General features: G+C 39.8%; 1 protein-coding gene across 2 annotated transcripts; it reads left to right on the top strand.

Annotated features, from left to right (window-relative positions):
- Positions 1-24,601: 24,601 nt before the first annotated feature.
- LOC149250034 (vacuolar protein sorting-associated protein 22 homolog 1-like) lies at positions 24,602-143,657 on the top strand. Of its 2 annotated transcripts, XR_016266812.1 has the most exons (9): positions 24,602-24,971; positions 69,176-69,241; positions 69,448-69,558; positions 69,978-70,113; positions 127,719-127,873; positions 128,046-128,153; positions 142,886-142,956; positions 143,059-143,148; positions 143,257-143,387. XR_016266812.1 is itself a non-coding variant. In XM_089458899.1 (8 exons), exons 2-8 carry the CDS (start codon positions 69,191-69,193, stop codon positions 143,374-143,376), a joined length of 771 nt encoding a protein of 256 aa, XP_089315025.1. In that variant the 5' UTR covers positions 24,603-24,971; positions 69,176-69,190; the 3' UTR covers positions 143,377-143,657. The 2 variants fall into 2 exon arrangements, 1 of the variants encoding a protein (XP_089315025.1); XM_089458899.1 differs by lacking the exon at positions 142,886-142,956 and having other exon boundaries at positions 24,603-24,971; positions 143,257-143,657.
- Positions 143,658-144,179: the final 522 nt, after the last annotated feature.

Below are 144,179 nucleotides of genomic sequence, written 5' to 3'. Positions count from 1 at the left end.
AAAACCTTTTGGTCACATCTTCTCCAAAAGACAAACCAACATTCCGTGTGTTGGGTCCACGCCCTTTATGGAGCTGTGGATCGCTACAAAGTATTCCACACATCAAACCCTCTTCAGGTGGCTCGCGGAATCGAACAATTTCTTTGATATCTTCCAGTCTTATACCATCAACGCTAAAAAGACTATTACGGACAACAAAAATCTTGTCATTGAGGACATGAGCCAAAAGCAAACAACAAAATGCTTCAGCGAAAAGCTCAACCATACTTCCGCTGTACTTGGACTTGACTTCGCCCTCAAAACTATAAATCTGGTTCTTACTCCTGCTTCCATGATTTCCTCTTGGACACATATACTTGAATACGAATGGCACAAGTACGACTTCAACTGAAAATGATCCTCGATCAACAAAATCACCATTAAAAAGATAAGGAATGTCCTCCGTAGGAAGCCTACTAACCTCAAAGATGTTAAAAACGTCATAATATTGACCATGGATGTCATCACAAACAGTAAATCGCTTTCCATTCGGAATGTTGATGTCAACCAACGATGGCATCGTCTCCAGAAAATATTTTACTTGCAATAATATGTGAGACGCACACCTTCTGTGCATATTTTCCTTATTCTTGAAGTCATCCATCACTGTTATATTTTCTCCTTCTATTCCATGCTGTCGCTCCACCTTTATTGATTGAAAACCAATGGGTTCAACAACCGAATGATTCACCAGATCATTCACTAAGATGGTCTCAATAAATCTAATTTTTTTGACCGCTATTTCGATCTCTTCAAACTTTTGGGTAGCATCAGGACCATTTGGACAAATTCTTTTAACTTGCTGAAAATCTTTTAATATTTGATTGTTCACCTCTCCTGATGCTGCCAGCCTTTGCCTCCTGATCTGCTGCAACCTCAATTTCTTTATGTTCTCAGTCTCTGTTTCCAGTCGATCTTCTTGCTGGTCGTCTTCATTAATTCTCCCTTCCTGCTCTAGCTGGTTGCTGCTGTCCAGCTGCTTCTTCCTTTGTCTCACACATCTACACTGTGTGTCTCCTTTCAACAGAGTTTCAACTTGCTGTTCTGGACTTTTTTCTTTTATCAACACTTTAGTGTGTTGATTTAACTCCAAAGAGTTTTCAAGTTTTCCCTTTGCATCATCTATTCCAATAATGCTTCCTTGGCCTCCCGAAGTATCATGGACTACATTGACACCATTCCCACCAGCTCCTACAGAAGTAAATTCAGATTTTCCATTCTGCATATCAACATCATTATTTACTTCTTTGATGGAATTACTAATTACATTTTCTACTCCATGTTTTGAATCCCCACCAATGCTATTTGTCTGTGTAGACATACTGATATCATGTTTTGATGACCCTACAGAACTGACATTTATGCCCTTCTTATCAGTCTTATTTTTGCTTTTTACATTTCTGTTATTTTTCTTCGTGCGGACTACAGAAGCACCATCATTACCACTGGTAGCAATTGGAATGCTTAATGGCATACTTGTTTCAAACATAGAACTACCTGACATGTGGAGCCCATCATTTTCAGTAACCAACTCCACAGAATTTCCACTGCTTGGCACTACAGGCTGCCCAGTTTTCTCTAGTGTTGATGGCTGAAAGCTCAAAGATTTTTCATCTGCAACATATTGCTGCTTTGTCTTTGGACGAATGCGAGTTTGCTTTGGAAATCCGGACTGATGGTGTTGATCCACATTCCTAGAGAAATCTGACTCTGGTACAGGTACAACTGTTTGCAAAGTTTCGGTTCTACGAGTCAAAGTACTGGGTAAAACTTTCATATCGTGCATTATAATCACAGGAGCTTCATTCAGAGCAGCAGTGTGAGAAATTCCTCTCCCTTTCACATGGCCCTTCTGTTCATTCACCTTCATATAATGATTTAGGTCTTCTTTGCTCACATTGTTCGTCCTTAGAAAACTTTTTTGTTTTCCCTGTTCATATTTCGCAACATTGATAGGGATATCACAAACATCATTCTTTCCAAAGTTCCTTTCAGCTGCAGCCACATCTGAAACTTGAATGGCATCACTATCAGAATGGGTGTCCCGCTCTTTAAGAAGACCATTTTGCTCCCTGAGATTTGGTCGACTTCTTTCATCTTCATTGGTAATACAGTTACCATCAGCAAAGCTACCGCCAAGAATATTTTCTATCTTGCCAAGATCAATATGTAGTAATTCTGAATTTTTATTTTGACTGACAATGACCTGCTCTTGCTGCATAGCTTCAGATGCTACTGGCCCACTAGATATGGTTTCACCTCTAGGATTTCCCCCCTCCTGAAATGTTGCAGCCCTTTTGTTCAACTCTTCCAATTTTGCAAGAGCTTTTGCCTTCTGCTCTTTTGTTCTCTCCTCCTCTTCTTTTTGAGATCCTCTCTCTACTGCAACAGCTTCAAGTACAAACGCATCACTGCTTTCTTCTTCCGAGTATTTATCTCCTGAAATATTCTTCCCCATACTTGTGACAACTTCACAAGATTGCGCATCCTCCTCAGTAAAACCTGTAGTCACATCACAATTGTCAGCTACAAAAATACAAGGTTTTACATTATCGAGCCAATCTAGATTTACCCAATAGTTCAAGAAATCATCAATGATCTCCTCTTATGTTTCACTAATGGAAACCTCCACCTTCAACTCAACTGCTCTGAGTTTTTCATGTCTCAATTGTATACTCATCATATGCTCGAGCTTCCTCAGCTCTTCTCTTAACTGCATGTTTACCTGTTGATCTCTTTTCTGTTGTAGCCTCTGCCACTTCACTCTCTTCTTCATGGTCTAACCATGTCTATCACATTTCATATTCTCCTGTAACAACTCCATCAATAACTCAAGTTGCACTGCTATCTCAGCTTTCTCTTTCTCATACTCTTCATCAGTCAACTACTTCAATATGGCATTTGCCTTGGCATCTTCCTTCTCCCTCTTTCTGGTGTGGCCTCTTTCTGAACCTCTGCTCTCTCCTTTATGAATTTCAGTAGTCATCTTCCTTGCCATGAGTTTCTCACCCATGAGTTGCACCAAGCCTCTACAACAGCAAACTCTCCTGCTGCCAATTACCTCATCAATCCTTCCCTCCGGATCTAGTCTTTTGGTAATCACCCAGTCCTCTACTGGAACCTTTTGAGCATTTCTCCACTGCTCCTTCAAGCTTCTCTCATCTGCAACTTTATTAAACCTCTGTTGAATCTTCAGGTTCTGCCACATTCACTTAGAATCCTTTGTTGGACTCCTCTATCACTCCTCTATAACTGTGATCTACTTCTTCCCGCTGAGACTTTCTTCATTCTGCTTGCAACCTGAACTCTGCAAAAAACTTTCAAACCATAGTCAAATATCATCTGACAACTCACCTTCGAGATCCTGTTGATCTTACTTCACTTCCTCAACTGCACTTGCATATTTGCATTGCAATCTTCATCAGTGCCAAAATCTGATCTTAACACATGCAATTAATCTAACTGAAAACTTAAATCTCCACATAGAGCTATTCCAGCTCTGATACCACTTGATGGAGGTCTACCCTGCAAACCCAGAATCTTTACTCTTCTCATGCATATAAAAACGCATTCCCAAATTCAACATCCCGCCTATGTCTCGAAGTCTGGCAACCTCATCATTTTTATATGCGGAAGCTTCTTTTTAAATCCCTCATTATGGTTATAAACCCATTGCACAACAAAATCATGTATCAAACTCTCAATCCAATCAACATTCATATATGGCTGGATTTTAAAATCAAAGTTCAATAAAAAGGAATGTGCCCATGCTTTAAACACTCAACCTGGCAAATTCATACCCCACACATCGACCTTTGGCTTCTCGTCATCTCCATTGGACGCTCTCTGGCTTTGCACCGAAACAAAGTTCTGCAAACTCACCACAGAATTGCTCAGTAGCTAAGACCTTCACTGTTCAACGCCTTTGATTTGACAATCAAACTGGGTTTTAAAACCTCACTGTCCTTTGCTTCAGACCTGTGCTCTACGCATTGGTTTATTCCAGCGTTTGGGCAACTGCATCTACAATCATTTGAATGGAGGAAACTAATGGTCAAACTCCATAACGACCAATCCAAAAAACGATCGATGGCTATACATACTCATTTATCACAGCAAAGAACCAAACCCTGTATCAATCAACACAGTAAACAGTTGATGGCTATCACATACACATCGATTTCTTTTTGCCAAAACAATTTTGTTCAGCTTATAACAAAATCAGTCACAGATTTTTTTAACCAATGTTATTCTCTGATACACCACCAATTTTGAATGTATAGCCTCTTACTATACTCACACCAATCAGCGATTCTACGCAGGGGAAAAAAAACACTTACACTTTACAGATGAAACATATAGCGTTAAGAACCGATTCACTCAGAGGTTACTCCTGCGTACATTCCAGAACTAACTCCATGTGTTGAATCACGTCACAAAGGTTATTAAAACCAAGCATATTCATACAAAATCGAATTCAACAATGTGCATATGACTCAAAAGTCAAATTCTACAGAGATAAAAACAACAATTACAAAGAGCCTCTTGTTCATGGCCAGATATTCAAAATCCATGGCCCTTTCAGCTGTTCATAGATTTACAGGAAAACCCCTGTCTCCTACCTCTCTCCCCCTGTTCTATTCTACCAAAAAGGGAGTTATACATCAGTCACACCTAACTACTTCTTTCCACACAAGAAAGAATTAGTTATTCAGTTATAACTCAACATTTAACTAAACTAGACCACTTTTAATTACCTACCCTTATTGAAATTAACACAAATTTAACAACTAAGTCTTCCTCAAGTCTTGCATTTAGCCACAACATGTGACCACCCCGTCACATTGCTGGCCCAAGTCTAGATGCTTCTGCATCAGTTCAACCAGAACGAGCCCTGACTCCTTACACCCCGACCTTGTTGGGGAAATCCAAAGAAGGATCGAGAAAGATAAGACCACTCTGATATCGCTGGTCCAAATTTAAAGAGGAATGCAACAAATTACAAATATAACCATAAACATAGAGATGCAGCAAAAATAAAACTTTATTTCATTAATATCAAAGAACTGAAATATGCTTACATATAGAATGGAAATAAAGTAGCTCGGATGATGGTAGTTTATCTCTGAGAAGAGATGTGGAGGCTACATGTCTTTGAACTCTGTTACAATGAGATTTGAGGGCCTATTTATTATTGAGAAACAACGGAAAACCTCAAACATGCAAAAACCTAACCCTAGGGGATGAAACACCAAAGTATGGGCCCTGTTGGGGTAAATTGATACATCAACTTCTCGGGGTCGTAACTTTGGTATACGATTTTCGTTTGACACATACAATACCTTGTTAGAAAGATCTATTTGAGGACTACAACTGCTAACAATAAATACTGAGTTGAAAACTCATATTCATCACTGATGATTTTCCAAAAGAAATGTCGTTCAGGGCTTCAAAACAACTCCGGAAGTTCAGGACCCGAAAAACTACCAAAAATAGTAAATTGTGCTACTATTAAGGAAACTAAAAGATTGAAAGAAACAATAGTGGGGGTCCAAGTGTAATAGGCAGGTGGCCACCAATATCCACCTTGATAATTCCTACCCTTAGGAAGTAATGGTCCCCATTGCGTTGAGTTCCTCCATAAGATGAAGAAACTTTTGCTGAACTTGGTCCCTAGTGAGCCACTTGCCCTGGTGAACGAGTTGGCCTGATTTGACAACTCGATATAGTTGGATCCTTTGTTGTCGGGTGTTCTTGATCTGTTTGTCTATGATCCGATCAGTTGTGGCTTGTTCCATGCAGTCTGGATTTAACCATGTAGGTGTGAGTTGTTGTACAATGTTTGATGTGTCCAACAATGGTGGGAAGTATGGTCGAAGGCAATCCACATTGAACATTGGGTGCAAGCCAAGGAATGGGGGAATGTTGAGCTCAAATGCATTGTCTCCCACAACCTTGGTAATGGTTTAAGGACAAGATCAGAGTGGTATGAGTTTCCGATAGGCTCTGGTAAGGCGTTCTTTCTGCAAATGCAACTAGACTTTGTCGTCCACCTGGAACTTGTGTGGCACTCGATGCTTATCATGCCGCTACTTGTACTTAGCATTTGATCTGTCCAATATGTCATGGACCTATTGGCAGTTGTGCTAAATGTGCTCAATGAATTTGTTTGCCTTGTCGACTTCGGACTGCACATGAGCCGAATCTGCCTAAGTAGCTGCAAATGGTATGGCCACATCAATGGGACATAGTGGCTGGAACCCCAAGCCCACCTGAAAGGGGTTGTGGCCAGTCGAGCTATGGAGAGCCTGGTTATAGTTGTGTTGGACATAGGGGAGGCTCTCATCCCATGTGTGTGGATGCTTTGAGTTGTACATGCGCAGAATGTGTACGATCATCCTGTTAACGACCTCTGTCTGGCCATCAATTTGGGGATGGAAAGTTGTGGACTTAGTGAGCATGTTGTCCAGCATCTACCAAATACTGGACCAAAATGTACAAAGGAACCTGTTGTTCTGATATGAGATGATAGACTATGGGATCCCAAAGTGTACCCACACTCATTCAAAGAAGAGTTTAGCAGCGGCTTCTGCCGTGATATTCTTCTTACAGGGCGCCATAATGGCCATCTTCAAGAATCTGTCGACGACCACAAAACACAATTGTTGCCATGCTTAGTAGAAGGAAGGCACGGCATGTAATCCATGGAGATGGATTTCCAAGGTTGGCTAGGGGTAGGCAATGGAGTATATAGGCCTTGCTTCTTAATGGTCGGTTTGAAAATGGCGCAAGTAGTGCAAGATCTAGTGTACTTCCTGGCATCCTGTCGAAGATTTGGCCAATAGAAATACTTCTGCAGTATTGTCACTATTTTCTTGACCCCGAAATGTCCAGTGACCCTAATGTAGTGCGCTTCCCAAATCATCTTCGCACACTCGCTTGAAGGAACACAAAGGTATCCCAGGTGGCATAATAGTGCATCATGGAGGTGAAAATTTAGAAATTGTTGACCCTCTAAGAGCGTTTAGTATGTGTGGTTGAATTCTGGGTTGCTTTTGTAGAGAAGTGGCCAATCAGAAGTCTCGTGCTCACCAGTCCTTGACATGGGGGGCGACTTTGAGAAGAGAAAAAGTAATATTTTCCTGGATAGAAAAATCATGAACATAAAAATATCCTTCTAGTAGATTTAACCATTTATTTACGACGTCTGCATCTATTTGGCCCTCAAATATGGGAATGTCAAAGTTTACTTGTACCTTAAAAGGAGTGGCACCTCCAGAGTGGTTGTTGGATGTGGATGCACCGTCGGTGGGCAACCGTTGAAGGATCTGGGAAAAGTTACCCATCATCGCATTTCTTTGTTTTTCAAGGGCCTCCTCAAGCATATTTTGATAGGATCTCCTGCTTCCTCATCTTTCTTTTCTTCCCCCATGGGCGGTCGTTGGGTTTGCGAGGCTGATCTTGCAAAGGTTCAACCAGATCTAGCTCTAACTCCTTATACCCCAACCTCGTTGGGGACATGCAAAGAAGGATTAAGAAATTAGATCACTCTAATACCACTGATTCGAATTTAAACAGGAACACAACAAGTTACATATATAACCATAAACACAGAGATGCAACAAAAATAAAACTTCATTTCATTAATATCAAAGAACTGAAATATGCTTACATACAGAATGGAAATAAACTAGTTCGGGTGATGGTAGCTTATGTCTTAGAAGAGATGTGGCGGCTACATGCCTCTGAACTCTGTTACAATGAGGCTTGAGGGCCTATTTATTATTGAGAAACAATGGAAAACCCCAAACATCCAAAAACCTAACCCTAGGAGATGAAACACTAGACTATGGGCCCTATTGGGGTAAATTGGTACATCAACTTCCCTGGGTCATAAATTTGGCATATGATCTTCGTTTAATGCATACGATACCTCGTTAGAAAGATCTATTTGAGGACTACAACTATTGACAACAAATACTAGGTTGAAAACACATCGTTGCCACGGTGACTTTCCAAAAAAAAATGTCGTTCAGGGCCGCAAAACGGCTTCGGATGTTCGAACCCGAAAACCTACCAAAACTAGTAAACTGTGCTACAATTAAGGAAATTGAAAAACTGAAAGAAACAATGTTGGGGGTCCAAGTGGAATAGGCGGGTGGCCACCAATATCCACGCGGATCACCCAACAACTAGGAAGGATACTTCCCTCATGTATGAGCAATATGACTTAATTTGCTCGTCTATAGCCTTAAACATAATACTCTAATCAATTGTTTGTTTTAAAACATTTTCTAGGTTGTATCTATTATTATACTTGCGGATACACATGTTATATTGTAATCATTTTATAGTAAAAAAAAGTTTGACCTTCAATCAGTTTTGAAAATTTTAAACAATTTTTATAAAGTTTATTAAAGTTTTGAAAAACATAAATATTAAACTGAATATTTTGAAAATTAAAAATAATTTTTGAAGTTTAAATTTTTATTTTCTTATTGACTCATATAGATGAAATGACTAATTTTACAGGGTTATAAATAGATTTTGTCAAAGATATAATTTATTTCAAATATAAAAAATAAAAAAGTTCCTATATGCCACCACAGTGTCATAACAATAAACACATCAATTCACAATATCTTTGAAAAACAGTACACACACCAAATCTCAAATCTGAGTTTTTTTGCAAATTTCATTTCTATATAAGTGCGTCATTAATTGAAATGAGATTTTTCTTCTTCTTTTTTAAATTGTCAACTCACCATGCTTTCCAACAACTTTTGGGAAAAAAATACTCCTTAACTTTATAATGTAGAGATGCAGGGCATCGATCCCCGTACCTCTCGCATACGGAGGCAATAAACTTTCTCAAGAAAAGCGTGTCCGGTGGTTTAAAAGAATTTATAAAGTTAGCTCATATAAATAATTATGCTACGTGTTTGTTTTATTCTTTACGTGCACAATGATGAGTTAAATAAAGATGAACATTATTCATTAGGGGAATTTTGAGGTCTAAAATGGGCCTCCTAAGGAAATTATAGTATAATAGTGGAAATAATAAAATAAGATTAGATTGCATCATCAAATTTTAGAGGGAAAAAAGGAAAAACTATTTTTTCAACTCGTATTTTCAACTTATCTCCCAATGGGTTTACTCAAATTTTGAGCGGCAACACTCATTGGATGCAGAATTTGATTACTCATCCAAGGAGTACCCATGATGCATACATTTGATGGACCCTACTACACAAAAAATGAGAAATACATGAAAAACGTGATTGCAATCACGTTTTTTTCATGTATTTCTCATTTTTCATGTAGCACAGTCCATCAAAAGTATGCAACATGGGTACTCCTTGGCTGAAGAATTAAATTTTGCATCCAATGAGTACTCCCACTCAAAACTTGAGTAAAACTTCAGGGAGATAAGTTTAAAATACAACTTGTAAAAGTAGTTTTATTATTTTATTATTTTTTAATCTTTTTACCTTTTTACTCCAAAAATGGTGAATCATCCCCCATGGTTGACATCATCATCTTGAATTCTATTGGTTCTTATAAAGTTTATTTTAGTTGTACATTTTTCTTAGGAGACCCATTTTAGGCCTCAAAATTCCCCTTATGTTTAAACAATTTTTTTTGATAGGGAACTAGCAACATCTCTAGATATATGCAAAAACATGCAAGCCACATATATCAAGAACTCATAGTTCAACCTAGGACCGAGACGTCTAGAGACCATCAGAACTGGATTCGAGATCCCAGACTCCAATAGGACGCATATCTTTCCATCTTTAGTGTATGTGGCCTTTTTATATTAAATATCATTCGAGCCTCCAAAGTTGTAAAAACCTAATAATGTGATGGTTTGGGAGAGGGATCAAGTTTCTCGATGTGCAAATCTTTTTCCAAGTTTTGCACTTAGAAAATATGTTTTCACCTTGAGAGATTTGATCCCTCTCGGCGCTTGATAGATCCGGAGTTAAGATCCCTCTTGATGCATAGAGAGAAAAAAAAGTGACTAACAATGATAGAGAAAAGATAGTGCATGATTCTTTTAAGTTTTTTATCTTTGTATTTTCTTTGACATGATTGATCCAAAATACAGGTTTAATATTTTACAATCAAGTATGTTTTTTTAATTTAGATACTTCCTTAAATACAATACAATGGGATCGAATTTAAGAGGCAGAGAGAGAGTGAGATGGAGGGGGAATAGAGTAGTGGAGAGAGAGGAAAGAAGAGAGATGGGAGGGGAGAGAGAGAAGGATAGATGGCAGGAGAGAGAGATGAATTTGGAGGGGGAAAGAGAGGGAGGGAAGAACAAATACATTGAGAGATAGAGGTGGAGAGGGAGGGAGTGAGAAGGGAGAGATGAAGACGAAATGAGGGAAGAGAGAGAAAACGAGAGGATAAAGATAGGGAAAGAAGGGGAAGAGAGAGAGATGGAGACATAGATATGGGGAGGGGGAGAGAGGGGGAGAGGGAGAAGGAGAGAGGGAGGGATATAGTGATAGATTTGGAGAGTGGAGAGAGAGAGTGTGATGTGGGGAGAGACAGGGGGAGGTGGGAGACAAAGGGATACAAATGAAGGAAGAGAGAGAGATGGAGTTGGAGGGGGTGAGAGAGGAAGGGAAGAAGAAAGACATAGAGAAGGAGAGGGAGTGAAAAGGGAGAGATGGAGAGACGGTGGGGGAGATAGGAGAGCAGGAGGGAAGAGAGAGAGAGAGAGAGAGAGAGAGAGAGAGGGAGGGATAGAAGGGCAAGAGAGAGATGGAGAGGAAGAGGGATGGAGATAGAGATAAATAGATATGGAGAGAGATTGTGTATGCTTTAGGGGTGAGAAGGAGAGACAAAGGAGGAGAGACAGGGGGAGATAAAGATATAGATGGAGGGGAGAGAGAGGGAATGTGAAAATTCTATCACTGCAGCAACTAATTTACTTTTCCTACTTATTTCATCATAAGTTATTCATGAAATTACTTCAACAAATATTAAAATAAATACTGCTACAAATATCACATCATAATATAGGAACAAAAATATGCACACATTGACACAGTTATTTTTTACTAATGTCCCCAGAAAAACCCAATGTGGGAAAACCGGTGCAGCAAGGGAGGATTTTATTATTCAACAATTTTCTTGTACAACAGGGTGCCAAACTGGCTTACCCACAGATAGACAAACTTCCAGCACTTTCCTAAACTCGACGTAGGCCCTACTGACCTATGCTATGGCCTAAAACCCTCTGCGTCAGCCTACTAAGGCTCTGCGCAGCCTCTCTGGGCTTCTGCGTCTCTCCTACAGCCTCTGCGTGGATGACGCAGGCCCTTCCGGCTCTGCGTGGCTTCCTCTGGCTCTGCGTCTACCTCTTCTGCATTGATCACCCATCTCTTTGTTCCATACTTTCTACCTCTTGACTGCTCTCCAGACCACTTGGTTCAATTTCTCAGCAAACCCCTCTCCAAAAATTGAACTGACTAGTCTCCTTCAGTGTGTTTACCAAGTGCCACTCAAGCCTCCTCTTATACTTTTTCTGTTGACATCTCAACGACTGAGATTATGTCCCTAATCAACGACTAAGATTAGATATGGCTTGACCCATGTCTTTTGGACCATTCTAACACATATTCATATTAATACACATTAAGATTTTATTTTCCCTAAGTTTAGACTTAGGGACTCCATTAAAAATATTAATTATTTTAATATCTCCTGATCTATTTAGAATCTACCCAAACGCTTTTTGGGTATTGGAGATCTCATGTGCCCCAACCTCTCCACCAAATTTCGTGGCTAGAGCACATCCGATGCTACCCCAAATCAACACTCCCTCTTAGCGAGGACTGTGCTCTAGCAATACTCCTCACTGAGTATTACTCTGATCATCCGGCATTGGTACCTGTGCTGATGCTAGGCCTCCCTGCCCAACATCCTCTTCATTGTTGCATCCTGTACTGCTGCACATGGTTTTACCATTGCCACTGTTGCATCTGTACGACAGCTCCCTCTGCATCGGTGCTGTTGTTGGTCCTTTCTCCTAGCACTGCATTCGCACTACACCTTCCTCTGCATCTGTGTTGTTGTTGGTCCTTTCTCCCAACACTGCATCTACACTACAACTCCCTCTGCATATGTGCTGTTGTTGGTCCTTTCTCCCAACACTGCATCTGCACTGCAACTCCCTCTTCATTCATGCTACTAACACACTACTTCTAAAAGGGGTTCTTTACCATCCCCATCTTTTCCCTAAAGTAGTCAAATTTTGACTTTCCAAGGGCCTTGGTGAGGATATCTGCCACTTGTTCCCCTGTAGGAGTGTAGCTCAACTGTACAGCTCCACGTTGGACACAATCTATGACAAAGTGACACTGGATATCAATATGCTTTGACCTATCATGAAATACTGGATTCTCAGAGAGTTTGATGCAACTCTTATTATCACACACGATCCTAGTCACCTCCATATTTCTTTTGAATAGGTTTACCAAAAGTTTTCTAAGCCATATGGCGTCACACGAAGCAATGCTTGCTGCCATATATTCTACCTTAGACGAGCTCAGAGCCACAGACCGCTGTTTCCTACTACACCAGGAGGTTATTCCTAATTCAATGTTGAAACAGTACCCAGAGATACTTTTCTGATCCACTGAACTTCCTGCCCAATCTGCATCAGTAAATCCACTCAACCTGATATCCTTCCCCTTGTTGTATAAGAGCCCATAATCAATTGTTCCCTGTAAATACCTGAGAACGTGATGTAGCAAATATCTGGCCTGGTATTGACTAGATACATCAGGGATCCTATGAGCTGTCGATATAGGGTGGGATCGACATCCTTGTCTTATGATGCATCAATATTCTTCCAATTGGGGATCATTGGCGTAGCCATAGCTCTACAGTCTCCCATCCCGAACCTTTTCAAAACTTTTGTAGCATACCTTCCTTGCCCAAAGAAGAATTCTCCTTTATGCTGCCAAACTTCCAACCCTAGAAAATAGCACATTCGTCCCAAATCCTTCATATCAAACTCTATGGCTAGATTCTTCTTGCATTCTTCAATGAGTCTGGGTGATCATGTCAGGAAGAGATCATCCACATATAATACTAAGATAAGTGGCTCTCTCTCTACGACCAGATAGTAGAGATTCAGATTCGCGTCACTCTTAACAAACCCCATCTTCTGCAAGTAGCCATCTATTCGTCCATACCATGCTCTTGGTGCCTGCTTCAGCCCATACAAGGCTTTCTTCAGTTTGCATACATGAGACTTCTTCTCATGAGTTTCAAAGCCCTTTGGTTGTTCAATGTATACTTCTTTTTCTATTATCCTGTTCAAAAATGTTGTCTTAACATCCATCTTATGGATCTCCCATCCCATCTAGACTGCAAGAGATATCATGGTCCTAATAGATGTATACCTGGCTACTGGGGCGAAGGTTTCCTCATAATCAATCCCTTCCTTTTGAGCATACCCCTTAGCCACAAACTTGGCCTTGTATTTTTCAATACTGTCGTCCGCAACATATTTGATCTTGTAGATCCATCTTAAACCTACCACAGATCTGCCTTGAGGCCTTGACACCACCTCCGAGACATCGTTTACCATTATGGAGTTATACTCCTCCACCATCACATCTAGCCAGACCTGATGTTGAGCTGCCTCCTTGAAGTTAGCAGGCTCTCCATCCTGAGCTACTAACACCTGATACCTGTCTAGCTGTTTTCGCTCCCTTTTACTGTTCCTTGGCTCTCCGATGAAGTTCTCTACATCACGCAGAATCTGACGAAGTTCCCTGCTGGTTCTTCCTCTGCCAACAGGTGCTTCTATTTGCTCCTCTTCCTCATCCTGAGAATCTTCCTGATCTGAGGAAGGATTCTTCACTTTCATTGGTTGAAGAGGCATGACCAACAGATCCTCTTTCGACTGCTCCTTAGAAGGCATTTCACGAGATCTTCTGAAAGCTCTGTCCTCCATGAACTTTACATCTCATTGTACTACTACCTTCCTGCTCCCTGGAAGATAGATCTTGTATGCCTTAGCGTTCTCGCTATATCCTACCAGATACCCCTTTTTTGCAGTCTGATCCAGCTTCTTCCTCTTTTCTTTGGGTATGCAGCAATATGCCAAACTCCCAAATATCCGGAAATGACTGACTTTAGGTATCTTCCCAGTGAAGACTTTCTCTGGAGTAATCTTGCCGAATGCCCGATGAGGAGTCCTGTTCTGAATGTAGACAGTTGTGTTGCATGATTATGCCCACACAAATTTTGGCATATCTTGATCATACAACATGGCCTTAGTTGCTTCTATATTAGTCTTGTTTTTCCTTTCTGCTCCCGATTGTAGGGAGCTGTCCACTCTCTTATGATGCCCTCCTTAGTGCAATAATCAATGAAGTCCTGATCGACACATTCTCCACCATTATCTGAGTGTAAGACTTTTATTTTCTTCCCTGTCAGATTCTCCACGAGAGCCTTGAACTCCTTGAATCGACAGAAAACCTCATCCTTGGTTTTTTAAAAAATAGATCCAAGTTTTCCTTGAGTGGTCATCAATGAAGGTAAGGAAATACTCGGCACCGCTAAGAGCTTTGACGGACACAGGTCCGCAGATATCTAAGTGTATCAATCCTAGTACACTCTTGGCCCTGTGGTTGCTCCTAGGAAATGTCGCCTCGGCATACTTTCCTAGAGCGCATCCCCTGCATACATCATCTCATTCCCTACTCAAATCCAGAACTCTTGTTACAGTGCTCCTGATAATTATCAGAGCTCCATGGTGCAAGTGACCCATCCTTCTGTTCCATAGTTTGTTCAAATCTTTGTCCCCGTGAATACCTATTAGTGCCATTATAGATTCTAGTTGTAATCTATATAACTGATTAATTTTGATCCTGATCTGTACTTTCTTTTTCCAGCTCGGGTGTTTGACGTATACCTTTTCCTTGATGAAGTAGACGTCATAGCCCTTGCCTTGTAGTTGAGACACAGAAAGTAAGTTCATCCCCAATCCTGGCACATGCAGCACATTTGTGGCACAGAATCGCTCTCCCGATTATGTCTGAAAAACTATGGTACCCTTTCCTACTGGAGTACACTTTGCCTTGTTCCCCATGGTGATCTGAAAGTTCACATTCTCTTCTCGATATTTGAGAAACACTCCTTGATTCCTATCATATTCTACAAGGCTCCACTATCTATATACCATAATTATGATGATGCAACACTAGTCATGCACACCACTTCTTCTTCCAACCTAGAAGCCAACATAGAGAAATCGAAATCTCTCTCTCTTATGCAATCTTCTGAAAATCCGCATGAGTCCCCTGAGGTGGATGTCTCTGCACTGTGTTCTCAACGCATAACTGATTTTCCCTTTCTATCTCTGATTACTTGCTCTGATACCATGTGAAAAATCTATCACTGCAGCAACTAATTTACTTTTCCTACTTATTTCATCGTAAGTTATTCATGAAATTACCTCAACAAATATTAAAATAAATACTCGTGCAGATATCACATCATAATACAGAAACAAAAATATGCACACATTGACACAGTTATTTTGGATTAATGTCCTCGGAAAAACCCAATGTGGGAAAACTGGTGCAGCAAGGGAGGATTTTATTATTCAGTAATTTTCTTGTACAACAGGGTGCCAAACTGGCTTACCCACAAATAAACAAACTTCCAGCACTTTCCTAAACCCAATGTAGGCCCTATTGACCTATGCTACAGCCTGAAACCCTCTGCGTCAAATTGAAACCCTCCGCGTTAGCCTACTGAGGCTCTGCGCAACCTCTTTGGGCTTCTGCGTCACTCCTGCAGCCTTTGCATGGATGACGCAAGCCCTTATGGCTCTGCGCAGTCTCTGCTGCCTCTGCGTGGCTTCCTCTGGCTCTGCGTCTACCTCTTCTGCGTTGATCTCCCGTCTCTCTGTTCTGTACTTGCTGCCTCCTATCTGCTCTCCAGACCACTTAGTTCAATTTCTCAGCAAACGCCGCTCCAAAAATTGAATTGACTGGTCTCCCTTAGTGTGTTCTCCAAGTGCCCCTCAAGCCTCCTCTTATACTTTTTTCTGTTGACATCTCAACGGCCGAGATTAAGTCCCTAATCAGTGGCTAAGATTAGATCTGGCTTGATCCATGTCTTTTGGACCATTCTAACACAGATTCATATTAATACACATTAATATTTTATTTTCCCTAAGTTTAGACTTAGGGACTCCATTAAAAATATTATTATTTTAATATCTCCTGATCTGTTTAGAATCTGCCCAAACCCTTTCTGGGTATTAGAGAACTCATGTGCTGCAACCTCTCCACCTAATTTCATGGCTAGAGCACACCCGCTGCTACCCCAAATCAACAAGGAAAAAGAGAGAGGCAAAGATAGGGAGGAGGGAAGAGAGATATATATGGAGAGAGAGAGAGAGAAAGAGAGTATGTTTGGGGTGTGAGATAGAGAGACAAAGGAGGGACAATGGGATATAGAGATATAGATGGAGGGAGTAGAGAGGAAAGAAGAGAGAGACAAAAAGAGGGAGGGAGGAAGAGAGATCGATATGGGGAGAGAGAGAGAGAGTGTATGTTTGTGGGCTAATATAGAAAGATAAAGAAGGAGAGATAGAGGGAGAGAGATATGTAGATGGAGGGGGTGAGAGAGAGAGAGAGAGAGAGAGAGAGAGAGAGAGAGATGTGTTTAAGGGGGTGAGATAGAGAGATAAATAAGGAGAGATGGATGGAGGTATCGATATAGATGGCAGGGGGAGAGGGAGAAGAAGAGAGAGATAGAGAGAGGGAAAGAAAGGTGGAGAGAGAGAGATGGGGGAGAGAGAAGGAGAGATGAAGGGAGATAGACACAGAGATGGAAGGTGGAAAGAGAGGGAAGAAAAAAGGGACACATAGAGACAAATACATACATAGAAGTTAGACCTAGAAATTCATGAATATTATGTGTTTTCACTAAAATAAATGTATTGATTAGTGTAGACGTTGATTTCTAATCCTATTTGATTGCTTGCATTAGATGCATTGATTTCAATGTAGATGTCGATTTCTAATCCTATTTGATAAATTGCACTAGATGCATTGATTTCAATGTAGATGTTGGTTTCTACTTATATTTGATTTCTTGCACTTAATGCATTGGTTTCAGTGTATATATTGATTTCTAATCCTATTTGATTGCTTGCACTAGATGCATTGATTTCAGTATAAATGTTGATTTCTAATCCTATTAGATTGTTTGCACTATATGCATTGATTTCAATGTAGACATTGATTTCTGATTTGATGCAACTAGATGTATGATGTATGTTAATTTCAAAGTAATTAGATTATTATTGTGCATTGATTTAAGTGTAAGCACATAAAAATTATTGATGACGTGCATTGACTTCTATGTTACAATAATTCAACCATAAATACAATACTTGAATTTTCATCCTAAATAAAATGTTCACTTACCCAAAATGATTGCTTCCTGGAATTATAAAATATTTGTAATTGACTTATTTCTTATTATTCCCATTTTCCATCATTCAACATTGTTAATCACTTTGCATTCAAATGAGGTAATAGAAAACAACTTATTTTCCATCATTCAACATTGTTAATAACTTTGCATTCAAATGAGGTAATAGAAAACAACTACCATTGAAAATTATTTGGGGTTTAACACTCCATAAGTCACAATGATTGACTTTGGAGAAAGCTACTATTAATATTGGAGAGCAAGAGAGACAAGGTATGTTTACTACAATAACTCGAGTTAAATATTTGAATGGTTTATGATTTCAAGTGCCCTTTTCATATATTTGATATGAAAAGATGACAAAACTAATAGGTGTGACAATAAGAATAGTAGAAGAAAACAGTTTGAGATTGATCACAATGAAGATTGTTTGTAATTGACTACATTCTTATTATTCATATTTTCTATCATTCAACATTGTTACATTGTCACTTTGTATTCAAAATTTTTATTTCATCATTAAGTTACTAAGAGTCTCTCTCATCTCAACAAATTGAGGTAATTAAGCAAATTTAAAATTAAATTGGCCAAATTAATCTTAGACATATTTAAAATATTTAAAATAATCAGAATAATTAGATGTTCAACAAATTTTGTATGACCACGTACGACTGAAGCCAACGTAGATCCATCTTAAGCCCAGATCTATCAAGCGTTGAGAGGGATCAAAACTCTCGAGGTGCAAACCTTTCCTCGAGTTTTGTACTAAAAAAAGAGGTTTGCACCTCAAGAGATTTGATCCCTCTCGGCGCTTGATAGATTTAGGGTTAAGATGGATCTAGCTTGATAGATCGGAGGTTAAGATGGATCACTGGTTGCTATCCGCTAATGTAGATTGACTCATCACTGTTATTCAAGGAAAACCATGCCACGTGTAATTACTTGCTAGTGGTCAGTAAGGGGGTAAGATTTCACTCTTGCCATATGACTCTGAGTCTTGGGTAGTTACTTACATCCTTAGGAGACGAGCTCTTAGCCAAACAAAAGTAGTTGTAGGACATACTCGTAAAAAACAACAACCATAACTTATATTTGAAGATATGTTCATATAACAATACTTTCTTTCTCTGGAGTAATCTTGTCGAATGCCCGATGAGGAGTCCTGTTCTGAATGTAGACAGTTGTGTTGCATGATTCTGCCCACACGAATTTTGGCATATCTTGATCATACAACATGGCCCTAGCTGCTTCTATATTAGTCTTGTTTTTCCTTTCTGCTCCCGATTGTAGGGAGCTGTCGACTCTCTTATGATGCCCTCCTTAGTGCAATAATCAATGAAGTCCTGATCGACATATTCTCCACCATTATCTGAGTGTAAGACTTTTATTTTCTTCCCTGTCAGATTCTCCACGAGAGCCTTGAACTCCTTGAATCGACAGAAAACATCATCCTTGGTTTTTTAAAAAATAGATCCAAGTTTTCCTTGAGTGGTCATTAATGAAGGTAAGGAAATACTCGGCACCGCTAGGAGCTTTGACGGACACAGGTCCGCAGGATATCTGAGTGTATCAATCCTAGTACACTGTTGGCCCTGTGGTTGCTCCTAGGAAATGTCGCCTTGGCATACTTTCCTAGAGCGCATCCCCTGCATACATCATCTCGTTCCCTACTAGATCCAGAACTCTTGTTACAGTGCTCCTGATAATTATCAGAGCTCCATGGTGCAAGTGACCCATCCTTTTGTTCCATAGTTTGTTAAAATCTTTGTCCCCGTGAATACCTATTAGTGCCATTGTAGATTCTAGTTGTAATCTATATAACTGATTAATTTTGATCCTGATCCGTACTTTCTTTTTCCAGCTCAGGTGTTTGACGTATACCTTTTCCTTGATGAAGTAGACGTCATAGCCCTTGCCTTGTAGTTGAGACACAGAAAGTAAGTTCATCCCCAATCCTGGCACATGCAGCACATTTGTGGCACAGAATCGCTCTCCCGATTATGTCTGAAAAACTATGGTACCCTTTCCTACTGGAGTACACTTTGCCTTGTTCCCCATTGTGATCTGAAAGTTCATCTTCTCTTCTCGATATTTTGAGAAACACTCCTTGATTCCTGTCATATTCCACAAGGCTCCACTATCTATATACCATACTTCTGATGATGCAACACTAGTCATGCACACCACTTCTTCTTCCAACCTGGAAGCCAACATAGAGAAATCGAAATCTCTCTCCTTTATGCAATCTTCTGAAAATCCGCATGAGTCCCCTGAGGTGCATGCCTCTGCACTGTGTTCTCGATGCATAACTGATTTTCCCTTTCTATCTCTGATTACTTGCTCTGATACCATGTGAAAAATCTATCACTGCAGCAACTAATTTACTTTTCCTACTTATTTCATCGTAAGTTATTCATGAAATTACCTCAACAAATATTAAAATAAATACTCGTGCAGATATCACATCATAATACATAAACAAAAATATGCACACATTGACACAGTTATTTTGGATTAATGTCCTCGAAAAAACCCAATGTGGGAAAACTGGTGCAGCAAGGGAGGATTTTATTATTCAGTAATTTTCTTGTACAACAGGGTGCCAAACTGGCTTACCCACAAATAAACAAACTTCCAGCACTTTCCTAAACCTAATGTAGGCCCTATTGACCTATGCTACAGCCTGAAACCCTCTGCGTCAACTTGAAACCCTCCGCGTTAGCCTACTGAGGCTCTGCGCAACCTCTTTGGGCTTCTGCGTCACTCCTGCAGCCTCTACGTGGATGACGCAGGCCCTTCTGGCTCTGCGCAGTCTCTGCTGCCTCTACGTGGCTTCCTCTGGCTCTGCGTCTGCCTCTTCTGCGCTGATCTCCCGTCTCTCTGTTCTGTACTTGCTGCCTCCTAACTGCTCTCCAGACCACTTGGTACAATTTCTCAGCAAACACTGCTCCAAAAATTGAACTGACTGGTCTCCCTTAGTGTGTTCTCCAAGTGCCCCTCAAGCCTCCTCTTATACTTTTTTCTGTTGACATCTCAACGGCCGAGATTAAGTCCCTAATCAGTGGCTAAGATTAGATCTGGCTTGATCCATGTCTTTTGGACCATTCTAACACAGATTCATATTAATACACATTAATATTTTATTTTCCTAAGTTTAGACTTAGGGACTCCATTAAAAATATTATTTGTTTTAATATCTCCTGATCTGTTTAGAATCTGCCCAAACCCTTTCTAGGTATTAGAGATCTCGTGTGTTGCAACCTCTCCACCTAATTTCATGGCTAGAGCACACCCACTGCTACCCCAAATCAACAAGGAAAAAGAGAGAGGCAAAGATAGGGAGGAGGGAAGAGAGATATATGTGGAGAGAGAGAGAGAGAGAGAGAGAGAGAGAGAGTATGTTTGGGGTGTGAGATAGAGAGACAAAGGAGGGACAATGGGATATAGAGATATAGATGGAGGGAGTAGAGAGGGAAGAAGAGAGAGACAAAGAGAGGGAGGGAGGAAGAGAGATCGATATGGGGGGAGAGAGAGAGTGTATGTTTGTGGGCTAATATAGAGAGATAAAGAAGGAGAGATAGAGGAAGATAGATATATAGATGGAGGGGGTGAGAGAGAGAGAGAGAGATGTGTTTAAGGGGGTGAGATAGAGAGACACATAAGGAGAGATGGATTGAGGTATCGAAATAGATGGCAGGGGGAGAGGGAGAAGAAGAGAGAGATAGAGTGAGGGAAAGAAAGGTGGAGAGAGAGAGATGGGGGAGAGAGAAGGAGAGATGAAGGGAGATAGACACAGAGATGGAAGGTGGAAAGAGAGGGAAGAAAAAAGAGACACATAGACACAAATACATACATAGAAGTTAGACCTAGAAATTCATGAATATTATGTGTTTTCACTAAAATAAATGTATTGATTAGTGTAGTCGTTGATTTCTAATCCTATTTGATTGCTTGCATTAGATGCATTGATTTCAATGTAGATGTCGATTTCTAATCCTATTTGATAACTTTCACTAGATGCATTGATTTCAATGTAGATGTTGGTTTCTACTTATATTTGATTTCTTGCACTAGATGCATTGGTTTCAGTGTATATATTGATTTCTAATCCTATTTGATTGCTTGCACTAGATGCATTGATTTCAGTATAAATGTTGATTTCTAATCCTATTAGATTGTTTGCACTATATGCATTGATTTCTGATTTGATGCAACTAGATGTATGATGTACATTAATTTCAAAGTAATTAGATTAATATTGTGCATTGATTTCAGTGTAAGCACATAAAAATTATTGATGACGTGCATTGACTTCTATGTTACAATAATTCAACCATAAATACAATACTTGAATTTTCATCCTAAATAAAATGTTCACTTACCCAAAATGCTTGCTTCCTGAAATTATAAACTATTTGTAATTGACTTATTTCTTATTATTCTCATTTTCCATCATTCAACATTGTTAATCACTTTGCATTCAAATGAGGTAATAGAAAACAACTTATTTTCCATCATTCAACATTGTTAATCACTTTGCATTCAAATGAGGTAATAGAAAACAACTACAATTGAAAATTATTTGGGGTTTAACACTCCATAAGTCACAATGATTGACTTTGGAGAAAGCTACTATTAATATTGGAGAGCAAGAGAGACAAGGTATGTTTACTACAATAGCTCGAGTTAAATATTTGAATGGTTTATGATTTCAAGTGCCCTTTTCATATATTTGATATGAAAAGATGACAAAACTAATAGGTGTGACAATAAGAATAGTAGAAGAAAACAGTTTGAGATTGATCACAATGAAGATTGTTTGTAATTGACTACATTCTTATTATTCATATTTTCTATCATTCAACATTGTTACATTGTCACTTTGTATTCAAAATTTTTATTTCATCATTAAGTTACTAAGAGTCTCTCTCATCTCAACAAATTGAGGTAATTAAGCAAATTTAAAATTAAATTGGCCAAATTAATCATAGACATATTTAAAATATTTAAAATAATTAGAATAATTAGATGTTCAACAAATTTTGTATGACCACGTACGACTGAAGCCAACGTAGATCCATCTTAAGCCCAAATCTATCAAGCGTTGAGAGGGATCAAAACTCTCGAGGTGCAAACCTTTCCTCGAGTTTTGTACTAAAAAAAGAGGTTTGCACCTCAAGAGATTTGATCCCTCTCGGCACTTGATAGATTTAGGGTTAAGATGGATCTAGGCTTGATAGATCGGAGGTTAAGATGGATCACTGGTTGCTATCCGCTAATGTAGATTGACTCATCACTGTTATTCAAGGAAAACCATGCCACATGTAATTACTTGCTAGTGGTCAGTAAGGGGGTAAGATTTCACTCTTGCCATATGACTCTGAGTCTTGGGTAGTTACTTACATCCTTAGGAGACGAGCTCTTAGCCAAACAAAAGTAGTTGTAGGACATACTCGTAAAAAACAACAACCATAACTTATATTTGAAGATATGTTCATATAACAATACTTTTTGAAATTAGTTTATTCAATTAAAATGGTATAGCTATTTAAAAAAAAAACTCAACCTTTTTGGTTTGTAAGAGCACGTACTATCCCTTGAGCATTTTTGTAGAAGGGTGGGGATGCAAGTCAATATTAGCAAAATTAAAGTAGTGGTTTTCTTTAAAAAAGAAAACATAACAATCATAAGTTCTACTTTGAAGGCAACATTCTGGAAGAAGTTGTGGATTACAAATACCTCAGAATTGACTTCAACAAAAATGTACGCTAGGATGACTGTAGAAAGAAAATAACTTTGTGGGGTTGGAAAGCATTTTATGCTTTTCAAAATAGGTGTAGAGAGGTAGAGTTATGGGATTGGAAAACCACTCAAACTCTTTTTGGGCTTCTAGTGATTTCGATGATTCTCTATGGTTGTGAACTGTGGGCCAATAGTACATCCAACATGCAGCGGAAACAAATTGAGAAAATCCAGAAGTGTTTGATTACAAACAAATTCAAAATTAAAAGTACAGTTCCTTATGCTATCTTGTTAAGTGAAACATGGGCAAGTCCTATTGAAGCAATTGTTATGTTGTGAGCCATAAGGTTTTTAAAAAATTGAGCAAATGGAAGAGGGTAGATGACATGAGGTTGTCTTTAATGACATATTGTGTAAAAGAAAGAAGACTTGGATGAATCAAAATAATAAATGGTTTAGTAAATGGGGTATTTGCTTGAACACGTGTCCCATGAACATTAAAGAGATAAAAGCTTTTATTATGGATAAGTTCCACATGCGTATTTGGGATAAGGAGCTAGGGAGAAAGAAAAAGTACTATATTGAAGTGTTTAATCCCACTCACAATCATCAACAAAAAGTGTACATAGAGGCCAATATTTATTGGAGAGCCAAAATTCTTATTGCTTAGTTAAAGACTAATTCTCATCAACTCCGTTGTGAAACAAGGCATTGGAAAAGGCCAAAAGAAGTGCGGGAGGAAAGAGTATGTATTTTTTGTTCTTCTGAAAAAGTGGAAACAGAAAAGCATTTCATTTTAGAATGCGAAGCCTTAAAAGACAACATGGAAAGTTATGTAGATATTCTGACATCTAGCTCTTGGGATAATCTATTTAGTGAGGGGTTTGTCGAGAAGCTAGGAGCGTTTATTGTGAGGCTTCACAGGGAAATAACCAAATACATCAACCATACAAAAAAGCAATCTGTCCTATAGACTATCTTTAGCCTCATAAATATTCAAATACCTTCTTTCTTTCTTTATAAATATTATTAAACATATTCTAAAATATGTAGAGATTAAATCCCTATCATCTATCTAATAATCATGCATAATTAAATAAATTTTTTATTTCAAAATAAATAATCCTATTAATCCATTTTCTAAATGTCCTTGTAATAATTTATTCAACCCAATTCACTGATTCAAAACCTCCAAAATGAACTAAAATGTAGAATGATTCATAAAATTTGACCATAGCCTGGCGGCACATTTTCCCTACACTACCATACAATATATAGTAAATCTTTAAATGTAATAAGAAAATTCCAGTATATGGAAGATGAAAGTGGTTAAAAAGGCATTAAAACAAAATTTATAAAAAATCGTTTTCATTAAGGAGATCGCAGTGTTCACTATTTCTCGATGGTGTCTCAGGCCTGAATTTTAATGCTGCCACAAGGGAATTATACTGATTTGCTGAATCTGCTGCCTGCCCAAGCAACGAAGGAATTGCTGCTTGCACAACTCACGGAATCGCTTGCCTTTAAATTGCTGCTTGCGTGGGAAATCGCTTGAAGATACCAGCAATCTTGTGAGCCCTGGCGAAAGCTTGCTGGTGGATGTGTATTGAGTGGGTTGAAGATTTGAAAAACTGAAGCCGAACAACAACCAGAGATCTCAAAGGTGTTCTCGGATTTTGCATTGCCATCTTTCTGTCTTCTTTAAGGTGAGTAGAAGAATTGCCAGAATATTTTAAATTCTAAGGCAGAGGTTAGTGCTGGAGTTAAATGTTTTGCACAAGCATCCCTTTAGAACAGGGGATTTAAAGCCGTATTCGTGTTTCTTGGATCATTTTGGCATCGGTTTTGGCTGATGTTATGACCCATATTACTCAGATTGCCAGAATAACTAATAAATATGCAATTTTTTATGTGACTTGCACCGTATCTCTGTACAAATTATGGCTAAAAATGGCTGGATTTTTCACATAGTATTCATGCCTTTTTGGGACTGTATTGTGATACTTGCAATTTTCGGAACATACTGCCGAATTTTGTCATATCATTTTGCACTGCCGAATTTTATTGGAATTCCGTTAACCTAGAATTTGAATTCGAACACGAACTCTAAACAGGTGTAGGGTAAAGGAATCCAGAGCAGAAGGATAAATAGCAGAAACTTCAAACAAGGGCAATAGGACAAGGAGGATAATTGTCTCAAACGCGAAATACAACTACAGTCTACCACACTTTAATCCTGAATTCAGCAAAAAGGCCCACATTTGGATAGTTCAGCTAGACGAATATATTGACCAAAAGATTGCACAAATGACACTAAAATGCTAATGATGATTGCCAACTACATGGAATGGTGCGCAGAGAGAAGTCAGGGCAGGTTGGGGAAGATCCCCATTACTTCATGTTTGTTTTTATGTAACTCTTTGTGTTATATACCAGCCCGCGCATAGAGGGGGATCAAAAAGAAATTGAGATACAAATATCTTGCTGCTTAAAAGATCCCGAGTTTAAGATGCATCTACGCTGAGTGTTTATGTTACATGCCTCATCACACTCACTGCTGTTTTTTAATTTCTTAAAAATATTAAAAAATATTATATTGGGTCAATGTATTTCATGTGTCATGTCCGCGTGAGGCACAGACATTACGGATTTTCCTTATATGGGGCTGTACAATGCGTCTTGCTTCTCTTGGTGCAATTAATTTGTCTTTTTGTGTAATGCTTTGTGTTACATGTAGGACAAATTTCAAATCATTGTCACTGTGAATGAAGAAGAACTAACTTGTGCAAATACTTCTTAAGTGGGTTAAAGCCTCTTAACTCAAAAACAATGATTTTTGCCCTTTTCAAGCGAGTAAATTTTGTAGGAAAGGTGGATGGCAATGCAATAAGCGCTGAAGGAACAAGAGTCAGAACACAGTAACCCCAGGACTATGCCAACTTTTGCCAATACCTGGACATAAATGGCAAGAGATATCAATGCTTATCATTGACTCCCTCAACAAGAAGAGATGAATGTGATTTTATGATTTTCATAATTGTAGTTAGACTTGCAAAGCATGCTCATTTTCAAGGAATCTCACCAGTGGTAACAGATAGTAAATAACATAAATATATGGCAAGGATAGGTTTGTTGGTTTACGAAAGCAAAATATGATTCAGTTTTGTAAACCCAGCAACTAACAGCTAAAAAGGAAGATTCTATCGAGAACTCTGAAGAACTTTATTGGTTCCAGTAAACAAAGACGAAGAGAGAAGGCAAATAGATCCAGACCTCTATTCACTGGTATTGCACTGCTTTTGAGTCCATTCCTTCCTTTCCCTTCTTTGTGATTTCTACTCTCCTTATCCAAGATGCTTCTGACTTGATCTCATCCTTTATCCTTCTCCTTTGAGTTGTCATAGGCCGTGACAATTTCATTTTTTCTGTCTCACATATTTCGTAGAGATAGCTGGAGCTTGCGGGAGTTAGAGGATCCAGAGTTCTTTGTCTCATTCATCCCATGGTCTGCTGGCAACAGGCACTTCGATTGGGCTGAATGTTTCCTTTTCTGCCTGAAGCTGTTTATTGTCATCTGATTTTTGCCTTGTCTCTGAATACCCGAGGAAGCATATTACCATATTTTGGACAATTAAAGTTTATATTTTGGACTTTAGTTCTTTGAAGCATGGGATATGGACCCGAGCCAGAGCTCTATAAGATTGTTATGTGACCATGTTATTTCACCTTGTGCTACTTCTTCGTGGTTCATACTATTGAATATGTTTGGATATCAGTGCTGATTCATATGAGCATCCTTTTTCGATTATCCATTGAAGGAATTGCATGTGTTTTATTACTATGCTGATTATGGCATCTTCTATTCACTGCAAATTCCTTTAAATTTCCAATGGATTGTGTAGAAGATTTTCAAGATTGTCATAACATTAGAAATTGAATTTGAGCTTCATGAATCCTTCTCTTTGGGGATTTCATGATGTTGTTGTTTTGTTGTTTTTTTTTTCTTCAAAGAAAAAAGCTTGTAATTTTATTAAGAAACAAAATTTTATTTTACATGTGCTTAATGCATGCATAGCTTAGCTGTTTGCACTAAAAAAGTCTACTAAAAACTCAAAACCAGAAATTACATTTACCCAGACAAACTGAGCTTCTCTTTTTTACTTTTTCTTTTTTGAACTTTTTGCCATCTCCCATAATTTGGGTTGGCAGTTACTATTGCCATTTCTTCTCCTTTAGACTTTGATAGCACATCTTTATCCAAATGGGAACTCTCAGATGTATGTGTTCTTTTTGTTCCGGCCATTCCTTGACTACTGCATATTTCCTCATGCTGTTTTTCTGGAGCCTGGATCACTGCTAACTCAATGCCTTTCTCGGCTTGTCTTTCGAGTTCGTTCTACTTCTTTTCCCCCTCCTCCACTTGGAGTCTTCTTGGTTTTGTTCTTCCTCTGTTTGACTTTTGGAATCTTTTCTTTGTCCTTTTTTTTCTTGGGGGCATGTATTCTGTAAATGCCCTGTCTAAAGACAAACCCGACATCTGAAAGCCATGTTTTCAAAGTCCAATAACTGAGTCCACTTAAAATCTTTATGAACCAGATGGATGTGATTTGGGAGACCTTTGCTAAGGTCTATTTCTACGCAAATCCTGGCAAAAGTAAAAATATCTTTTTCCATTCTTTCTTGATCTATCTTCAGAAACTTCCGCAGTGTGTTTCCGATACCTTCTAAAACTTGGTGATGCCAGAAAGGGAGAGGGAGGTTGTGAAGTCTCACCCATACCAACATCTTCGTAACCACCATTGTTGTAGCATCAAAAGATGGAAACCATGGAGTTACGAAGAGGCCTGCCCTTCCCCAAAACCATGGTCCCTCATTTAAAACAAAATCTAGATCTTCTTGATTATCAAATTGTACCACAAAAAACCCCTTTGAACACAGGTAAATATCACATTTATTGGTCCAAGTTGTGTAGATCCACTGGTGTAGATCTTCAGACTTGTGCCAAAAACCATTATATCTACAAATAAGAGCCTTGCCTTGAAGAAATGTGAAAAGACCACTTATTTCAAATAAATTTATTGATAGATCTGGTGTGTTTTCCATATACTCAACTAGGTAAGGGCCTGGGGTTGACAGGTTTGGGATCTGTTTGTCTGGTGTAGTAGCTTTCCCTTTCATGACATTCTTGAACGAAGTTGGACCCTTAATGTTTTTGGCAAAAGAAGTCGATCTAGATGGATTGCCCATTCTTGGAATTCCACCCTACAACCTCAAGTTTATAATAATTGTGGAGTTAAGCTGTATGTCGTAGTCTTTCAACTCAATGGCATCTTGTAATAATTTGCCTTCATTAAGTACATTTTGTGTATTTCCCAAAATGTCCAATTTTTTCTTCAACCTTCTCTTTCAGATCTTTCACTAGATCCAAGGTCTGAACCCCTAAAAGGAATGATTTCCCATTTAGGGATTTTACAAAATTTCGAAAACGCTTCTCTCGATCCAAATTCTGAAGATCATGCCTCTGGATTAAAAAGGGGTCCATAACACAAAATTGGGGTGAATTTGATTCAAAATCCTACGTTTCAAACCATCCAACAGTTGCATGGTGTAGCGATCCAATACCAGGGCAACTGAAACATGTATAAAAACCCTGACGGATCTTCCTTCCTTGTCACACATCAGAACTGCGCATCGCTAAGCAAATAACCAGAGATCCAGGTCGGCATTTAAAAAATACACCAATGATTTTATGGAGATCTGATCAACATTTATTATATCTGTGGGAAAGTTGGGCGAATCCAAGCCCCGAGTGTTTGATCTTTGTCGACAAGGCTCCTCAAGATAAAGATCCCACACAATGTCTGCCACCACGTCCCCCACATGCTTCAGAAACTTTGTGAGCCAGAATAGTGGCTCTCAAGAAACCTTGCCGTAAAAAATCGTCGAAACGAATTGCAACTCGACGACGACTACAAAGGATTCATAATCTCCCTAGCCATTGCCTCATGGTGTCATCTCTGATTTGTAGCCTCGCTCGTGTCTCCAACTCTCTATCCAAGGATTTCATGATGTTATTTATATGCTGCTATAATTGATAAAGAGAGAGTACCACCCTTTATAAATAAATGAAAGAAAGCTACTTAAACTTCTCATTTATGTTGGTCCCAAACTGGTCTCTAAACCACACTGTTCACTTAGTTCTCAAAGTGAACTAGTCATGTGGGACAATGTGTCTTCTAAAGCCAAACCAAAAAGAATTGAAGGAAAGAAAAGACCCCACTTCCCAAACCCTAAAAGCATTCTATATAATGACCTCCCTCGTATCTATCCCTCACGTCTCCCTCATTGAGTCATTGTAAAGTTGTGGTGAAGACTCAAGAGACTTGATACTTGATTTGGAGTGAGCATTGAGAGGATTTGGCATCTACATCAATGGTCTAGTTATCATCTACAAGGTTAAGGGAGATTTGAGACTGGATTGTTCTGCTAATTCAAAGGTATGTCAAGAACATTTCTAACCCTCATTGTCTTGTTAGAACAACAAGTTCATCGCACCTTTGGATCTTTTTGAGACAACGAGTTGATAATCGAGTAGGAGAGTCAACTGAGAGGTCATCTGGGCATTCTGTCTGTTGGTTGACCATGGTAGTGGATTGTTGCACAGGTAGAGGTGAAATCAAAGAGTTTGGTGCATGCCGTAGCCCATCAAAGTTAACCATGTCTTCCTCACTTCAAGGGATTGAGTTAGACTTCAATGCTATATATAAATGGTCTTGTGGATTGATCTACAATGATTTTTTTATTGTGTTTTATGTATGTTGAGCTATGCTTACTTGTGTTTTAATGTTATAATGAGGTCTTTAGACACCACCTCTTCTTAGAATCTATAACTTATCGACCTACTATTTCCTTGGCTCCCCAACATCGTATCAAAGCGATTGTGAGACTTACCTTGTTGTTACAAGTTGTTTGGAGGTTGTTGCTTCCACGTGCTCTTGTTGAGTTGGACACCTCTGGTAGATTGAATGAAGGCTTTCACTTGAAGACTGAATTAGGGTTTAGTTCTCTATATCAAGATCATGAGTTCCAAGTAAGAATTTATGGGTTTGAACGACCACAATTATGGTATGTGGGCACAAGATATGGAATGTTATTGAAGAGTAATGTGCTTTGGAAATTTACCAATACTGTGATTCTAGTTCTAACGAAGGATTAACATAAGTTTCTTGTCAACGGGAATAAGGTCAAGGCTATGGAAGTTGTAATGACCTACATCTTTAGGGAGATTCACTTTAATACGAAGTTGTAATGACCTACATCTCTAGGGAGATTCACTTTAACACGAGCAATATCAACTATCATAATCAAGTCTAGAGGAAGTTGACGATTTCATTTGATAAGATCGATGAAGGTTAAGTTATGTAGATTGAGAATTAATTGATCTTCCTTGATCCTCTCTCCCTTGATATAAATGAAGATTACTGGGCTCGTGTGAATGAGCTTTAGTTGAAATTGGGTGAATGGGAAATAGGTTTTCCAAGAAAGATGGTTATCTCATTGAACTGATCTTGATGAATTTGAAGAGACCCTATGATGTATTCAGTTTGATTTTCCATGTTAGTTGGGCTTCCACAAAAGAAAGGATGGCAAGGATTATTCTCCTAATCCTTCCCATGCTTTTTTAATAAGGGCACAAGAAAATTGCCCAATGAAGGAAAACTTGAAGTTAAGTAACAAGTCCATTTGCTTAAAGGGAAAGGTCAATAGAACTATAGAGGAAGAGGTCAAGCTGGCAATTGAGGGAAAGAATAGGATTGCTTTGATTAGACTATTGAGAAGAAGCATGATGATTGGACATTTACTAAGAAAGGTAAGAAAAAGAAGACTCCCCAACAATGTTGCAAGAAGCAGGGACTGGAAGCGAAGCATTGGAAGTGTGATTTTCCAAAAATATTCGGAAGCAAAGTGTCTCGGAAGCACCTATTACACACACACACACATATATTTATATATATTTTTGACATTTATATTAGAAAAAACATCCAAAATACCAAATTAGTTGTAGAAGATATGAAAACATGCATATTTGTACATCAACCAAGATAAATATCGCATCCATAGTACATCGATGATTAATTATTCGAGCATCAACCACCTAGATTCTAGCAATTACAAACGTACATTAAATTTTTAAGCATATCACAAATAATAGAAGGTAGAAACTTAGAAAGTATCAAAATTTTAAGCATATAATAGAAAGTAGACATTTAGAAGATAAAACATTCAAATAACTTATCTAGCATAGTAGCAAGTGAGCAACTGTCAACATGAGTCATGACCAAATAATAATGTTTACAAAATAGGCCATCTGACCACCACCAACTGCACACTGAACTAGGAAGACTGAAAAGTTCAAATTCACAACACTAAAGTCTAACACTCTAATCTATCATCTATAGACTATGACAAAAAAAGTAGTGAATTGTGAATCTATCTACTAATCTCTCCTCCTTACACCACCATGACCACTATGTGAGCCTCCACGTGGTGGCAATGAAGAAGATGGTGGCTGTGGAACTGAGGATGAAGCCCTTGCTGTTGCTGTTGAAGATTGGAACATGGGACCATGGCACTGTATGGGGGTGCTGTCTCATAATGATCATCATCACCCTCGATAAGAGCATCCTCTAATTGCTCTAAATGCAACACTCCAGCCTCCAAATTGGCCTCTTTTGGATTTTTGTCCCAAACCTTATAGTCTTTATTTTTCTTTGCCTCCTCACAATAATGGGAGAATAATTGCAAGTTTTAAGGAACATAAAACAAGCTCTCTGCCCGATTTACATTTAACCTATCTCTTTTAACGCTGTGGATGAAACTATAGGTGCTCCAACACCTCTTTGCAGAAGAAGTGTTCACCACCTGTGAGAGCACTCGTATTGCCAAACATTGTAGATGTGGAGTAGCACCTCCATGCATGTTCCACCACTTAAGAGAAGACAAATTCCCTCGATCTCTAATTGCATGACTGGTCCCAAATGCACTATTGGCAAGGATATAATTGCTCAGTTGTTTCTATATGATGTCACACTCCTCATTAGGGGCTAATTTATCCAATGCTTTCATATAACCAGCCAGAACCTCTGGATCTTGGTGTGGTTTTCTCTTGGTCCCCCAACCAGGTGCTAGTGTTGAAATCCATGATACATGATAGTATTTAGGTGTAAGAACATATGCTAAGGCATGCAATGGAATGTTTAACATTTCCCATTGTTTTTCCACCTCTGCACGAATATAATTGTACAAGGTGATATCTCTAGGCTCAACAATGTCTTTAATTTGCCCCAACATGCTATGCATCTGCTCATACACCTCCCCAATTATTGGCCAATCTAAATTTGCAAACTTGATCATGTAATAAATTGGCTTGGTGAATTGCAAAACATATTTAACCTGTGACCAAAAGTAACTGTCAAGAACAATGTCCTTCACTACATTAGCACCATCTCTATCAATGCTCATCTCATCCCATGAATCACATGTCACCATAGCACTTAAAGCTTGTCTCACCTTCACTAGGCACCTAAAGGTGAGGTAATAACTTGCAAATCTAGTTTTTGAAAGCTTAAGCAACTGCAACTTGGAGTAAGTGCCATAAAAGTAGTTGACCCTTGTATTCCCTGTGACATATTTAATGAGTTGCTTCCCTCTCTTATATTGCTGATTAATCTGTCCACATTCTTTATGCTTCACAATATCATGCATCAAAAGGTTCAATGTGTGCACCAAGCACCCAAAAGATGTGTGGATGAGTCCGCTCAATTATTCTTCTTGCTCCCTTACAATTTGCTGCATTATTAGTGATCACTTGAACCACATTATTAGGACCAACATCATTAATTGCTTTCAATAGGAGATCTGCAATGTTTTGAGAAGATGCAGTGATGGAGGAGGAGTCATGACTTGCAAGAAACATTGCACCACTAGCAGAAACACCAAGAACATTTATCAAATGTTGGTTTCTAACATTTGTCCAACCATCTGATATAATGGATACCTTGCAATCTGCCCACTCATCTATAAACTGTGTCAAAGCTCTATGAATCTTTGCTTTTTCTCTGTCTAATAACAAAGTTCTAGCTTTCTCATAGTTGGGGCTCTTGTATCCTTTTGGGGCTTCATTGATGGCCTTAACCAAATCATGCCAATAGGGAGAGCAAAGCACATTGAATGGTATACCGCAAGCACAAGGAACTCATACCACTTTTGCATCCACATCATCCCTCCCACCAATATTCAAGAAATCTGCTATTGTTCTTCTAGATTCAGAGGTTCCAGAAGTACCAAGAGGAGATGAGGTGTGGCCACCAAATCTAGAGGTTGCACTTGTATTGGACTGAAGTTTTTGTTTCTTACTTTTCTTTTGTGCAACCTCCTCTATTTGGATGTATTTTTTCCTTTGTTCCATTGATACATTAGGGCAAACTGAGATCCCTATGGCACCCTTTTTTTCATCATTGTCCATTACCCCACAAAGATGCCTCCTCACACAGGTATATGAACCACTATAAGGTTTTCCTCCATGACAATCATGAGGGCATAAAAACTTGAAGGTTCCACCACCTCTCCCCCCCCCAAGTTTTGTCACAAAATTCCACAAGGGTCTCAATGCAGCTTTCCCCCCTTGCATTTCAGTGCCCTCTTCATCCCCTTCCTCTTCAAACCCTTCCTTTGCAAACCCTTCCTCATCATGCATTAGTTCACTATGAGTACGACCACTATCCTCTTGTTCCATTTCTTCTCTTCTATGCCTACCCCCAACCAACACCATGAAAACCAAAAGTGGAATGATAATCTAAAAGAACACCATGTTAGATGAACAACTTGCAATAACATAAGCAAGAAGAAAGAATGGGAAAGAATAGGAGAGGAGGATGGCAACCCTTCTTCACTCTTCTAAGCTCCTCCTCCTTCACTCCTCCAAGCTCTCCTTTGCTCTATCCTCAAACCTCTCACAAATATGATCTCAAAAGCTTGCTATCTCCTCTCTTCTCCAAGCTCAAGCCAAAGATGCAAGAATGAGGAAAAGAGAGGGGGAAGAGGCCTTTTAACCTCATCTTCCCTTTCCCCTAACTCATCCCTAACTCACCCTAGGTCCCACTTAAACCACAGGTCAATAAAAATAAATAAATAAAAGTCACTCGGAGAACCATGCGGGGGGGTTTCAGAACCGCTCGGGAAATGTGGCTTCGGCTTGTGAAACCACAAATGGAACCATCATGGTTCCGAAAGTCCAGGGGGTGTGTTTTTTCGAGCGATCTGCGGTTCCAAAATTTTGGTTCACATTTCCATCCGCAATTTTCCCACGGATCTGCAAGTTAACTAAAAATAAGTGGCTTAGCTTTAGTTAACTTCCCTATCTTTAGTTTTCTTTACTTTAACTCAAGTACAAGTCATAAATTTAGCTTGCTTTACATGCACATCTCATGTATGTCACATGCAACACATTTGCATGCATGCAACTCACTTGCACACTCTGCATGTCAAATGCAAGCTCTTAAAGGGGCAAATCAAGGTCCTTCTAGTCAAGACACAAGGCTAGAAGTACCTTTTGAGCTGCAAAAATCAACACTCCCTCTTAGCGAGGGAGGGACTTCTAGAAGAACCTCCTCCACCTGGACCTGTCTCCAACACCACCACGTCATCTGCTACTGTAGCTGGTCCCTTTGAACTAGAAGACTTCCCTGTTACCTCCTTCGAAATTTGTTATGAGGAGCTGTTACTTCCAACCATGCTCCTAGGATCCTACTCCTGAGCATCTAACAATGTCATATCATACCAGTTGAGGCTCCTTGCAGTACCTGAAGAATCACTCTTCCTTGTCACTTGCTCCCTCTTAGTAACTGACACTGTTCATGTATCTAAGATTCCCTTGGATATACCCACAGGTTGTCCCAACAATATGTATGACTGACCTTGTCTAATGCCAAGCACTACTACTGCATCGAAGGTCGCTCCCTATGAATATAGAAGCACTTGTCCATCCCGGAACAAAACTCTATCCATTATCCTCCAAGGCTGATACTGAAAGCTTGTGTAGCATCAACCCTGGAACAAACCACATCCTATCACCTCCAGAAATCCTCTCGACTCTCGCTGGAATTTGACACATCCAACCCCCTTCACTGCATGCATGGTATTAGTCTCACTAAACACACTGCAATTTAAGCCTATCTCTGAAATACTGTGGAGAACTGATCCCCATCATGTGACTGGACACTCTACTGTCCACTAGCCATAATCCATTGTTCTCATACACAACAATACTACTATTGGAGTATAGGTGACAAGAGAAAATTCTTTCTCAAATTTCTTTGTAAAGTCATCAATCTCAGTTGATGTTGATGCAGCCACCTGATCCTCCTCCTCCTCCTTTTTCTTGTATGGACATTGACTCGCATAGTGACCAATCTTGCGACATGCAAATCACTTCACTTTGCTCATGTCCTTCATGGAAGTAGATCCCCAATTCCCTTTACTTTGTTTTTGCCCTTAACAATAGTAGGAAAATTCTCCTCATCACCTCCACCATCATGTTGGCCTACATTTTTGGAACGTCTCCTTGTCTCTTCCTATGAGAAATCATCCCACAATCTATCCCAACTAGGTAGATTCTCTCGTGCAACAATCCCATCAATAAAGACATCCCATTTCGGAGGAAAGCCACTGAAGGCTATCTGACCAACTCTTCACTATCAATAGTTTCTCCCACTGCTACCTGTTAGTTTTTGGTAGCAGTAGACAAGTGTTCTAGTCTCTATGGTGTCTAAGAGGCTAAAGAACACCGGCTCTCCAAAACCCATAAAATGTTTATTGAGAGAAGCCTTAGAAACACCTCAATTAGATTAACTAATCAATAATTAAATATTTCCTAAGTTTAACTTAGGAAAACTAGTTAATTAAATGAGATTAATTGAGAAAAATTGATTTTGCTCTAGAGACTTCCGAAAAAAGTGAGTCGATGGAGTTAAGATGAGCTTAGCCATCAATTGAGATGTGATCATGGCTGTTGGTTGCCCAACAAAAGATTAAAAGAGTAGGGTTGATGGTGTTGGAGAAGACACACAAGACACAAAGGGAGGCAATGCGAATATCCAGTTGCAGAGAGCAAGACACAGTTCCAGCCAGAGAGAGTCAACCACGAGGTATTCAACAGTGAGAATTTCCGGAGAAATTCTCAGGAGGGTTTCCAGCATTCTAGTGATAGGAAAGGAGGTTGATTTTTCTAGTAGAGGAGGTCGAGACAACTAGTGCGAGTAGCTGGACCCCTAGTGTGAGTTGCATGAGCAGTATATTACTTCCAGTTGCTGGGAGAGTTGTCGGAAGGAGGTGCGAGTAGCTTCAAGAGGTAGAGGTAGGAAGAATGACTTGTAGGGAGGAGTCCCAAAGGTTGTGCGAATTTCCCAGAGGTTGTAGTGCGCATTCCTAGCAGATAGTGTGAGTGGTAGAGAGGAGTACAAGTGTCCAAGAGGGGAGGCCAGATCGATTTGATGGAGGGAAAAGGATTTTCCTAGATATTTTCCAACGAGATAAAATTGCTGGAGCTTTGCCAGAAAGGCAAGCAGTTGCAATTTTCTATTTTGCTGAAGATAATAATGTAAACCCTCATCTGCTGCACTAGTTTTCCCTTCGGGGTTTTTCTAGGGACTATTGTCCAAAAATAAAGGAGTCAAAATTATTGTGTGTGCACTATTTTCTCAGTTCCAATATTTTATTTTCCTCACGTATTTTATTTGTGAAGAATTGCAGTGTGAGTTATTTGATATTTGTAGTTAATAATTAATAGAAGACAAATAAATTGCATAAGTTAGGAGAATAATTTCCAGTTGCTGCAATTCGTGAAAATTTCACGCGGTATTAGAGCAGATTAGATCATAGCAACTCTAGAGCGAGGTTGGTGAAGATAAGAGGGAGATCTGAAGCAATGAATTACAGATCTGTGCAGGCCAGTCAACCAATGCATATAACAGAGGCAACAATTTGATTTCTAGTCCAAGGAGGTGATCCAGAGGAAGTGCAAATTGTCTTAATGAGTAGTAGAAGGCAGCGAGGTTGCTGGAAAGGGTTTCCGGAGGTAGATCGAATATTGCAGAGCAGATCTAGCACAAAGGGTTTGCAATAAAAGGGCTTTGCGGTAGCAAATCAATGCAGGGCCTAGAAGTGAAAGCACACGAGGGTTTCTAACCAGTTTATTGATTTCTCTATATTTTTGAGTTCACAGATTTTCCAGATGACAGTAGTAGGATTGAGAGATCAAGACAGGTTGGATGGAGCCTCTAATTTTGGTATATGGAAGGCTAGGATGTTGTCTCTATTGGACGAGCATGGTTTGAAGGAGTTTACTACAACAATTATTTCCATGTCAACAAATCCCATCTAGTTTCATGAGTATAGAAGGGACAATGCCAAAGCCAAGAGGATGATCCTTGATGGGGTCAGGGATCACACCGTTCCACATATTGCAAAAAAGGGAACAACGAAGAAGATGTGGGATGCCATTGTCGAGCTGTACCAGGATGTAATAACCCGACTCAGAAAATTTCTCAGTTTACAGTGTAATTCTGGGTTTATAAATTTAAAATCTCAGCGTGGACTTTCTTCGAACAATTTGATTGAATAGTGCTGTAGATGACTGATAAAAAATTTCATGCCCAAAACAATTTTTCTCAAAGTATTTTGTGCATCAACAAGCTTCAAATCAACACAAAATTTAATAACAAACACAAGACTCAACAAACTGTTGATATAGCATAGTAACATCCATGGGAAAGGACCATTCTTATTAAAAATGGAGTATACAGAGAGCAGATTGGAAAGGTGGAACCTGGTAATTGTTAGCAGCCCTAAGATACACCCAAATAAACATATCAGCTCTTCAAACAACTTGTCCCAGCCATTAGTTAAGGAGATACTCCTAAGAAATTAGCACACTGGTCCAGATCTACAAAAATGACTCTTTCACTACTAGCTACCCACAAATAATATAACCCAAAGATGGCGCGTTGTCCAGAAGTGGCGTTACAACAACATATGCGCACCAGATAAGTCTCGCCCCTTTAAATGCTGATTTTGGAAGTGATAATCAGGAGCAAAAGAGGGAACTCGCTCTTTGAGTCTCCCACAATGGCACACACAAGGCTGTTGACTAGTACACGACCCAGTAAGGAATATACAACTTGGTTCTACTTAGATAGACACCACTGTTACAACATTCAAGTCTGCTACCCATACGCAACCCAGACACAATAAAACTCGTCCAGTCATTGAGGTAAAAGTGTGGCTCTGAATGGATACTCGAATTGCCTTGAGAAAAATGAATTGAACTACTGTTGCCTTTAATCAACTTCCATGCTGGAAACAATTTCAAGCTCGACCTCAATATTGACTGTGACATTTGACCTCCAAGGCTCAAAACTGAGTTTGTTCTCTCAGACTATAATGAAGCTCCTCAACCTACAAAATGATATAGAGAATATCCAATAAGCTTTTAAAATTAACTGATGGCACATGAACACCTCAATATTTCTCGAAAATCTCGTCCTCCATTGAAGCTCAGCGGTGAAATCTGTGTGATTTCACTCTCAAATTCAAACTAGGGTGTCTAGTTTCAACACTGAAGTCTGCTATGGTGGCTAGGGTTCCAAAACCCTAAGCTTCTCCTTCAAACTCTCTCCAAGAGCTCTTTCTCCAAACTCACAAATGCACGAATGAGGAGAGTCTCCTCATTTTCCTTCTTTTATGAGTTTAGGATTTCCTTTTCACCTTCCCTTTTTTATTATATTCACTTACCTTTTCCCTCCAATTAAATATTTAAAAGCACTTTTCCTTTCTTTATTTAATAAAGTGACTTTTATAAACTAATTAAAGTCACTTTTAATGCCAGAAAATGCTTAATTCACCTCTATGGTCACATTGGCCACCCAAAGCCCCTTTTTATCATTCTACCTTGTAGATCTTTTCGCCCTGATTCCAACGAGCTATTACACTAAGGTGTTTCTCCAAGTAATCAACCTGAAACAACACCTTAAGCATAAATAATTAAAATATGCCTGTTAATAACACCATTTTACAAATCATCGGAATGCAATGGAACCAAGAGCAAACCATGCGAAATTGATTCCGATGATGAAATATGGTAAGTGATCCTAGTCGGACCCATAAAACTCCTCTAAAACCTTTTGGGCCCATCAATGGAGTAATCTTGCTCTTATGACCAGGCTGACATAAGCTCTGGAAAACCCTCCTAACCACCTCGCAAAGTAATCCAAAATTTGGGGACATTACAGAGAATCGGAAAAGGATCCTCAAGAAAAAGTTGAGGACCATCAAGATGAATAGGGGCAAAGATGTAACCTCCTATCTCACCAGGATTCAGTTTGTTAGAGATGAAATTGCAACAGATAGAGAGAAACTAGTAGGTGATGAGCTAGTGCAGAGTGGCGTACATTTGTCCAAGCGATTTTTGGGCAAGACACACTTCCAGGTTGGGAGCGCCTATGGAGTGATTCACTTAGGAGGAGTTGAGGCTTAACTTAGTCGAGGGCACTACCAGCAACATTGGCAAGGTAACAAAGGTGAAGAAGGAACAAGGAAATGTTGCTCTTGCAGGAAAAGACAAAGGGAAGAAGGGTCCCAACAAGGGACAAGAATCGAAAGGAGAAAAGGAAAAGAAAGATTTGTTGAAGGTCAAGTGCTTTGGCTATGGTACTTGGTCACTATGTCAGCTAGTGTCCTAAGAGAAAGAAGGACAATAAGGGAAGTAGGTAGCTGCTTCAGTAGAGATCGAGGATTTGTATTTCAGTCTAGAGGATGAATTCACACTTATAACGAGAGTATCCTCAGGAGGAGGAGGAGCATGACACTCTAGTATGCTAGATCGGGCAAGGTCCAAGGAAAAAGCAACAAGGAGATCTAGATCATAGCCAAGGAGGGCTTGATCAGTAGATTAGATCCAATTGTTGTATATGTGATTCCTCAGTTGGACCATTACCTTTGCTACGAGAGCCCAAGTATTAAAGTAGCAGTGAGATCGCACATAGGTTTGCAGTGATAGCAACAACGTAGAGGCAGTGCAGGGGCATCAACAATGTGAGATTAGAGTAGTGCAGTGGAAGCGTAGATTGGTTCAACTACAAAATGTAGTAGGAGAATTAGAGTAGCACAGTGATAGCATGGTGGACAGTGATTGCCAAAGGATTTTCTTCACAAAAATTTCTAGTTTCTTAGTGACAGAGGGAGATCTATTTTATTTGCAGAGGGAGGATGCAGTCTCTCCAGTAGTGTGAGTTGACTGAGGCAGAGGGAGTTGTCGGGGCAACGAGGTACTTTGCTAGTTAGATCGATTTGCAAAGGAGAAGCAGTTCCCAGTTTGTGATTGATTTTCCAGTGGAGGCCATGGTTATTTCTAGCAAGTGCGAATTTGTCGGAGAGGACACAGTAAATTGCCAGAACGTAGTTGCAAAATCGGTTCAGGGTCTCAGAGGGAGACCAGATTGATTTGGAGGGGCCAAGTAGCTTCCAAGAGGTCAAATCAACAAGTAGAAATTAAGGAATACATTTACCAGATGATTGCTATTTTATGGCAACTAGTTGTATCATAGATGTTAGACACCAACAACGTGGATTAGTTTGGCTACAACATGTTCCCACAGATTAGCATGTTGTAGATATACTCACAAAGGCCTTGGGTAAGGCAAAGCTTGTCTACTTTAGGGATAAGTTGGGAGTAGCGGAGAACACCTTCCTCGTTAAGAGGGAGTGTTAGTTTTTGGTAGCAGCGGGCATTTGTTCTAGTCTCTATGGTGTCTAAGAGGCTAAGGAACATGAGATCTCCAAAACCCAGAAAAGGTTTCATGAGAAAAGCCTTAGAAACACCTCAATTAGATTAATTGACCAATAATTAAATATTTTTTAAGTTTAACTTAGGAAAATTGGTTAATTAAATCAGAGTAATTGAGAGAAATTTATTTTGCTCTAGAGACTTCCGGAAAAAATGAGTCGATGGAGTCAAGATGATCTTAACCATCGATTGAGATGTGATCATGGCCATTGGTTTCCCAACAAAAGAATATAAGAGCAGGGTCGATGGGTTTGGAGAAGACACACAAGACACAAAGGGAGGCAATCGAATTAGTCAGTTGCAGAGATCAAGGCGTAGTTCCAACTAGAGAGAGTCAGTAGTGAGGTATTTAGCAGTGAGTATTTCCAGAGAAATTCTCAGGAGGGTTTTTGGCATTCCAGTGATAGGGAAGAAGGTCGAGTTTTCTAGTAGAGGAGGTTGAGACAACTAGTGTGAGTAGCTAGTTCCCTAGTGCGAGTTGCATGAGTAGTATATCACTTCCATTTTCCGGGAGAGTCGCTGGAAGGAGGTGCGAGTAGCTTTAAGATGCATAATGACTTGCAAGGAGTCTCGAAGGTTGTGCGAATTTACTAGAGGCTGTAGTGTGCATTCTTGGTAGACAGTGCGAGAGGCAGAGAGGAGTGCGAGTGGCCAAGAGGAGGCCAGATTGATTTGTTGGGGGGAAAAGGGTTTTCCCAGATATTTCCAGTGAGATATAATTGTTGGAGCTTTGCCAGAAAGGCAAGCAATTGTAGTTCTCTATTTTGATGAAGGTAATAATATAAACCCTCATCTACTGCACTGGTTTTCTAAGGACTATTGTCCAAAAAAAAGGTGTCAAAATCATTTTGTGTGTGTGCATTATTTTCTCAGTGCCAGTGTTTTATTTGTGAAGAATTGCAATGTGAGTTATTCAAAATTTGCTGTTAATAATTAACAAAAGACAAATAAACTGCCTAAGTTAGTAGATTAATTTCCAGTTGGTGCAGTTTGTGGAAATTTCACACTACCAAGTCATCTCTAATCTAAGGATCTTGGTTAGATATGATGCAACTGTGTCAATTTTCAGACATCTTGGCGTTTCTCAATTTCTCTTTCAACACCTTCTTTCTGTTTTGGTTTGTACTGTGGTATAACTTGGTTAAGGGTGTCCACATCTCAAAGGCATTCTTCTTCCTTGTCACATGAGGTATAATATTGTCTTTAATGGAGTCCAGGATTATTCTCTTGGCCTTCATGTTCTTCTTACTAAACTTAGCCAACTGAGTAGGATTTGTAGGAATTGTGACAACCTTCTCCACAATGCCCCACAACTCCTATTCCTCAAACAATAGAACAATCCACTCCTTCCATGGGTTGGAATTTCTTGCCTTGTCTAGTCGATCCTCGTAACATAACCAAGTAGTCATCTCAAATCCCACTGACCAACAATTAATTCAACCTCTTTTTTATTAATTAATTATCTGGCTGACGTGCTGCCTTACTCGGGCTTGCACCTTGCTGCCTGAGTGGATCCCACATGCTATAGTCCCCTTTCGATCTGTCAGCCTGGTCCTTGCAGTTTGCAACTGTAGACCTACTCTGACTTCTGCGACCTGGTTGCACTCTATCCTTGCACATTGTCCAATGCTAGACTATCCACATGACAATTGCCTACACGGGCTCGACTTGGTCCTTGGTGTACTCCTGCGTTCTTTTCCCTTGGCGGCTAGATCTGGACTTGTCGGCCTCAGCGCATTGTGGCTTGCATGAGTCCGCGTCTCTCATGTCAATAGGTGGCTAACCTTTGGCACCTTTGTCAGCTGGCTTTGTGGGTCCCCTTGTGGCCCACTCAGCTAGTTGTGTCTTCCTACTATGCGAGCATCTTGGTCACAATGTTCTCAATGCATACTTCCTGGCGACTATGTTGCTGGTTCGTTGACCCCCACGACACGACCTGATTCACGTCTCACCACTATCGGCTGCTATGCCCAACTACGTCGCCCTCTGAGCCTTCGTTGTTCATCTCTACTTCGAGTGCTTCTTTATGGCTGGTTGGTCAGTCGACTTACGGACTGGTGGTTGGCTGGGCTGTCGGCCACCCACACCAGTCCCCTTTTTTATTTTTTTCTTCTTAAAAAAAAAATTCCTTACTGAATAAATTCTTTTTTCAACCTTTTAAAAAAAAGGCCCTCAACTGTTCCACTGATTTACTTCAACCACTATTTTTGTTTTTGGTTCGTATGAGCCCAACCAACCTGGCTCCAATGATCTGATACAAACCTGGTACCTGTGGTTCCAAGATCGATTCAGAGTTGGGGTTGTGATACCATGTTAGAATTTTATCAACCCAAAACCTGGTATTCGGTTCCCAACAATTATTAATTGAACGAATACCCAACTAAGTTCTTAACACAAAAAATATAGTGGAAGCAAAGTCACTCGATCTGAATCACATACACATAAATAGATTTTTGTCCAATCAACAGTTCTCCATTAATAAATAAATCACATAACTTACTTGGGCTCCCATCCTGGGATAATGGCCCAACTGAGAAAATATAGATTACAAAACTGATCACTAGCCTCTCTGCACTCTCTTAGACCCAACACATGCTCATTGAGAAGCCTCTCTCAATCTTGTGTTGCTATTGTGTCTTAGCCTTGACACTTAGGCTCAATTTATAACTTTCCTAAGCTAGGATTGACGACCAAAATTAGCTTGTTAAGTTAACTGAAGATAAGTGACTTAACTTTAGTTAACTTTCCTATCTTTAGCTTTCTTTACTTGAACCCAAGTACAAGTCATAAATTTAGCTTTCTTTACATGCACATCTCTTGCATGTCACATGCAACACATTCGCATGCGTGCAACTCACTTGCACACTTTGAATGTTGCATGCAAGCTCCTAAAGAGAAAAATCAAGGTCCTTCTAGTGAAGACACAAGGCTAGAAGTACCTTTCGAGCAACAAAAACCAACAATCTTAGGCATTGGTTGAAGAGCAATGTGGTTAACATGGGAAATATATAAGACTATACAATGGAGGATATGTGGGTAAGGTCTTTGAGAGTTACTTGTCACAAAATGGTATCTCTTGGTAGAGATTTGTACCTTACACATCTCAGGGGAATGGGGTTGTTGAAAGAAAGAATTGAATCTTGGTTGAAATCATCATGGTGTTTATTTTAAGCCAAAGGAATATTGACTATGTTTTGGGTAGAAGCTATCTATTGCTCAAGTTACTTTCTAAACCTCATTTTGACTAAAGCTATATGGAACATGACTTATCTTGAGAAATAGATTGGTGAGAAAATCCTTGGTCGAACACCTTAGAATGTTTGGATGCATAGCATATATGATGCAAAAAACCATGCTTGTATCATGATGGGCTATTCCAAAGAGTTGAAAACCCATAGGTTGTTTGATCTAGTCAAACATGAGATTAGTTTTAGGAGAGATGTTATCTTTAATTTGAAGACTTCATGTATTACTTTGGGTTGTTAAGTGCTGATCCTCTAGAAATTTTGAAGAATTTTAGATCCATTGATTACTACACAAGGTTATCGATTGGATTTTCAACTCATGGCAAGTTTTTCTATCCTAGGTTAGTCAAGTAATGGTAATTTTGATGTAGGAACTTCTTCAACAAGGGATATTTGTTTGCTTAGAGGGGTGACTCAGGCAATTGAAGTCACCAACGTTGACGTAGGAGATATAAATGACTCAAGAAGAACATGAAGGTAGAAACAAGGTAGCATTGCTCTAATGGCATGTGATCTTGATACATATGTAGACGTACATGGTCGACCTGAATGGGAGAATGTTATGGCTTATGAGCATCATTTTGTGATGAAGAAACTTGGGATTTAGTTCCTTAATTGTATGGAGAGAATGTGGTGAAATGTTGATGGGTCTACAAGATGTGGTGAAACGTTGATGGGTCTATGAGACCAAATTCATGTTTGAAGGTGATTTTGAAAGGCCAAAGGCTCGCTTGGTAGCAAAAGGCTTTTCTCAACAAGAAGGAATTGACTACCTTGAAACCTTTTCCTCTATTGCAAATATGAACTCTATTTGACTGTCTTGCTTTGGATTGGAGGTGTTATTGCTCATAATGTATGAGGGGATTTTCAAATGCCAGTGGTAGGTTATGATTGATATCTATTGACTTTTGAGCAGATGTGGGGTGATAGTTTTATGGACACACGCACTTTCATTGGAATTATCCTTTTGGTAGTTCAATCACTGACTGCTTGTGGTAATGTAATTACTAACTACCACTCGACAATGGATATTGTGGTGTCTAGAGGAAAGTGGGAGCACAAAGATTTATGTTTATATCCCTAGGTTTCTAGTATGAGCACTATTATTCTAGTGATGTGATATTTTAGTTGGTAATTGCTATGATATCTTCAAATTAATTATTTATCACTGGAACATGGTGGATGAGATTGGTCACATGTTTTTCGATATGATGATGTCTCCTAGCATAGTGGATGTATTTCTGTTATGATGATGTCATGACGTGATAGTTATTTATCAGTGGATGCTTTTCACATGACCCAATTCATGTTGATTCATGGATTATTTTCAAGGGTTTGATGATATTACACCTAGTGAGAACACTTTGGTTCTTGAGCTGATCATGATGGTCACATCTTGATGTTTGGTGTATCTACTATGGTTTTTCATGCTATCCCTTGCATTCATTTTTATGGTGATATATTACATTATTGTGGGTTGACCTTCTCCCCTCCTACAATGTATGGCCCTCATTCTAGAGCACTTTGTTTCATTGGCATATTTTGATATTAGAGATGCACTTTTTGATGGAGATATACGCTGCCTATTTTGAATGCTCCCCTAATGCACACGTGGCAACATCAATCACTTGATACTATTATTTTCTTTTTGGAGAGGGATTGTTCCCTTGTTCTTCAAGGTTAGTTGGACTTGATTTGACTTGGCACATGCTTCACGGTGACCTTTTATTGCTAGTCAACCTCTTTTTCATTGGAGCCATCTTGTTTGACTTGGTTTGAGAAGGTAGTTATGCTTGGGAGGTGGTATGTAGTATGTACTCTCCTTGAGCCCACAATTGCCACTTTTGGGGGACAACTCACACATTTCATAAACTTGGACTTAGATAACCACTTACATGTGTTTACCTTGTTACATCCATTGGCTTGATTTAGTGATACGTTGGAGGATTTTAAGGGGAGGACCCTCCTTTTCACATGCTTGGGTTACATGTGTGGTTGTCATGGAAGCTAGAATCTAGCTGTTTGGTCTATAATTTATTTGTGGCATATGATCACCTACATGGTCGATCAATCCTTGGCAGAATTGTCTTCATGGTATTGAGTCTTGATATCATTTTCTACATGATTTGAGGGGAGCGTCCACCTTATTGAGTCATCCATGGCTTGGAGATTGTACATGTGGTATTATTCAACCATACTATATCATTTGTTGACCTGTACTCTCAAGTTAGTGGAGGATATTAATAATTTATCTTTTCCTAGAATAGTTCTAAGGATAGTTATGGATTATTATTATTGTTTTTGTGGAGTAGTTGAGCAAAGACTATAAATTTGAAGCTCCTCCAATTGTAATGGTTGTTGAAAGTGCACATAAGTTTTGGAATGAAATTACTCTTGTTACTTGTTCAAGCTCTTGTGGAATGGTGGTGCTTTCTTGTTGATGTGTGGTGATGTTCTTGGTGCATATGGGTGACTAACGTTGTAAATTTGTGGATTACAAAATTATTTCAAGGAGTTAGAGAGGGTCAACATTATCATATTAGAAAATGTTATGTGTGATAATCCCTACTCTTTAATCTCTTTGTTCCTTTGTTATGAAGATGCGAACTTTATGCTTTTGATATATAAAGAGTTACTACATTGATTGAAATCTCTTAGCACAACCACCCTTGTATCTTCTTGAAAGTGGATCCCCTCGAGACCCTTTCCTCGTGTAATTTTGTGATGTTTACTTGCCAAATTTAGAGTTGTTGGGGCATGCTTTTTGCGGCTCAATTAGTTCCTTATTGCTGCAAAATCTAGCTAGTCTTGTAGACAGGTACCCGACAAGGCAACCACTAAACCAAGTGATAATAGTGAGGTAAAGGGCCACTGCCACCACAACCAATACCCCCTGCTCTTTATGGATTTTCACCGATGTGAGGGGTCCTGGTATAATTGTCACCTACAATAGATATTCTAGGCTTAGAGGTTTAAGGTGACACAATAGGCTTCCAAAGGATGGCTCAACTTAAATACAAGGTTCAAACAATGAAAAGTAGGCAGTGCACATCCCTTAGAGAGGCTTGTTGACCACTCAAATTGCACTTGAAGTTTTGTCAACCATTCCTTGATCAAAGGACATTTGAGAACATCCATAATTTTAGAATTCACCATCATCATTCAACTTTTGGTTATCATTTTATTATAATTTTTGTAGTCCTGTGGATTATAATGATTCTAGTATGATGAAAATAAAACCATGTAAAAGGCCTAGGTAGCTTAGGATTTTGCTAGAGAGTTTTCACTCTAGGGAGTTTTTTTTCCTTAGCTAATTATTTGTGTTTCTCAACACTAAATAATTAGTTAAGTTTTTCTCCCAAATATCCCCCAAAGTTGGAGTGAGGCTTGATGGTAAAGTCTTAGGTGAGTCCTAGTGTCTAGAGTCGATGTAAATTGCCATACTAGATCATCTTTAAAGTTTCAAAGTGTCAGTTTTTAATTATTAAAAATTTCCCACTGGTCGGGATTTTTAGTAATTATTTGATGTAAAATGTAATAAGTGTTGTCTATAGAAGTTGTAGGGGGTATGAGTAATCAAAATTAGATCTCTACACCTCAATTTTCTATCTAGACACACTTTGAGGATGGAAAAATGTCTTTACCCCTCAGAACCCATTTTTATATTTTTTTGGCAAAAAATGACAAATAATTAGCTAAAAATTACCATAAAATAAAAGGATAGAAAAATAAAAAATTTCTCCAAGTGAAAATTATAAAAAATAAAGATGGAAAATCCCAAATTTTAGAGTCAAGTCAAAAATTTGTGGGAATTCCATTTACCAAGAAGAAATGGCCCAAGGAAAAATTCGATGGTCCAGAAAATAAGTCAATGACCCAGCAAAATCGTTTTTTTAAAGGAATGGTCCATGATTGTTATTTTGAATGAGAGATTCTCGAGGAGAAAAATGAAGAAAAATATTTTAGTGGTCCAAACCACTCTAGGATCAAAATTTGGGTCAATCCAGCTCCTTCAAGGCAAACGTCTCTCCTCCCAGAGATCTGTGCAACTCATCAAGGGATCGGTTTTTTTTTTTACATGGATCAAGTAGTTGGCTCCTTGGATCTAGTCGTTTGCTCAAGGGATCTTGTTGTTTTCACTTGGAGAGGCTCCTCTCTCTCATTTTTTTCTATTTAAGGAGGCTCTTGGCCCTGGAAGCTTTGCAGACTTTGTATTGGAATTTTTTTGGATAATAAAGAAAAGACTTTGGGGGCAAATTTTTGTGGCGGCATTCTTCTGCATCTATGGTAATATCTTTCAGAATTTGTTCTTAATGCTTTACTAGTGTTAATTGATTTTTGTTAGTTCACTTGCCATTTTGGATCTATTGGTGTATAGGTATCTTGCATTGATATTTGAATTAGAGAACTACTCTAGATCTAGAAGCGCTAGTGGGTTTTTGGTTGGACCCCTAGTCTTCTTTTTCATTGTATTATCTAATTCCTTGTGAATCTAACAAGTTTATTCTAAGTGTGTAGAGATCTAAAATTTCTGAAGCATTCTTAAGCGTTGGGTAAGTTTTTGGTTGGACGAACCAACTCTTAAGAGAATAGAAGTGGAGGAACCCACATTGATTCTTCCAAAGGCTTTATCAAATGATTTACTTTGAAGGGAGTTTCCTTGCCATTGCTTGAAAGCATTCTATATTTCAAGATCTATTTCTCTTTTCTAATGAGCTTTCACTGAATAATTTAGCTATTTTAGAGCTTATATTTTGCTACCCAAGAGCGGAGTTGTATGTAAAAATTTCTGTTTTCCCACCCCGGTTTTCAGTTTCTCCTTATTTCTCCCATGTAGTTAAATGCCCATTCCCATAACCATACATTTAACAGACTGAAAAAAAATAAATATTGCTGAAAACACAAATTCTGGAAATTTTTCAGAATGCTGGAAATTGCAGAAGCAAAAATCTGCCTTTCACTATGTGCTGAATCAGCTGTACAAATATGCTCAACTGCTGCCTTGGAATGTGTGCCAAGCTGCTGTCTCCTTCTCCTCCCTGCTCAGAAATCTCTCTTGCTCCCTTGCTCTCCTTCTCCCAATCTGCTCATGAAAGAATGAATGACCTTTTCCTTCTTTTCCTCCTTTAATATAACTCCAAGTGACTTTTGGGTGATCCCAAGTGACTTTTGGGCGATCTCTAAATCCAATGGCTGAAATAGATTTAGATCAATGGCTGAGATTAAATGCTCATTTAAATCTCACTTTCTATTTTTTAATTCACCCCACTTTAATAAAGACCCACTTAGTCATTTATTTACAAAGTCACTTTTCCTTTCTAATTTTTCATTTACTTTAAAATTAGACTTAGTAACTTTATCACTTAAAGTCACTTTTAAATTAGATTTAACTTTATAAAATTATAAAGTCACTTTAGGAGAAAAATTAAATTCTTTTGGACACTTTTCCCTAGGCCAAAGATCAAAGCCTAAGGGAACCACCTGTCCTCCGGTACCAAATTTCAACACTCCCTCTTACCGAGGAAGGTGTTCCTCACCACACCCATCTTGTCTCTGAAGTAGACATGCTTGCCCCGTGGTAAGGCTTTGGTAAGGATATCTGCAACCTGCTCATCAGTGGAAATATACTCAAGCTTCACAGCTCCCTTCTGAACATAGTCTCTGATGAAATAGTCGAGATATCAGAGACTATGTTCAGAAGGGAGCTGTGAAGCTTGAGTATATTTCCACTGATGAGCAGGTTGCAGATATCCTTACCAAAGCCTTACCACGGGGCAAGCATGTCTACTTCAGAGACAAGATGGGTGTGGTGAGGAACACCTTCCTCGGTAAGAGGGAGTGTTGAAATTTGGTACCGGAGGACAGGTGGTTCCCTTAGGCTTTGATCTTTGGCCTAGGGAAAAGTGTCCAAAAGAATTTAATTTTTCTCCTAAAGTGACTTTATAATTTTATAAAGTTAAATCTAATTTAAAAGTGACTTTAAGTGATAAAGTTACTAAGTCTAATTTTAAAGTAAATGAAAAATTAGAAAGGAAAAGTGACTTTGGAAATAAATGACTAAGTGGGTCTTTATTAAAGTGGGGTGAATTAAAAAATAGAAAGTGAGATTTAAATGAGCATTTAATCTCAGCCATTGATCTAAATCTATTTCAGCCATTGGATTTAGAGATCACCCAAAAGTCACTTGGGATCACCCAAAAGTCACTTGGAGTTATATTAAAGGAGGAAAAGGAGGAAAAGGTCATTCATTCTTTCATGAGCAGATTGGGAGAAGGAGAGCAAGGGAGCAAGAGAGATTTCTGAGCAGGGAGGAGAAGGAGATAGCAGCTTGGCACACATTCCAAGGCAGCAGTTGAGCATATTTGTACAGCTGATTCAACACATAGTGAAAGACAGATTTTTGCACAAAAATCGAGGAGCAGTTTGCTGATTTTTCTGCACACAAAACGGAGGCCGTACAGCGTTTATTGCTGTCCTGTTTGCTGTAATTTCCAGATTGCTGTGAGGCACGAGAAATGAGATAAGTTGTAAATTTGCTTGTTGATTTTTTGCTGAATAATTCTCACTGTAAAAAGGCAATTTTCAGAAATAAAGAAGAGCTCTCAAACTGGTTTTCCCCAAGAGTTGTAGGGGGTTTTTCCAGGGTCAAGTTGACCAAAAATATCAGTGTTTAATGTGTTTTAATGGCTGTTTTTGATTGCTGATTTTTAATTCTGCAATTTCCAGCATTCTGAAAAATTTCCAGAATTTGTGTTTTCAGCAATATTTATTTTTTAAGTCTGTTAAATGTATGGTTATGGGAATGGGCATTTAACTACATGGGAGAAATAAGGAGAAACTGAAAACCGGGGTGGGAAAACATAAATTCTTACATTGTACTCACACTCTTTGGGCCAATAGATTTGTAAATTTTGTATATATTTTCTAACTCTTTTGTAATATATTTTTCTTGTATACACCTTGTATATATTTTTGGATTTTCTATCTATTTTCTTGTAGATATGAAAGGAGCATGTGTTTGTCTTGGAAAATCTTGTTTTGGATACCTGTCCAATCCTCAAGGAGTGTTAGTCAACAAGATTACTTCCTATCTCATATTTTATATCCTCAAGGAGTATTAATCATAGATGCTTATCCAATCCTCCATTCTCCATTCTTCTTCCATGGCCTTCACCAGACATACAACTGTTAGTCCTGGCCTAGTGCATGATACATGAAGAAGAGAATACGAATGTGATGTTCATCATTATTCCCTCTTGACCAAATAGGAGATCCTCATTCCTTCTTGATTGGGGAATTGATCTTTGCTCCTTTGTCAAGTATTCAAGGAGACTTATTTACTCCCTCTAAAGCATAAAGAAGATTCTTTACTTCCTTCCAATTGGGAAGTCATAACCACAAGCTGTTTAGCTTGTCTTCGTAGATACATTAGCTACTGCATGGCTCCTCCTTTCTTTTGCATCTCATCATATTGAGCTTCTACCTTCTTGGATATTATGGAGCCATCCTCTTCCTTTAATCTTGTGACAGGGTTCAAACCATCAACCTTACATATCACTTTCCTTTAGATATCACCAGTGAAGGCATTATATTGAGCCTATCATAGCTCCCTCTAAACATGAAAATGATCTTCGTTGTTATCGAAACATGAATATTAGGTTATCCTATTATACTGCTACCTCTTAATCCCAAGATGATGTAAATATCTTGATCACACAATCCTTCAAGGATTACCGAAACCATCCACTCAATTTATATGTTCTTTGAATTGAGTTCAAAACCAACAGTTGTACTTGCCTTAACTGCCATTATACATTTTTGCAATAACTTTCCAAGTAGCAAAACAATATGTCAACCAGATAACCAATACCAAAATATTAATATCAAACTTACCTTATCATAATGGCCCTTTCATCAAAGTCTTTGTTTATTTGAATCCTTTGAGATCAACATCATTCCGCATGATCCATCTTCATATTATACAAGAGTCCTTCTTCATGCATTTACTTTTAATCTAGGTGCCCATGGATTGAATTACAATATCTTCCTTGGAGTTGTCATTATTAACTTCCTCTCTTTCTTTCGGAGATCATACTTGATGTTAATCAATATTGTTATGTTTATGCCATGCTATCTTGTGGTAGGGTCTTGATCTTTAGCCATTCCGAAGCATACCGAACTTCTTCCAAGCATCGAGCAGCCATGTGGAAGACTTACCGAGCATACTTTTATAACCAACTCTTTTTGTAAGATTCTTGTAGACATGAACTTTACTCTAGAGAAGGGTTACTTTAAGAATATGCATACCTTTTGCTTCCATATGACCATATAGCCATTTTTCCTTGAATGAGCTCACTTTATCAAAGATAAGCTTTCCTTTCTTAAGAGTAGAAGGACTTTACTTCAATCATCTGCATGCCTTCATCCTTTAAGACTATAGTTTCCATACTAGATGGAATATATACCACTCATAATGCTTCTTCCAAGAACCTTCCTAAATGATGGTTCTTATTGGAACTTGATGATCCCTTTTTGCAAAATGACTATCTCTAACATTTTGTTAGAAAATGCTTGGATGAACTAAAATATGCAACATGGTCCCAATCTTCTTATTCTTAAAAGCTAGATGATTCCTACCAAAGTAACTTGATCATGTAGATTTTAATTCTTCTACTATCATATGCTTTTTTCTACGATGCCATGCTTCTATTAAAATCAAGACTCTTCTAGAGAATGTAACAATGCATGCTATTCTACTTTCTACTTAGTAAAAGAAAGAAAAACTACATAATGAACTTGTTAAAGGAGGAGCTTCCTTCAATAGTAAAGATCCTTGGGATCTTCTCTTTTCAATTTCTTCTCAAGTTCTCCTCTTTCCTTGGCTATGTGAGCTTCACTCCTTTCCTTCCTTTTGTTATTTTTTCTTGTTTGGACAATCCCTCTTAAAATGTCCATATCCATTGCATCCAAAGCATTGAATCTTGGACATATCTTGTTTTCCCTTAGACTTTCCAAACTTCCCTTTCTTCTTCTTCTTGGATCTTGCAATAAAGGCTTGAAAATTTTCATTTGATTTAGTGTCATCCTTTGCCTTTATCCTAGTTTCTTCCAAGATACATTGAGCCCATAACTCATCAAAAGGAGTAGTATCCTTCTTTGAGTAGATACTAGTTGCAAAACTGCTCCAATTAGGTGGCAAAGCATTTAATACACAAGTAGTCATTTTTGAATCAGAAACAACTTCCCCAAGCCCTTGCAACTGGTCTCTTATTTGTGAGATCTTCATAAGATAAGTGGCCATGTCTTCATATTTTGACTTCCTTATTCTATATAGTTGATTCCTCAAGGAAATCTTCTGACCTGATGTACTTATAGAGTACAATTTCACCAACTTATCATACATAGCTTTAGATGTCTTCAAATCAGCAACAAAGGGAACAAGATGATCTTTAATGGATTCAATAATGATCCTTTGTGCCCTCACTTCTCCCTTCTTGTATTTTGCTAACTCTTGAGTCTTCTCTTTGTCTAGTACAACAACTTCACCAAGAACATATTCCATGAATTCATTTTCCATGAGAGCCAAGTCAATCCTCTTCTTCCATGCTATGAAGTTTGCCAATCTAATGAGCTTGTTGCTTTCCTTACAAAATGTAGCCATTTGATATGTAGGTTGAGACATAGAAGACAATATGATATTTACTTGTCAACGAAGAGTCCTCTTTTTTTAATGATGTCTCAAACTATCTTGATGCTTTCAAGATCTTCAAAGAGACTTCAAGGATGCCCTGGAATGACGACTTCTATGATGCCTTCAACAATAGTGTCTTCAAACAAGATGCCCTAGAATGATGACTTTTTGGATGCCTTCAACAATAGTGTCTTCAAACAGCTTCAAAGAGTGCATGATGATCTCAAGATTCTTTGATGCTTCTTTTTCTTCAAGATGATGGAATGCACTAGAGAGCCTTCAACAAGAGCTTATTCTTCCTTCAATGAGGGCTTGATCCTTTTTGAGATGACGAGTTCTTAGATGTAGTAACCTTCCTTTTAGGTCAATAGGTCTTCTTCTTCTATTCTTGTGTCCTTTTGCAAATGATTCTCCTTGACAAGCAAACCCTTCTTATGTCAACAAGATAATCTTCAGGCTGCCTACTCTTCCTTCACCTTAGCTCTGATACCATGTTGGAGAATTTAGTAGGGTAGCTATTAATTCAATTTTCCTTATCCTTGATAAAAGCTTGTGAACTTATGTTATCTTCTTATGTTCTTTGTTAGATTATTTTCATCAAACAATTATCAAGAGCATAAACTATGAATATCATAAAAGACAATGGACAAAATATAGGCTCCAAGCCAAGGCAAAAACCCCTCTAAGGGGAAAACCCAGAAAGAATCTCTTCTCTTCTTATAGAATCAGTTCAAATGAGAAATCCAAGACCCTAAGACCAAAGTCAAAACCTCCTCCAAGTACCAAGTCAACCCTTTAAGAATTTCTTCCAAACAAGTCAAAGTTTGACCAAGTCAACAAAGGTCAAACCTCTTCAAATTTGCTTCACTTCAGAATTTCAGCCTTCTACTTCAGATCTGCAACTTCAGTCCCTTGGAACAATATAAATCCTTCTTTATGGCATGTGTCAATCTTCCAAGAATTCTTCCTCAAGCAAGTTGATGTCTCCAAAGTCAATGAGAGTCAAATTGGGTCAAAACAGAGTTTCAACCCTCCTGCAACTTGGATTTGCAATTCTCGACCTCCTGCAATTCAGACCTGCAATTCTCAGCCTTCCAGTAACTGCAGAAACCCTAACCTTTGCACATGTGGACTGAAATTAGGTCTCCTTTTTTTGCTTGGTCTTCTTCCTTGTCTTCTAGCCCTTTAGCTCTTCTTTTCTTCCTTTTCTTGCTTGAGATTGAACTCTTCTTGTTTCAAACCGAATTTTGTGCTAAGGAGGTCGAAGCTGCTCTTATATATACCAATTTGAGGAGCACGAATAGCCTTGTCTATGCTGACTTGTCACTAGAAGGGCTGACTTGTGCTTGGAGTCTTATATTGACTTTATGAAACAATATCTTTTACATGTTACAACTTGCCCAATAGGGTCTTATACAAATTATAAAGACTCTTTTGACTCAAGAAAAATATTCTTTTGACTTGACAAACCCTAGAAGCATGAAGAACATGCTTGACCTAGTTGACCAACAAAATGGAGCATGAAACCCATGCTTAAAATAATATTTTTCTTTCCTTTTTTTCTTGTAACATAAGATATACATAATGACATGAGTACATTGACAATTATGAAGACCGAAACTAGTTACATTTTCCAACAAGCTTCTTGGTTAGCTAGTCTCTAGTTTGTTTTCATTTCTTTGTTAGCTTAGTCATTAGATCTAATTACTAACCTGTTCCACTTTTGCATTTGTCAGATTAGTTTTCTTATTCTAGTTATATTGGCATTTCTAGATCTAGGTCTAATCTTATTTGGTAAGTAGCTCCAATCATTTATCTTGATTTAATTTTCTTGTGCTCATTGAATAAGTTCATTGGCTACTTGATTAAATTTGCATTGGAGTAATTTGATCTAATTGGCATCTCTATTGAAGTAGTTTTAATTCTCTTTGTTTCATTTGGAGGTTTTCGTTTGCTTCATTGATCATTGGCATAATCTAATCTCATATTAATATCCTAACTTGTGCTCAAGTGCTAATTTCTAATTTGATCTTATAAGTGGAATGGTATCTTGCTATTGATAGATCTTAAGGTATTTCTCTTTTGAATTGTACCTCACTTGAAGCAATTAACCTTTTTATCCATTTGCATTTCTAAAATTTACCTCTAAACATAAGCTTGGTTGATAGAAATTTAGTACAAACTTTCCTAACTTTCATTCAATTTCCTAAAATATTTGAGTTTGGACCAAAGGTTAAAACGTGTGACCTCACAGTTCTCTTGTGGCAGAGTCCCTTGTAGGAACAAAGACACATGGGTTGTACTGAAGTCCTAGGGGGGTATTGTTAATGAGGCCTTAGCCTTCTCAACTAGCACTTATTGCAACTACCTGCTAATCCTTACCAAGTTGAAGTAATTGAGGGGAAGTCAATGGTAAAATTACAACGAGGCTTCGGCCTCTGCGGTGCTGAACATAGTTAAATCAGTATGAAACCAAAAACCCAAAAACATGACTGCCCACCGAGGGGAAACCAATCTGAGTGTACCCAAAATCAAAGCCCATGCAGGGGTCCCAATTCATAAACAAAAACAAGTAAAGCCCACACAGGGGTCTTGAGTAAGATCCAATCAGAATGAAACACATGGATTGAAAAAACATTAGGAAGGAGCCCTATGAAAAAAAAACAAAGAGTCGGAACCTGGCTTGCACAGCTGTCAAGCGGAGCTCACTAGGCGTCTGGTGGATGCTCCTCCACAACATGACAGCCGTAGTCATCCCAGTCCACTGGCTCTTCCTCGATTCGACAGCTGTAGTCATCCTCCTTTGCCATCGCTGCAGACGTGCCACCCTGGCTGCCACCGACCTCTTGCGTGCTGCCCGAACAACCATCGACTGCATGCTTGCCGCCAGCCATTTCCTTGCCATGCAGGGTGCTGCCATGGCCATCTTTGTGCCTAAGCGAAGCTGTCTTTCTGTCCGTGTTGTCTCCAACTCCTGTGTCTTGCGTCTCTTCGGCCTTTTCTTGCTTACTGGTCTTCCCTTTCTTTGGTTCAGGTCCTTGAGTCCGTGTAGCTTGCTCCTCTTGCTGACTCAGTTCTTTGCTGAATGCCACTGTCATAGTGGCAATAATGGCGGGTCGATGCAGCGTGCTTTGAAAACGAAATTGGGTAGTGTGGTAAGAAGGGTGAGGGGGATTAGGAGGGCTAGTCGTGTGGGTGGTAGCATTCGCTCTTCTGGCCCCATATGCCTGTGCCCGGCCTCTGCCGTTGCGGGAATTCGGGTAATTTCCAGAGAGAGGACCTCTAGACTGATCAGAAGAAGGGGTGGATGAAGGGGTCTCCAGTTCAGGGGGAGGGGGCAAGGCTGGGCGAGTGCTACGGCCTCGACTGCTACCGCGTCTGCTGCGCATCTTGTGGCGAGTCCGAGTCATTGCGTGTCCGGCAGGTTGGCTATTAAAGTTTTGGGCTGGGATGACAGTGGTATAATCACCCAACAGATAATGAGGGGTAGGTTCCTCATATTCCCATCTGGGTATTGTTGCCACCATTTTTCCCAAACCTCTGTTATATTTTCACCTCCCCATTCAAACCTTTTGCTCATCAATTTCTCTGCCTCCCCCCAAATCTTTTTGGTTTCTGAACAGTTTAGGAAAAGATGGTTGATGGATTCCGCTTCTGACTTGCATAAGGTACATCTCCCTGGACCATGCATGTATCTTGACTGAAGGATGTCCCAGGTTGGGATTTTTCTTTTTAAAATACACCAAAAGAAAAGTCTAGCCTTTGCCGGACATTTGAGCTTCCATAAGTGCTTCGGCCACCATTCCGGGATTCCCCATCCTTTCCTAGACATGATGAATTTATATCCACTTTTTGGAGAGTATTCTCCGGTTTCTGCATGGGCCCAGATCAGCTGATCCATGCTATCTTTTATTCTGACATTTGACCTGGAGAGTTCTTGAGTATAAGAATTCCATTCATTCCACCATCTTTGCTCTAGTTCTAAATCTTCTCCATTTTTCCAAGCTTGTCCCCACATAGTTGAGTGACCAACTTTTTCCACCTGATTTAAGAAGAGTATGCCTTTGATTTCTAATTGCCTGATTAACCCGGGGGATAGAGCAAAATTTTCGTTGCATCCTACCCACGGGTCCTTACCTATCTTCAAATTCCTTCCGTTCCCGATCTTCCATGCCAAACCCTGTTCGATTACTTTGAAGGACTCCACCGTTGCTTTCCATATCACCGAGACATTCTTCTTATTCTTTGTTGGGTTTCTAATCCATTCTTCTAAAGGAGCTGGGTCTATATATTTCCTTTTCACTACTCTTGTCCATAAATTTTCCATCTTTATCAGTCTCCAACCTGATTTTGCAGCTAGCGAGAGGCTGAAGTCAGGAAGACTTTTTATCCCCCATCCTCCCCAATCTTTTGGCCTTGCCACTTTTTCCCAGGCTACCCATGGAAGGACAGAGTTCTCCTTTGAGCCAGCCCATAAAAATCTGCTACAAATTCTCCTTATTTTCTCCAAAGTACCTTTAGGAACCCATGTTAATGCTGCCCAGTAAACTGGGATGGCCAGAAGTACTGATTTGATAAGTGTCAATCTTCCGGCTCTGGACAGCCATTTGTAGCTCCAATGAGAGATTCTGGCTTCTATTTTGGCGATCAACCAGTTCCAGTCCTCTTTCTTATATGCATTTGGTTTAAGCCAGAACCCTAGATACTTGAATGGGGATTCCATATTACTCGATTGATAAGGAAAGAGCGAAAGCATCTGGGCATTTTCTTGTCTGTCTAGGCCTTCCATTATTAACTGAGATTTCCTGGAGTTTATCTGCATTCCAGTTGCTTTCAAGAACAGGTCAAGAATGTTTTTTAATTCCTTTATCTCATTAGACTCTCCATTTGTGAAAACCAGAATGTCATCAACAAAAAGGAGATGAGAAATATACAAGTTGATAGCAACTTCGAGACCTTTTACCTTGCCTTCCCTTTTGGACTTTTGAATCAGCTGGCTTAACCCTTCTGCTACTAGAAGGAAAAGCAGAGGGGACAGAGGGCAGCCTTGCCTCAGTCCCCTCTGTCCTTTGAAAAAAGGAGAGGCTGCGCCATTGATGAGGACTGCATAGCTGACATTTGTAATACACGCCATGATCCAACTGATGAAATCTGTTTTGAAACCTAAATGAGTTAGGAGCAGACGGACATATATCCAATTTATCCGGTCATAAGCTTTGGATAAGTCAATTTTGATAACTGCACCCTTCTTATTCTTCTGCCTGACACTGTGCAATACCTCCTGAGCTACTCCGATCGCTTCATGAATTTGTCGTCCATTTAAAAACCCGAATTGTTCCATTGAAATGTGTCTAGACAGAATTGGTTTTATTCTGATCGCAATCACCTTTGCAATAATCTTGTATATACAGTTGCATAATGAAATTGGTCTGAAGTCTTCAAAGGTTTCAGGAACTTCCTTCTTTGGGATGAGGGCTATAAAAGTTGCATTGAAAGGACTATAAACCTCTCCCTTCTTCCTGGACTCTTCTACAACTTCAGTTATTTCTGCTCCAATCAGATCGAAGAAATGGAGAAAGAGTTCTATGGTCCATCCGTCCGGCCCAGGGCTTTTTTCTTTTGCCATAGATTTCATGACACTTTCAACTTCCTCCTTTGTAACTGGCCTTATCAAATCCTCTGCTTCTTCCTCCTCCACATACCTTGGGAAACATTGCGCTGTTTTAATAACCTCAGCAATGGTGATTTCTCCTTGGTCTGCAAATAAGTTCTGAAAATGACTTTGCCCTAATGCTGACAGAGATTCAAATGTCTTTGCCTCTCTTCCTTCTTCGTTTTTAAGGTTCCAGATAGTGTTTGCAGACTTCCTCCCTTTTGCGTAGTTGTGGAAAAAACTTGTGTTTTCATCCCCTGCTTTAAGCCAGATCGCTCTGCTCTTGAGCCGCCATTCTTCTTCTTTTGCCAGAAGGATTTGATTTTTGAGTTTCTCAAGGTGGAGGATCCTCTCTTTGGATTCCTGTGTTGCGTAACCGTCCTCCTCTATACTTTCCAGCTTTTGAAGTTCCTCACTTATCCGAGTTATTTCCTCATTCTGTTTTACCTTCCTGTCCTTCGCCCATATTATAGTTGCTTTCTTCAGTCTTTTGAGGTTTTCCATAAACAGGAACCCTTTGTCCTCTGAGGTGCTAAGGTCAGGATGCCTCCAAGTTTCTTTAAATAATTTGATGAAAGAATCTTCTTGCAGCCAAGAAGCATTGAACTTGAATGGTGCTGGCGGCTTAGGAGGAGGTTTAGAGAGTTCTAAGTAAACTGGAAAATGATCTGAAGGCCCTCCCTCTTCAACCCATTGCCGAAACATAGGGATCGTGGAGGATAGTGCTTCATTAATGAGGAACCGGTCCAGTCTTTTTGCCACTCTTGCTTCTCCTACTCTCCTGTTCCTCCAAGTCGGCTTCAACTTAATGAGATTGACATCAATTAGGTTGTTGGCTGTTAAGAGATTTTGGAAAAAATCTGTCAGCGGATCTTCCCTAGCCGAAGGTCCCCAGGCCTCCGCTCTTCCTATTGAGAAGTTTAGGTCTCCACCCAGCACCATGAAATTGTTCTTCAGAGTCGAGTTTGACATCAGGTCGTTCCAAAAGGCCACCCTCCCTTGACAAGGCCCATATATGTTTAAGATTGTTAGAGGAAATTCAAATTCAGGGGATTGAATTTCCATACCCATCACCTGCTTCATGCCCCATTGGTTCCTTATCTTTATTCTCCCTTCCCTATATCCTACCGCCAATCCACCTGAGTGTCCTTCTGAGTCCATAGCCGAGAATTTCCATCCTGGAAGGAGGGCATTTAGCACCGATTCGACTTCTGCTCCGTTCCCCAAGGTCTCCTGAAGTAGAAGGATATCTGATTTTGAATTCATGACCATCTCCCTAAGAGCCAGTTTTTTGGGTTTACTGGCCAAACCCCTGCAGTTCCATGATGTAAGAATCATTTCGGAACGATTTCAGGGGCCTGCATCGCTCTAAGTGCCCCAGTAATTGATTGTTGCTTCCCATCTGCCACATCATGTTTAGCTTTTATCTGGGCCATGGAGAGATTGGATTTCCTTCCCCTTTTTTTCCTTTTCAGACTCAGAGGAGGGGATAGTCCTATACCACCCACAGTATCTAAGGGGTCCTGTTTGGTGTCCAGGGATCTAAGATTGTATGGGCAAGTAGGATGATGGACCGAGGGGATAGGATTAGAGGAAGCACCTTCACAATTCAGATCTAAGGAGGGGATTGCGGCCGAGATGATTTCAATGCAGTTTTCCACTGTGTTTCTTTCATGACTTTCAATAAATTCATTGTTATCAGAAATGAAATTTTTTGAAGGAGATTCAGGGACCAGACAAGCTTCATTTATTTCTGAATTGAGAATAGGGGAAAGTTTTGGATCTATGCACATACCCTTTGCATCCTCGCTCTCGATGGGATTTTGAGTTGCTTTCGTTTCCACAGTGGTCTCCATAGTTGCTCTTGCGCCCCCGAGCTCGAGATCTTTGTCTGCCCTTTTGAGCTGAGTGTCTTGAATTACTGCATTCGGTGTCTGCCCTTCCTGTTGATAATCCATCTCCATTTCTGCCTCTGTCTGATGTACTGAGGTCTCCTTCCTCTGTAAATTCTGATTGAGACGGGCAACCTTCTCTAATTGCGCTGATGTCCTCTGGAACCGTCTCCTTCGCCTTCCTAAGGGGCATTCCTTAGCCAAATGACCATAGACGTGGCATCTATGGCACCTGAAGGGCAAATATTCATAGTCCAGGATCTGTTCAAAGACGAAATCTTTGTACTGGAGATTGATCTTCTCTGCTAGACCTCCGCTTGGATTTAGGCTGACAAGGATCCGCGCCATAGCCTTGTTCTGAGTTTGCTTGAAGGACATGTCCGCTTCCAGGAAAGTACCCAGTCTGTTCCCTATTGCCTTGAAGACTGATTCGACCCACAGGAAGGAAGGCAGCCCTGGTGCCCTCACCCAAACCGGGAAGACATCTGTTTTCTCATGAACAGCGTCGAACAACGGGCTCCATTTTTTTAGAAGTACAGGGATGTTCCCGAAGGCCCAATTCTTTTCGACCACCCAATCGGCCGCCTCTTTGTGCTCAAAGCGCACCATGAACCAGCCCTTTGCTAGGGTTGAAACCTCGAAACCTCTAATGATGTCGGTCTGCCAATTTTGTTCCCCCCATGCTTTAATGAAATTGGAAGAGAATTTTTTCCCCCTCGCCCTACCGACCAAGGTGCATTCAGCCACCTCCAGGGCCTCTTCAATCTGCATGTCCATGCCCAAAACCAGATTCCCTTCCAAATCCTGCGAGTTGATTGGTCTCTGTTTTTTTCCTTGTCCCGACGTCCTCCTCCCTTGATTCCTTGTTTATCTCATTCCCTTCTAGCTGTTCCAGGCCGGGATTCAAAGGGGAAAGCCTCTGCTCGAAAGGGGCTAGATGCGAATTGATTATAGAGTTATTGAAAGGCTCAGATGGGGATTGATTTTGTACCTGAGACTCCAATGCTGAACCAGAAAGGTTCTTTCGAGGGTCTGGAGGTCCTTCTGGCCCGTCTTCCCTCCGTCCTTCAATCCTTTTGGGACTGCTTTGACCTTTGGCTATAGATGCCCTAGTAACAGCCGAAACCCTTCCGAGACCCCTTTCGGTCCTTTGCCCCGTGCTTGTACCAAAATTAACGATGTCTTCTAAGCCTCCAGAGAGAACCGGGCCGATGGAAGGGGGTTTCCCTTTGCTGCCATGGAGGAAATGTCGAGAGCCTGCTGCATGCAACTCATTTCCGCTCGCCTTGCTTGAGTGCTGTAGATCTTGGGATCCCTGGTAAAAATAGTCATTCCCCTCCAACTTCTTGATCGAGTGAAGAGAGGGCTGGCTAATCCTTAGTGTTTCCGGAGAAAGAGGGACTGAACTTAGAATTTCAGGCGCTCCAAAGTAGCGTTCGATGTTCTGGGCTGTAGGGTCTTTCCCCCAGACCGATAGGATATCCTCCATAGCCGGGTCTAGGTCCACGAGTTCGTTTGAGTTAACCATGGTTACTGTGAGGGTTCACGAAGTTACTCGCCGTTCGTTTTCGCTGCCAGCACAATGATCCTGCCTCCTATCCTCAGTAAAACCCCTGTTACTGTGTTCAACGCTATGACTCCCAGCTGTCAACCCTACGCTGATCCCAACCTCCAGCTGCCCTTCTTTCTGTCGCTATCCGCCGGGTTCCTGGTCCTTGCTTCGACTCAAACCGGTATCCTTTGCTGTTGCCCTAAACCCTCATCCTGGCTGGTCTTGGTTCCCTCCTATGCTCCTGCGCCCAAACCCTCGCCAGTTCCTCCATTGCTCTCATGAACAAAAGTTTTTTATCTATGTTATTTTGACACTATATTTTTTAACAATTTAAAAAGATGGAGAAAATGAATTCATGCCTACCCTCATGTCATTTCTTACGTGTATAATTATATTTGTAATAATGTTTTTGGATAATTGATCCCAAGACCACTTAATTTCACACACTCACTAATAATATTGTCTCATTTTGCGTTCAATTGGTTGTTGTATAATTTGGATTGTGAGCTAATCACTTACTTGCAAGTTTCCATTTAATATCCTTGTACTTGTTTATTTCAATTTTATGCTCATTATCTTTTACTAATTGTGTCATATTGGAGCATCTCTCTTTAAGTACAAGCTTTCTTCTCTTTCAAGTCCTATTTTAAAATCTTGTTGCTCATATTTCTAAATGTTCATAATCAATTGTGGTTTCAAGTCACTAACACTTGTCTTGCAACACTGCTCTTCTTGTAGCTTGAAAATCATTTTTTAGTCGCAAGTATCATAATTTCTTATTGAGCATATTGTTTCTTGCAAGTTATTTCTAAAGGCACCGATCTCTCATAGAGTCATACATTATGTTGTTGGATATCTTGTGATCTCGTTGAATCTATCTTATTGATATTCATATGCTCATTAACATTTATACTTGCTAATTAATCTCTATAATCAAGTTACATTGAATGGTGTTGCCTTGTCTATGTCTCCTAGACCTTGTTACCCTTAACAAGTTTTCCTTTAGATATTCTTTAGGGACTACCCCACTGAGCTTAACTAGGAGAGAGCCTAAACGGAGAGAGTTAGGAATAGGTGACAACCCCTTCTATAAGCGTTTCGCCCCAAGGCCACACCTGGTGAGATTGGGGGCTATTGCCACATTAATGTGTGCATCCTAGACGGCAACAAGGCCAATCTAGGGCACAATAGACCTAGGGCTTGAATGATAACATCCAAAATGGGATATAGTAAGGTTAAAGTGCCAAGGAAAAGGTTTCCAACAATGAGTATTATCAATCCAATGGAATATGAAACCTTCAAGAAGCCCTCAAGTTGAAGCTTAGCCAAGCTAAGGTTTCCTTATGGCAATTTTTTTTTGGAGGAAAATGGAGAGATTAGCCACCAAAAGGAATGCTTTTGAAGAAACCACTTCTACTCTTGATGTTGAGTCCTTCCAATGCCCAAAATTCCTCTTCTAGCCAATTTTTCTCCAAGCCCTAGTTAGGCCGCTTATCCTTAAGAGGGCCAAAATAAGAGAGAGAAAAGGTGCAAAATTCAATTTGTGGATAAGATAAAGGTTGATCACCAATTAGGCAAGGCCAGTGCCTAGTTCTTGGGTGGATGGAGTCTATGGAGGTGATAGGTGAGCCAAGTCTTGGAAAGGAGTAAGGATGTTTTGATGCCCTAGCACAAAACCCTAAGGAGTAAGGATGTTTTGATGCCCTAGCACAAAACCCTAACTATTATCTTTGTGAGGGATAATATTCACTTGGGAGAGCTAATTAAAAGATTCACCAAGGGGATCGTTATTCACATTTTATCCATGAGTAATGCATACAATGATGATATCTAGCTTCTATACAATTGATCTTCAATAATAACGGTGCAATAGAAAAATCCTAGATTACCAATAAATTCCATACATTAGACATAAAATCAGAAATTTATCAATGACAAAGCTCACTTACAAGACAAAAATGCATGAACAATCCTTTCATTTATCCAACATAACTTCTCCAAAGCTAAGTCAAGAGATCCAATAAACAAAGTACTCCATAGATCACATCTTGCCAAGATGCAAGATGCTGAAATTATTCTATAGAGGCCAAATTAGTCCAAGTGATGCTGATTGAAATGAAAAGTCCTCTCTTTATATGAGGAGGATGAATCATAATATTATCCTAAAAGCCCCAACTAACAAATTAAATCACAAGAAGCCCTTGGGTTACAAGCCAACCCACTAGCTTTTAAACATAAGTGAAAAATAAAATCCACACGTGTGAGCTGCTAGCCTTCTAGGGCTGACGTCATGCATGAAATATGCTCCAAGTGGCATCTACAAGTGCTATGAGGTGTCCAACATGGTGTAGTAACATGTAAAAATCATGATTTGACGGTTGGACCTGAAATCCATTTCAATGGCTCTCCGTGGTCTCGAAATCTAGCTGGCGAATGATAAAGTGGTCTCCATGGGTCTCCAACTGCTCCTAATGTCCATCTCTAGTTCAACATTGAGGGCTTTCCAGGTGCTACTTAGCCCTCCCAAGTCTCTGAACATGAGACCATTCTCATTTGGGCCCTGAATCAACTGCCATCTCTCATAAGGTGCTAAGGTTGGCCTAGGGGCATGTTGAGTCCAGGTTTTTCATCTTGAAGAATCATCAAATCTAGTGCAAAGTGGCACAATGTCCTAGGTGCAAGAGGTGCCTAGGGTTGTGTGTGATGTGTTGTTGCTGCTGGGATGTCTGAGGCTCTCAATGCTTCACTTGTTAGTGTCAATATACTTCTGTAATGGCCTAGGTACCGGTGGAAAGGAGCCCTAGACATGGGCTGCTGAACCACATGACAATCACAACAAAATTCTAGTGGAAACAACCTGTCATTAAGGACAAAAATCATTATTGCATCTGTGTGAACCAAGCTGGAATGTAATGGGATATTAAATACTTCAAATAAAGGTCCCTTTCCAAAATCAAGGCCTGAAGCTTGCAATCGTGTTTCCTCCCTAGGTAGGAGTGGCTAAAGGACAACCATATTAGGTGTTTCCAGCCCCTAAGGGGAAGTAACATTTCCTTAGTCCACCCTTCAATTGATAGGTGTTAGTGAATAATAATGATGGTACGAAGGGGAGAAGACTTCATGGCCAAGTGCCATGGTCAAAGGGATCAGCTGATGGCAATCCACATCTTGAATGTATAGATGTGAGGAGGGAGTAATCATGGATGCACGAGTTACCAACTCAGCCTTTGTTTTTCCACCCCTCTTGTGCGCCTTTTACTTTTTCTTGATTTTTCTTTGTATTATTGCTCATAGCTCAAGGGTTAAAGCTTGCTTTGAATGATATAGCAATTGTATTACCCCTTAAGGATGAGTCATTTCATTGCTCATCGGGGTTGGGACATGCAAGGGTTCCTTTTGATGATGTAATGGAGCAACATGTGCTTAGGAATCAGGTGATGGCCATAATGAGTGAGGTAGAGCTCATGCTAGGATTTTTCCCATGTGCTAATTTGTATGTCTCGACCATCTTTTGCATTTTGATATTCTTTCCTTTAATTTTGTTTTGTGGCCATGATATGCTCTTTTTGTTTCTTTTAGCTGCATCAACCTCCTAGGGCAAAAGTTTCGGGCCATACCCAGTTATGTAAATGTATGGGTGCCAAATCCCAAAGAACCAATGGTCAGTTGAACCTGAAGAATGGATGTAATATAAGGGCTTGTAATGTATGATGGAAAGTGTTAAGTATGATGCAGGGATAGATGGAACTACACTATCTCAATCAGGGCTTCCCAAGTAGTGCCCCTCCTATACCCATTGAGCCATTAGGGGAGGTCCCATTGAACTAGGATCGAAGATTAACAAGATCATGGTCAAAACCCCTCCTTCCAAGTCACCCCATTATCCATATCAAATGCCTAAATGCAAAAAAGCATAAGCACCCAATTGCAAAATGATTAAAGTACCTTTTGATTGAAAACCCACCTTCATCCATGTGCTCATGCTGGATGAGTGAGAAATATATGGCTGATGCAAGTGGCGGAGGTATAAGGGCATGTCATTAGCTAGTGGTGGCTGTCTACATGGGTGGTTGACTGGCTATCACGGATAGGAGAAAAGTTTTCTCCTATAGGGTTACCCATTTTGGTGGGTAACATTCCTAAATCCTTATTAGAACATCCCTCTAAAGAAGCCTACTTGACCACATAGCCCAATACAAATATAAGGCATTGATCTTCCCCTTTCAACAACCCAAAAATCTATAAAATTTATGAACTTTATTATTGTTTTCAACCAGATCTGGAAATTACAGCAGTAAATTTCTTAGTCCAGATTATTGTTCAAGTCATATAAAATCCAAATAACCATCTTAGACCTTGACTTGAAAATTTTGAATGCAAATCACAGATTTCTACCACTTATTTCTCTTTGGATTTTGCTAAATTAGCCAAAGAAAGGAGGCCAATCCCAACGCCCAATGACCACTAGCCCAAACAATGGAGACGAATAATGGGAAAGTTGGAAAGTGGCAAGTATAGAATAATCATGAAGATGCTACTTGAATTAGCATTTCCCCAATAATGCTCTTCCTAAAACCCTAAGGCCTTAGAGGAGGTCCCACTGGACTAGAGTCAAAGACTAGCCTCCCAGGTGAAGTGAGGGAACAAGAATACAGTCAAGATCAGTCAGTTATTCAGTTTGCCCCTTGAACCATATTAGTATTCCCATAACATTAAGTGAAAGCACATGATTGCAAAATGATTAAAGTGCCTACCGATGGATGATCCACTTTCCTTAAAGAAGGGATGCTGGATGGGAGAGAGAAATCTAATCAGAGCAAGAAGTGGAGGATCCTAGTATCATGTTATGTGTTGATCATATAGGGCTGCTGGCTGGCTGGCTAGCTATTCAATGAGGAGAAAACTTTGTCCTATGGGTTACCCACTTTTTGGTGGGTAATAGGCACCAACAACTAAGGCCATGAAATTTCAAAACCAGCAAAGATATAGCTGCATAGCTAAGGAAGAAAAATAGATGAAAAACACCTTGCATAATCTATAAAAGATATATTCATGGATGGAATAAGGTAAGAGCAATATGTGCTTTGGGAGAGCGAGGTGCCCAACATTCTTCTTTTTGGCTTTTTATATATGCCACGTTACTAATCATGGGAGATGAGTTAGCTTTATGCCACATGTCCTAACTTGATTCTTCCCTTTCCTTATAGCCCCCCCTCTTTCCCAGTGCAGTCATTCTTATGTTCTTTTATATTTTTCTTTTGGGATTACATCATGTCTTTATGTCCAGCGTAGGAAAAATATAGCCTAAGCTAATTATATTTTCTAAGAGATTATTCTTTTCACTTTGGGAGCTATTTTCACACTATGTATTGACACTGGATGTACTTTTCAGTCCCATTGACCTGGCTATTGTGGTTATTCCTTGGACATGAATAAGATTATTTTATCTTATCTATCTAGGGAGGCCTTGGCCTGGAGTTCTCATTAGGAGCACAACAATATCATGCAACTTCCTATGAGGTGCTATTCATGAAATCTACATAACTGAGTATAGGCAAAAATCTTTATATGATATTTAATCATTGGACCATGTGCAAAGGAGGGGTACAAAAATGAAGTATTACGCTAAGATTGTTACACACGTCATATTATTAATTTAGCACAGTAGAGTGCCCAACTAGGAATGGACATTACATTTTTAAAACAACTCCAAGGTAGGATTATTTAGATTTGAGGGGTGAAAACTTCCAGTATTAATTTGTTAACTGTTTTTCGTTTTGATGTCTCCCTATTGGAAGTTTTAGTAGGATTGAAACTAAACTTTTTGTGGAATTGATGTTGGGGAGTGATTTTATAAGTATGCATTTGTTTGTATCACGCATGATATACTGGCCTAACAAATCATTTGAATACTTCTAATTTTTTGATGTGTGTCACTTTAAGACACCTAAATTGATTAACTCTGTATTGGATTGTAGAATAACAAGCCAAATATGAGGCGCCGAGCGGGAATATCAGGTCTTCAAAATGCTGCTGCAGCTCGTGTACGTCTTTCATGTTTTGACTTGCTTCATACACATCTTTTGAAGTTGTATTCTTATTCCAGATGTGGGCTGTGGGAATGTATCATACGTAGCAATTTTCTGGGCTTAAGAAAATGGATTTACTTCTGTTTTAATGATTATTCTGTGTGGAATTTATTTCCTAATATTATGAAGTTACTAACCATTCAAAATCTTCTCATTCATAGGATAAGTATAGGGAGCTTGGGGAGAATGTAGCTACCATACGAAAAGACCTTATGAAGGAGCAACTTGCAACTTTTAGGGCACAGCTCGAAGAATTTGCTCGCAAACACAAGGTGTGCAGATAGTTTTAATGAGCAGTAGTTATTTAGTATTATGGAATCTAACTCCAAATTTGTCTATGGATGGCGAGTTGAGAGATTATAATGACCACCTTTGTTTGCCTTTACCTTTTGAGAGAGTTGTTTCAAAATAATTACTCATTTGCTTCCAAATGCCCATTATAGCATTGGAAGACAACTCTATCATCAGATTTTAGGAATTGTTTACTTGGCCAAAGGTGAGATGTGTACCAAAGAATTAATGTTCTAAATACGTATCTTTTACTTGTTTTACCTTCTTCGATGATTACCTTGCAGCTATGGTAGAATATATCTATTTCTCAGCTTGGCATGGTTGAACTCTTTGCCTTGACATTGCAGTCTCTAAGAAATAACAACAGATAGAAATGTGGTGCTTCTATTGGTGATTGCAGAATGATATAAAGAAAAATCCTGCATTCAGGTCACAATTTCATGAGATGTGCGCCAAAGTTGGAGTGGATCCACTTGCATCAAACAAGGGATTTTGGGCTGAACTGTTAGGAATTGGCGATTTCTATTATGAACTTGGTCTCTCTCTCCCCCCCTCACTCTCTATATTACCTAGTTGCATAAATTAGAGAAATCATCTCTCTCTCTCCATATTGCTTAGTTGTATAAATTAGAGAGATCATAATTCACATGTGATTAATAGAAAATGTGAAAAAGTGCAATTGTGGAGAATATTGTTCGTTTCAATGGGAGAAACATAATGAATCTAACTACAAGGGGATATGTGTAGCATCAGTAGATGAAGTAAGATAATTTTATGAATGTCCAACAAATGACTATAAAAGTAGGACAATGGAACTAAAAAAGTACATTCAGAGTAGGTAATGTTGCCTCAAAATCTAGCAGGCCTTGTGAGAGGCCTCACAAGGTAAGGGCCAGACCTTTATTGCAATAATGGGGGAGATTTCTGCTGTCACATCAGCAGTCTCTTTCCCACTCTTTAGTGGAATGGCACCAAACGGGAGGCTTCCTAGTGATCTCCTAAATGATATCCTATTTTATTTGGCTCAAGGTGATGTAGATGTAGACTAGATAAAGGCACTCTTCAGTTGACAAAGGCACAATTATGTTTGTACAGGAGCAACATATCGTATACCAAGTCCTTAAAGAGGCATGTGTGACCTAGGGTTTCAAGATATAGATCAACAAAAGAATATCTAGGCATATAAGTACAGAGGAAAGGGTTTGCAAATGATGTAATCCACAAAGGAGAAGACACTCTCAAATTAAGCCCTAAGTTGAAGCCCTAGCTAGGATTGGGGTTATTCTAGAACAAAAATTGCTTAGGGAGGATGATGTCTGCCCTATTAAGGCAAATTCAACCATGTGAAATGCGAGATTTTGAGTTAAAAAGTTCAGAAGGTAAAATTCAAGCCAATTAAGCTCCAATGTCCATCCAAGAATTTCCCTAATTGAATTCAGCCCTAGAAACTAACCCTAGCGGCTTGCCTTGAAGGACTTTGAAAAGTAGAAGACTTGAAATTATAGAAGTTTTTTGTATTTTTGACCAACAAAAGGATTCCCCATGCATATTTATAGTTGGATGTTGGAGTCTTTAGGGCTAAATTTAAGAGAAGGTGAATTAATGCTTGGAGTAAGGGGGAAAACCCTAGTTTTCACTTGATAAACCCTAGCTATATTTTTTGTGAAGGGAGAAATTAAATAGGGGAAGCTCTCTAGGAGGTCCCCTATGGATTTCAAGGAAGATAAATTTAACATGCAACAATCAAGAAAGATTTTCCATAAATAATATGCATTTAGACATGGAATAAAATCCCTAGCATTAATTAATCACACGAAAAACAATCAAAATCTACAATTAAACGTACAACTTTTCCAAGAAATAGCCTTATTTGAATCCCAAAAATAAATCTCCAAGACAAAAATAATTTTCAATAGCAATAGCTTCAAAAGGATCACATCTCCACTAGTAGTAAGTTACGCTACGCTAAGTCGAGCTCTCTAAAGGCGGCCAAAATCCAAGTGTTATGATGAGAAACAAGAGTGAAGTGATCCTCTATTTATACGAGGTCAATAACTTTCATTAATTTGCCTAATAGCGTTATGACAAGTTCAATTTTGTGTGTACATGAAGAAAATGGGTCATAAGCGAACCCAATAGCTCAATACAATAAAATAAGTGTTAATTTTTGGTATGTTCTATGCTTAGAGCAATTTATTTCAATTTTTTCATTTAGCTCAATATCAATTCCAGATTAGCAATCACATCAGCATGATAGTAAATTGCAGATAGAACATAAACATAAACATCAGAAAACAAGCCAAGACAAGAGGACATAAGATGTGGCGCCAGCGAGGGACAAACCCCAATGTGGGGAAACCCTTGATCAATTCTTCTTATATATTCTTCAATAGTTCAGCAGAGAGAGAGAGATAGTACATATACATCAGAAGTCAACATTTTGACTTTGTCATAATAAGAGCAGAGATCTTCTCTATGAAGATAACACATGAGGTAGCTGATCTGAACTCAGGTGAAGGCATATTGCTTCAACTGATCCTCCAAGGTGACTCCATCACCATGCAACACCCATCACTGTGCTGCACCTCATCATCATGTTTCACCCATCAAGCTGCTCTTCATCATCATTATGCTGCATCCTTCATGCTGCACTATGTTGTACCCTTCATTGCACTATGCTGCACCCAAATGCATACTGCAATACATCATCATCATGCTGCTGCAATACATTCTTGCTACTGCTATACATCCATGCCCATCATCACTGTGTTGCACCATGCAGCACCCATCCTCACTGTCACCTATATGCTGCGTACTGTTACTGTGCACCAAGCTGCACCATCACACACTCAATGCATACTAGCCTTCGCTGCTTGCTATGGCTTACAGCCTAGCAGAGCAACTAGGCTATAGTAGCAGACTCCTTCAACAGGTTCCATTCATGCAGTGATCCATTCATCCTTCAAACAACAACCCCACAACTTCTTCTTATATGATACTTATGCCTAGGATATCATACCAAAACATAACCATGCTGTCTCCAACAACAAGTGGCTAGATGATTGTGCAAGACTTATTACAGGACAACAACCAACCGCTTGTGACCTTCCTGTAAACAATGTGTAAGGTCTACCTCGAACAGTCCTCCTCAACTGCAGATTGAGGCCTTTAATGATTGCGTCCTAGTGCCTATTTAAATGTTGTTGTTTGGAGCCTCCTTGAGCTGCCTATACCACCCTCCTTAACTGTGGCTTAGATTCTTTCATGGACTGTGTATGCATCTCTTTCTTGATTGCGTTAGGGCTTGTCAAGGGCCTCCCCTTGCTGCATCTAAACCCTTTATGAATGCAGCCTAGGACAACATATTACTGCTATATATAAGTGTCCCTTCTTGCTGCCTTAAGTGTTGCGGCTAGGAGACTGTGTTTACTTCCTTACTGCGGCTAGGGTAGGATAGATCCTTCATGACAATGTTTAGCATTAGGATGAAAACGTTTAGCATCAGGACTTCATGACAACGTTTAGCATCTATCCTTCATGACAACGTTTAACATCTATCCTTCATGACTTCATTTCAATTAGAACCAAATTTAGGGCATATTATTAACTGTAAGTAGGGCTTCTTCATTTTAGCGTGTAGGGCTTATTTCCATGCCAGCATAGGTGTTTCTCCATGATAACAATAAGGCTTCTTCCATGGCTGCATTAGGCTTCTCCATTAGGGCAGCGTAGAGCCTTGTCCATGGCAATGTAGAGCCTTCTCCATCATAGCTTCTAGGGCATCTCATATTAGGGCAGGGTATCACCTAGGGCACTCCTTCTAGATCTCATCTTCATCAAACCCAAAACAGAATCAAGAGAGATCACAAGAGTGTGTGTGTTGGGCATGGAATCCCCCCAAGGCATGTTTTGGGTCTTAAAGCCCAAGTTTTGACCGAATATTTTTGTAAAAGCTCCACGAATTGCTGGCGCGGGGCGTGAAAGTATAATAGTCGTGAAAATATAATAGTCACAGGGTTGTCCACCCTAGTTTTTGTAATGTAATGTTGGCTGGATAGACCTACCCATGGTCCGCAGATCACGGGATTGTATAAATAGAGGGAGGCCCTAAGTGTATAGGATAAGAAATAACGAATGGAAGAAATGCATGAGAAGTTTAAGTGATTGAGTCGAAGTGTAAAGTGTGTATGTCGGTCGTAAAGTAGGAGAAGGCTCTGCAACTGAATGCGCAGAGGCCTAGTAGTCCACAGCTAAGTGCGCGGACCCCTGCAGCTGAGTGTGTAGGGCAGGTCGAGTCTGTAACCGTTGGGAGAATCAATAAAGAGAAGTTTTGCTATAATTCTGTGTATATTTTCCTAGTTTAATGCATGATTGGATATAATTTGCAAGTATATTGTTTATTTACTGCGCGATCGTGTATGAATGTTTTGTATTGCTAATTATAACTTAAGACATTCAAGTAGGCAGAGGTAATTAATTAACAATGGAAGATAAGTACGACCTCGGGTAATAGTGCAGAGCGCAGAATAGCCCCTGGTTAGGGCTATGCGAAGGTAGTGTATCAGGTCATGAGGAATGGGAAGTGTGCGAAGCGACTTGCATGCTGGAACAAACAGAGGACCAGTTGTACCTCCCAGACATCTCAAGGGTGCGGAAACCTGGTTCTAGCACCCTCCCATACTACTTCGGGTGAGACCTCACTCTGCGCTTCGCGGACTGTTGCCAAAAGGGGTAGTAGTACAGGGATTTGTTTGGCTAATTAACTCCAAACCTGGGTCAACAAGCCAACAAATGGTTCTGTTGCGGGACCGAGATCTGCATAGAGATGTCTGATGTCGTATCACTGGAATTCGACAAAGAAAGGAATTGAAGATTGGTTGGATAGAAAGATTCACGAGTTCGCGGCGCAGGAAAACAGGAATCCGCGACTATCAAAGGAAGAGTGGTTAGACTGCTACTTGTATACGGAGATCCACGAAATTTTCTTTGCATCCTTCCCCACTGAGTTGTACGAGTGGATTGCAAAGCTAGCAGATAGCCAAGGAAGGTGTAAACTCAACAAACCTATTGTGTGGACTCCAGAATTGGTGCGCGGATGGAAGCATTGGAAGATAAGATCGCGCGCACTGTTGATCACTGGCTCGATCGAATCATAGGAGGATTCATCACCGAATTCGCGGTAGATACTTCAGTCAGCTATAGTGAGGCAGAACGATGCTTCCTCAAGGGACCGTGAGGTAAGTATGTTAAATCTTTGAACACTTGGATTAAAATGCTATTGTGTGAAAAGCGGGTTATGCGAATAAATTAATGTTTGGGGCTACGCGGAGTGGGAGAATCTACAAAAACAAAGGTAGCACAAAACTAGAAACTAGCCCCTTGATTTCACCTCCGCGAGGGGGCAAAGAAGAGCTCGCGAAGGTCTCGCCAAGAAGTGTGATCAATCTGATAAGGCAGAGAATTCCACGCATACCACCCCCACCCACACCACCACCAGTTTCACCGTCTTCACCCTCGTCTTCACCCATACCACCTCCGCCACCACCGCAAAGCAGTATGGCAAGTGCGATAAAGCTACCAGTGTTCAAGGGAGTAGGGAATGAAGATCCAGACCAGTTTTGGTTCATGATAAAAGCTGTATGGGAAGCACAAGGTGTCATGGACGACAATATAAAGAAGGCAACGTTGGTCAGCGCTCTGCAGGATCGCGCGCTGACTTAGTACATTAAGCATTCCAATGACAATCCGAATGCGGGGATCGCAAATATCCAAGCTGTGCTAAACAAAGAATTTAGCAGGCCAAAGTCTGAGGCACAGTCGATCATTGGATTCAAGGAGATCACAATGCTACCAGGCGAAACCCCATGGGAGTTGGATCAAAGACTGAAGTGCACAATTTGCAAAGCGAACATGACATTAACAAATGGGCAACACCGCGAATGGTTTGTGGCATCGTTAACACCGCATCTACGAAATGCACTATCACAACAAAGGCTAACAACTTAGTTTGAGGCTTTGGAGATCGCGATGAGATTGCACGAGACTCCGATACAAGATCCTAACCTGGGAGTTTAGCAGATTCACGCGCAGTTGAAAAACTTGTGCTTGGAGATGCAAAGTTTGAAACAAGACAGGACAACCCGCCCAGAGATGCGCGATGAGCTATGGTGTGTAAAATGCAAGGGTTAGGGGCACGACAAGGACCACTGCCCGGTATTCGGGAATTACCTTGCGGGAGGAGGGTCAATGCCACTAAGACCAGAGGCAAAAGCAGGACCAAGCGCGGCGCTTGCACTTTGGTGCGCGATTTGTCAGATAGGAGGAAAGCATGCTACAGATAACTGCCATCTATTACAGAAGTATACACAGAATTCAAAGCAATTATTCTATAATTTCTACAGGTCAGTAGGACATGATGAGTGCACTTGTAGAAGTTATGATCTAATGATGGATCGAACTCCTACTCACAGAGTTCAGGCTGAAACACAGCCCCTCGATCAAAACGCAGGAATGACGCACATAGGATTTCAGGGGCGCGGACAAGGCCGAGGTGGAGGGGTGCTAGGAAGAGGTCGCAGACAACTGATATGTTACAATTGCGGAGGGCCAGGGCATTATGACCGCGATTGTACGAATCCAACGCGACCATCATGCTTGTATTGTACGTTGTTTGATCATGAGACAAAGAATTGTCCTACACTGATAGCAAGGTTGCACGATAAAGGAGCACTCCAACCTCCCCCAACTAAGAACCTGCAAATGATGAGGTCTGAGCCGTGTGAGGAAGACCCCAATGTAAATATCGTGCTCCGGAGTGGTATTACGATAGGGGATGACAAAGGCAAGCAACTTGAAGAAAGTACCTGGGTTTGCAAGGCTCCAACGAAGGAACCAGAATTTGATTTGGAGCGCGCTAAGGAGACCTTCATGGAAGCTAAGAGGAGCTTCGCTGATGCCTCCACTTCAGGAAGTAAGGCCAGACTAGAGCCGAAAATGGACCCATTGATGCTCACTACGTTCTTGGAGACATGCATGAAGCTGCTGCGCGACAACAAGGCTGTAAAGGGGCTGCAAGAACTCATAACTAGATGCGCTGGGATCGCACCAGGAGAACCACGCGTAGTCCGGAAGCTCGGGAAGCACATGACGTGAACAGGAAGGGAAATGAGATTGACCGCGTAGATTGGGGAATATGAGATGGACCAAGTGATTATGGATCTAGGATCAGACGCGAACATCCTGCCAAAACAGACATGGGAGTGCATGGGCAGGAAGCAGAGGTAGAAGAGGGGGGGTGTGGACCCACAAACCGCGTCCACATAGTTGAAGTGCCAACACCTAGCCGAGTAGACAGGGTCGCGCAAGAAGGTCAAGGCATCGAAGTTGACTATTGACCCGATCACCGTAATTGAGGGTGATCTGAACGACATCGGCGAGACAGTGCGCGATGTCACCTCTGAGGCCCTCCAAAATTTCATGCAGGAGAACCAGATTGTGTTGGGGGCCCTCAGAGCGCAGCTACATGAGTTGCAGGTGCGCACTCCTCAGGCTGGTACGCTTTCAACCAACCTCGTAGTCGGAACAATGGCAACAGAATAGATGATGCACGCTCGGGTGACGAATACTGTAGTGCTACCAGAAGGGGCACTAATGACAGCAAATGAGGCCTATAGGCCTGTGATTAGCGTGCTGAAGGGTCTCGACATCAACCTTGCTGCACTCCCGCGGGACACCTTATATGTTTTGCAGGATGGAATAACTGTAGAGCTGCGAGCTAGGGAGAGCCGCACATTGCAAGTCCTCAGCGAGCAGAAAATCAATATGGAACAATTGAGCTTGCAGCGCGATGAAGTGGTGTCGCAGAATCAATAGCTTGTACAGGTAATAGACGGAGCTTGCCAAAGCGTCCCGGAGCTGGCCATCCCAATAGACATACAAGCGGAGGCGCGCATCCACAAGTTAGCAGTAGGGGTGTGTGAGGCGCACATCCACAGGTTAGCAGCAGGGGTGCGTGAGGCGTGGGAGGAAATGACAAAGGTTCAACTGGAGCTGAACCTTCAGGTGAGCTGCGGTTAAAGGCACAGCTGCCCACCCCTCCGGAAGTCAGAGAATAGCGCGCTAGCACTATCATAGCGGGACTGGACGAAATTGGCAGTGCAGTGCGAGACTGCACCAGCATGTTGGAAGAATCATTTGAGGTCCTCACAAATTTGCAGGAGGACCCCAACATCCAGTGCTTAGAGATAGAGGCGCGAGAACTCCAACAACAGTATGACAGCGTCAGAGGAACTACGCAGACGGTGGCCTTCACTCAGAGGCTCGTGCGGATGCAACAGGCTAAAGCGTTGAAAGAGTAGGTGGACGCAGCACGACACAAGGAAGCAGTCCTGAAGGCGCGCGTTCAGCCTTGGATCGACGAGGCCTTCACCATCACAGCAGAAATTGAAGGCAAGCTTGCACACATGCAGGGGATGCACGCACTGATGCAGAGAAGCACTTCCGACACAGAGGTCTCGAAACAACAGATGCAACAAATCCAACAAGCAGTGGCTCAGTGTGTTGTTGACCTTGCCGCAGTTCGAGTCACTCGAGGGCGAGTCACGATATTTGTGTTGGGGGCCTGTTGGGCATGGAATCCCCCCAAGGCATGTTTTGGGGCTTAAAGCCCAAGTTTTGACCGAATCTTTTTGTAAAAGCTCCGCGAATTGCGGGCGCGAAAATATAATAGAGTCACAGGGTTGTCCACCCTAGTTTTTGTAATGTAATGTCGGCTGGATAGACCTACCCATGGTCCGCGGACCATGGGATGCGGACCATGGGATTGTATAAATAGAGCGAGGCTCTAAGTGTATAGGCCTCTGCAACTGAATGCGCAAAGGCCTAGTAGTCCACAGCTAAGTGCGCGGGCCCCTGCAGCTGAGTGTGTAGGGCAGGTCGAGTCTGTAACCGTTGGGAGAATCAATAAAGAGAAGTTTTGCTATAATTCTGTGTATATTTTCCTATTTTAATGCATGATTGGATAGAATTTGCAAGTATATTGTTTATTTACTGCGCGATCGTGTATGAATGTTTTGTATTGCTAATTATAACTTAAGACATTCAAGTAGGCAGAGGTAATTAATTAACATTGCAAGATAAGTACGACCTCGGGTAATAGCGCAAAGTGCGGTACAACCCTTGGTTAGGGCTGTGCGAAGGCAGTGTATCAGGTCGTGAGGAACGAGAAGTGCGCGAAGCGACCTGCACGCAGGAACAAACAGAGGACCAGTCGTACCTCCCAGACATCTCAAGGGTGCGGAAACCTGGTTCTTTCACCCTCCCATACTATTTCGGGTGAGACCTTAGTCCGGGCTCTGCGGACTGTTGCCGAAAGGGCCAGTAGTACAGGGATTTGTTTGGTTAATTAATTCGGAACCTGGGTCAGGCCCCAACAAGCCAACAATGTGTGTCAAATGACTTAAAGTCCTCTTCTATTTATACTAAATCGTGGAGGATAAGTGGGGGAAATTTGGTTGTTGGCCGACCTTGACGAATTGTCCCATAACACAAATAAATTCATATTTCTGTGAATACATGTCGGAATCGGATGATCTTTAGATCAATCCTACACCTCTCGACAAGAGGAATCCAAGAAAAATATCAGCTGCCATAAATAAGATGACCCACATGGAGTTTGGCCCTAGTTGCCAATTTTAACACTCCCTCTCAACTAGGGAGAACTCCATCTGCTAATCCATCTGCCAGACTGTACTATCTCTGCCATTAGTGCCCTGCACTGCTGAACTATGAAGAAGAAGAAATGATCGAGAAGGTATCATACCATCCTCTACTAACCCGAAGTCAGTCCCATATAAAAGAGAGTGTCTCATACCACTCTTACTTACCTGAAGTCAATTCCAATAAAGAGAGTGTGTCATACCACTCTTACTAATCCGAATTTAGTTCCAAACAAAGAGAGTGTATCATACGACTCTTACTGATCTGAAATCAGTTCCAAAAGAGAGTGAGCTATATCACTCTTACTGACTCGAAGTCAGTTCCAATTGATCCCAGGTCAATATCATCCTAGCATAGGGAGTACGGTAGTAACACGATGCGTCCATCGGTACTACTATGGTCCCTATCCTCATTTCCCTACTCATTGTCCAGATGAGAGGTACTTCCCATGAGTCCCAGATTTCATGGGTAGGATGTCTCAGCTGGAGAAGGACGAACCACTCATCCTGCCTACATGTCGCCAAGGGTATCCCAGGGGAAGGCTGAACCACTCACCTTGTACACAACAAATCACTAGTGGAAGGCTGAACCACTCACCCTATGGCTGTGTCTCAACAGGAGAAGGATGAACCACTCATCCTTCCTACATAGCAGACCACTAGGGGAAGGCTAAACCACTCACCCTATGGTTTCTCATCGCTCCAAGAAGTACCCCCAAGCCGCCTGAGCTCCTAGAGCTCAATGTCCATATCATACAAGACCCTTAGGAGAGAGTCTCTCCACGACTCCTGGTCGTTCTTGGAAAGTCACAAATTTGACCTTTCCTAGGGGTTCGACAGAATGTCGGCGACCTGCACATCAGTCCCAATGCGATGGAGCCTTATTGCTCCTCGATGTACCATATCCCAGATAAAGTGGTACCTGAGGTCTATATGCTTGGAGCGATCATAGAACACGGGATTCCTCAACAATCAAATCCCCCCCTGGTTGTTATAGAAGATCACGATGATACCCAATACGTGTCCAAATAGCTCACTGAAGAGTTTCCACAACCAGACAACTTCACACGAGGTCATACTCGCAGCTATGTATCGGGCCTCATCGGTGCTCAAAGTAACCAACTTTTGCTTCCTGCTCATCCAGGATATCGAAGTAGATCCCAAAGATAACCAACACCTAGAAGTGCTCTTGTGATCCTCCACACTGCCTGCCCAGTCAGTATTCGAATAATCATGCAGCTTCACATTTCCGACAGTGTATCTCAATCCATGATAACCAACACCTAGAAGTTCTCTTGCCATCCTCCACACTGCTTGCCCAGTCAGTATTCGAATAATCATGCAGCTTCACATTTCCAACAGTGTATCTCAATCCATGAGAGATTGTGCCCTAAAGATATCTCAAATGATTCTTGGCACCAATCCAGTGAGGCTCAACCATATATGAGCTCAACATGCTAACTGCAAAACATATATCCGGACGAGAGTTCACCAAGAACATCAATGCTAGTATGAGTTTACGAAACTCAGAGGCATTTCTCAAATCAGGTCCGACATCACTACCGCATAACTTCTTAAAGTTAGGCTTCATCGAGGTAGTCACGGGCTTGCAATTCACCATTCCAAATCCGGAATCCAACTCCCTCTTACTTTTGTAAATGAGAGGGTCTGCACTAGTCAAAAAAAGGTCATCCTCATAAGGTACCAGTATGAGAGGTCTATCATCCACAACTTTTAAGCAATGGTGAATCTCAGCTTCATCAGATAGTTGTTTTTCCTTTCATACCAAGCCCTGGGGTGCTTGCTTCAAGTCATAGAGGGATTTCTTCCACTTGCATACATGAGATTCCCAATCATGAATCTCAAACCCCTCAGGGTGTTCCACATCTGAGGTCTTGCTACATGAGGGGAATGGTCCCCTTGTAAGTTTTCCTTCAGTACTTCTCAGACATGTACCTCCATGCTCTTCTTGAATTCAGGCATCCCTGTCACCATCTGACTCACATCGGGTAGGGCTCCATAATAAGCAGACCTTCGGTGCTATAGAAGAGGTGTCAACTGACATGGTCCCCAATGGACTTCCTGCAACTTGATACAAATTGCCAACCCTGAACCCAAGAATAAAAGCATCTTGAAAAATTACTTTTTCAAACACGTACCTTTTCATCGATGAATGTCACCTTGAAACCTTTGACTTCCATTGCTGAAATGGACACCAGGTTCTTCTTGAGATCAGATGCATAAAGAAATTCTTGTAAATGAATCGTGTTACCCTCATTCAATTGAGGGGTAACATTCCCTACACCCTTTCCGGGATAGGGGTAACATTCCCTAAGCTCCACGATTGTTTCCTTCTCTTTCAAATTAGAGAGAGCTTCCTTCTATCCGATGAAGTGCCTTGAAGCATTACTATCAATAAGCTAGATTCCCAAAGAGTCTGGAGGAGAAGTAGTGGAGAGGGCCAATATAAGATAATACTCCTTTAGCTTATCACAAACAACATTTGATTCTTCATAATTAGAGTTCCTTGCTTTCTTTGAAGAGTTGGCCATTTCCTTGATGACCTGCATTCCTTTTTTCCATTGTACCTATCATTCCTTCGATCATTGAAGATGCCCCTGGAATGATTGTTATCATCATCAAGTGATGTGTCCCTTCTATTTGGACACTCCCTCACATAATGGCCAAACTTATTGCAAGCAAGGCATCTGCCTTTCCTTCCACCCTTAGATCCGGACTTCCCATTGAAGTGATCTTTAGGTAGGCCATCAGATGCTTCCGCTGCGCCACTCGGATAATATTCTCTGCTTCGACTTCACCCTTGGTGAATTTGACGAGGGATGAGGAACCCATTGAGCCTTTTTGTCCTTTCCAACTGTCTTTGGTGATTGCTCTTTCACTCTTGCTTGGGCTTTGTCTTCGCCTCACCTCTGATACGATGTTAATTTTTTGTCTGTTCAATGCTTGGAGCAATTTATTTCAATTTTTTAATTTAGCTCAATATCAATTCCAGATTAGCAATCACATCAGCATGATAGTAAATTGCAGATAGAACATAAACATAAACATCAGAAAACAAGCCAAGACAAGAGGACACAAGATGTGGCGCCAGCTAGGGACAAACCCCAATGTGGGGAAACCCTTGATCAATTCTTCTTATATATTCTTCAATAGTTCAGCACAGAGAGAGAGATCGTACATATACATCAGAAGTCAATATTTTGACTTTGTCATAATAAGAGCAGAGATCTTCTCTATGAAGATAACACATGAGGCAGCCGATCTGAACTCAGGTGAAGGCATATTTCTTCAACTGATCCTCCAAGGTGACTCCATCACCACGCAACACCCATCACTGTGTTGCACCTCATCATCATGTTGCGCCCATCAAGCTGCTCTTCATCATCATTACGCTGCATCCTTCATGCTGCACTATGCTGTACCCTTCATTGCACTATGCTGCACCCAAATGCATACTGCAATACATCATCATCATCCTGCTGCAGTACATTCTTGTTGCTGCTATACATCCATGCCCATCATCACTATGCTGCACCATGCAGCACCCATCCTCACTGTCACCTATATGCTGCATACTGTTACTGTGCACTATGCTGCACCATCACACACTCAATGCATACCAGCCTTAGCTGCTTGCTATGGCTTACAACCTAGCAGAGCAGCTAGGCTATAGTAGCAGACTCCTTCAACAGGTCCCATTCATGCAGTGATCCATTCATCCTTCAAACAACAACCCCATAGCTTCTTCTTATAGGATACTTATGCCTAGGATATCATACCAAAACATAACCATGCTGTCTCCAACAACAAGTGGCTAGATGACTGTGCAAGACTTCTTTCAGGACAACAACCAACTGCTTGTGACCTTCCTCCTGTAAACAACGTGTAAGGTCTACCTCGAACAATCCTCCTCAACTGCGGATTGAGGCCTTTAATGACTGCGTCCTAGTGCCTATTTAAATGTTGTTGTTTGGAGCCTCCTTGAGCTGCCTATACCACCCTCCTTAACTGCAGCTTAGATTCTTTCATGGACTGTGTATGCATCTCTTTCTTGACTACGTTAGGGCTTGTCAAGGGCCTCCCCTTGCTACATCTAAACTCTTTATGAATGCGGCCTAGGACAATGTATAATTGTTGTATATAAGTGTCCCTTCTTGCTACGGCTAGGAGACTATGTTTACTTCCTTACTGCGGCTAGCGTAGGATAGATCCTTCATGACAACGTTTAGCATTATGATGACATCGTTTAGCATCGGGACTTTATGACAGCGTTTAGCATCTATCCTTCATGATAGCGTTTAACATCTATCCTTCATGAATGCGTTTCATTTAGAACAAAAGTTAGGGCATATTCTTAACTGTAAGTAGGGCTCCTTCATTTCAGTGTTTAGGGCTTATTTCCATGCCAGCGTAAGTGTTTCTCCATGATAACAATAAGGCTTCTTCCATGGCTGCATTAGGCTTCTCCATTAGGGCAGCGTAGAGCCTTGTCCATGACAACGTAGAGCCTTCTCCATCACAGCTTCTAGGGCATCTCCTATAAGGGCAACGTATCACCTAGGGCACTCCCTCTAGATCTCATCTTCATCAAACCCAAAATATAATGAAGAGAGATCACAAGAGTGTGTGTGTCATATGACTTAAAGTCCTCTTCTATTTATACTAAAACGTGGAGGATAAGTGGGGGCAATTTGGTTGCTGGCTGACCTTGATGAATTGTCCCATAACACAAATAAATTCATATTTCCATGAATACATGTCGGAATCGGATAATCTTTAGATCAATCCTACACCTCCGACAAGAGGAATCCAAGAAAAATACCAACTGCCATAAATAAGATGACCCACATGGAGTTTGGCCCTAGTTGCCAATTTTAACAATAAGCCACTAAAAGCTCACACATGTGGGTCAATACTCCTCTATAACAAGACGTCATGCCCTTTTAGGGCTAATAAATCAAGCCTCAAAATATTTCTATATTTCAAAACCCAGGTCTAGGTGCCCTATGTCATCTCTAAGGGGGTCATCAATACAACGTGGTGCAATCTCTCTCAAGCATTGAGGCTCCATGAGCTGGTATAAACCCTCCCTAGTCATCCTAGGGATGACCATCATCATCTGGATTTTGGATCAAGCCATGCCTATCAAACAGTGTCAAGGCAAGCCTAAGGGCATATTGGGTCTGCTGGGTACATCACCAAGAATCTCTAACATAAGCAAAGTGAGCTTAACGTTTCAGCATCTAGGGGTGCTCTGAAGTGTCAATCAATTGCTGAAATCATCAATGTACTCAACACTTTCCTATGGAGGGGTAACAATGCATCTACAAGGTCATCATTACTTTCCAGAAGTGTAGTACAACTTGGTCATCATGTGGAGTAGGCATGGAGTGGGTGCCCTCAAGGCCTCTGCTGATTTGTGAAGGACCACCTAGCAAAACCATCTCAAATCCAAGTAAAAGCAATCATTCATTAGAGACAATGACCATAAATGCATCAAAGTGGACCATTCTTAATTGTCAAGGGTAATAAGACTTCAAACCACGATCACCTTCAAATATCTAACTAGACCAAGTCTCGTAAAAGTGTTCACTACCTTGTTAGGGGTGGCTAGATGATCAACCCTATTAGGTGCTTCTAGCTTCTAAGGGGAAGTAACATGTCCAAGGTGAACCCTTCAATTCACAGGTGCTTATGGTAGTAGTGGCAACGGAGGGGAAAGACTTCATGGCCAGGTGTCATGGTCATGAGAATAATTGGTGGAGGTCCATCATCTTGAGTGTACATATGTGTGGAGGGAGCAATCATGAAGGCACGAGTTACCCCTTTCCTTGGCTTGCTTTTTCCACCCCTCTAGTGCGCCTTTTATTTCTTTTTTGATAATGCTTTAATAAGGAGCATAACTTAGGTGGCCAAGCTTGCTTTTAATGATGTAATATTTATTTACCCCTTAAGGATGAGTTGGTTTCTTGCTCACTAGGGTTGGGACATGCAAGGGTTTCTTTATTATATGATGGAGCATCTAGTGCTCAAGAACCGAGTGATGGCTAGTGAAGGGGTTAGAGATCGGTCAATTATCAGAATCACCCCTTTATCCATGTTAGAATGCCCAAAACATTAAGTAAAAGCACTTGATTGCAAAATGGTTAAAGTACCCTACCGAGTGGTGACCCACCTGCCAAGAGGAATGCTGGATAGTGAGAGGTGTATGCCTGGTGCAAATGGAGGAGGGATGTGGCATATCATCATAACTGAGCAATGTGTAGGGCTGTTAGTTGGCTGGCTGCCCAAGATTAGGGGTGATTTTAGGGGCGAATGTTCGCCCTTTGGCGAAATTAAGGGGTTTTAAATTTTTAGTGGGCGATTATTTTGTATTATAGTACATTTTTACAAATCACCTCAAATAGCCCACCTTCTTTTAAGGGAGAGGGTAAAAAAGGTAAATTTAGCCCTTGAAATTAGGAGTTACAACCTTCCATTCGCCCATTTTCAAGAATAGGTTTTATTTAAGTGAATCCATTCGCCCATTTTCAAGAATAAGTTTTATTTAAGTGAATCCTATGGGCCTTTGGCCCAAATACCATATTTATAAAAGAGTTATGGTAAATTAATAAAAATATAAATAAATGAGAGGTATGGTAAATAAATAAAACATTTTTTATATTTACTCCATAAGTCACCTTATATACATGCAAGGGTGTAAATATAAGTAAAGTGGAGGTATGGTAAATAAATAAAACGTTTTTTTATACTTACTCAAAATGTATGGTAAATAAATAAAAATATAAATAAACTAGACGCATGGTAAATAAATAAAACCTCTTTTTATATTTAGTCCATAACCCTCGTTCTATTTATGAGGGCTCAAGAAAGAGGTTTTATTTAAGTGAATCCTATGGGCCAAATACCATATTTGTAAACGAGGTATGGTAAATTAATAAAAATATAAATAAACGAGAGGTATGGTAAACAAATAAAACATTTTTTTATATTTAGTCCATAACCCTCGTTCTATTTATGAAGGCTCAAGAAAGAGGTTTTATTTAAGTGAATCCTATGGGCCAAATACCATATTTGTAAAAGAGGTATGGTAAATTAATAAAAATATAAATAAACGAGAGGTATGGTAAACAAATAAAACATTTTTTTTTATATTTACTCCATAAGTCACCTTATATTTACGAACACTCAAAAAATGTGTTATATTTAGGTGAAACCTATGGGCAAAATACTATGGGACAAATACCATGGACTAGATTGTTATTAATACCATGCAAAAAAACATTATTAACCCTAATATTAGTATTAATAAAAATAAAAATGGCACATGGTATTGACCCATGGTATTCACCAAAATGGCACATGGTATTGACCCATGGTATTGACCTGGAATGTAGCCTATTTAAATGGGGGAATTAGACCAGCATAGATCCATCTTTACTCTGGATCTACTAACCCCCGAGAGGTATCAAATATCGTGATATGCAAACTAGCATAGAGTGAAAAAATATTTGATCCGATCAAGAGTAAAAATGGATGTTGTAATTTAATGTATGTTAAACATTTTCGCTTGGTTAAAATAAAAAATAAAATAAAAATCAACTATTAATTTTATTAATTTTTATAAATTACTAATAGTAATTTTTAAGCTCTAGGTTTATGATAACCCATGGTATTGACCCATGGTAATACCATGGTATTCATGTGAGCATAGACTATTTAAAGGGGAAATTCTATCATCTTAGATCCATCTTAATTCTGGGTCTACCAAGTGCTCAGAGGGATAAATAGATTTCATCCCCCTAAGAGTGGTAGATGTGGAGTTAAGATGGATATAGGTTGTTTTTTATGATAATGAAGATATTAAATAGACTTAGGATATTATATTGTAAAAACATCTTAAGGTGAATGGTTAAAGCATAGACGTTGGACAAGTATATTTGTATACTTCTGTTTTAAACTGAAACAAATCCAGAGCTAGAAGGAATGGATTGATTACACTAGTCATCCTTCTGTAACTTTCCAACATATGCTGGAGTAAACAGATTGTAATTTGGGTAATTTTTCTAATTGCAAACAGGAACATACTTGTGTATTGGCAGGGTGGTTATGAGTTCCCTAGAAATGATGAATTTGAATTTTTCTTGGTTTTATATATAGTATTAGGTTTTTTCTCATGCTTTTTGTGAATGGCACGGGTGAATTTTATCCTACACCTACTAGGTTATCGATATGTAATTTCGGTAATTTTGATTTCAAAAGATATTTTAAAGAAATGCAATGATTTCATTTGTGTATTCAATAAACACAAGATTTTATAATTGAGTAAAATATTCGCCATGCCTGGTGAGAGATTCGCCAAAAAACTATATATACATATCATATCATTGATAAAATCACCTTCCATTTTTCCTATATACCATGGAGATTCGCCCATTTATTATACATGTAAATTTAGGGGGGGTTCTTAAAATTTTCCCTGTCCAAGATAGGAAAAAAAATTCTCCTATGGGGTTATCCACTTTTGGTGGATAATAGATACCAAGTGGGAGTGCGAAAGCAACTCTTAGAACAATATTGAAAACGGGAAAATATAAAGAATGAAGTGTCTAACCACAATTTAAATGTTTAACTAAGAGAGATATTAAATAAAGTGCAAGTACAAGAAAGATGCTAGAAATTGATGAGTCTTGGTGTTGATCAAATGAGAGAATGTCAAGGCTTGATAGAACTATAACTCGCTGCCGAGGATGAGTGAGTGAGCCTTGATGTAGGCTCCTTTGAAGCCATCAATAATTGTGAAAAGGCTAATTCATTGTTGAATGATATCCTCTGAGGAGTGTTTATGGCTATATGATATTGGGGCATGCATAGGAATAGGGAAGCTTGGGCCATGGGGAAGAAGTTTCGGATGGAAACTTGGGTACTCAAACTAACCAAATGGTGCACTATATGGGTGTAGCCTGACTTAGAGGCCTTTCGGATTTGATTTGTCTATTAGTTTAATGGTGTATGCCCTGTATCTTTGAACATTAGCTCCTTATGAATTTTGTAAATGTCAGTCCACTACCCAGGGAGTCAAGAGGAAACCCAAGCACACATTGATCTAGAATTTGAAGTATCATAGATCTCTTCCTGTCACATGCTGCCTTGATTGGTGGGACAACTTGGAAGTATGAGGTGATCCTCCTAGAGAGTTCATATGGGATAAGACATGTAGAGACTGAGATCCATGCTTGAATATGTCATGCATGAAGAGAGCAAGGCATCTTTGATTGCGGTAGCAGAAGAAAGTGGAAGGGGAGCTCTCCAAGTCCTGAAATAGGTAGTGGTATCTTTCTTTGATCTCATAGTAGATGGGGCATCAGAAAATGAGGTGCTCCTCCATTGTTGGCTCGTATAAGTGACATAACTAGCAAACCTTGTCCAACCTTGGGATGTCATGATCTGTCTCAATTTGGAGTTTGTGGGAACCCACTTGAATCTGGCCAAAGGGGATCCTAAGGGTGTGCATCCATTGTGTATGAGTGCATTGTTGGATAATGTGGTTGCTTCTCAGCTCCAAAAGTGCTCAAATTAAAAGATCATCTTTGGGCCATGTTATCATGCAAACTTGCACAAACAAATGTCCCTGACAATTCTAGATCGCTATCCTTGTCACTGTTGGAAGCCACTTCAATTGGATTGGCAATAACCCAGCCTTAGGGGAGTGTCTTTAATAGGTGTATGATGTTGTCTAAAACAATATTTTGCACATATTTAAAGGATGATCAATTCACTAGAAATCACTCTTGGGTCATTCAAAAATAGTCCAAAGTGAGGATGAAATTTAATGATGTTTTTAGATGGTTGAGATTTGATTCTAAATATGCTAATGACATTGAAAATAAATTATAGATGCATGAAAGAAATGTGCTTTAAGTGAACTAATCTTCAAAATAAATGTATAAAACTATGCTACCATGAATACAATTAATTTAACATAGCCAAAAGATTTAGAGAACTAGAACAAAGCTTAACTATATCAAATCACACATTACCTAGGAGACTGTCTCTGTCATTATGAGTGATAGGTGGCAGTCTACCGTTGAGCTCCTTGCTTGTACTGTAGGTGGTGGTCAAGATCCCGTGGATGAAAAAGCAAGAGGTTTTCCATTCAGTACTATCTCAAGATGAACTGTTTAACTTGTGCTTTGTCTCTCAAATCTGCATATATAGAACCCCTGTTAAATTTGGACAACTAGGTCCAAACTCCATGTTCTGATGCTCAGATTAAGAGGCTAATATTTTTGTTGGATTCCTCTTTCTGAGAGGTGTAAAATCCATATAAAAATAGTCTTAATCCGATGAGCAGAACTTATATTTTGAATTTATTATTCTTAATAAATTATATGTGCAAAGGTCAGCCAGTTTTGTAATGTAGGCTCACATGCCCAACAGATGTGTCACACACCCTCATTGATGGATATATATATACAGGAAAAGTTGGAGAGAATTTGATCACAAAAACAACTCACATCTTCCTCTCTCATCCTAAAAAGTACGAGCTACCTGGAGGACGAATTTCAGCCACACGTGGGAAGGACGAAGAAGATTTTTCTGCTGCTAGGGTTTATGCTGCTAGGGTTTCGCAGAAGTTTGACCAGCGTTGACTTTGGTCAACGCTTCGTCCAAACAAGCTGAAAACTTGTGGGAGGTTCGATTTTTGAAGGCCATACTACCTGGCACAAAAATCGAGGTCAAAGGGTTGACCGTTTTGCTGCTGCGTTGACTTTTAGCTTGCTGCCCCTGCGTTGACTTTTCAGGACAGCGTTGACTTTTGTAGAACTGACTTGGGTTGACTCATCTACTGGTTGGAGGGTTGTTGTGACACATGTTGGGCTGGCTGACCAAAGGAGACTTTGCTGGTTGAAGCATCCTGTTGACCGCCGAAACAAACACATACATTTTTCTTGTTTCTGATTTGTCTTCTGTAAGATCTGCGTATATGTTCTATCTGCATTTTGCTTATCTACTTGTATGATTGCTGTGAGAAAAGTGAAATTGCTCTTAGCATAGAACATCTACAAAACTTTACATGGTATCAGAGCTCAGGTGAAGACAAACTCTATCTATAGCAATCATCATCGAAGGAAATGGATTCCTCTAAGCTTGAATTCAGGGAGAATGACAAGCTGACTGGAAGTGATGACTTCCATGCCTGGAAGATGTTATTAGATCTCAAATTAGAAGATCATGATCTCCTAGATCATGTGACAGGGAAGATTCAAGAACCTCCATCAAATGCCTCTGCTGCTGTTAAACACAAGTATAAGAAGGGAGAAATCAGAGCAAAACTGCTGATCAGGGAATCCATAAATAAGAGTCTGGTTGCCTACATATCTGAACTAGGCACATCCAAGGAGATGTATGACAAACTGATACTTATGTTCCGAGTAAACAATGTGAACCAAGTGCTATTCCTCAAGAACAAGTTGAAGAATATGAAGAAGGGCCGAGACGAGTCTATTCAAACTTTCTTTATGAAGTTGACCGAAACCAGGAACAATCTGCTAGCTATTGGGGAGACAATAGCTGATCGTGAGATGGTTCTCACCGCACTTGGAGGACTTCCATATGAATGGCAAGTATTCACAACTACCATTCTCAACAATAATACCATCCCTAACTTTGATGAGCTTCTGTCTAGATGTATGCAAGAAGAAACAAGGATGAAGGAATTTGATAATGAAAGAAATGCTGCCTATGTTGCTCATTCCCGAAAGAAGAACTCTGGTGGTTCCAAGGACAAAGGAAGGACTAAGACTCAAAAGAAGAAGGGTAAATGTTTCACCTGCCATAGGACTGGACACTATGATAGAGAATGCCCCTTCCAGAAGAATTCTCCCGATAGTGACGACAACAACAACAACCGAAGGAATGGGAATCAAAGAAATGACAAATCCAAAGGAAAGAGGAAGGCTCACTTTGAAGGAAACCATCCACCTTCTAAAAGGACCAGAAATACCAGGTATGAGGAGTCTAATGTTGTTGATAAAAGAAATGAGTATATTCTAATATCTGCTCTCTCAGCTGCATCTCCGCCCGACACTATGGATGTCTGGCTAATCGATAGTGGTGCCTCAAGACACATCACTGGATTCAAGGAAGCACTTTCTGACATGGTTGAAAGGGATACTAATCTAGAAATTACCCTTGGGGATAATGCCACTTATCCTGTGAAAGGGACCGGGACTGTGACCCTCCACTTGTCTCAAGGACAAGTCCTCCATCTACAAGATGTACTCTATGTACCCAAATTGAAGAAGAACCTTGTGTCTGTATCTGCCATGGAAGACAAAGGATTCAATGTAACTTTCTCTGATGGAAAGGTACTCATGTGGAAGAAGAGCTTCAAGGAAGCTATCTCAATTGGTTTTAGAGTTGGTACACTCTACCAGGTTGGAGGGACTCCGTCGGGAGCTATGACTTGTGATACTATCCGTCAAACCGAACTATGGCACCGGAGATTTGGACACCTTTATTACAAGGCTCTTCCCGAAGCAAGGAAGGTGGTGACAGGGATGCCTGATTTTGGAAATAATCATAAAGGTGTATGTAAGGGCTGTGCTGAAGGAAAACATACAAGGGGACCTTTCCCCTCAAGTGTCACAAAGACATCTGAGATATTGCAACTGGTCCATTCTGATCTTTCCGGTATGTTGCCTGTAACATCCCTGGGGGGATGTTCTTACTATATGACATTTACTGATGACTTCTCTCGCAAAACCTGGATATACTTCTTGAAGAAGAAGGATGAGGCTTTCATGTGGTTCCGTACCTTCAAAGCCTTGGTGGAAAATATGACCGGAAAGAAGATCAAGATTTTGAGGACTGACAATGGCACTGAATATGAGTCAAATGAGTTCAAAGACTTTTGCAGAGAAGCTGGCATTAAGAGGGAGACTACCACTGCATATACTCCTGAGCAGAATGGTGTTGCTGAACGCAAGAATAGGACTATTGTGGAAGCTGCCCGTGCCATGCTATGTGACCAGGGTCTTCCAAAGTTTTTGTGGGGAGAAGCTGCAAATACTGCTGTGTACATTCAAAACCGATGCCCTCATTCCGCCTTGGACTCCAAAACTCCCGAAGAGTTTTTCTCTGGTAAGAAACCTGATGTCTCACATTTTAGAATTTTTGGATGTCCTGTCTATTTTCATGTGCCGAAAGAAAAGAGAAGTAAGCTGGACGCTACTGGGAAGAAAGGAATGTTTGTGGGCTACAGTGAGACTTCTAAGGCATATAGAGTCTATGTACCTGGTCAAAGGGAAGTAGAGATAAGCCATGATGTCACTTTTGACGAAGATGCTTCCCTGAAGAAAGTAGTAGATCTTCCTAGATCTGAAGAAAACCATGAAGAAAGACCTGGAAATCTGGAACAACCCCAGGATGAGACTATGCCTGATGTTGAAGAGCCAATGGACTCTATTGATCCTTCCCCTTCTCTAGGAAAGAGGCCATCATGGCTCAGGGACACCCTCGAAGATGCTGAGGGTCATGCTGCCCCAAGGGGAACATTCCGAGAAAGCAAGAAGCCGTGTAGATACCAAGGGTATCTAGCTGCCATGAGTACTATTATACAATCTGAACCTGGATCTTTTGAAGAAGCCATCAAGCATCAAGTCTGGAAGGATGCTATGCATGAAGAATATGAGGCTATTATGAAGAATGATGTCTGGGATGTGGTCCCGAGACCGAAGGACAAATCTGTTGTCACCACTAAATGGCTCTACAAGATTAAACATGGATCTGATGGGAGTGCTGAAAAGTTTAAGGCAAGATTTGTTGCCCGTGGCTTCTCTCAAAAGGAAGGAATTGACTATGACGATATATTTGCACCTGTGGCTCGATATACCACCATTCGATCCATCATAGCCCTTGCTGCTACGCAAGGATGGAGTCTTCATCAGATGGATGTCAAGACTGCTTTTCTGCATGGTGCAATAAAGGAAGAGGTGTATGTAGAACAACCTCTGGGATTTGAAGTTCAAGATCGAGACACTTATGTCTGCAGGTTGAAGAAAGCCCTCTATGGGTCAAAGCAAGCACCCAGAGCTTGGTATGAGAGGATGGATAGTTACTTGATGAAGCTGGGCTTCACTTGAAGCAATGCTGATCCAAACCTTTACTTTAAGGTTGAGGAAGGAAAGCCTCTCATTCTAGTGCTGTATGTGGACGACCTCTTCCTGACAGGTGATGACCCTCTCATTCATCAATGTAAGAGGGAGCTTGCTGCTGAGTTCGAGATGAAAGACCTAGGACTGATGCACTATTTCCTAGGCCTGGAGGTCTGGCAGAGACTTGGAGAGATTTTCCTTTCTCAAGGAAAGTATATTGTGAAGCTTCTGGAAAGATTTGGGATGGTGGACTATAAGTCCGTGTCGACACCAATGGAACTCAACTTTAAGAAGTTGAGTGGCAGCGCTGCAGGGCCTATCTTGGCCAATCCTACTGAGTATCGTCAACTCATAGGAGCTTTGATGTTCTTAGTGAACACTCGTCAGGACATATGTTTTGCAGTGAATACTTTGAGTCAACAGATGGTTGAGCCTCATCATTTTCACTGGGTTGGTGCCAAGAATCTTTTGAGATATCTTCGGGGCACGATAAACCATGGGCTGAGATACACTGTCGGGAGTGTGATACTCCGGGGATATACTGATGCCGATTGAGCTGGCAGTGTGGTGGATCGTAAGAGCACATCTGGATGCTGTTTCAATCTTGGTTCTGCTTCGATCTCATGGATGAGCAGGAAGCAGAAGTCGGTGGCTTTGAGCACCGCGGAGGCCGAATACATTGCTGCTAGTATGGCCTGTTGTGAAGCAGTTTGGTTGAGGAAGCTCTTTAGTGAGCTGTTCCAACATGTGCTAGATACCACTGTAATACTCTGTGATAATCAGAGTGGGATTCGTATGACTGAGAATCCTGTGTTCCACGACCGATCCAAGCATATTGATATCAGGTACCACTTTATCCGGGATATGGTACAGCGAGGCGCCGTAAGGCTCGATCATATAGGAACTGATGAGCAGGTCGCAGATATTCTCACTAAACCCCTGGGGAAGGTCAAGTTCCTAACCTTCCGTGAGAGTCTTGGTGTCGTGGAAAGACCCTATGATGTGGGTCCTGTTGGACAATGAGCTCTGGGAGCTCTGGGGGGCTTTGGGGATAGCTTCTCGGAGCTATAAGCACTCATAATGTTTCTGCCCCACCCTTGTGATTATTGAGCTGGTTCGCCACTCATTTAATCTGTGCCCCGTATGCATCCTACCCATTGAGTTCAGGGCTCATGGGAAGTACCTCTCATTTGGCCAATGAGGTGTGGAAAAGCTAGAGACTATTAGCAAAAACTGATGGACGCATCAGAGATTGCCGTACTCTCTATCTAGGATGGCATGGTCCAACCACTTGATCTGGGATCAAGATTTGTGAGGTCTGGGACCTCTGGACTGATTATGTCAGTTGGGGAATGATGTCTTTGTGACTGACCCACTTCTGTTCTGAAATAAAGAAGCCAGCAAAGCAAGTTTCGGCGGGATGACTCACGATGTTAATTGCACTAATAGATGGAGTTCTCCCTAGTTGAGAGGGAGTGTTAAATTTGGACAACTAGGTCCAAACTCCATGTTCTGATGCTCAGATTAAGAGGCTAATATTTTTGTTGGATTCCTCTTTCTGAGAGGTGTAAAATCCATATAAAAATAGTCTTAATCCGATGAGCAGAACTTATATTTTGAATTTATTATTCTTAATAAATTATATGTGCAAAGGTCAGCCAGTTTTGTAATGTAGGCTCACATGCCCAACAGATGTGTCACACACCCTCATTGATGGATATATATATACAGGAAAAGTTGGAGAGAATTTGATCACAAAAACAACTCACATCTTCCTCTCTCATCCTAAAAAGTACGAGCTACCTGGAGGACGAATTTCAGCCACACGTGGGAAGGACGAAGAAGATTTTTCTGCTGCTAGGGTTTCGCAGAAGTTTGACCAGCGTTGACTTTGGTCAACGCTTGGTCCAAACAAGCTGAAAACTTGTGGGAGGTTCGATTTTTGAAGGCCATACTACCTGGCACAAAAATCGAGGTCAAAGGGTTGACCGTTTTGTTGCTGCGTTGACTTTTAGCTTGCTGCCCCTGCGTTGACTTTTCAGGACAGCGTTGACTTTTGTAGAACTGACTTGGGTTGACTCATCTACTGGTTGGAGGGTTGTTGTGACACATGCTGGGCTGGCTGACCAAAGGAGACTTTGCTGGTTGAAGCATCCCGTTGACCGCCGAAACAAACACATACATTTTTCTTGTTTCTGATTTGTCTTCTGTAAGATCTGCTTATATGTTCTATCTGCATTTTGCTTATCTACTTGTATGATTGCTGTGAGAAAAGTGAAATTGCTCTTAGCATAGAACATCTACAAAACTTTACAACCCCCACCCCCCCGCCCCCCCTCCTCAAACCCTAGTCACCTAAATGCTTGAGAAGGATAGCAACAAAACACATAAAAGCCATAAGGCTATGCATGACATGGCAAGTGTCTGATTTTGCCTTCTGTAAAAAATGTTTTCCTCCTTTTTGTTGTTCTAGTGGGATTTTTCTAAAACAACTCTTTCTTTCAAGGTTGGCCCCACTCCATAAGTCATATCATTCCTTGTTGCTATGCCAGGAAGCTTTTCTTGCTACTCTGGGCATGTTTTATTGTGCAAAAAGGTGGTTGTTTGAATCATTTTTTGTGACCAAGAAATCTACCATTTGTGCTATTTTCTCATGATAAAACAATTCACATACCCACCTCCTTTTCACTCATACACTAGCCTTTCCAGAAAGGTTGTGCAAATTCTCCATTTCTGACCACATAGTTCCTTTCCCTCAACAAATTTGACTGCAGCCATATTGGGATGAGTTTGAGACAAGGGGTTTAAGCTTTGCTCTTAATGACTTTCCCATTGTCTTTGCTACATGAAATTTGGTACTCCATACAACATTTGGATCCTCAACCTCTCACTGTTCAATGCCTTGCAACCTATTGTAAGTGGGATAAAATTTAGGTGATTGATGCTATGACAAAGAACGCCATAGCCTTATTTAGACCTATTAGTGTGGCATTATCATAGCCCTCAAGCATTTCTTCTTTGGGGTAAATGATTGTTTAAGAGCATACTTGATAACTGTTTCTTAAGGCATCTCAGCTTGGATGAAGGGTGTTGTCATTTTTGAGAAGAAAGGTGCATTATAGCCAAGCGAATGACCACCCTAGGTGCTATCATTGCCTTAGTTGTGATGTTGACCTTTTCACTATTTTAGGGGACGACCAATTAGCCATAGACTTGGAGCAAGCCCTACTTTAATATTCCATGAACTAAATAAAATTTTCCAGGGCATATAGCCTCTTCTCATGGCACAAGGTTGATCTTACTGTTTTGGGTACCAGATTTTAATAGATATCATTATGTGGGTTATTATTCACTTTTGATTCCAGCTAAAATTTGAAGGCATGGCCATTGTAGAACTATTTAAGCTTCTTGGGGGAAAAATGTTTATTTGCACAGTTGGACACAAACTCCTGCTCAAGATTTTTCTGTAATCCTCGCTCATGTCCTTGGCTTTAGGATTTTTTTTCTAGGTGCCTATTAACACACAAATGAGCACCTTTGCTCGAAGTCCCGAAGATGGGTGCTAGCCTTGTCGAACTTGAGAGTTTGGCTACTGTCACCTCACCAACTCTCCTTGCACTTAAGATTGAGGAAATGTTTCATGGTCAAGGGGGATTTCCCTATGGGTTAACTAGGATCACTTTGTGTAGTAGGAGTAGGAGTAAAGAGAACATAGAAGTAGGATTGATGTAAGGAATGATAAATGTGATGGGCTTGGGGTGGTGAGTAAAAAGGAGACCATGCGTACCTTGCTTGGACTATGGGGTCACGCTTGGCCTCTCTCAAGGCTTAATCCTTGTGTTAAGCCTTGGGATTCTAGGAAAACATGAGTGTACCTAGTAGATTACCCCAAAAAACACTTAGATGCTTCAAGATAGTTGCGGTGAGAAGAATGTGTATTGGATCTTCTGAGTAAGAAGAATTAGCTCCTATTCTATCCCAAGGTAGGAGCTAGATATCAAATCAAGTTTTGCAAGGCTCTATACCCTAGATCTAGAAATAAATAATGAAAGACTCAGGAAATAACTTTACTCCATAACCTCTTCCAACTATAACAATATGCACCTCTTGTGGCTCCTTGTTAGCTCCTTCATCCACTATCATTTTACATACAAGCACTCTTACTAACCCTTTACAATGAAACCCTAAAAAAATAACTAAGGTAGACATATAATGCAAACATGATTGAGACAAAGGCTTTTCTCTTATTCTCTAACTAATCCAATCTACCTTACAAATGGAGTGAGCAAATCCTTATACATGTTTGAGCTCAATCACCCTTATATGATAAACAATGAATTGTTTCCTTAGATCCATTAGTCCTCCAAGGAATAATGATAAAATAATTCTTTCTAACCTCCTCAACAACTTCTTGTTAAAGATACACAAGAGTTTGTTGAGATCCACAATCTCCTCTAGGAGGTTACAATAAAATAGTCTAGAAAACAATTTTCAAGAATCTCACATCTAACTAACTCCAACAATTCAGTCAACAATGATAGAATAATTGAGTTGGTTGCAATTTCTTTCCAAAATTGTCAAAAGACGACATTTTCCTCCATGTGGTTACTTTGACTTTGATACTTGCTCCCAAAGATCTTACGGGGAATTGTTCCATTAACTTTTACTAAACAAACCATAATCCCCATGAGAGGCATGTACGACTAGTTCCAAGTACAAGGCATGTCCATCGAGCATAATGTAGAAATTGTTTCAAATGGAAGCTACACTAATGCGTCAAACCACATAGTAAATTGTTGCATGAGAACGAGGGCTCGACTAAGAAACCATATTTGTTGTCACCCCCCCAATGTCCCGAATCCCATGAATCGAACACGATTCTCTAGGACACGTGTCTGATTCACAAGTCTAGGGTGACCTGGCGCTTAGGATTCGATGGGCATGCGGATCAGATTCGAAGGGCACGTGAGTCCTGATTTCAAGACACATGTCCCTCTGAAATGTGTGCCACATGACCTTTAAAGCCCAATTTGGGCCCATTTCTCACTCATTGTTGATTGTCTCTCTTGTTGTGGGTGTGTGGGAGCTGTTGATCACTGAAATGTACTTGAAGATTTAATGACTCCATGCCCGAGGATATGTCAGAGAGTTTATGTACCATCAAAATTTTTAAACTCTATCTTTTTCTTCTCATTCTTCTTCTATGTTGTACTTACATTCTGCGAGCCCTATGGGGATGTTGTAAAGTGATGCTAGTGTGATGAATTGAGTCATATAACATGCCTAGGTAACTTGGGACATTGTCATCAAGTGAGTTTACTTTGGGAGGTTTTCTTAACTTGGTTAAATATTGAAACTTTCTAGCACTTAATAATTAATCGAGTTTTTTCGTCCAAGCAACCCCAAAGCCAGAGTGCGACTTGATGGCAAGGCATTGGGTGAATCCTCATGTCTAAAGTCATTGTATAGCACCATACTAGATCACTCACGAAATTTCGCAAAATTTGATTAGGTCTAGGTGTCAGTTTTTTAATTTTTAAAATTCCCCACAAAACGAGATTTTTTAACTATTTTTTATGTAATGATGTAAATAAATGGTCCTAGGAAATGTCTGGGGCGTGTGACTACTCGAAATTCATCCTTGGGCCTGACATTATCCTAGGATCCGCTTTGAGGGTCAAAAAACGAATTAGTCACTCAAAAGTCAAATTTTTAAATACTAGTGGCAAAAATGAGGGAAAAATTCAAAAAAATTCAATAATTGGAAAAATTTATAAATTTTTCCAAAGCCAAAGAAAGTCAAACAAGTGACATGGAAATTCCAATGAAAGTCAAAGATGATATGGCAAACATGTGGGGCCCACCACATGAAACACAACTCAAGTCAAAGCAAGTCAACGGGTGGTCAAAAGGCAGTCAACATGCACCACGATGAGTTCATGAAGCAATGAAAAAGTTTGAAGTTACTTTTGATTTAATTTAAATAAAATGGTATGGAATCATTGTTGCACGAAGCGGGGATGTTTTTTGGAAGCGGATCCGCGGAAGCGTCATTTCCCAAAAATCTAGGAAGCGAAGCATCTACTATATATATTTATATTAAAAAAACCTCCAAAATACCAAATTAGTTGTAGAAGATATGAAACATGCATATTTGTACATAAATCAAGACAGATATGGCATCCATTGTACATTAATGATTGATTATTCGAGCATCAACCATCTAGATGCATCAACCAACTAGAATCAAGATTCTTTTCCTCTTGTTTAGCCTTTGCCTCTACCTCAATTGTCTAGGATATTAGTCAACATTGCCCAATTTTGATCAAACTACCTAATCCAAGCCTTAAAATATGGTAGAAAAAGCTTGACATGCTTGATCGATGATTTTGACTTGATTGAGAGGTAATTTTTTGCTAAGAGCATGACAAAGGAGTTCGACAATTAACGCCACCAACACTAGGGTACATATAGGGCTTGGTGCTCTTGATTAAATGCCAATCGCATACCTTGATACATGATATAATCTAATGAAATGCCACAATCCCATTGATCTTGAACTCCTGAAAACTGTTAAGTCTGTCGAATTTTGAATAGGATATGAAATTCTATTTTCTCCATATGAAGTCCGATGAGGCTGGATCTCAAACATCTTGAGTCATTTTATGGTAATGTTAAAAATTAAAGTAAAAGGATGAAAATGAAAGATAAAGGAGAATGTCACTTTTACGTTAAGAATTTAACATTACCATGAGGGAGCATCTAGGATCTAAGGAGCATCAAGACAGCACCTTGGGAGTGTCCGAGAAGCCCCAACTCAACTTAAGTCAAACTAAAAAAATAAAATAAAATTAAAACCCTGTGGAACCGCTTGTCTCCCTTCGGATCTGTACGGATTCATGCTCGATCTACCGCATATTTGGGGTGGATCCGTGTTTGATCTACCACAGATTCGGGGCGGATCTGCCGTTGGATCCACGGTTTAGAAATTTGGAACCGCGGATTGGGCCGACACGTTTTTGAATTTTCAGGAACCGTCTTTGCTGGCTTGATCCACGGTTCCAGATTTCTGTAATATTCCTAATGAGCCATGGCTAATTGGAATATTCTATTTTGTTCAATTTTTGCCTTCTAAAGTTATTTGTAAATAAAAAAGTGAGGAAGGGGGACATAACTCACTTTTAGAATAAAAGGTCACTTCCTAGGAGCACAACGTTGTGACTTAAAGGGGAGCCAAGGGGGCCAAAAGGGGACGCAGAAATGGAGCCCACAGAGACACATGGAGGGACTGCGCAAGAGGGAAGGAACATGTGGCAAGAGGGGAATCACACAAGAGGAGGTGAGCCTTGAGATTGAGAGAGGCAAAGGCTATAAAAGAGAGGGGAGCCCCCTCATTTTGATCATTCTGTTATGAGCATTTGTGATAGTCATTTCGACTTAGAGCACACTGGCTGTTTAGTTAGTCTGCAGCACTGTTTAGTGCATTGAGTGTCTCCGTCCGGAGATCTCACCCTTAGCCCCGGGGGACTTCGATTGCCTGCTCGGGCAAGATATTTCCATTGGTGTTTCAGCAGTAGTTTCATCAGCGTTTCAGCAGCAATTTCATCAGTGTTTTGGAGGATTGCACAGCACTGGGAGAGGGATGCAGTTCCTTTTTGCAGGAGTACTGGGTTGAGGGTTTGCAGCAGGATTTGTGTTGAGAGGTAGAGCAGGGGATCAACCCTTGCATATTGGAAAGTTTTGGCAAGGGTTTCAGGCAGATTTCTGGAGGGTTTCATTCAGTCGCAGCTTAGAGCATTGAGGGACTGCGCAGAACCCCAAAGGGGTGATTTTGGGGGGTCAGCCATTTCAGAAAAGCTTTCTGGGCTTTTCTGGGTTTCTTGAGTAGAGTCCGATTCCAGAGTTTCAACATTTTCTGAGGAGGGTAGCAGCCCCAAATCCTCATTTGATTTCTAGCAGCAGCAGCAGCACGACAGTTCTCTAGCAGCTTGGACGCAGTTCAGAGAGGGGTCATTCCTTTGCTATTCTGAGTGTATTTCTTCACTTGCTTGGTGCAAGTCGAGGTGCCATCTTCCTGATCACCTCCTGTACTCATTCTATTACTTAGTGTAATAAAATGGCTCAACATTCTCTCTGCATTTCTTGAGTATCTGCTTATGGTTATATTGTTATATGTTGCATCATTGTTATTTGTATCTCTTTGAGCATTCTTAGCTATTATACCACTTGTGTGTTTCTCCTATACTCTTAGACAGAGTCTGGAAAGGGCTAGGTAGCCTCCGGATCTCGTCCTCTTTTCAGAGGCAACATATTTGGTAAATGCCGTCCCAATCCATCTTTGGTTGGAGTTTGCTTGTGTTTGAGGAATATTCCTGATAAAGGATATTACAATTTCCGAACTGCGGATCCGACGATGGATCCCCCACGGATCCGTACAGGACGCAGTTCCCGGTTTGGATCCTTGGGGGGGGGGACATTTCGTGCAACATTGTATGGAATTAAAGTGTAAAAAGTATATAAGAGCATTGGGGGTAGACCCCACCTTACTGCATGGTCTACGTATGATAAAATTCACACATGCCAAATAAAGACTCCACGCTGGACTGATTTAGATCCACACAAGCCCAGTCAAACAATAGTGAACGCAAGAGTTTTTATATCTTCCTAACTCAGAGTTTTGTTAAAATTTGAGTGGGGACAAAGCTGCCACATGGGACAGTTCTTGTCTCCCACTAACAACCAGTCACAAGAAGATACGGAGAGCATGTCTGGCAGCCCATACACACAGTTCATTCCAGCGTCCACGCAGTCAACACATCAATTAACTAGCAGCCTACGCACAGCTCAAAGGAAGACAATTGTAATCATAGCAGTTGCTGTCAATTGTGATTAAGTTAAGAAGCAGTTTGCAAAGGGATTTGTCCCCCTCATACACCAGCACTTGCACACTTGTTCAATGTACTAATACGCTGCCAATCCACTTCATGATCCACGCACAGCAAGATCAACCTTCATGCTGGCAGCCACACACACATTTGAGGAGTAGACTTGAGTTCGATGAACAAAGGTGTCATCATACAAGAGTTTGTGATATTTTGTTGAAGGATTCCTCTTCACCCACTTTCATTCACCACTTGGTAGGCACCACAGAAATGCACATGGGAAAGGATGTACACTGGTCTAGAACAAGGAGTAATCTGCCCATATTTGATGTCACATACAGCAAGTCGATTTACACATGGAGCAACTCTCATACACTTGGAAGTTGACTTGCTAGCATTGAGATGGTCATTGCTACACTTGTCATTTGGCTTTCTCTTGTGTTTTTCTCCCACAATTCTATAAATTGTAAACCCATGGCTCATTGTAGTATTCTTGATACTAGCTATTGTGCTTACGGAAGTGCTGTTACTTTGTACACTTTCAAAATGTCAATAAAGACTTTGGGGTTTCTTTCATGAGAAGTTCTTCCTTCTTGAAGCATGTTATGATCTTGTGTTTATTTTCCTTCTGTATATGCTAATTATTTTATGCTTCCATTACTTTAGAAGGTGTTTTGATGTAGAGCTATTTTGAATCAATACATGATTTAGAAATTGTGCTCTAGATTTAGATAGTCCTAGTAGATTTCACATAAATCTCTAGGCCTCCTTTTCATTGCATATTTTTTGAATCTATATGTGGAGCTAATCTTGTGTTTGAGTTTTGTAGAAAAAAATCTTTAAGTGGATTAAAGATCGAGTGTGAGGGGAAGTCTTTGGAGAGATCAACCCACTTTTGATATTCTCTTGAAGAAACTCTCATTTGTTCTTTGAGCCTCAGTCTAATTTAACACATTGTATTGCAGGGGTTTTAGCCATAACTTGTATACAAGCCAAGTTATTTTCAAATTTAAATCATTTTTCTTAAATCTTGTGCTTCATTGTTTCAAATTTGCTATTTAAGAGCTTGATGATGGCTAAGCAAAGAGGAGAGTTTACTCACACTCTTTAGCTTAGCCCTTGTGAATTAGATTGTACATATACATTTCATTTTGTTGATTTTCCACTAATATTTGACTTGTCTTGCAGCCCTTGTTTGAAGTGTTTGCTAACTCCCTTTGTGGCAGATTTTGAGGAGCAAGTGCTTGAGACATTTAACAAGTTGTTTGCAGGACCTTTTGCACATGTTTGGGACTGAATTTTAAGAAGGCCGTGGGCATTTAAGACACCAAGTTTTTGCACGAACAAGTTGCACTTGAGGGCAGCATCACTCTTGACTAGGCCATGGGCTTTAGGAGGCTCATCCTCCCTTGTCTAAGCGCAATTTTCCACTCTTTGAGGCTGATTTGTTGCTGCAAGAACAGTCCCTTATATTTTCAGATTTGAAGAAGTTTCATTTGTAATTGTGGTTGCTAAGTTTTACCTTGTCTAAGGAGGAGATTTAGCTCTTATAAGTCACACCTTTGTAAAGTTTCTCCTTCATTCATTTGGCAGCCTTTGAGAGGCTTCTCCTCATTGTAACACAACTCTAATAAAATCATCTTTTTTGGCTTGAGGGAGCTTGGGAAATTCTCCCATGGTATCCCACCTCCTCATTTAGAAGGAGGGCTCTATTGGGTGGATTGATTTGCATGTTCTAGTTCTTAACTTTCACATCTAGTTTACTTGCATGCATATTTAATTTGCTAATCTAATTCACGTGGTTAATCTTTAGAATTAACACAACACTCACATTTCCTTTCATTTGCTAATTTAGACTAATCAAGTTTTCTATTTCATTACTTGAGCTCTTGCATTGTTCAACTTATTGTTGCTTAAGTTACAAGATTTGCAATTTACTTTTGAGCAACTCATTTTATGTGCAAGCACTTTACATTTTTTGGGCAAGCTTTGATTTGTTCACTAATCCATCCCTTTTTTTACTCAACTTGGTGAATTGTTTCATAATTAATTTGGGTACATGCTTCATCATTTTGTCAACTTATGCTACATGTTATTTTGATTATTGTTGATATTCCTTGGAGCATTACATTGTCATCATTTACTTTAAGCAATTTACTTGTCAAGTTTCACTTAGGTCATTTACTTGCAAACAATTGGTGAAGTACATGCAAAACTTGTGAAGTAACATTGAGCTAGTTCCACTCTATTTTTCCATTGAAGTTATTGGTGCAATTTATTTTGAGCATTATCTCATTTCACTTATTTGGAACCATTGCTATCAACGGAACCATTGCTATCAACACCTTCTCTTTGGAAGCAATAACATTTGAACATTTCATTTAGGCATTCTAGTTTAGATTTGCACATTTAAAACTTACCTCCAAGCATAAGCTTGGTTGTATAGACATAATAGGACAAAGTTTTTCCTTGAAAATTTCTTCCATTTGGTATAGAGTAAGGTAAAGTGTGTGACCCTGCAGTTATGAAGGTGGCTTTGTCCCCTTGTAGGAACGATGACACACATGATTTGTAAGGATTAGGGGAAGGGTATCGTTAATGACAGACTTTGTGCCTCCTCAACCCCTCTTCCTTGCAAGTCACCCCAATCTTTACCCCTTGGTAAGAAGTTGAAGGGAAAATCTCTCACTTTAGAATAGACATATAGATTAAAATTAACCAAGATAATTGCATCTCACCTTAGCTAGTTTGCATATCATTCTAATTCACTTACTTTAGAGCACTTTTCAAATTTACTTGCAAATTTATTTATCTCATGTACTTGTCATAATGGATGGCCTCACTGTCTGGTAATGTTATTATCTCTTGTTGTTGAGCACTTACTTTAGCGAGTGCAACATCTACTCATATTTTGCAAGTAATACTTTGATCCATTGAATCTCATTTGCAAGCTATTTTCTCTCAAGTAGCATATTGCAAGCAGTGTAGATTTTCATCTTGCCATCTTTACTTGACTTGCCAAATTGCTATTACATGTGCTTGATGTTTATGTTTATGATCATGGAATGATAGTATCTTTACTTGAACATTTCTTTACAAGTACAATTTGTATCTTGCAAGTGATATTTCATATTTCCTCTGACATTGTTCTATATGTTGCAGGACTACTTGTCATTTTACTTCGAATATCTTTTTGAGCAAATATTTGATTATTTCATTTTGAGCAATTATTTACAAGGCATTGGTTGACATTCTTATCTCTTGAATGTTGTATTGATTATCATTGAATAGACTTCTTTATATTGCTCATTACTCACAAGCTTGTTCATACCTTAAAGTAGTCCCACTAACCTTAGTCTTCTAGAAACTCACATCTCACTCACTAACTTTCATTAGAGACCACCCCCTTTAGCTTTAATTTTTAATTAGGAGAGAGCTTTAACGAAGAGAGTTGGGAATAGGTGACAACCCCTTCTCTTAGTTTTCCACCAAGTCACACCTTGTGGGGTTGAGGATTTTTCTCACATTAACCATATGTGCAAGTGAGGCAGAAACATGAGCGACTAGCAAAGGGTTTGGGAGCATTTTGGAGGCGATTCAAGCAACAAGTAAGTGCTTTTTGCTTCTATTTTTTTTGCATTTTTTCTACACCAATTTGCATGTCCATTTTTTTTACAAGTTTGTGGCATTTTTTAAATTTTTTTACAACATTCGTTGCTCAATCAAGGGCAGCAGGGAAGGGGCAAAGGAAGGGAAAGAATGTACCCATTGGTGATGCCCCTCTTGTTCCAATTTCATCAGGGTTTGCAAGTGTTCTCTCTATTGGAAGTGGGGTTGCAACAACAACTTCAAATGTTGAGGGCAAAATAAATTTAGAAAGACAACAGACTCAAGAAAGAAAATATCCCTTGTGGCAGTATGTCATAAAAGATCAAAGGCCAGACAAAAAGTTGAAGGGAGGAGGCAATGTTGCTTGGAAATGCAACTATTGCAACAATCATTTCAAGAGCGCTTATTACTGTGTGAAAGCTCATTTGTTGGCCTTACCAAGCTGTGGAATTGGAGCATGTGCACATGTGTTTTTAGCTAAGAGGAAACAAATGGAAAAAGAGGCCAATGTTGGTGTGGCAAGGGTGGTTGCATCATCTAAAAAAACATGATTGATAGTCCCCTTCCATTCTTGAGGAAAAGAAGCAACAAATTTCTATTCGAGAGTTTTGGTGGGGTGTGGGTCAAGCAACAAAAAGAAAGGCAGTGGCACTTGGTCCAATGGACAAGATTTTTCAGAAAGATAGATGGGAAGAGCTTGATATCACCATTGCATTCTTTTCAATTTGAACTTCATATCCTTTAATGTTGCATGTTCACCTTTATTTCTTGAGATGTGCCGAGCTCTAACTCAAGGGGATCCATCAAGGTATGTGCCTCCTGGATCAGAGAAGCTTAGAACCACATTGTTGACTAAGACAAATAAAGAGGTGGACAAATTGTTTGAGCCTATTAAATCAACATGGCCAACATCTGAGGTTAGTATTGTTTTTGATGGATGGACAAATCCATCACGCCACCCACTCATCAACTTCATGCTGTCTTCCTTGAATGGACCAATTTTCTTGAAATCAGTGGATGCACTTGGACAATACAAGGATGCACAATATATTGGTGAGTTCATTAAATTTATTGAAGATGTAGGTGTTGATTCTTGTGTGTAAATCATTACAGACAATGCACCTGTTTGCAAGGTTGTTGGCATGATTGTGGAAGCTAAATATCCATAAGTATTTTGGACACCTCGCATTCTCCATTCCTTGAATTTAGCACTTAAAACTATTGCTTCCAATGTGCCTTGGATTGGAAGTATTGAGGATGGACGACATATCCACAACTTCGTACAAAATCATACAAATGCCCTCACAATCTACAAGGAGTACACCCTTCTGTCATTGTTGAAGATTGCAGATACATGGTTTGCCTCTTCATTCATCATGTTGAAGAGCTTGAGGGAGGCCAAGACCGCTCTTTGGGCCATGGTTATTTCAGAGTTTTGGTCTTTTTGGTCAAGGACAATGTTAGATGATGCTTGGTGGGAGAGGGTAGATCTCACTATTTAGATCATGGATCCTGTCATTGCTTTGCTATGATTTGCAAATACAGACCAACCCATCCAAGGAGAGGTTTATGAGGGATGGAATTCCATGATTTGTTGAAGTTTCTAATTTTCCTTAGTTAGAAACCCTTCATGCACTTTTTCTGATTTTATTCCTACCTACTCGTTATTTTTTCTCTTTAACAAGTTATTTACAAAGTAAATACTGAAAATAGACACCAGTGCATGCTCAACATATTACAGATCAACAACTAAAAGAAACAAGAACAAACACACCACACGACACCATTATTTTTGGACCATTGTCCCCCGGAAAAACCCAATGCGGGAAAACGGTGCAGCTATCTGAGAGTTTTCTTATTAAGCAATATCAGAGTACAATCTGGGTGCCGAAACTGGCCTACCCAACAAAGAATGTCCTTAACAACTATACTTCACAGTTTGAGAGAAATCTCCTAGTTGAAACCCCGGAAAATCCTTCTGGCAGCAACTCAGCACAAAACTGCTCTGCAACCCCAACGTCTGCCCAATCTGGACTGCATCAGCCTCTCTTAGCCCAGCACTGGCCCTGCATCTGCCCCAGGAGGTTCTTCGTTAGCTCTGGGAGCCTCTGCGTCAGCTACGTTGGCCCCTTTGGTGCTCTGTGCAGCACTTGGCTGCCTCTGCGTGGCCCTGCGTGAGCCCTTGCTGGCTCTGCGTCACTCTCCATGGTTGCTGCGCTGCTCTCCCAACACACTCTCTGCCTTCTCCGTTCCTCTGTACTCAATGTCCCTTAGCTGCTCTCCCGATCATTGATTCTACCTCTCTTAGCAAACCCCACTCTAGAGAATAGAATGAGTCATCACTCTGGTATGCTCTCCAAGTGACCCTCAAGCCTCCTCTTATACTTTTCCTGTTGACATCTCAACAGCTGAGATTAAGTCCCTAATCAACGGCTAAGATTAGACCTGGCTTGATCCATGTCTTTTGGACCATTCTAACACAGATTCATATTAATACACATTAATATTTTATTTTCCCTAAGTTTAGACTTAGGGACTCCATTAAAAATATTAATTATTTTAATATCTCCTGATCTGTTTAGAATCTTCCCAAACCCTTTCTGGGTATTGAAGACTTAGGGACTCCATTAAAAATATTAATTATTTTAATATCTCCTGATCTGTTTAGAATCTTCCCAAACCCTTTCTGGGTATTGAAGATCTTATGTGCCCCAACCTCTCCACCAAATTTCGTGGTTGGAGCACATTTGATGCTACCCCAAAGCAACACTTCCTCTTAGCGAGGATTGTGCTCTAGCAATACTCCTCACTGAGTATTACTCTGATCATCCGACATCGGTACTTGTGCTGATGCTAGGCCTTCCTGCCCAACATCCTCTACACTGCTGCTCCCTGTACTACTGCCCATGGTTCTGCCATTGCCGCTGCTGCATCTGTACGACAGCTCCCTCTGCATCCGTGCTGCTGCTGGTCCTTTCTCCTAGCTCTGCATCTGCACTGCAACTCCCTCTGCATCTGTGCTGCTGCTAGTCCTTTCTCCCAACACTGTATCTGCACTGCACCTCCTCTCACCAAGTTGCATTGTGCTACCCACTGCTGCACTACAACTCAGCTACTGAGAAGTAACTGATCTCCCAATCTGACCTCCCTGTTGGGCTAGAAACACTCCTGATGCTGAAACTCTCTCTGCTGCTAACAAGTGCTCCCTCTATTGATCTCTGCGATGCTGCAACAACTTCCTGCATCTCGCACCGTTACAACCCTCTTTGTGTCGTCTTGCACTGTTGCAACATTCTCCGTGCCTCTCGCATTGTTGCAGCTTGCTAGCCTCGCGCTGCCCGTGGAGTCCTGCACTGTAGCTCTCTCTGCCATTCCATCTGCATTCGTCTCTACCCACTCAGCTAGTCCTGCAACTCCTCGTCGGGGCTCCCCTAGCAAGGTCTAATCCAAGAGGCTGGGTACCTCAAGGATCCTGCCCCTCATCACCTGTAGTCCACCTGACTACAGCTTGATGTCTCCCCACTTCCGCTCAAGTGGCATGTGTGCACTCATGGCACAGTTATCGTCTGTCAAAACTTCCTTCTCTGCCCGTGCTGGTGCTACCTTAGTCTCGGAAGACTCTCCCTTACTCTTCTTCCTTGGGCACTGGGTTGCATAATGACCCATCTCCCCACAGTGGAAGCACTTGATCTTGGAGAGATCTTTCTTCTTCCGCTTCTCTTGCTTTCCCTCAGATGCTAGGGCCACATCCTCCTCCTCCTGCTTGACCTTGATCCCTTTGCTTCTGCTACCTGTCTTCGATTGCCGTCTGGTCTCTTCCTGGTGAAGAGTTGCCCACATCTCGTCCCAGGATACTCTGGACAAACACTTCCCAATCTTCTGAGACAGGATTCAGGGTTGTCTTGACCATAAGCTCCTGAACTGGTGTCGCTCCTATAACAGTCAACTGGTCTCGAATCTCATTAAGTCCTCCAAGGAAGGTGTTAATTGATCGACCCTTTTTCCTCTGATACGACCTCATCTGGTTCTCGAGCAACGTTTTTCTCTGCACAGAAGTATGCTGGTACAGGTTCTTGAGAGCCTCCCACATTTCCACTACTGTTTCCTTCTCGGCTATATGTGGTACCACATGATCGTTGACCCTGTCAAGGATAATGTACTTGGCCCTCACCATCGCCTCTTCGTACTTGTCGTTATCATTGGGGTCGATTAGGATAGATATAACCTTCAAGGCGAAGTTCTTGACATGATTCCTGTCAAGCACTGATAAGATTCTGGCCTTCCAGATTGCGAATTTCGATGCTCCGTCCAGTCTATCCTGGTTTCTTACCCCGTGTAGTGCCATGACGCTCCTCTACTTCCCTCCTGGAAATCCTCTTGCAGCTTGTCGAGATGCCCACTACTCTGATCGTCTTGTGCAATTGCACTCCTGATCCAGGTTCCTCGGCTAGAAACCCTTGGTAACAACTCATCTGGCACTGCTCTGTCAGGTATTGTTCTGACTACAATACCTCACCAGCTCCACTCTGCAATATTTCTGCAGCCTTCTAAACTCTAGCAACTGCCTCTCTGTGAATTGCGTCAACCCCTCTCTGCCTCACGCTGGCTCTGCGTCAACCCCTCTCTGCCTCACGCTGGCTCTACATCAACCCCTCTCTGCCTCACGCTGGCTCTGCGTCAACCCTCTGGCCCTCTGCGTCAGCAATGCTAGCCTTTTTGAGGCTCTGCGCAGCTCCCGGCTTCATTTGCGTGGCTCTGGCTGGCTCTGCATCACACATCTTGGCTTTTGTGCTGCTAGAAACAGCTTCTGTCACCTCGGGACAATTGTAATCTGCTGCTATTGCTCCGCTTGACTGATGTCTTTTAGTCCCCTGTGATCTGCAATCATGCTCTGATACCATGTTGAAGTTTCTAATTTTCCCTAGTTAGAAACCCTTCATGCACTTTTTCTGATTTATTCCTACCTACTTGTTATTTTTTTCTTTAACAAGTTATTTACAAAGTAAATACTGAAAATAAACACCAGTGCATGCTGAACATATTACAGATCAGCAACTAAAAGAAAGAAGGACAAACCACCACATGACACTATTATTTTTGGACCAATGTCCCCGGAAAAACCCAATGCGGGAAAACTGATGCAACTATCTGAGGGTTTTCTTATTAAGCAATATCAGAGTACAATCTGGGTACTGAAATTGGCCTACCCAATAGAGAATTTCCTTAGCAGCTGTAGCTCACAGTTTGAGAGAAAGCTCCTAGTTGAAACCCCGGCAGCTCCTTAGCACAAAACTGCTCTGCATCGCGAACATTTGCCAAATCTGGATTGCGTTAGCCTCTCCTAGCCTAGCGTTGGCCCTGCGTCAGCCCCAGGAGGCCCCGCGTCAGCTCTGGGAGTCTCTGCGTCAGCTACGCTGGCCCCTCTGGTGCTCTCCGCAACACTTGGCTGCCTATGTGTGGCCCTGTGTGAGCCCTTGCTGGCTCTGTGTCACTCTCCTTGGCTGCTGCGTTGCTCTCCTGGGACACCCTCTGCCTTCTTTGTTTCTCTGTACCCAATGCCTCTCAGCTGCTCTCCTGATCATTGATTCTACCTGTCTTAGCAAACCTCGCTCTAGAGAATAGAATGATTGATCACTCTGGTATGCTCTCCAAGTGACCCTCAAGCCTCCTCTTATACTTTTCTTGTTGACATCTCAACGACCGAGATTAAGTTCCTAATCAACGACTAAGATTAGATCTGGCTTGATCCATGTCTTTTGAACCATTCTAACACAGATTCATATTAATACACATTAATATTTTATTTTCCCCAAGTTTAGACTTAGGGACTCCATTAAAAATATTAATTATTTTAATATCTCCTAATCTGTTTAGAATTTGCCCAAACCCTTTATGGGTATTGGATATCTCATGTGCCCCAACCTCTCCACGAAATTTTGTGGCTGGAGCACATTTGATGCTATCCCAAATCAACATGATTGAGTTTGTGAGGACCATTAGTTTACAGAGTGAGTGCCTTGAGTATGAGACATCATCAAAGGCCTTCTTCACCACCATACAGGATATTTTATCAGCAAATGGGACGAGAATTGCACACCTTTGCATTGTTTGGCTCACTCATTAAACCCAAAATACTACAGCCATGAGTGGATGAATGGTGGACCTTCCCATTGATTCCCTCCTCACATGGATGATGAAACTTCATAAGGGAGGAAGGATGCATTGAGGCAGATATTTCAGGATAGAGCATCCCTTGATGAGGTGGAGGATGCCTTTGCAGAGTTTTCCATTAGCAGTGGGCGATTTCGATTTGCAGGCTATGATGTGATTAGAGACAGAGGGGCTAAGAAGCCCTATTCTTGGTGGGCAACTCATGGGGCAACAAGCCCTCCTCTACAAAAGTTAGTCATGAGGCTCCTCTTTCAAGTGACTTCATCCTCTTGTTGCAGAGGAACTGGAGTACATTTGGGAATTTATATAGTGTCAAGAAGAGCAGGCTTGAGCAGTCCAGGGAAGAGACAATGGTGTATGCGCACACCAACCTTAGTCTTATTTACAAGTAGAGAGATGAGTGGTTGAAGGGAAAGACAAAGATGTGGGATGTCTTTCTTGATGATATGGGTTTGGACAACAATGTTGAGTTGGCATTAGCCAACTTGGATCTTAATGACCCAGTGCTAGAGCCTGTCACTTTTGATGATGGTGATACTCTTGAGGGGTCATCCTCCACACTAGCAGATGCAAAGATTACATTGGATACAGAGGAGGAGGATGCAACAGAGGAGAGCAATGGTGACCATGATAGTGATGCTAATGATTGATGAACCACCTACTACCTTGTAGTTGTTTTGTATTTGCTATTTCTATTTGCCATTGACATTGCTACTACCTATGTAACACATTTTGATTTTGATGACTTAATGAGAAAACTGCAATTTCTTGTCTTTCTCCTATTGGATCATTGATGAATCTGTCACAATTGTATTTGTATGCATAATGTTACATTGTACAACTTACAAATTTTAAATTTACAATGTAGAATCTAAACATATGTACTTTTGATATTAGGTTGTTGAGTCTGATACTTTGGACTATTAGGCTATTGGGTCGAAGTTTATGTTATGAGGCCTGAGTGCCCGTGTAGCCATATTAAAATAAATTGTGGGGCCAACGTGCTTGGATTTATATGATTCAAATGGCTAAGTGGTTTGAGATCCATATTGTAATTATTTTTGCTCAATAATAATAATAATAATAATAATAATAAAATAAGGTTGGCTGTGGGGCCCACTCCATGGAAAGAGTGGGGGGCACAACTATGGCAAAAAGGTAATAGTTGGATGGATTTATGGTGAAAAGTGCACTCTGGGGCCCATGTAGTTTTGGAAAGTGCCGCATGAAGAAAGCTATGCATATAAGAAGTGTAGCTTTTTATTCAATTATTGACTTATTCATTCCAGGTGATTGTGGAGTGAGGGAGTTCGAAGGGTTGAACTCTGGAACTGGCGCTGGTGTAGTTGTTCAGCTAATCGAACCAAACGAAATGTATCCTGGTTTTAGAGCTTGGTGCTCTAGTTTACGAACCTTGGTGGTTTTGGGAGCAGGTGGTTCTGAGAGCTTGGTGCTCTGGTTATGGCTTGGTGACCTTGAAGTTATGATGGAAAAACTCGGTTCAGAGATAGTCAAAGAGCCTTGGTTTGGACTCTGGCACTGGCTGAGGGGTTTTATCTCGATTCGACTATTCGACACTTGGACATCGGGCAGCAACAGGTCTACTGGAGTCGCAGGCGGAGATTGTCCCGACTAGCCATAAGTTTCCAAGAAGATGTTGTAAGATCACTACCTCACAACCAACCATTGTTCTATAGTCTTGTAGTAATGACATCATCTCAATTTTGAATTTGGATTATGGTTTAAAGTTCGATAAGGCCTAAAGGCAGAATAAGGCCTGCTAAGGAGGATGGACCAAGTGTGTTCCATATTCTTGTGATGGGATAGTCTGGCATCCTGAAGTGTGATATGTTGATTGAAGTTATTGTATAGACTTGTAGCAGGATGTTGTTGCAGAGATCTAAGCCTCTAGAATACTAATGCCATATACGTTGGACTTCTATGAAAGTATCTCGTATCACTGAATAAAGGCTCTTGTCAAGTATGTAGAAGATGCCTTGCATTGTACTGATGTGATCATGATTGTACTGGGTGAGTTATGTTGTTGGTACTAGGGTGCCATTGCCTAATTTTGGTTGTTGTTAGGAATCTGAGATATGATGAATTTGATTTGATTCAAGAAAGAGTTGAGAAAGAAAGGCTCTCACACATAGAGCAAAAGAAGTCATAACACTACTACTATGAGCCCTTCTTGGAAAGCCCTAAGGGTTTGTGAACAAAACCTTAAAGCTAGACTCAAAATATTGAAAATCGATGATTCCGCTGAAGAAGAAACCCTAGCTCAAGGAAGAAAAGGAAAACCACATGCTGATAATGAGGATGAGGATGATGAATTTGCAGATGGGTGTAGGAAGGCAATGCTCAAGAGGGAGATTCTCTATAATCCTCAAATGATAAGTAATTTATATATCTCTTCCTTGATTATTATTGTTTTTCCATTAGTTAGTCTCTTGTCTTTGTTTCTTTTGTTGGGTTATAATTGTTCTTCCATGGGCCTCCTAGTGAGGATTGCAGGTACATTGTGAAGGCTGCCAAGGCTTTGGCAGCAGGTGGAAGTATTGGAAGAACGAAGCAAAATTTGTGGCAAGAGGATTCTCCCAGGGTTAGTGATTTGTGGAGGGAGAAATTGTATTGACATCTATAATCGTACCTGATGACTAAAAGAGCTCCTAGTTTAGAGGGAGCAGGCAGGGCAACAAGTTTGAAGGATGTCATTGTGTTGAGATCTGTGGAAAGTCAGTGATGACTTCAAAGTGGATTTACAAGATCAAGCATTTGGTAGATGGCAACATAGAGAAGTACAAAGCGAGGATTCTCCCAAGAAGAGGGAGAGGACTATGAGGAGACATTTGCTCTAGTTGTTAGGAAGAAATGTAAAAAAAAAACCTTTGGACTTTGAGGTACATGAGAGGGGATCTCATGTTTGCAGACTAGAGAAAGCTTTGTACAAACCTCGGGCTTGGTATGGATATTTGAGAAATCTTGGTTGATCTTGTTTCTAATGAGAGTGGAAGGACTCACTTGTCAGAGGGAGTAGCAGTGGCAGGAAGATTTGCTTCTGTGATAGAGGGAGCAGTCATGACAAAGGGAGTTGATCTCTAGGATCGAGATGAAGGATCTTGGTTGGATATATTACTTCTTGGGACTAGAAGTGTGGCAGAAGCTGGGTGAGATCTTCCTTGGTCAAAAGGAAGTGTATTATTACGATCCTTCAGAGATTTGGGATGATGGACAACAAGTCCATGGCCATTCCCATGGTATCCAATTTGATGAAGCTGAGTGGCAAAGGGAGCAGCTTGGATTGTCTCAACAAAATTTGTTTCAGTGTTAGAGGGAGCACCCAGTCAAGGTGACCAGAAAGCAACTGTGGTGATGGATTCAAGCTGGTCAATTTATGGTTGAGCCAAGGCATGTGGCACAACATGTGTTGAGGTACCGACATGGTACAGTTGGATATGGATTGAGATATGTCTCATATAGCTGTAGGGATTCACAAATTCAGATTGGGCTGAGAATGCAGGAGACAGGAAAGGTACATTAGAATGATGATTCAACTTGGGGTCTGCTATGATGGGCAGGAAGTTGGCAATACTACTAAAGTAGGAGTATATTACAGTTTGTTTGGCAAGTCGTGAAGCAATGTTGCTTTAGAAGCTACTTGCAGAATTGTTTGATCAAGTGTGGGAGACGACCATGATGACAAGTCAAAGCACGTGGTACAAAAGGAGCAGTGAGGCTCCTATGTATTTCTATAATCGAGTTGGTTGTTGACATTCTCACAAAGCCTCTGTCCCTGGATGAAGTTGGCATACTTCTAGGACAAGCTTGGAGTGATTGAGAATGCTTCCCTTGGTTGAAGGGAGTGTTGATGTTGTAGCATCAAGGGGCGGATAATCTCCCTTAGGTCATGGGTATTGACCGGGAAGCCATCTAATATGGCTGGGGAGATTGCCCTAGTAGCATTAAGGCCTGGATTGCTCCCTTGCTCAGGGGCTATCTAGCCATATCACCATGGCTTTTGGCTAAAGGGTTGAGCTTATACGTTATAGCATTGGGCAAGTATTTTTACCATTCAATAGCATGTGACAACATGTGGGAATGGTAAATGGGCCCTGGGTTTCACCATGGGTCAGGTGGGTTCTTGACAAGACTCCAAGTGATGACTTGGTAGATTGGTGACCCAAGGACTAGTCTTGTGTCAGGGGGTGCTCGACCTGCCAATGGGTATTTGGCTTGTGTTTGACTTGATCCTTTTCAAATGAGATGTGACTAGTGGGTTATTAGATCCCTTTGCATGATGTTGATGTGGGATGCTTTCTTCATGTAGTGGATGGATTCATCAACATAACGAGCCAATTCAACCTTTTCTTGCGATAAAGAAATTTTTATTTAGCAAGAGAACATTTGGGAAAGTCAATATGAATACCTCCCTAGCTAAGAGGGAGTGTTGAATTTTTGTAGCTATGGTCAGTCTTCATAATTTATTTTAGCCCTCCAAAGCAAAATAAAGGATGAATGCAAACATAAAATTCAAGCTGGCTTCAAAAGAGAGAAAATCAATTTTTGAAAATTGAATTAATTGTCTCCATAAGGTCGAGTCAGCTGCAACTATTCAAGTTGGCTTAGCCAAACAAACACACCACTTGGGGCTATATAAAGGCTACTCGTCCTCCTCCTCAAGGTATCAATTCATATTGCAATATCCTCTGTTCTTCATTTCATTTATACAAAGGAGAGACAAAAGAAGAAATTTGATGTTTGACCATAACTATTCAGTGTTGATCGAGCCTCTGTTTGACCTCTGTTTGACTTCACATGTGTGGAAGGAGGCTAAAGTTCTTCTATGCAATTTTTGGAGTAGCAGACTGAATTTTGTGGAGGAGCAGGATGTCGAAATTTGGCCTATTCTTGAGTAGTTTGACCTCAGTTGACTGAGGCTACTTGTGGGCAGTTTGACTAGGTTTGACCTAGGTTTGGTTACTGGTCAGTTTGACTTTTTTTTACTGGAAAATTCAGATTGTATCTTTTGTTGAATTGGATAAATTTTTGTATGAGAAGGTTGTTGGGTTTTACCCTAGAAGAGGGTTTTCACATGGTAAAATTTATGTCTTTTGTGTTTGGCTTTCTCTTCATGATCCTATTGTCATCATTGTTTTTACTGTTGAATATTTTCTATGTATAATTGCTTAATGATGAATGTGACACAAGATAAACTAATAAAGAAATCATTGGAAGTAATTATCAGTCTAGAAAATCATGAAAAATCAACACTACCTCTCACTAGTATTAGTTCCTTGATTTCCTTATCCTTGAGTAGTGGCCTAGAAACTTTGCCATAAGAGATTGATACAATAGAAAAAATAGAGAGCATGTGCCATAATGTTAAAATGCAGGAGATTGGCAAGAATAAATGAAAGTGTGTGAACAAAAGCCTAGCCTGAGCTCTACCCCTATCTTTAGCCGCACCCAGTTCTTGGCTAATGCATGAGCTATCCAAATAAAAGGAACTTTGAATATCCCAGCCCTAATGAGCAATGAAACACATTATCTTCGAAGGGTCAATTATGAAACAATAAAAGCTTGTAAGCCAAGCTATATCTACAAAAGCAAAAGAAATCATTAAAGAAAAAGGCACACAAGAGGGGTGGTAATAATAGGCTGAGGAAAGGAGTAAATAAAGACCCACGATTGCTCCCCCTTCATATCATAATGCTCAAAGATGTTGGAATTTTATAGCTGGTACATCACTATGGTATCTTCCACGAAGTAAACCCCATACCATGTCATTGGTCACTTGCACCTATTGATTGATAGGACAACCTAGAAATGTTCCTCCCTTCAGGGTTGGAAGCATCTAATAGGGCCTTATGATAACCCTTTCATACCTAAGCATGGTAACTTGTTTACATTTCATGAGCTAGAAAGACATTTCAAGATGATGCTTTTGTAAGTACTTTGATGCCTTATACGTTAAATATGGCCTACTCTAATACTCTTATGGTTTGTGCAACTATGATGTTGGTCTCTCTTGATTTTGTGAGTTGTACTAGATGCTTGGTCCCAGTTATAGTTTCCATCCCTTGAGGGTTGTATGATGCTTCTCCGACACTTTAAAGGGGAGGTGCAACCCCACTTGATGACTCCACTAGGTACCAAAACTAGGACATTGTCCACTTTTTGAAGAGTGTTGAACTTGGGATGCATTCAACACTATTGATGACACTTTTCCTCTAGGACTTGATATGTTGCACAACTAAGTTAGGATGTTGCTTAGAAAGTTGTTGTACCCCAGAGATGACAGGCCTTTCCTAGGCTAGCATTGCACCTTTTTGATGGACATTTCCCTATTTCTGAGATGATTTCATGATGATGATGACTTGAGACCCTTCTGGAGGGGATGGTACATTGCTCTGCATGATGACATCATGCTCTAGTTCCATGATGTCCCTTTCATGTGGCTTGGATTAATGATGGTAACACCTTATTGAGGGAGCCTTTGCTTGATGATTGGGCACCATTTGATGAGATGTGACCTTTGGAGTGAGGAGCACCTCTTTGAGTCATCCATGGCACATTTTTATGAGAGACACCTTTTAGAGGATTACGTCACTCTTGGAGGCCTTTTATCTCACATCACATGTTTAAAAGAGGTTTGTTTTTATGATTTATCATTGAGTTAGCTATCTTTGGGGATTGACTTGTGTCCTATCCAACTCATAATCACATTTTATATTATTTTCATGTTTTTATTCTAATTTTAGGCTAAATCGACTTGTTTGCCCTTATATAGTAGAGGGAAGTCAATTTAGTCTTGGAATATTGTCACATTCACACTTGAGAGAGTGTGTGCTAGCTTGTCTCTTTTCTCTTGGTCGTTATGAGCATTGAATGATCAAATTGTTGTAGGGAGGATATTGTGATTGGATGGTTCTTTTTGTTAGATGATAAAGGTGATTCTATGGTGATTTTGTGCAATTTTCTTGCAAGTATCTTCTTCCATCTTGTGTTTGTTGTAGAATTAGGGTTTTAACGAAATTTTCACCAAAGTATTTTTGATCTTCATTTGGATCTAACATCTTTTTGACAAGATTAAAATCAAGTTTCTATTGAAGAACCTAGATGTAGTTTCGTCACAAATTGTCTCCAAGTTGATTGAAATATGCTAGGATTTGAGGAGTAGATAAACTAAATTGTAGCTTTCTCTCTCTTCTTTGAATCGCTTGCATTAGTCCTCTTCAATAGATTTTAGCCTGAGACTCCATTAGCCCTTGATTGAGAAAGACACTAGTCCACTCTTGGGTCAATCCCATAAAAATAAAACCCTAAATTTATTTTATTTTTAAAATGTTTTCTAGGGTAAATTAGGGTTATGTTATGGAAATATATTCATTTTCAGCTTTATTTACCTGAGACCACATAGTCCTAGGGTTAGACTTTGCATGCATTAAATTGGATAAGTATAAATACTGTTTTACATGCATTTCTTAGCTATTAATAAGGGTTGATGTCTAGGATTTTTCTTGTTGGTTTTATGTATTTTTAGCCTTTGAAAATTGTTGTAATCTATTGCCTAGTTTACTCATTAAATATTCCTCATTTTTCACTTATCTTTTATAATTGTTGGGCTATTTTTGTATCTTTGTTATAAATATTTGCATGCTATAATTGAACTGATTAAAACCCTAGTTTATAGCAACATTTGTAATTTATAGATAACATGTGTTTGGGAACCAATTTGATCCTCTCCAGGACTTGCTAAGCCCTCTAGATTTAGCCATAGGGGACCTTTGAACTCTTCTTGGAATTACATCTTATCTCAGCTGAAACTCGAACTATTGAACATTTATCCTTGGGTGTAGTTTATAATAGAACCCTCAGGGGTATTTACCCTGGGGTAGTTGGGTTATCTAATCCCTAAGATTTGTTGGGGAAGCCTCCCTTGTGGAGATAGTATTCGACCAAAGAATAGCGGGGGAATAGTTGCGAAGGTGACAGTGGTGAATGATCCCTTTGTTGTTCTTAATCCAAAGTGCTTCGTGAGACTTTGCACTAAGGTGCTAGATTTCACAGTAATAGGGACCAAGCACAGGGGAAACTAAAACAAATAACATGATTAAACAAATCAACAATACGGAGTTGAGGGAGCTAGCTCGTTGGCTTAGAAGCTCTCCTCTTAGCAACCTTGCTAGTGCTCATGACCTTAATTTCTCCCCTAATGTCATCGAATGAGAAAAGATAGCTAAGAGAAATTGTGGGGGGGGAGGTGATATAGATAGGGGTATGTGTGGGAACATTATAAAGGGGGAATGTATCAGAGAACATGCACAAGGGGTCTAAATCCTGGTGGAGAGTGGTATTTCTAGGGAAAAGGGGGCACCAAAAGGTTTTGGGAGAATGGCAAAGGGACTCACAAAGCTTGTGTCTTTGCAAGGAAAGAATGCTTTCCTTTTATGGGGGAGGTGAACTTAGGCTTTTCAAAGGTGGGGAAAGAAGTGGGATTTGTTTGTAAAAGCAGCCTGAGATGCATGTGATGGAGGTTGCATATTTGGTCGAACCAATGATTCATGGGTTAGAATCTTGGTGTTGGCATGTGGGTAGACAACTAGATGGAATGGGGATTGTTAAATTTTCTTATCCTAGCAAACTAGCAATTAGTTCTGAGAAAATCTGTCTTTTGAATAAAATCAACAACTAGGGTAATAACCAAATAAATTAGCAGAAAGCAAATAGTATTAACCTCAATCACAAAAAAAGTGACACAACAATTTTTTCCCAATCAGAGTTCACCATTAAGTTCTGAACTTACTTGGGCTCCCTTCTTGGGAAAATAGACCAACTGAGGAATGCATACAAGATTGGATCTAATCTAGTTGATCAAACCCTCCTTGGTTGATCTGGATCTCCTGTTGCCCCTTCCTCGGACCCAACACACTCACTAAGAAGCCTCTCTCAATCTTGTGCTGCTATATGGTGTCTTCACCTTCTCTCTAACCTTGCTTTTTTAACTTTACATTGAGCTAAATCCCTAACCCTAATTTTGAAGTGATTGACGACTGAGATTTGATCTCACGTCACTTGAGGTCAAGGGCCGAGATTAAAATATATTCACTAAAATAATTTACTTTACTTTTTCTAAGTTTACTTTAGCTCAATACACCAACATAATACTTATGTGTTTTTCTTAAGTCTAACTTAGGCTAAGTTACAAAAACACCTTGCTCACACTAGAGAAAATGTGTAGGGAGACTTTGGGTGACTTCTGCATGCTTAGACAAGCTGAAGTGCTTGCCTGAGCTACAAACATTAACACTCCCTCTTAGCGAGGGAGGTACTTTTGCCACCTAGAACTGACTTTGATCTTGTATTTGCTGCCTTGGCTGCTCCCTCTAAACTGGAAGCCTTCCCTGCCATTTGGTCTGCAAACATTCTCAAAATCTTGCTAACCTTGGCTTGGTTCCTAGAAGCCTCTTGCTTATGAACATCCTGTAAGGTCATCTCATACTAAGAGACCTTCTTGATAGATTTGTAGGAATTTGTCAATTACTCCTCCCCTCCTGAATTTGGCTAACTCCCTTTGAGCCGCTCAACCTTCATATATGCTCTAACTCCTATGACATGTCCCTCATTAGAGCTAGATATATTGGGTCTGAGCAGTACTTTCTCATCCTGGAAAGTAACACAAAACCCTTTCTTCTCCATCATGGAGACTATGAGAAAAGTGCACCTAGGTTTCAACACCCACAACATGTCCTTTGCTTCCATCCCACCTCTTGACTCAAGTTGGAATATCATTGTTCCGACCCTTTTAAATGCTTGTTTGGTATCACCACCGAACTCCACATACAGGTCTAAGTCCCACTCGGTTAGGGTATCAAACTGTTCACTTGTTTATGTTATATTCTTTGTGGCTCAACTATGAAGTAGCCACACACCCACTTGTAACGTGCTTTAGGTAAAGTAGGAAACAAGTACGAATTTCGTCTCAAACTTCCTGGAAAACTCCTCCTGAGCTTCTGTCGGTGCAACTACAGCTCGCTGTGTGCCCTTTCCTCCTTTCTTCCTCTTCAGACACTTTGAAGCATAGTTTCCCATCTTATGACAAGCAAAACACTTGACCCTAGTCAAGTCCTTCTTCTTCTTCGACTATGAGGTTGACCCCTCACTTCTGCTCGAACTCTTTCCTTTTCCCTTTGTTCCCTTTGTTCCCTTTTCCTTGCCATTTTTTTTCTTTTTGATTTTTCCCTTTGACTGTAACCTAATTTCCTCTTGTACACAATCATCCCTTAGCCTATCAAATGTGGGTAGTTTATCTCAAGCACAAACTCCTCTGATAAACGAATCCCATGTCTTTGAGAGCCTGTTCAATGCCACATTTACTAGTTCTGAGTCTTCTACCTCTTCTTCCACTGCTGCAAGCTGATCAGGATTCTACACAATTTTCATTATATAACTCTTCACTGAGTCAGATTTGGTCATTTGTGTAGTCTAGAGCATATCTTTCAATATCATCTTCTTGCTTATTACCCGGTTATGGTATAATCCTACCAAGGCTTCGAACATCTCCATAGTTTTCTTCTTCTCAATCAAGTGAGCGATCAAATGATCCTTCGTGGCGTCCAATAGTACCCTTTGTGCCTATATCTCCTCCTTTGCTAGGGTGGCCTTCTCCTAAGGATGTGACGACTCTGGAATGTCGGTCTCAACAATCTCCCAAAGATCGATTTTCTTGAGAACTAGGGTGACCCTAGCCTTCTAATGTAGGAAGTTTGATGGTCTTCCTAACCTGTCTTTGTATCAAAGACCAACTGCAACAATTTTGCCAAATCTCGCTGAAAAATTTCCATTTTTTTTAATTGATGTTGGCTATTGTGAACCTGTATGCCCCCTATATGGTTTGGATGTTATGTGTGGCATCACCCATGGCACACTATGTGGCTACAAGTTCAGTGTCCTTTGTCCTTTAGCAATTGTCTTTGCCTCGATGATTGACTCGATTTGTAGCCCGCATAGTATTGAAAACCCTGCACATTACCACTATAGCAGCGATTGTTTTTTGTTACTTGTATAGGCATGTCTACTTGCACCTCGGGCGACTCCGCTCACTCTCACTCGCAGTGATTCTCCGTAGCTGGCCTATTCTTTGTCAGCATGTTGCTTCCTTAACGCCATGCTATGTTTCACCCCCTATTTCTTGCGTCTCCTTTGTTGGTGTTGGATCAACAAACGACTATGTCTCTGCCAATGTTGTCATGGTTTGGTATGTTCGGTTCTTGTTCGAGGGTTGAGTCTGACTGCCCAATGATTGTCAGATACCCACAAATCTCCTTTTTTCCCTCTTTTCGACACCAGTTGCAGTTGCAGGCTAGGCTATTGATAGTTGAGCCCTGTCGCCCACTAACTTCTGTCACGTGCCTAAAAATATTTTGGTCCCTTCTTCGAAAAGAAAAAATAATTGCTTCGGAGGCAATTGCGCTGTATGGTTGATTTCTTTAGCCTCCTTAAAAAATTTCCGCTCGTACGATCACAATCGAACCTGGCTTCAACAATCCAGTATGAATCTGACACTTGTGATTTTGAGATCAGTCTTCTTCAGAGTTTATGCTATGATACTATGTTAAATTTTCTTACCCTAGCAAACCAACAAGTAATTCTGAGCAAAAGCACTTGCTAGGGTATTAACCAAATAAAGTGACAAGCAAATAGAAGCACTTGCTATGGTATTAATCAAATAAATTTACTGTAAAGCAAATAGTACCAATCTCAATCACGAAAAAGTGACACAATAGATTCTACCCAATTAGAGTTTTTCATTAAGTTCTGAACTTACTTGGGCTCCCTTCTTGGGAAAATGGCCCAACTGAGGAATTACATACAACACCGAATTTGATCCAGCTAATCACACCCTCCTTGGCTGTTAACTTTATGTATGTTCTATGCTTAGAGCAATTTATTTCAATTTTCACAGTTAGCTCCATACCTTTTCCAGATTAGCAATCACATTAGCATTAAAGTGAACTGCAGATAGAACATAAACATAAATCGCAGAAGACAAGCAAAGACACTATGTCTTTGCCAATGTTGTCATGGTTTGGTATGTTCGGTTCTTGTTCGAGGGCTGAGTCTGACTGCCCAATGATTGTCGGATACCCACAAATCTCCTTTTTTCCCTCTTTTCGACACCAGTTGTAGTTGCAGGTTAGGCTATTGATAGTCGAGCCCTGTCGCCCACTAACTTTTGTCACGTGCCTAAAAATATTTCGGTCCCTTCTTCGAAAAGAAAAAATAATTGCTTCAGAGGCAATTGCGCTGTACGGTCGATTTCTTTAGCCTCCTTAAAAAATTTCCGCTCCTACGATCACAATCTAACCTGGCTCCAACAATCCAGTATGAATCTGACACTTGTGATTTTGAGATCAGTCTTCTTCAGAGTTTATGCTAAGATACTATGTTAAATTTTCTTACCCTAGCAAACCAACAAGTAATTCTGAGCAAAAGCACTTGCTAAGGTATTAACCAAATAAAGTGACAAGCAAATAGAAGCACTTGCTATGGTATTAATCAAATAAATTTAGTGTAAAGCAAATAGTACCAATCTCAATCACGAAAAAGTGACACAATAGATTCTACCCAATCAGAGTTCTTCATTAAGTTCTGAACTTACTTGGGCTCCCTTCTTGGGAAAATGGCCCAACTGAGGAATTGCATACAACACCGAATTTGATCCAGCTGATCACACCCTCCTTGGCTGTTAACTTCAGGTATGTTCTATGCTTAGAGCAATTTATTTCAATTTTCACAGTTAGCTCCATACCTTTTCCAGATTAGCAATCACATTAGCATTAAAGTAAACTGCAGATAGAACATAAACATAAATCGCAGAAGACAAGCCAAGACAAGAGGACACAAGATGTGGCGCTAGCCAGGGACAAACCCCAATGTGGGGAAACCCTTGATCGATTCTTCTTATATGATCTTCAATAATTCAACAGAGAGAGAGAGAGAGAGAGAGAGAGAGAGAGAGAGTATGTTTACAACAAAAGTCAACACTTTGACTTATCTAGATAAGAGCATAGATCATCTCTAAGAAGATGATACATGAGATCAGTTGAAGACATGTTGCTTCAACTAATTCTCCAAGGTGACTCCTTCACCTATCGTTGTGCTGCATTTCGTCATCATGCTGCACCTCACCGTGCTGCACCATGTTGCACCCATCATCACTATGCTGCATCTCATCATGCTTCATTAATCATGACTGTACCCATCACTGTACTGCATTATGTGCCATTGCTGCACCATGTTGCCATCCTGACCTATGTGTTGGCTGCACCTTGCTTGCTTGTTGTCCCTTGCTTGCTTGTTGTCCCTAGCATGCTTGTTGTCCTTAGCATGCTTGTTGTTGCATGCTAGTTGTCCCTTGCATGCTAGCTGTAACATTTCATGCTTGGTGTATTTGCTGCTAAGTACCATACAACTGTCCCAGTGTTAGTTAGCTGTCCTTTGCATGCTGTTCTCCTTCAGAGACAAATGCTCCGACTGTTTTGGCAGTTCTCGACAGTTCTGGCTGTTCTCGGCAGTTCCGGCAGTTCCGGTTGTTCCCGATAGTCTCGGCAGTTCTGGCTTTTCCGGCTTTTCTGGCGGTTTCAGCGTTTTCAGCATTTCCGGCTTTTCCGGCAATTCCGTCTTTTCCGGTAGTTCCAGCATTTTCGGCAGTTCCGACTTTTTCGGCAGTTCCGACAGTTTCGGATTTTCCGGCAGTTCCAGCTTTTTAGACAGTTTCGGCTTTTCTAGCAGTTTCGGCTTTTTAGGCAGTTCCAGATTTTCTGGCTTTTTCGGCTTTTTCGGCAGTTCCGGCTTTCTGCCCTTTGGGTCAGGGCAACGTTATTCCTTAGGATCTCTCCTCCTACTAAAACCCAAAGACAAGTAGAGAGAGGAAGAGATCCCAGGTGTGTTGAAATGACTTGAAGGCCACCTCTATTTATACTAAAACGTTGACCACATGTGGGGTTTATTTGGTTGCTGGCTGACCTTGATGAATTGTCTTATAATGCAAATAAATTCATAACTCCATGAATACTTATCGGAATCAGATGCTCTTTAGATCAATCCTACACCTCTCGATGAGAGGGATCCAAGAAACATATCAGCTGCCATAAATAAGATGACCCACATGCAGTTTGACCCTAGTTGCCAATTTTAACATTGGCTGATTTGGATCTCCTTGGTGCCCCTTCCTCAAACCCAACACACTCGCTGAGAAATCTCCCCCAATCTTGTGCTCTCGTATATTGTCTTTTCCTTCCTCCTAGCCTTGCTTTGATAGCTTTAAGTTGAGCTAAATCCCTAACCCTAATCTCCAATGTGATTGACAACCGAGATAAGATCTTGCCTCACTTGAGATCAAGGGTTGAGATTAAAACATATTCACTAAAGTAATTTACTTTACATTTCCTAATTTTACTTTAGCTCAATAAGCCAACATGATACTTATGTGCTTTTCTTAAGCCTAACTTTGGCTACGTTACAAAAGCACCTTGCTCACTTAGGCCAATGCAGAAGTACCTAACCAAGCTACAAACATCAAAAGGGATAAGAGTCAATAGCAACATCCCAAATAGCCATAAAAACGTCATAGTTGGCTGATGCTATCTCATGTGACAAGAAATGGCAAAGAGGAGGAATCAATTGCTAGAAGCGGGTGGTGTACAAGTTGTCATACTTGCTATTAGTAGAAATGTTCTCATGTCATCAGCATAGAATGTGTCCATAGCTCCTTTGCATAGGAATTTGTTTTACAATATTTCAAGTTTTATTATGATTGTAATGAAAATCGTAGCAATACTTGTCAAATTTTTTCGAAGGAAAAAAAATATTTGTGAGATATCTTTAACATCAAGATCTCCTTTTAAGTAGTGAAATTAGTGTTTGAATGAATTAGTTGATATGCACATTTTCCAAAATAGGGGTCCAGATTGTTGATATTTGTTTGGCCACACGATCTCACAGTAGAAGGTGGTGTATGTGCTGGTATACTTTCTATCAATAGAAATGTTCTCATGTCATCAACATAGAATGTGCCCGTAGCTTCTTTGTATAGGAATTGGTTTTACATTCCTTCAAGTTTTATTATGATTGTAATGAAAACGTTAGCAATATTTGTCAGATTCCTTCCAAGGAAAAAAATATTTGCAAAATATCTTTAATATCAAGATCTCCATTTAAGTGATGAAATTAGTGTTTGAATGAATGAGGTGATATGCATATTGGCCAAAAGAGGGGTACAGATTGTTCATATTTCCACACGATCTCACAATGGAGGGTGGTGTATGAGTTGACATACTTGCTATCAACATAAATGTTCTCTTGTCATCAACATAGAATATGCCCATAGCTCCTTTGTATAGGAATTGGTTTTATATTCCTTCAAGTTTTATTATGATTGCAATGAAAATGTTAGCAATATTTGTCAGATATCTTCCAAGGAAAAAATTATTTGTGAGATATCTTTAACATCAAGATCTCCACTCAAGTGGAGAAATTATTGTTTGAATGAATGAGTTGATATGTACTTTTTCCAAAACAGGGGTCCAGATTGTTGATATTTGTTTGGCCACAAGATCTCACAATGGAGGGCTGATTGAGCTAGAGGAGCTGCGATCTCTTCTCTCTAAGAGGCGAAGATCATCTCGTGAAGCTATATCAGAAGATGATTGTTTGCGTGCCATTAGTAAACTTAAGGTATGGGAATGCTTTTGCTTTCTTTATTTTTTTGGAAAATTTCATTATCTAAAAATATCCAAGATTGCATGTTTTTGTTTCGATCTAGTAAAATTTTACCTAGCATCCAGTATTGTGTTATAGCTTAAGTTGAATTGCTGTGGCTTTTACACCTTTGTTGGGTGGTTTGCAGGCGTTGGGCAGTGGATTTGAAGTATTTTCCGTTGGGAAGAAGAAGCTTGTTCGTTCTGTTCCTACAGAATTAAATAAAGACCATAATGAGATTCTCGAAATGGCGCAGGTATGTTTTACAAAACGTGGTAGTTTTCAAACAGAAAGGACAGACTGGTTACATCAAATAAATTATGTTTTGTTCTTTTGTATTATATAAGAAAAGTTCAATTTAGTAATTGAATTTGACTTCATATTCAGTGATTAATTGAATGATACAATCCTTGAAGTTATAGTCTCTTTGTATTTTTGGGGATTGCCAAGTTTTCTGTCAAATATCAAACCTCCTGTCTTTTCTATTTTGCATTAGATTTTTCCTTCCATCTTTTCTGACTGCATCCCTAAGATTTCCAGACATTATTAGTTTTAATTTCAAGGTAGACATGGTATTTTCTGTAAATTAGAAGCATGTATTTTGACAGTGGAACTTAATATCCAAATAATTATTGTTTTTGGATATTCTACCCATTGTCATCAAATATATATGATTTTAGAACCTAGAAATCTTTAAGAGAGAGTTTCTGACTACATCCCTGTGATTTGTAGACATCATTGGTTTTACTGTCAGGGTAGATACACCATTTTTTTATGGTTCAGAACAAGGAGATTTTAAAGTAAAAGTAAAACGAAACATTTTGGCATCTGAATTTTGTTGGTGATTGCTTTTAGCTTTAAGTGCTTGATTGAATGGTTAAATCAAAAACAAAATTTTAACTCAGTGGGAGATTGTGAGGGTACAATAGCTATGATTTTCACTGCTTAATTTTGCATATAAGCTGTCCTAAAGTAGCATGTTGGTCCGGAAATAATTTTGGCTAATTAGGAGCTCTATAAATCCATGGAGGTTTCCATTTGCAGTTATGTATGTTGGTTTTATTTATTGTTCATATCTCTGATTGATTATACAGGTGCATTATTAGTAAGGTTTGTTGGGAGTAGGTTCTTGGATGATGCATGGAGTATGTCATAGTCAAGGATTCTTTGGGCATGTTATTTATGGTTGGGTACTATACTACTAAATACATTTCAGTTGTGTTTGGATAATGGTTTTATTGCACTAGGGGCAGAAAGCAAGGAATTCTTTTCATGTAGTTCTCTTTCTTGTTGAAGACTCTCTTCACCAATGTTAGTTATATTTTGGCTTAGTCTCTGTAGTGACAATAGCCATGCTGTATTTTTCGTCGCTAGTCAAATTAATTCAAGTTTAATGGAAATTTAATTTAGATGAGCTAAGAATGTGGAAGCACCTGCAAAAATGAACATCTTAGAAAGTACCTTTGAGCCCAACACATACACTACCGTGCCTTGATATCAAAATATCTTAAGACAACTTATTACAAATTCAGCTATTAAATAATATAATAAAAATAATAATTGTAGGATTAGTTGTGAAAATTATATCCATAGGATGAACTGCCCTTAAACCTGTTGATATAACTAAATACATGTATACTACAAGTCTGTAATGGACCCACTTGATTGTTAGCTTTGGGGGTTATGAAGCGAACAAAGTTCCTTCTACAAATTAATTACTCCAGAAGACTTGGAATATAAAGATATCCATGAAGATACAAATATTATATATTAAATATATAAATAAGAATAAGAATGATTGATTACAATGAGAACGAGAGGCTTGCTTATATATCAGGCAAGTGTCTCCTCATGGAGAGTCATGTCCTATTTAGACATGCTTCTTCAACCTAATTACTAGTTTAACTAATCATTATTTATGATTATTATTGTTTACATTATTTTACATTATTTATATATATTTTATTCGTAACATTGCCTCCTTCCTCAAAGCTTGTCGATAAAAAAGGCTTGATCTCTTTTTTGGCTTCGAACGTCTTTCTCTCTCGGAATAGTCATCCTTGTCGATACAAGTTGATATGATCTTCTTAGTGACAAACAAAATTGTCGCACTGAGAAGGGATCAGACCATCCCAGATTAATCTTCTGTATAGTATTCTGATCACTGGAATTTTGTAATGACTTGTTAGCATAAGACTGGATTGAGGTTACATCACTATTATCTGGAACATCAGTTTGTTGTTTCGGTTCTGAATGGTTCAGATATGTAGCATGGTTGATTCGTCTATTCTCATGATTCAGATGCTGATATGGGACTTTACTTTCCCTTATTGGGCATGTGGCAATTTTTAGATTTTCTTTTGGCGAAGATGTTGTTGAGTTGGTTATGGAACATTCACTGGGGATGTTCATTGTTTGAACTGCAACATCTAAGCATGTCGTTTCTTCAATTGACTTGTCTTCTTGAGTAGTCATATTCACTGGATCAGTATTTGTTCCCTTATTTTCAACTTGAACTGTTGCGACTGGAGATTTTGATACTTCTTCTTGAGTGAATTGTTCTAACTTATCTTTTAATGCCTTCTTATCTTCCTTAAGTTTCTTAATTTGAGTGAGTAGACTTTGATTATGGTTTTTCAGTCGTAAAAGTTCTTTGATTTCTGATTTATCAACCTTATTTTCAACGTTTTGAATTTTAAGATTTTCATCTTTTAGATCTTTGATTTGTTCTAATAAATTTTTATTAAGGTTCTTTAAACGCAAAGTTTCATCTTCTTGTTCTGATAAGTGCTTCTTGAGTTCTTTCTTTGTGACCTTAGTCTTCTTCACTTGCGCCAGTAATTTTTCGACGTGGTCCTTGAGACGAGAAATTTCTTCGTCCTTTTCCATTATTTCTTTGTAATGCATATCCACAAGATCTTTATGTTCGTGTTCTAACGCTTTCTTATTTTGTTGGATTTTGGCTATTTTGCCATTCTCTTGATCTTTTAGCTGCACCTTTTCGGTACAATGGATTACATCATTCTGTGGGGGTGATGATGGATGTAGAGAATGGAAGAAGGATTCCATTCTCTTTCTCTCCTTAGCATATTGTCGCTCAAGTATTGTGATTACTTGTTCTACATCTCTTTGGAATTGTTTTTGTTTATTACTTAGTGATTCCATTTTTATTTTTTATTTTTTAATTTTTTTTATTTTTCAATATATATATATATATATAAATTCTATTTCTTTTATATATTGAATTTGTTTTGTTTTTTATTTTTATTTATTTATTTTTATCTAAAATATATATTCCTTTAGATTGAGTCACACAAAGGTTTTAATGACTTGAACCTTTTTTTTTAGATACAATTTTTTTCTCTTTTTATATATATCTAAGATGAAATATTTCAAACCCCTTTTACTATAATCTTAAGAGATTATCAAATGTCAATGGTTAATGGAGGGATAGGTTGTATGGGCCTGACTATTTACTGCACTATTTTTTTTCTTTAATATTATCCCTTACACTTTGTACTTCAACTTGTCTTTTAACCTTTTATAATAATATTTATTTATTTATTTATTTTTCTGCTTATAATATTTCCGTTGTATTTTTGTTTGAATTTTATATATCACTCAAATGACTTTGGTGAATGGTGGTAATTATTCCCTTTTTTTTAACAAATTAATTTAATAATTTATAAAGTTATATGAAATACTTATAAAACGATGATCTAAATCCTAAGGTTTCAATGGCCGGATAGGGGACACAGAGGAAAGGTCGCGGTCAACTGAGACGTCGAATGGCTGAGTCGGTGGCTCTATGTCGATTGGTAAGAAGGCGGATGAAGGGAGGAGGAGCCTTGGCGGTGTGAAGCAGTTGGTGGCGGTGGTCTATATTGTGGGTAGAATGAATAATGTTTTGAGTGCATTCAATTGGTGGTTTGCAGCTGGAACCTGAGGGCGGATAGGTATGGAAAATGCTGTGGAATTACGAATGTTACGAACAGGGTAACTGCGGTGGTGACCGACGGTGGTACTGTCGAAGGAGGGTGATGGTTGCAGGCGGAGAAGGTCGAGTATGTAGCTGCGAGCAGGTAGAGATGAGGAGCAACGAGGGGGCTGCGGGGAACAAGGAGCAACGACAACAATGGAAAATCGACTTGTGCGGGGAACAACGTGGCAGATTGGTGTGCAACTCACAAGAAAAGACGTGCTTGGATGTTGTTGTGCTAGAATGCGGACAGGGTAGATTGGCCATCAATCGAGTTGCGGCTGGTCGTGCGACAAAGATTTTGTGCAGCGATTGGTAGCCATCGGGCTGGTATGTGGCTGCAGACTGGCCGGTTAACCGTTTTATGTTTTTATTTTCTCTTATATTTAATTCTGGTCTTTATTTATTTTATTATTGTTTCTTTTTTTTTCGAGTCTTTTAAATGGCCAAAGGCCTGACAGTAGTATGGAGAATCTCCAGAACTGGTAGCGAAACGCTTTAACGACAACGACGTTGACGAATTTGATGGTCAAGGACCTGGATTGGAGAACGAGCTCTGTGCACCGGTTAAGCAACCTAGAGGACCGAACTGCTATGATACCAAAAGAAGCGAACAAAGTTCTTTCTACAAATTAATTACTCCAGAAGACTTGGAATATAAAGATATCCATGAGGATACAAATATTATATATTAAATATATGAATAAGAATGAGAATGATTGATTACAATGAGAACGAGAGGCTTGCTTATATATCAAGCAAGTGTCTCTTCATGAAGAGTCATGTCCTATTTAGACATGCCTCTTCAACCTAATTACTAGTTTAACTAATCATTATTTATGATTATTATTGTTTACATTATTTATATATATTTTATTCGTAACAGGTTACTTTTGAAAGTGTTTATAGCAAGTTCAGGGGTGCTTCATGTGATGAGTGGATGGTGTGTTGACTACCCTTGGATGTATTGTAACAGACATACACATGGAGATAACTAACTCATGGATTACTATAATTTGACTAGATGCTTATGTGATGCACTTCCTTAGGAGGTTGGAGATCTATGTTAAAAAAAGGGCATAGTGATGTTTTTTGTGAGGTCCACATGAAGGTCTTGGTTGCTTGCTTAGGAGGAGTACCTACTTGGAGGAGCATTGGGCATTTAGGAGGAGGCTGTTGAGCCCTAGGTAGCATAGGGCCATTTGGTTGCTTACATCGAGGTTGTGCTTGACTTGAGGATTCTTGGGTTAAAGAGTGCTTATGAAGGTGTGGTGGACCTAGAAGAGCATATGGCTTAGGAGGGACCGTTGGAACATTGGAGACCTTTGTTGGAGTATTTGACATTTCTTTTGGAGCACTCACCTCGGGACTATTGCTTGATGGATGTGCATACCTTGGAGCTTCACATGTGTCACTTAGAGTTAGAGTGCTTTACGTGTGGATCTATCTAGTGATTAGTTAAATTGCTTGCCTGTGGACCTTGTCCAATTTATTATTGTCAGCCTTTGTCACCTATCATATATGTATATATATAGGGAGGAGAGTCTTTCGATCTTTCATATTGATCACATTCTTGTGTTAGAAATGTGAGAGCTAGAGTGAACTTGTCTCTCTCATATATTTTCTTCTTCTTTGTAGTTTTCTATTTTGTCTTGAGCACTAGGGTTCTTTTGTTGATGCAAGCTATATGTTAGGGTTAGCCCCTAAAAGACAAGGGAAGCTAGGGTTTCGGTAAAAACCCCAGAGGAGCAAAGGGAGCACTTGTTCTTGTGGTTCTTATGAGAGAAGAAGACTAGTGTACTGTAGCACTAAAAACCCTAGTAGTACTTGAAGTGCTTGATGTGGAGCAGCTAGAGGCAAACTATCTTGTTTTGTCTTGTACACTTAATGAGATGCAAGTTAGGTGCCAAAGAGAATTTCTGGTGTGTAAGCTTGCTAGTTGCGCATCTTTGGCGGAGCAACTAGCTCTAGTTGGGAGTGATGTTGAAGAATGTAACTAGTGTTGGTTTTCATAATTGTACTTGAGTCATGATATAATATATTTGTCAAAAAGAAGAAAAATAAATTTCTATTATAAAAGTAATTGACTTATTAAAGCATGGGTTTCATGTTTGGGTCAATAGTCAATAGGTTAAAGCACCCATTGAGTGCTCCAAGATTCTTTTGTTGAGTCAAAGTCAAAGTTTTATGTAAGAGACCCTTCTTAGGGCTCATTATGTCAAAGAAAGTTTTTTGTTTTTGTTTTTGTTTTTATTGTTAAAAATTAAGTCCTATTCCTCTTCCATCAAGTCGGCCTCTTTAACAAGACAAGTCATCTTCTTCAACAAGTCAAGTCGGCCTCATGATCAAACTCATCCACTTTGCAAAGACCATATATATAAAGCATTCGACCTTGTGAAGTAACACCGAATTTTCATCATCTTTGATCTGCAACTTCAACAGAAAGAGAAGTTCGATATAAAAGGAAGTCTCTTATGATTACAGGACCGAAGTTTCTTATGGTTACAGGACCGAAGTCTCTTATGATTACAGGATCGAAGCTCTCTATGAGTACATAATCAAAGTTTGTCAAAAGAATTGCAGGACCAAAGTTATTAATGGTCGCAGGAGCAGAAGGTACAAGAGAATAAAGAGGGCTGAGTATCCTGAAGAATTATTTGATGTAGACTCATGAAGAAATGAATCAACAGATGGTTTACTTCTTGAGAGGACGACTTGATGGATGGAGGATGTTCTTAGTCTAAGTCAAAAAGGTCTTGGTCATCTCAACTTGATATTACTAGTAGAAGAGTTTGACTGGGTTTTCCCCTTGTTAGGGGTTTTGCCCTGGCTGAGTGCCTACATCTTGTGTTCCTTTTTCTTGTGTTTGCGATCTTGATTCTTCATTTCTTTTGGCATTTGTCTTGATGATGGAAAGAATAATAATATAATGAAAAGAACTAGAAGACATCACAAGAATTTGCCAAGTTAAGAGAAATTATTTAAAGAACCCTAATCTAAATGCTACCCTAAATTTCTCAACATGGTATCAGAGCTTTGTTTCAATGACATAAGGGTAGTTAGAAGGTCACTACAATAGTAGAAGGCTTCAAGACAAGAGAGAAACATTAGTTACCTAGGACCGAGCTCCTAGAGGAAAGAAGAAAGTCTAAATTCTGAGCACTCTAATTACAATGATCAGGCCACAAACAACAAAGAAAATAAAGCACTCTTTTTGGAAGGTCGAAAGGCTAAGGAAATAAGCCTCTCAAAAATGATTTCCTTGAAGAAAATATCAAGGTTCTGAATATAGCTCATTAGTTTGAAAACACTCCAAAATATGTGTCCGAATTCTGTGTCATCTGGTGCAAGAAATACATGAGGTTTTGGAAAAGCCTATAGGGTCTGTTTCAAAGATCAGTTTTCTAACTCAAATAAGTCCGAGCAGATTGACAAGTGGAATGAAGCATTATACATAGGCTAGAAGGCTTGAAATTGTCACCTAAAAATCCGAAATCTCTATATTCTAGGTACATTTTTGGGTGACCGAATCTTTGTTTGGAGGATCACATAATGAGCTTGAAACAATACTCAAAGCTAGTGAAGCAAGCAAGCAAGTTTGAATGGGTTGAAGGTCTCTTTAGGTCTACTTGGAAGAGTGAACATGAAGCTACAACTATTCTGGAAAGAAACCTAGATTCCTTCCTTAGTTCTGGGCATAAGTGCCAAAGGTAACAATTATCTTATTAGAGGATCAAGACTCATCCCAAACCTGTGCATTGAAACGACTAATTGTTTTTAAGTCTGTTTTTGGAGACGTGCAAGCTCACTACAATCTTGAAGGAGAAAATGCAAGTTTTTATAGTAAAATCCACAAGTTTGTAGCAACACTATGGTACACATACATATATATACAAAATTCAAGGCTAAAACTATGAGGCTGACCTTAAAAGCCTATACTAAAGTCAAAAGAAAGCATCTACCATTTTGAACCTGGTAAGTCAAGTAAGTGTTGTGTTTGTTCTTTATCTTTATCATCTAACAATAAGTTTTTAAGTTTACTATGAAGAACAAGTGGAACATCAAAACAAAGGTATGTAATTTTTGAGGTATGTATAACATGTTTTTAAAGTTTGGATACCTATATGATTCCAGGGTTGGCTAGTTGTTGATATTTAGAGATTGTAGACCCTAGATAGTACATATAAAGAAACCCTTATCTTATTTACTTGTTCCCTCTAATCTCGAAATCATGATATCTAAGGTCTGTAGGTATATGACAATTCCTTATGAAAATAGAATTGTATGATATTTAGATTTTGACATAATACTAGTTAGAACCACTTCAAGGTAATATATTCATTCAAGGTTAGAACCCATTCAAGGTAATATCTTCTTGGATTTAGATCTTAAAAACCCTAATGTATTCTTGGTAGTACTTGTCAAGAAATATTGCAGGTATATGGTGACTTGGTAAATCAAATGCTTAAAACACAAGTTGACAAATAAGGAGAACTATGAAGATGCTCATTGCTATCATATTTTAGAGGTAGTCCTTCATTAAACTTACCAGGTTTGTAAAAGGATTAACTCAAGGTATGTATAAAGATTTATAGTAAATCTTATTCATATTACAAGGTGCAGTCATTTTTGAAATTTGTTCTATATTACTAACTCTTTCATGTCTAGGATTTTGAATAATAAGTATTCTTGTTTGGGAGATTAATCTTTAGATTGAATCTACCCTTGTCATATCTTCTTGTTTGCTCATTTTGGTGAAACCCTAACCTTTAGGGTTCATTGTAAAAACCCTAGTCTCTTGTTGCTTAGGGTATGTTGACAATGAAACCCTTAATCTACTTAGGGTTTGTTGATAAAATCTAGAAATGAAATTCTACTCTTAATATTTATGGTTTGTTAATGTTATGAAACCCTAGTCTTTTAGGGTTTGTTATTAATGTTTAGTATATATAATGAAACCCTAGATTCTTAGGGTTTGGTAAATTAGGGTTTATGAACAAAAACTCTTGTAATTGTTAAAAGTAATGTCCTAGGAATGAAACCGTAGGTGTATAAGCTTTTGCATAATTGAAACCCTAGTGTGGTCAAAATTGTTCGGATTTGATGCTTGTATCTAGGGTTTACAATAAAAACCTAGTAGAGATTTATATAAGAATGAATCCCAAGATATAATATGCTAACTTGATTGATGATATATTCTCATTGATGAAATCTAGGGTTTGTAACAAAATCCTAGTAAAGTTTGATATGAAATTCTAGGGCATAATATTGAAAATTTAAGGTGCTATGATTGGATTGCTAACTTGATATAGTTGTTGATGATGGAATCTAGGGTTTATCTCTAGCAAATTGTTAAAGTGCAGAATATAAAAGATGTAACTTTTGTTGACTATGAACCTAACTAGGTCTAGATATTTTTGATGCTTCCATTGTAATGACATAATTTTGACTTCATGCTCTTGTACGTACATATTTATGTTCGGTTGTACTTGTTGATGAAGATATGCAGTTACATAGTCTTCAAGATGATGAAGATGCTTTCCTCGTATTTGATGATGATGTTGAGCATGGTGGAAAGGAGTTATAAGAACCTTGATAACATTAAAGACTACATTAAAGTTCGATAGATGACCTTGTTGCCATGTGAAGGAATGATGAAGTTTTGAAAGGTCTAAAATTCTCCGATAAATTGTTGATGCAAAAGGAAGAGCTGACGTGAAGAATCAAATAGTTGATGGACTTGTCCCCTAGTTATCTCCCTAGTTGAGAGGGAGCCTGAAGAGAAGTGAATGGCTTGATGAAAAGTCCATGAGTATGTTTGAGATCAGAGAATAGCTAAAGCACTACAGACTGGTTGTTCACGATTGATGAAGTTACAAACAAAACTTGGTTACATTGAAAAGTGTTGAGGCTGAGTTTGGTGTTGCTAGAAAAAATTGAAGGAAACTTCCAATGAGATGTATTTGGATAATGTGATGATGATTTAAGCAACATCAATATAAATAAAGACCTCGAAGGTTTGTGCTAAACATATATGTATATATTGAAAGTTTATTATTGATTGGGGTTGTGATTAAGCATGATCTCTCCATAAGAAGGTTGAACGTTTGAAGCATGCTTGGATTGGTGGATATATTTGGTTTAGTTGATAAGGAGAGATGAATAATCTTGGGGTGACAAGATGCTTGGGAGGACATCTGGCCAACTCGTGATGATGTCTAGATCCCGATGTAGGGAGGGTTGCATTGGTCTTGGAGCTCCGACCTTGAATACGCAGATAGATCCCTGGGTTGGTGTTAGAGCTAAAGCTTGATGGTACCTGAATGTCTAAAGCTTGGAGCACACCTTAGCCCCACCCGATTAGAATACCCTGGTTAGGTATCTAATCTGTAGCACTACGTGTGCTGTGAATCTTCGTAGAGTACATCATTTTGAGATTTTCCATGTACCTTTGTATACATGTAATTATGAATACCTCCCTAGTTAAGAGGGAGTGTTGAAGAATGTAACTAGTGTCGATCTTCATAATTGTACTTGAGTCATGATATAATGTATTTGTCAAAAATAAGAATTTTTTTTTTTAATTATAAAACTAATTGACTATTAAAGCATGGGTTTCATGCTTGGGTTAATGGTCAATAGGTCAAAGCACCCATTGAGTGCTCTAGTTTGTTGAGTCAAAGTCAAAGTTTTATGTAAGAGACCCTTCTTAAGGCTCATTGTGTCAAAGAAAGAAAATTGTTTTATTGTTAAAAATTAAGTCCTATTCCTCCATCAAGTCAACCTCTTCAACAAGTCAAGTTGGCCTCATGATCAGACTCGTCCACTTTGCAAAGACCATATATATAGAGCATTCGATCTTGTGAAGTAACACCGATTTTTCAACATCTTTGATCTGCAACTTCAACATAAAGAGAAGTGCGATATAGAAGGAAGTCTCTTATGATTACAGGACCAAAGTTTCTTATGGTTACAGGACCAAAATCTCTTATGATTACAGGACCGAAGCTCTCTATGAGTACAGAATTAAAGCTTGTCAAAAGAATTGCAGGACCGAAGTTATTTATGGTTGCAGGAGCGGAAGGTACAAGAGAATAAAGAGGGCTGAGTCTCCTGAAGAATTATTTGATGTAGACTTATGAAGAAATGAATCAGCAGATGGTTTAATTTTTTTGAAGGCTGACTTGATGGATGGAGGATTTTCTTAGTCTAAGTCAAAATGGTCTTGGTCATCTCAACTTGATATTACTAGTAGAAGGGTTTGACTGGATTTTTCCCCTTGTTAAGGGTTTTTCCCTGGCTGAGTGCCTACATCTTGTGTCCCTTTTTCTTGTGTTCGTGATCTTCATTTGTTTTGGCATTTGTCTTGATGATGGAAAGAATAGGTTAGAAGAGCTAAATGTTCCTCTTGAGTTGAGAGCTGCTGCTATAAGGCTATATGAGAATGTAATTGCCAAGCTAAAGAACAATGAGGGGTGGTCAAAAGATATTAAGTGTAACATCGGAGTTAAACAAGGTTGCCCCCTCTCCCCTACCCTATTTGGCATTTACATCGATAAGCTCGAAGGTTATTTAGAAGATGCAGGATGTGGTGGCACAATCTTAGCTGGGATAGTCGTTATCCTTCTTCTCTATGCTGACGATATTGTTCTTTTGGCAAGGTGCCCTTCTGATCTTGATAAGCAACTCAAGCTTCTTAAGGATTTCTGCTCTACCATGGGTATGACTGTTAACACTGACAAAACAAAAGTTATGATTATCAAATCCAAGAAGGACACTTGCGCTAATTTTATGTATGACAATAATAACTTGGAGGAAGTGTATTCTTACAAGTACCTAGGAATTGATATCCATCACAAGCTCAACTGGAACCATAGCATTGAGAAAAGGATCAATGGGGGATGGAAAGCTTATTTTGGTCTTGAAAATAATTGTAAAACAGCAAACCTCGTAATGTGGGATAAAAAGAAGTTCCTCTTTGAAACTTTAGTCACTCCTGTTATCTTATATGGCTGTGAAGTTTGGGGCTGCAGCATCTCCAGAGAATCATGGAGAAAGATTGAGCAAATCCAGAAGCGTTTTATAATTTATAACCTGAAAATTGAAAGTAATACACCCTATCCTATTCTCCTTATAGAAGCAGGTCTTTTTCCTATTGAGAGCCTAGCTATGCTCAGGTTTCTGTTGTACAAGCACAAGCTCAATAACATAGACAATCATAGACTTCCTAAGCTAGCTTTAAATTCCAGCCAAAACCACCTAAGGCTTAACCGAGGATGGCATAAGGACACAAGGGCTTGGTTAAACTATTGGGAGATCAATGAGAATGATGCTTTGCAAAACATAAATAACATTAAAGATATTGTTACTTCTAAGTTCAAAGAAAAATTGTGGTGTGAGAAAGATTTAGCGTCTAAAAGAAAATTAAGTTATTATAAGAAGGTCATCAACCCCACCCTTGAAGATCAAAAGTATCTCTCTATTTTAACTAGCTCAAAGAAGAAAATTAATATAGCAAAGCTTAGAACGAATTCTCATGAGCTCCATAGTGAAACTGGCCGTTGGGCAGTTCCTAAAACGCCATGGATGGAAAGGATCTGCCATATTTGTGAGAATAGGAGCATCGAGGATGAAAACCACTTCCTCTTAGAGTGCCCTGCATACAACCACATTAGATCTCAATTTCACAACCTTTGTTACAATACTGACCTTCCTAGCCTTTTACAATGCCAAAATTATAGTGAACTCGGGAGGCTTCTCTCCAAGCTTTTTGAGCATAGGAATAAAATCTTAAATCAAAATAAATAATTTGTCTTTTTAGGTCCGATAGATCATTATTTGGTCTCAACGGATGTTAACCATCATCATCATCATCAATGAAAAGAACTAGAAGACATCACAGTAACTTGTCAAGAGAAATTATTTAAAGAACCCTTGTCTAAATGTTGCCCTAAATTCCTCAATAAGTGATTCCTAGCGATGAGGAGTTGCTGGGTGGGGTTTTCTATTTATAGTGGCTGCCCTAGTTAAAATTTCAAGAGCATAACTTGTACCAGCTTGTATTAAGCTGTTGATATGCACTTGTAACTTCATCTTTGTATATATGAAGAGTTCCTTACTGTCCAAACTTTGTGTACTTGCAAATCTGATTTTCAATTTATGTTCTCATGATGATTGAATAATTTCTAAAGCTTGTTATGCATGCTGATTTTAGTTAACAATGAGCAGATTTTGTTCAGTGATTTGACGAAAATATAGAAGCTAAGTAGGAAGATTTATGGCTGCAATAATTCTGCTGCATTAAGGTAAATTTTTGATCTGTTGCATGTTGGGAAATGTCCTTGATGTACATTTGTTCGATGTTTATTTTCTTCGGCTTCCTCATGTAATTGGTTGGACAGAAGTGAAATATAGATTACTGTAATTTATATTTCATATTCAGCTCTAAGCCTGAAAATTTACATGAAATAAATCTGGGGAACTTCAAGGTTGAGGTGGAATTTCTGCATTTGCATTAGAAGCCATTCTAGGAAATTCCAAAAATCATTTCCATTACTTAGTGTTTTATCTCACACAATGTTTCATTTTCATAGATATTGCACCATTCTGTCCTTTCAAAGTGCATTTGCTGGCCCTGAAGGTATGGGTCAAGATGGAGAAGAAAGAGTGATCTTAAGCAAAGTTGATTACCCCTTTTTGTATTTCAATTGTAGATGGAGCTTTCTCTCTTTCATTTGAACATTCTCCCTATACTGGTTTCAATAGTCTGCATGTCTGGGTTTTCTCCTCAAGTATTGTATGAAACTTTTCATATGTAGAGTTATTGTATGCTTGGGACCCTTGCTTTGGACACAAATTGTTTATAAATAATGGATGGTTGAGATTGAGTAGCTTCTTATTTGAATATGTGAACCTAGTGAAATGTCAACTTGTTTTGTACTATCTGCAATGTAAGGGGAATGGATGGAGCTTCTCTGGTCTTCTCTTCTAAGGTACAAAAGTAAATTGAGAAAATTATGGAAATAGATTCCTGGGTTTCTACATGAACAGTGGAACTGGGTTCCTTATTAATATAAGGGATGCCGGTCTTGTTTTCTTTGTATGTTAGGAAATTTGTTTATTAGCTTTGAATTATTATTTCATTATTTGAAATGTGAAAACTCCCACCCCATGACTAGCACCCATCAAATTGTTTTTCACCCTCAAGTAACTGCCACTGTACTCATAAGCACATTATAAGCACCGAAATTTGTTGACACTTACATCTAGAAGTTCACCACAAAGCCATTGATGAATCTTGCTATAGTCATTGGGTTTGGGAACACCCTATATTTTGGTGAGGTACAATAAATAACTGGTAGACTTGGAATTGGGGGCTACAGATCAAAAGGGTTGGCTTGCTGGTCCCTCCGGAATCTAAACTCACAGAAAAACAGTCAAGCTGGTCAAGTTAAATTAAAAATAAAGAGTAGATAAAATTTATACGTTTCTTGTGTAATTTCCTTTATAGGTTTTATATACTATTTTGTTGTTTCGATGCCCCTTCTGTTCTGATCATTCAAGGTGAGTATGCCACCCCATAACACAGGACTAGGTGTGCCTGTGCGGCTCTGCTTTTTGGACATAGGAGTGCGGTTTGGACGCAGAGGTAATCATATCCTAAATAAAGAAATCTGGCTTTGCATTTAATCCAAAATCATGATTAAATCATAAGTTAAACCTATATGATCTTGATTTTTTATACATTATCAGTTTCCGTAGACCTGTATTTTCTTATATTTAATTTCATGTTTTATATCATTTGTACTTTCATGTTGTAACCAATTGGGTTTGAATATATCAAAGTTATATGAAGACAATATATAAAATTTGAAAATGCTGCAGATTGCCTTTTTCTTTCTTTTCTGCATTTAAGTATATCATTGGTGACTCGACACGTCTTCTGATTTCTTAAAGTGACATGTTTGATCATTTTTATCTTGTTAATTTTGTTACTGGGTATATGGTAGCGTCTGCATTACAGTATTGGCATCATCCAGTATAAGATGACACTTATATCTTCTCTCAGATAAGTACAAAAGTACAGCCACACTCCGATGTTTCCTTCTTGAAAAATAGCAACTAATGTCAACAGTATTCCATGTTTGAATTTTCATTGTTCCTATTATTTTCGACGATGAAGGTTCAAGGTTATGTCATGGCTGAGGAGGTTGAGAGGAGGCTATCTTGGTCATCAGGTCGTGCTGCTGATGCTCTTGAAACTCTCCTCAAGGTGAACAGACAAGTGATGCAGTTAATGTTTGTGTTCTTTCTAAGAGAACCAACGTTTTGTCCATGTGTTCTGTATACTGATCTTCTACAAAAAATATTCATTATGCAGGAAGGCCTTGCGATGATAGATGATGGCCATCCTGATGGTAAGAGGCGATATTGGTTCCCATGCATAGGCTCTTCCTTATCTGGTGCTCTTGATGCTGATGTCCAATCCTTGGGCAACTAATACATTTCGAAGTTTTGGCCAGACAAATTAAAAAGCTCACTGATCTCTGAAATTGTAAAATGAAGGTTTGGACTCTTCTTCAATTCACCAACAGTCGTAATAAACATGATCAAAGAATCTAGCATTCAAATTCCTTCGGACAGAAGTCGGATGACTTCGGGCTTTTGAGGTGTATCTATATAGCTGAATGCCAACATTGTTTTTGTTTTGAATGATCTTCCATTGTAAAAGCAGCTCCGAAGTTTGAGAACAATATATCATCTTAATCCCAATTATGCACAGATATTTGTTTCTGGTCTTATTAGTATGATTCTTTTACTGCATACATTATCTTGTCAAAAATTATTTAATTTTTACCCATTTATTTTTAAATTCACCATTTTCATGTTCCTAACCTGTACTCTCACATATTTATGGTACTGATGTCTTTGTTTGACCCATCCGTCTTTTCAATCTCTTTGCTTTTCATTTCTTTGAATTCTCAGATTCTCAAAAGAAAAAGCTACAATTTTGTACTATAGGTATCTGTATTGGGTATATGTTGTACGCAATTCGTCATGGATATCAATTGTGAGACTACAAGTGGTTTATGAGGTATTCCTTATATCAAAAGCTTTGCCAATCCAAAGGAAAAAGGTGGGGGTGTGGTATTTGGGTCTACGGGATAGCATTTTCCCTCACCCCAGTGCTAACGTACCTGTACTAAATAGTCTTGACTTTTAGGTTCCTCTTGACCTGTGGTTGTTATATATGTGATTGTCCATAATTGCAATCTACTTTAGCTTGTGGTTGTTATCTACAAG

The sequence above is a fragment of the Pinus tabuliformis genome, chromosome 7 (assembly GCF_031772625.1).
Source record: "Pinus tabuliformis cultivar Carrire ecotype Pingquan chromosome 7, CPIR1, whole genome shotgun sequence".
NCBI lineage: Eukaryota > Viridiplantae > Streptophyta > Pinopsida > Pinales > Pinaceae > Pinus > Pinus tabuliformis.
This window is presented reverse-complemented; position numbering and strand designations above follow the sequence as displayed.

Bases quoted from the DNA above. Each gene is read 5' to 3' on its own strand.
- LOC149250034 (XM_089458899.1), top strand. From the start codon at position 69,191: ATGAGGCGCCGAGCGGGAATATCAGGTCTTCAAAATGCTGCTGCAGCT. The intron at 69,242-69,447 runs GTACGTCTTTCA...TCTCATTCATAG, and splicing joins AAAATGCTGCTGCAGCTCGT to GATAAGTATAGGGAGCTTGG. The intron at 128,154-143,058 runs GTATGTTTTACA...TCGACGATGAAG, and splicing joins AGATTCTCGAAATGGCGCAG to GTTCAAGGTTATGTCATGGC.